Below are 144,179 nucleotides of genomic sequence, written 5' to 3'. Positions count from 1 at the left end.
GGGAAGGTGGACCAACCTGCTTACTCCTCATGTGGCTCCAGCAGTAGAACCCTGAACCGTGGCAATTTTGGCAGCTGTACGCTCCTTGGCTGGGCTGCTTCCTTGATTTCTCGTTTGGTCAGTGTTATTCACCTCCAGACCTCAGACAGGAGAGGGCTGTTTTGCCCACTGTGTACCCTGTGGGCCCTTCTCAGTGGCACCCAGGGCTCGTGTGGGTCTTCCCTGCTCCCTTCTTCCTCACTCCTCCTACCTTTGCTGAAGAATGTTTGGGGCTTATGAGTCCCCAGCAGCACTGAGTCTGGAGATTCTGGGCAAGATGATTGTTAAGGTCCCTTTCCAGCTCTGCACTCTGTGCTCAGTCCTGTCACCCTCACTGCCTTCAATCCAGGGAGAATGATGGCCAGGCCACTTCTGCCCTGCCCAGAGCTTCATCCATGCGCCTTGGGCAACAGGCTTGTCTCTACACTTAGCTGAGAACTACTAAACGGGCATCAAGTGTCTCCCATGCTTAATACTTTACCTTGACGTCCTGCTTCCTACTGACTTTTCTACCAATATTTTCCCTCGCTATTTACTTTTTAAATTTTTAAGTGTATTTTATTCTATTTTTAAAATTTAAAATAATTTATTTTATTATTTATTAAAATGTCACGTTAAACTCGTGGAAACATAGATATGCCTTTTAAAAACAATATCTTATTTCAGAGAATTTGATTAATTCAAAGAAGAGAATTTAAAACAATAGTTCTAACCATGAGATAACTACTATTAACATTTCAATATATTTTCAATGCTAATGTCTTTTCAGAATATGAGTTGTGTAGTATGTACAATATTGTATGCCCATTTTTCTACCTACCATTTTATTTTAAATTTTTTTTATTGGAGTATGGTTGATTTACAAGGTTGTGTTAGTTTCTGCTGTACAGCAAAGTGACTCAGTTATACATACACATATATCCACTATTTTAAAGATTCTATTCCCATATAAGTCATTACAGAATATTGAATAGAGTTTCCTGTGCTATTCAGTAGGTTCTTATTAATTATCTATTCTATATATAGTAGTGTGTATATGTCAATCCCAGTCTCCCAATTTATCTCTCCCCACTGGTAGCCACAAGTTTGTTTTCTACATCTGTGACTCAACTTCTGTTTTGTAAATAGCTTCATTTGTACCATTTCTTTAAATTCCACATATAAGCGATATCATAAGATATTTGTCTTTCTCTGTCTGGCTTACTTCACTCAGAATGACAATCTTTAGGTCCATCCATGTTGATGCATATGGCATTATTTCATTCCTTTTTTATGGTTGAGTAATATTCCATTGTATATATGTACCACATAATCTTTATCCATTCCTCTACTGATGGAAATTTAGGTTGCTTCCATGTCCTGGCTATTGTAAATAGTGCTACATGAACATTGGGGTGCATGTATCCTTTTGAATTATGGTTTTCTCACTATATATGCCCAGGAGTGGGATTGCTGGATCATATGGTAGTTCTATTTTTAGTTTTTTGAGGAATCTCCATACTGTTCTCCATAGTGGTTGTACCAACTTACATTCCCACCAACAGTGCAGCAGGGTTCCTTTTTCTCCACACCCCCTCCAGGATTTATTGTTTGTCAATTTTTTGATGATGGCCATTCTAACCTGTGTGAGGAGATACCTCATGGTAGTTTTGATTTGCATTCCTCTAATAATTAGTGATGTTGAGCATTTTTCATGTGCCTCTTGGCCATCTGTATGTCTTCTTTGGTGAAATGTCTATTTATATCTTCTGCCAACTTTATGACTGGGTTGTTTGTTTTTTTATTATTGAGCTGCATGAGCTGTTTGCATATTTTGGAGATTAATCCCTCGTCGGCTGCTTCATTTGCAAATATTTTCTCCCATTCTGTGAGTTTTCTTTTCGTTTTGTTGATGGTTCCTTTGCTGTGCAAAAGCTTCTAAGTTTAATTATTTTTATTTTTATTTTCATTACTCTCAGAGGTGGATCAAAAAAAAACATCTTACTGCAATTTATGTCAGAGAGTGTTCTGCCTATGTTTTCCTCTAAGAGTTTTATAGGGTCTGGCCTTACATTTAGGTTTTTTACCCATTTTGACTTTATTTTTGTGTATGGTGTTAGAGAATATTCTAATTTCATTCTTTTACATGTAGCCGTCCAGTTATCCCAGCACCACTTATTGAAGAGGCTGTCTTTTCTCCATTGTATATTCTTGCCTCTTTTATCAAAAATAAGGTGACTATATGTGCGTGGGTTTATCTCTTGGCTTTCTATGCTGTTCCATTGATCTATATTTCCGTTTTTGTGCCAGTACCATACTGTCTTGATTACTGTAGCTTTGTAGTATATTCTGAAGTCCAGGAGCCTGATTCCTCCAGCTCCGTTTTTCTTTCTCAAGATTCCTTTGGCTATTCGGGGTCTTTTGTGTTTCCATACAAATTGTGAAAAAAATTTTCTACTTCTGTGAAAAATGCCATTGGTAGTTTGATAGGGATTGCTTTGGGTAGTATAGTCATTTTCACAATGTTGATTCTTCCCATCCAAGAACATGGTATATCTCTCCATCTGTTTGTATCATCCTTAATTTCTTTCATCAGTGTCTTATAGTTTTCTGCATACAGGTCTTTTGTTTCTTTAGGTAGGTTTATTCCTAGGTATCTTTATTCTTTTTGTTGCAATGGTAAATGGGAGTGTTACCTTAATTTCTCTTTCAGATTGTTCATCATTAATGTATAGGAATGCAAAAAGATTTCTGTGCAGTAATTTTGTATCCTGCTACCTTACCAAATTCATTGATTAGCTCTAGTAGTTTTCTGGTAGCATCTTTAGGATTCTATATATATAGTAAAATGTCATCTGCAAACAGTGACAGTTTTACTTCATCTTTTCCAATTTGGATTCCTTTTATTTCTCTTTCTTCTCTGATTGATGTGGCTAAAACTTCTAAAACTAATTTGAATAATAGTGGTGAGAAAGGGCATCTTGTCTTGTTCCTGATCTTAGAGGAAATGGTTTCTGTTTTTCATCATTGAGAATGATGTTGGCTGTGGGTTTGTCATATATGGCCTTTATTATGTTGAGGTAAGTTCTCTCTATGCCTACATTCTGGTGGAGTTTTATCATAAATGGTGTTAAATTTCATCAGAAGCTTTTTCTGCATCTATTGAGGCGATCATATGGTTTTTCTCCTTCTATTTGTTAGTACGGTGTATCACATTGATTGATTTGTGTATATTGAAGAATCCTTGCATTCCTGGGATAAACCCCACTTGATCATGGTGTATGATCCTTTTAATGTGCTGTTGGATTCTGTTTGCTAGTATTTTGCTGATGATTTTTGCATCTATGTTCATCAGTGATATGGCCTGTAGTTTTCTTTCTTTGTGACATCTTTGTCTGGTTTAGGTATCAGGGTGATGGTGGCCTCATAGAATGAGTTTGAGAGTGTTCTTCCCTCTGCTATATTTTGGGAGAGATTGAGAAGGATAGGTGTTAGCTCTTCCCTAAATATTTGATAGAATTGCCTGTGAAGCCATCTTCCTGGGTTTCTGTTTGTTGGAAGATTTTTAATCACAGTTTCAATTTCAGTGCTTGTGGTTGGTCTGTTCATATTTTCTCTTTCTGCCTGGTTCTGTCTCAGAAGGTTGTGCTTTTCTAAGAATTTGTCCATTTCTTCCAGGTTTTCCATTTTATTGGCATATAGTTGCTTGTAGTAATCTCTCATGATCCTTTGTATTTCTGCAATGTCTGTTGTTACTTCTCCTTTTTTATTTCTAATTCTATTGATTTGAGTCTTCTCCCTTTTTTTCTTGATGAGTCTGTCTAATGATTTATCCATTTTGTTTATCTCCTCAGAGAACCAGCTTTTAGTTTTATTGATCTTCGCTATTGTTTCCTTCAGTTCTTTTTCATTTGTTTCTGATCTGATATTTATGGTTTCTTTCCTTCTGCTAACTTTGGGGTTTTTTTGTTCTTTCTCTAATGGCTTTAGGTGCAAGGTGAGGTTGTTTATTTGAGATGTTTCTTGTTTCTTGAGGTAGGATTGTATTGCTATAAACTTCCCTCTCAGAACTGCTTTTGCTGCATCCCATAGGTTTTGGGTAGTTTTGTTTTCATTGTCATTTATTTCTAGGTATTTTTTGATTTCCTCTTTGATTTCTTCAGTGATCGCTTGGTTATTTAGTAGTGCATTGTTTAGCCTCCATTTGTTTGTAGTTTTTACAGATTTTTTCCTGTAATTGATATCTAGTCTCATAGCGTTGTGGTCAGAAAAGATAATTGATATGATTTCAATTTCCTTAAATTTACCAAGGCTTGATTTGTGACCCATGATATGATCTATCCTGGGGATTGTTTCACGAGCACTTGAGAAGAAAGTGTATTCTGCTGTTTTTGGATAGAATGTCCTATAAATATCAATTAAGTCCATCTTGTTTAATGTTTCATTTAAAGCTTGTGATTCCTTATTTATTTTCATTTCGGATGTTGTGTCCATTGGTGAAAGTGAGGTGTTAAAGTCTCCTACTATGATTGTGTTACTGTCGATTTCCCCTTTTATGGCTGTTAGCATTTGCCTTATGTATTGAGGTGCTCCTATGTTGGGTGCATAAATATTTACAATTGTTATATCTTCTTCTTGGATTGATCCCTTGATCATTATGTAGTGTCTTTCTTTGTCTCTTGTAATAGCCTTTATTTTAAAGTCCATTTTGTCTGATATGAGAATTGCTACTCCAGCTTTCTTTTGATTTCCATTTTCATGGAATATCTTTTTCTATCCTCTCACTTTCATTCTGTATGTGTCCCTAGGTCTGATGTGGATCTCCTGTAGACAGCCTATATATGGGCCTTGTTTTTTATCCATTCAGCCAGTCTGTGTCTTTTGGTTGGAGCATTTAATCCATTTACATTTAAGATGATTATTCATATGTATGTTCCTATTACCATTTTCTTAATTGTTTTGGGTTTGTCATTGTAAGTCTTTTCCTTCTCTTGTGTTTCCTGCCTAGAGAAGTTCCTTTAGCATTTGTTGTAAAGCTGGTTTGGTGGTGCTGAATTCTCTTAGTTTTTGCTTGTCTGTAAAGGTTTTAATTTCTCCGTCGAATCTGAATGAGATCCTTGCTGGTTAGATTAATCTTGGTTGTAGGTTTTTCCCTTTCATCACATTAAATATGTCCTGCCACTCCCTTCTGGTTTGCAGTTTCTGCTGAAAGATCAGCTGTTAAGCTTATGGGGATTCCCTTGTATGTTATTTGTTGTTTTTCCCTTGCTGCTTTTAATATTTTTTCTTTGTATTTAATTTTTGATAGTTTGATTAATATGTGTCTTGGCATGTTTCTCCTCGGATTTATCCTGTATGGGACTCTCTGTGATTCCTGGACTTGATTAACTATTTTGTTTCCCATATTAAGGAAATTTTCAACTATAATCTCTTCAAATATTTTCTCGGTCCCTTTCTTTTTCTCTTTTTCTTCTGGGACCCCTGTAATTCAAATGTTGGTGTGTTTCATGTTGTCCCAGAGGTCTCTGTGACTGTCCTCAATTCTTTCATTCTTTTTTCTTTATTTTGCTCTGCAGTAGTTATTTCTACTATTTTATTTTCCAGGTCACTTATCCGTTCTTCTGCCTCAGTTATTCTGCTATTATTTTCTTCTAGAGAATTTTCAATTTCATTTATTGTGCTGTTCATCATTGTTTGTTTTCTCTTTAGTTTTTCTAGGTCCTTGTTAAACGTTTCTTGTATTTTCTCCATTCTATTTCCAAAATTTTGGATCATCTTTACTATTCTTACTCTGCATTCTTTTTCAGGTAGACTGCTTATTTCTTCTTTGTGGGTTTTTACCGTGTTCCTTCATCTGCTGTGTGTTTCTCTGTCTTCTCATTTTGCTTAACTTACTGTGTTTGGGGTCTCCTTTTCGCAGGCTGCAGATTCATAGTTCCCATTGTTTTTGGTGTCTGCCCCCAAGGGCTAAGGTTGGTTCACTAGGTTGTGTAGGCTTCCTGGTGGAGGGGACTGATATCTGTGTTCTGGTGGATGAGGCTGGATCTTGTCTTTCTGGTAGGCAGTACCACGTTCTGTTTTGTGTTTTGAGGTGTCTGTGACCTTATTTTGATTTTAGGCAGCCTCTCTGCTAATGGGTGGGTTTGTGTTCCTGTCTTGCTAGTTGTTTGGCATAGGGTGTCCAGCACTGTAGCTTGCTGGTCGTTGAGTGGAGCTGGGTCTAGCGTTGAGATGGAGATCTCTGGGAGAGCTTTTACCGATTGATATTATGTAGAGCTTGGAGTTCTCTGATGGACCAATGTCCTGAACTCGGCTCTCCCACCTCAGAGACACAGGCCTGACACCCAGCCAGAGCACGAAGACCCTGTCAGCCACAGGGCTCAGAAGAAAAGGGAGAAAAAAGAAAGAAAAAAATAAAATAAATTTATTAAAATAAAACATTTAAAAATTATTAAAAATTTAAAAATAATTTAAAAAGGAAAAAAATAGCAAGAAAGAGAGCAAGCAAACCAAAAAACCAATCCACCAATGATAATAAGCACTAAAAACTATACTAAAAAAGAAAGAAAAATGGACAGAGAGAACCCTAGGACAAATTGTAAAAGCAAAGTTATACAGACAAAATCACACAATGCAGCATATGCATACACACTCACAAAAAGAGAAAAAGGAAAAAATATATATATATATTTAAAAAAAAGGAAGAGAGTAAACCAAATCAATATACAAATCCACCAGTGATAACAAACTCTAAATACTATACTCAGATAAACATAAAACCAGAAACAAATTAGATGCAGCAAGCAAACCCCAAGCCTACAGTTGCTCCCAAAGTCCACTACCTCAATTTTGAGATGATTCGTTGTCTATTCAGGTATTCCACAGATGCAGTGTACTTCAGGTTGATTGTGGAGATTTAATCCACTGCTCCTGAGGCTGCTGGCAGAAATTTCCCTTTCTCTTCTTTGTTCACAGAGCTCCTGGGGTTCGGCTTTGGATTTGGCCCCGTCTCTGCGTGTAGGTTGCCTGAAGGCTTCTATTCTTCGCTCAGACAGGGCGGGGTTAAAGGAGCAGCTGATTACGGGGCTCTGACTCACTCAGGCCGGGGGCGGGGGAGGGAGGGATACAGAATGTGGGGCAAGCCTGAGGCAGCAGAGGCCAGCATGATGTTGCAGCAGCCTGAGGTGCGCCGTGTGTTCTCCTGGGAAGTTGTCCCTGTATCACAGTACTCTGGCAGTGGCAGGCTGCACAGGCTCCTGGGAGGAGAGGTGTGGATAGTGACCTGTGCTTGCACACAGTCTTCCTGGTGGCTGCAGCGGCAACCTTAGTGTTTCATGCCCATCTCTTGTGTCTGCGCTGGTAGCCGTGCTTGTGCCAGTCCCTGGAGCTTGTTTAGGCAATGCTCTGAATCCCCTCTCCTCGCGCACCTGGAAACAATGGTCTCTTGCCTCTTAGGCAGGTCCAGACTTTTTCCCGGACTCCCTTCTGGCTAGCTGTGACGCAGTAGCCCCCTTCAGGCTGTGTTCGCGCAGCCAACCCCAGTCCTCTCCCTGGGATCTGACCTCCGAAGCCAGAGCCTCAGCTCCCAGCTCCCACCCGCCCTAGCAGGTGAACAGACAAGCCTTTCAGGCTGGTGAGTGCTGGTCGGCACCGATTCTTTGTGCAGAAATCTCTCCACTTTGCCTTCTGCACCCCTATTGCTGTGCTCTCATTTGTGGCTCCGAAGCTTCCACTCCGCCGCCCCCCATCTCTGCCAGTGAAGGGGCTTCCTAGTGTGTGGAAATTTTTCCTCCTTTACAGGTCCCTCCCAGAGGTGCAGGTCCTGTCCCTATTCTTTTGTTTCTGTTTTTTTTTTTTTCTTTTGCCCTACCCAGGTATGTGGGGAGTTTCTTGCCTTTCAGGAAGTCTGAGGTCTTCTGACAGCATTCAGTAGGTGTTCTGTAGGAGTTGTTCCACATGTAGATGTATTTCTGATGCATTTGTGGGGAGGAAGGTGATCTCCATGTCTTACTCCCCTGCCATCTTGAAGGTCTCCTCCCATATGATGCGTTTTAATCCTTTGCAGTATTTTTGTTATTGAAGTTCAAATTGTCCCATCCTTGGCTGGTGGGATTCTTTTCAAGTTGACCTTTGAGTACTTTAGTCATAACACTTGCAGTTCTGCTAGATTCCTGGCTATCTGGTCTGACAAGATGTTCTAGGCTTATTTTGTATATTTCTGTGCCAGATCGAGAATCAGTCATTTGTCCAAGTCTCCTTGGTTTCTTTAACAGGTAAATCGTATTTCAAAACCATAATCTGTTCTGGGGTCTAGGAATACTCAATACTACTAGGTTGGTTATTATTGGGTTGGGCAAAAGGTTCGTTCATTTTTTCCGTAAGATGGCTCTAGTAGCACTTAGTTGTCTTTAACTTCATTTGAAAATTTTGTTAGATTGTACTGTGACAACTGTCATATCAGTGTGCATTAAAAAAAAAAACTTACCAAAATTGGTGAATTTTTGTATAGCCATTTTAATATTGAAGATGGAAGAAAAAAAGCAACATTTTCAGTGTATTATGCTTTATTATTTTAAGAAAGGTAAAAGCACAACTGAAACGCAAAAAAAGATTTGTGCAGTGTATGGAGAATGTGCTGTGACTGAACGAATGTATCAAAAGTAGTTCACAAAGTTTTGTGCTGGAGATTTCTCACTGGATGATGCTCCATAGTTGGGTAGACTAGTTGAAGTCGATAGCAATCAAATCGAGACATTAATTGAGAACAACTGACGTTATACCATGCGGGAGATAGATGACATACTCAAAATATCCAAATCAAGCATTGAAAATCATTTGCACTAGCTTGGTTATGTTAATTGCTTTGATGTTTGGGTTCCACATAAGTTAAGCAAAAAAAAACCTTGACCATATTTCCGCATGCGATTCTCTACTGAAATGTAATGAAAACGTTCTGTTTTTAAAACAAATTGTGATGGGCAATGAAAAGTGGATACTGTACAATAATGTGAAATGGAAGAGATTGTGGGGCAAGCAAAATGAACAATCGCCAAGTACACCAAAGGCCGTTCTCTATCCAAAGAAGGTGATGTTGTGTATATGGTGGTATTGGAAGGGAGTCCTCTATTATGGGCTCCTTCCAGAAAACCAAGCAATTAATTCCAACAAGTACTGCTTCCAATTAGACCAACAGAAAGCAGCACTCTATGAAAAGCGTCTGGAATTAGTCAACAGAAATCGCATAATCTTCCATCAGGATAACACAAGACCATATTTTCTTTGATAACAAGTCAAAAACGGTTACAGCTTGGCTGGGAAGTTCTGATTCATCTGGCATATTCACCAGATATTGCACTTTTGGATTTCCATTTATTTCAGTCTTTACAAAATTCTTTTAATGGAAAAAAATTCAATTCCCTGGAAGACTGTAAAAGGCACCTGGAACAGTTCTTTGCTCAAAAAGATAAAGAGTTTTGGGAAGATGGAATTATGAAGTTGCCTGAAAAATGGCAGAAGGTAGTGGAACAAAACATGTGAATACGTTGTTCAGTAAAGTTCTTGGTGAAAATGAAAAATGTGTCTTTTATTTTTACTTAAAAACCAAAGGAACCTTTTGGCCAACCCAATATTTCTAAGCCTTTTCAGTGGACAGAACTGAAACATTAGACACTTCATAAATTCATACTTACAAGTTAAATTAAGGTCCACAGATTTTTAAAACTAAATCTCTTCTATATTACATTTTAATTTCATTTCTTAAACACTGAGAATCCTGGCTTTCAAGGAAATAGGGAATAATAGAATTATCATATTTTATTATTATTTGTTTGCTTTTCCCCATACACAGCAGTTTCAGCAAAAGTAATGCTAATAATACCACCAACTTTATAATTACTGAAAATAGATTAACATTTTTTGTTGCATTTGTTCTGTCCATTCTCTCTCCATTCAAAATATGTTTGTACTATATTTGCATGATTGGACCATACAGACAACTGCAAACTATATTCTCTGTCTTTCAAACTTCACTTAGTATTAGTTGCACAAGCAACTCTGCATTTAATGCTCACCTCTATTCTTCTTCTTTTTTTTTTTTTTGTGGTACATGGGCCTCTCACTGTTGTGGCCTCTCCCGTTGTGGAGCACAGGCTCAGGACCCACAGGCTCAGCAGCCATGGCTCACGGGCCTAGCCCCTCCGCGGCATGTGGGATCTTTCTGGACTGGGGCGTGAACCTGTGTCCCCCGCATCGGCAGGCGGACTCTCAACCACTGCGCCACCAGGGAAGCCCTCACCTCTATCCTTTATGTCAATTTCTCTTGTCATTTTCTTTGCCTGAAGCCCATTCTCTAGCACAGCAGTCCCCAATCTTTTTGACACAAGGGACTGGTTTTGTGCAGGACAATTTTTCCATGGACCCGGAGGAAGAGGGGATGGTTCAGGTGGTAATGCGAGTGATGGGGAGTGATGGGGAGTGGCAGATGAAGCTTCATTCGTTCGCTGGCCTGCTGATCACCTCCTGCTGTGCAGTTCAGTTCCTAACAGACCTCCGACTGGTTCTGGTTGGCGGCCCGGGTGTTGGGGACCCCTGCTCTAGCACATACATACAAAAGGGCTCATAGGAACAATCTTCTTTGAGCTCTTGCATGATAATAACAGTTTGTTTATTCCCTTTTGTCACAATGTGTATCAGTTTTGCTGGTCAGAAAATCATTGACCCACATTTTCTTTCCTAGAGTATCTTAATGTGAACTTTTTTGGCATGAGTATTGCTGTCCAAAAGTTTGATGATAGTCTAATTTGTTTCCCTTTCAAGTCACTTGCTTTTTTTACCTACACACCCAACTGATTTATTTTCTTTTTCTCTCAAGTCCAACAATTTTACTAGTATGTATCTTGGTATCACTCATTCCAGGCTGATATACTTAGATTTATGGTGTATTCTTTCAAATGTAGGTTCAAATCTTTTTTGCTTCTTTCTTGAAAGTTTCTTGAATTATAGCATTCAGAATTTGTTGTTACTTTGCTTTATTTTTCTTTATCATATACTCCTATTATCCATATTGTGGATTTTCCTTACTATGTTAATTTTTTTTTTTTTTTTTTTACTTTATCTTGAATACTTTCTTAATGTCTTTTAGTTCTTTTTGAACTCATAGGTGATCAAGTCTTGACATGTCAAAGTCTTGACATGTTTTTCTGGAATGTTTCCATTGTTGTAGAGATTTTATTCCACTCTTATTCTCTTTTTTTCTTATAATAGCATTGTATGGAATGTTGTAACCAAGCAGGACTCTATGGGGCCTTTCTGGGACAGACAGCCCTGGCCCCACCCCCACTCTGTCCCCTGCATCTTGTTTGTAGAAAAACTTTAGCCTCTTAGGCCTTCCCTGAGTTCCAAAGAACAAATTTAATCAGAGAAGTGAGAAAATGCAGAAACAAAGGAAAACAGTCAAGCAAGGCAAAATAATAATAGTTTAGCCATTAAACTAAGGATCTTTATTTCCTTCTCAGGGGCCAAAGATAATATTCTGAGCCATATCCTTGAGCTGTTTTGCAGATACTGAAACCCCCACCAGGTGGAAGAAGCTAACTACATGCCGACCACAAGCACATAGACCCCAGACTGCTTTGAACCAGAAGGTTGATGATGTTGACTCCTGATTACCTCACCAGCAACCAATCAGAAAAATGTCTATGAGCTGATCACACCCCCCACAACCCTCTCCCTCACCCTGTCTTTAAAAACCTTTCCCTGAAAACCATCAGGGAGTTCAGGTCTTTTGAGCATTAGCTGTCCATACTCCTTGCATGGCCTTGCAATAAACGCTGCACTTCCCATCACCACAAACCAGTGTCAGTAGATTGGCCTTACTGTGAACGGGTGAGTGGACCCAGATTTGGTTTGGTAACAATTTGACGTTGATTTTTTTCTTTTGTTCATTTCCCTGTGAAATTAGGAGACATGGTTCAGTATAGTTTTCAAATTTCATGGCGCTCCCTCTTCTATTGCTTCTTTGAAGCATTCTAAAAAGTGGTGGCTTGCTCTCTCACATTTCCTGCTCTACTCCTGCTCTTTCAGAGCACAGTCACTATTGGATTGGGCAAAACCCCTTCCAGTTTCATCTGCTGTTCTCAGATTGGCTTGCTGAACTTTCCAGTAATACCTATTGGCAATTTTGTTGTTTTCCTGTTTTCAGGTTGCCAGATATCCTCTTGTTTTCCTTTGCTTCCCCCACACAGACCCCAATAGCATGCCAGTGTTGTGACCCAGGATTTTGTCCTCACCCCACTGGTACTTTGGGTTCATAGGGATACCTTGTCACTTAATTTTGTTATAAATACTGTTAATGAGATCTTGCTATCTAGTTGCTCTGGTTGTTTCTATGAGGAGACTTGAGTAGAGTAAAAAGCCTACCATCAATACCAACTTCCCATAATCCTTGACTAAACTTTTAAATGCAAAAATGGGGGGAGGCAGTTGTAAAAGTATTAGTTAAAAATACAGGTGAAATTATTTCATAATCTTGAGGTGCAGAAGGTCTTTCTAAGCATAGTATTAACCAAACATTAAAGAAACCCAAAAGAAAACATATGTATTTGACTACATAAAAATTAGGTATCTGTGTACAGAATCCAGCATAAACAAAAGACAAACTTTTGGGGGCAAAAACAGGAGCAAATGTGCAGTTCATGAGAAACAAATACTATTCTTAACATGTGTGCACTTACAAATTAATTTTAAAAATCAACTGCCAATTCATAAGAAAGAAGATGAACAAGAAATTACAAAAAACATAAATTAAGATGATAATCATTTTAAGAGTATGGGATTTGTAAAGTTTTTAAAAAAAGAATTGGCATAACTTTCCTGGAGGGCAATTTGGTAATGTATATGTAAAACCCTTAAAAACACAAACACACAAACACACACACACACACACACACACACACACATTCCCTCCTACTCAGCAATAATACTTTTAAGAATTTATCCTGGGGAAATAATCACTCAAGTGTTGCAAAGATGCGTAAAGGAGGTTAATGGAAGCATTGTATTTATATAAGAAATGTTGAAAAAATCTAAATGTGGTTCATTCATTGAGGGATTTGTTAAACAAATCACTGTTAATTGAAATAATGGGATACTTCTCAGTCATTCCAAAGATGATGTAGGGGTAGATTTATTGACCTTGAGAGGAATCAATGATACATTGAGTGAAAAGCCAAAAAACTTTAAAACAGTCATCATAATGTGGTAATACAAAGACATTATTTGTTTAAAATATAAGCATGTGTTAATGTGAAGGAAAATTCTGGTCAGTTACTATCAGAAATGTCTACTGGTTTCCTGGGGCAAGGTGGGCTGCCTACTGGAGGGGTGCCTTGCCTGAATGAATGTGTATTGTACTTACTATCTGAAAAAATATTCCACTGAAAATTTACAAGGCCACCTTCTCTGATTATGGGGCCCGATTTATCCACCCCTTTCCCGAACTCATATTTGTAGCCCTACAGTCTCTACCACACAATTTAAGACTTAATTATATGCCTTAGTCATGTGTTATTCAATAATGACTTCATGAATGTTTCTCAAGCCTTGCCTACCTTCAGTGCAAGCTCCTCAAGACTGAAGGTTGTTTTTCTGCTTTTTTTGCTTTGGAGGCAGTATAATAACTGTTGATGGAAATAAATAGTCCATAAAAGGACTAGAAAAGAGTTTTATTTGAGCCAAGCTGAGGACAATAGCCTGGGAGACACACATTCAAGAAACATTTGGGGCTTCCCTGGCGGCGCAGTGGTTGAGAGTCTGCCTGCCGATGCAGGGGACACGGGTTCGTGCCCCGGTCTGGGAAGATCCCACATGCTGCGGAGTGGCTGGGCCTGTGAGCCATGGCCGCTGAGCCTCCATGTCCGGAGCCTGTGCTCCGCAATGGGAGAGGCCACAAGAGTGAGAGGCCCGTGTACCGCAAAAAAAAAAAAAAAAAAAGAAGCATTTGAATTGTGTTCTACCTGACTACAAAATAGGGGAGGCTTATGAAGGTAAAATCCACAAAATTTCATAAGTTGTTTGTCAAGAGTTAGGATTGGAGCTGGCAAGAAGTAAGGGTACTTGTTAAGCAAGGATTGGTTGGGGTCCAAAAACATTGCAAGGGGAGACCTTGATACCAAGAGTTTGCAGCTCGCAGTGGCTAGAAGATATTATTTTGAGAATGGCTGATGGTACCTGAGTCTGATACAGTTCTGAAAATTCAAGTTCTCAGTGATGCAGGAACATATCTGAAACCATATCCACAATGGCTGCCCTGTTCCATTTTGGATGCCTGAACCACAGTTACTCCATTTTGATTTTTAAATACATAAAATAATGTAGAAATACTTTAACGGTTTAAGCAGATGTACAATGCACGTTTGACGGGCCATAATACAGGTTGTTTTAATTAGCATAAAGTTAAATCATGTATAAGCCAGAATGACTTCCTCAGGCCTCAATATGCGAAAATTTCTTCCATCATAATCCAACACCATTTGTGGAAAGGTTAAACACAACCTTACATGTCTACTACAGTCCCTTAAAAATGTGGTCCGAGGGATAGTCAGCTCCCATTTACAGGTGAAAATTTGGAGAGGTCCAGGCCACTTATGCTCACTCTTAGGTACCTGTGATGGGCATAACAATGGTCCCCCGAAAAGTCCATATTCTAATTAATTCCCAGAACCTTTGAATGTTATGTAACATAGTAAAGGAGAATTAAGGTTGCACATGGAGTACATTGAACAGGGTTGCTAATCAACGGACTTTACAATAGAGAGATCATCCTAGATTATCTGGGTGGGCCCAGTGTAATCACAGGGGTCCTTAAATGTGAAGACAGAAGCAGAAAAGCAGCTCAGAGTGAAGTGACATGAAAAGGACTCAGCTCAACATTGATCCTTTGAAGACAGAGGAAGGGGCCATGAGCCAAGGAATGCAGACAGCTTCTAGAAGCTGGAAAAGCAGGGAAACATGTTGCCCCCAGTCTCCAAAGGAACACAATCCTGCCAACACCTTGACTTTAGCCTAGCAAGACCTGTGTCAGACTTCTGATTTTCAGAACAGTAAGACCAAAAAACTGTATTGTTCTAAGCCACTAGATTTGTGTTAATTTGCTACAGCAGCAATAGAAAATGAATACAGCACCCAACAGATTTACCATCATTTGAATTCTCAAACCTAGTCTCAGTTCAGAAACAAACCCCCTTCACATTATTAGACTCAAGACTAATAAAGGGATCCCACCCCATTCCTCCATTTGGGGGTATGTGTGTGGGACTCCCAGAGAACGACAGTGCTTGACAAAGATAATCTCACGAGTCCTGCTGATCCCTACCTCACCCCCATCTTTCTACACTGGAAGCTGATAAAAAGAGAGGAGTCAGGGACTGGTTCCCCAACTGCTCCTTTCCTAAATTCTGCATGCAGAGATCTCTCTTACACTCAGTGTGGTAACTGATATCTCTCAGATTGGTGACTCAGTTTATGTATTTATTTATTTTGGCCACGTGGCGTGGCTTGCGGGATGTTAGTTCCCCTACCAGGGATTGAACCTGGACCTGGGCCTATGACAGTGAAATCACTGAGTCTTAACCACTGGACCACCAGGGAACTCCTGGTGACTCAGTTTAAACTGAAGCAGAAAGAGTCCCATTTTTAAAAAATTTATTTTATTATTTATTTTATTTTTGGCTGTGTTGGGTCTTCATTGCTGTGCCCGGGCTTTTCTCTAATTGCAGAGAGCGGGGGCTACTCTTCACTGTGGTGTGCGGGCTTCTCATTGCAGCGGCTTCTCTTGTTGTGGAGCACGGGCTCTAGGCGCGTGGGCTTCAGTAGTTGTGGCTTGTGGGCTCTAGAGCGCAGGCTCAGTAGTTGTGGTGCACGGGCTTAATTGCTCTGCAGCAGTGGGATCTTCCCAGACCAGGGCTCAAACCCATGTCCCCTCCATTGGCAGGCAGATTCTTAACCACTGTGTCACCAGGGAAGCCCAAGAGTCTCATTTTAATATCCTGCTACACAATCAAATATGTAGCAGTTGCTAAATAAACACATGCAGCCCTTGAGACTGGCCTTTATATTAAATCTGATGTTACAACAAAATTTCTTATACAAAGTTCTTGTTGGGTGAGCGTTTTTCATAAGTTCATCTTGTCAAGTCCCCATCAAGCTTCTGTTCTTAGCTACCTTGGAAATAGATCTCTTCCCAGCAAGCTTTCCTATCCTGCATGGGTTCATCAAAGTACAATGTGTCCCCTTTAATAATCTGTTATAAGGTATTTTGTGCAAACAGTGGTTGTCAAAGGCTTTGCTGAGATTATCTCTGGTTTGCATCAACTTGCCCCACGTCCAAACTGGCAAAGTGATGAAGACAGAGCTCTCAGCTCCTGTCATATGCCAGGTTTCTACAGGAACGCTTACAGTTTATTGGCATAAAGATAGAAATTAGAGATGTCAATAACATGCATGTATGAATTCTTATCATCAATGATATTATTATTATCATCAGCCTGATACTTGAGTGTACTTCCATTAATATAAATAGTGTTGTCTGTATCAATCCTAATGTGATCAACTAAATGACCTCTAACCTCTGGGACTAATTACTCTCTTGTGCTGAGAAATGAGGGTGATTGTTGATTTGGTACCAAGGGATTCATTATTTTCAGGGCTCCTCCAGGGATTGTTTCTGCTCCATCTGAAAGTTTGATCTCTTTGAATTAAAATTACACAGACTCAGGTTTTGAACAAACAGTACAACTGAAAAATGTCTTCCCAGGTGTTGGGATGGGAAATGGTGGTTGGGGGATCCGGTTTCCATGTGTGGCTTGGGTCGCACAGCACATGTGGCCTGAGCCTGGCCTTCTGGGGACAGGGAATGCTGGCGGGTGTCTAGGGATTACCATAATAAGTCCTCCTTAACCAGTGCCACGTGGGTCCTCCCTGGAGTGTTTAATAGGAAACTTAAAAAAAAAATGGATGCTTACTTTTCTGTGATAATGAAAGCAGTCAACAGGGAACTTACAGTGGAAGAATCATACTTTCTCAAAGAGCAGGCTAATCAGAAAATCTCAAGAGGATAAAACCCTGTGGCTTGCTGGCAGCCAATTCACTCAACATGGTCATATTTATATGTTTATATGCATACATACATATATGTGTATGTGTGTATCCACACATAGACACATGTTTACTATTTATTTAGAAAATTTTTGAGACTTACAGAAAAGTTACAAAAATAGTAAAAAGAGTATCCCTTTCACCCAGACTCTCCAATGCTAACCGTAGTACAGTTATCAAAACCAAGAAGTTAACTAAACTATAGGCTTTACTCACATTTCACGAGCTTCTTCACTAATGTCCAAGCAGCACCTCGTATTGCATTTGATTGCCTTTGTCCTCTTAGTCTCTTTCCATCTCTGGTGGCTCCTCAGTCTTCTCTAACTTTGACACATGTTAGGAGTACCACTAGTTTATGTTGAATGGCTCTCAGTTTGGGTCATGCATTTTGGTCAAGAATGCCACAGAAGGGATGTTGTGTCCTTCTCAGAGCATTGTATCAGGGGATACCTGATGTCAGTCTGTCTTGTTAGTGATGATGTTAACCTTGATTAGCAAAGACAGGTTTTGAATTAAGAGATGGAGGGGGAACACGCACCTCAACAAGCAGAATGTTCCAGCCTGGGCAAGTGGCCAGCCATTGCTTTGGGAAGTAAGTATGTCCACTCACTGCCCTCAGGGGAACTTAAACCTGAAGAGGACTTCTATCCCTCAGGTCTGGGCTGTGCAAAACCACTATCCATTCTTCAGGGGTTTAAAAAATGTGGCTGGCTTGATGGAAGGCACTGGCTTTGGCTTTGTCAATCCTATCCTCTAAGTTAGTGTTTCTCAAACACGTTTGACCATGATCTACAATAATAGCAGTAGTAATAAGAATGATGAAAATAACAAAATAAAGGATACTTACTGAGTCAGACATGGTACTAAATGCTTTACATTTAATTGTTTTAATTCATTTCTTATGATAACCTTGAGGTAGTTACTATTATTTATTCTTAAAGAAATTGAGACCCAATGAGATCAAGAAATTTGCCCAAGGTCACAAAGCTCCTAAGATGCAGGGGCCAGGACTCAAGTCCAGGCCTCCAGGCCCTCGAGTCTGACCCTTCACCACATACCATGCTGCCTTCAACCAGCGAAAGGGCGGTAGGAGTAATACATGTCGTGAAAGGACACAGCCCACTCATGTACACACCCACTCCCCACACCACACACACATTCTCACACACACTTACGCAGTTACACACACAGTTACTCATACTCACACAGTTACATAACCAAAATAGAGGTTGTGCCGAATCTACCTCTACCAGGCTTGATGCCTGAATTTTTGTCTTGTCTTCCATTTTATTTTTAAAAATGCTGGACTTTGCTGATGACATTAATGGTTCTCTGAAGGATGGGGAAACCCTGCCTACATCCCACTAGCCTGAGAGATGCTCACACTATCCTTTCCTCTATCTGTCAAGCCTGGGGCCAGATAGCAGAGGGACCCAGAGGGTGAGGACAGTGTGGACTGGCTGTGACACAGATATTTCTGGGAAAATCTGTAATTATGAGTGTGGAATATGGGTTAAACTTTTTGAGTTTCCTCATGTAAATTTCAAAGATGTTTGCTTCAGTAACGTACCATCCCTTCTGCTTAATAAGAATTATGTGCTTTGATGGAAAGTACAGAGGATGGTCAAAGATACTTTTAAAAAACGTTTTGAAGAAAAGTCCAACCCCTTGTAGCCAAAGTCTTTATAGCCAATTTCTACTTTTCTAGGCAATGACCAACAAAATGAAAACTTCTAAGCCCTTCGTGAGGTCTGTGAAGTAAAGAGTTGACTCAGCAGGTCTGGAGCTGCCAAACCCTGCACATTCCAAAGAAGGCTTTGCCTGGCTCATGGGAGGTAACTTATAAGGCCTTGGAATAACTTGTCTGATAAGAGTGTTTTTGTTTACCTGGAGCTTGGGCCACCTCAGATAGTCTATACCAACAACCTGACTTACATTGGGGGCCTTGGGCCATGCAGTATCAGCTTGACCTCTGAAAGGTCTGGAGACTAAGGTCAGCCAGCAAAACTGACTCCCAGTAACAACCCTGAACACCAAGGCTCAGGTGAGCTTCCCTGGTTGATAATACTCTGTGCTGTCCTCACTGGAGAACTAAGCACCGTCTATATGACTCCACCAGGAGAAAACAACTGGAAGCCTGCTCCCGGTCTTTTCTGGACCCTGTATGTTTTACCCTAGCTGATTTTAATCTGTATGCTTTCACTGTAATAAACCATAACCATGAATGTAACAGCTTTTCTCAGTTCTGTGAGTCCTTCTATCGAAGCTGAGAGTGGTCTTGGGGACCCCCAGCAACAGGCTATTGTTTGGGAACTTAACAAACAGAAAGAAGCCAGAGGGGTGTGGCTGTGGCTGCTATCTAGTTTTGCTCTGACTTCAAGGAGACCAGTGCCTCTCCTGCAGTGTTAGTTCTTTTTGGCGGTGAGTGGCCCCCGTACATGTGGAGGCCATACTGCCAGCCCAGCTGAACACACACTGGGGTGACAAGGGGGTGAGTGTGAGCAGCGAGGGGTCTGCTGCTCAAGGGAGCAAAGCTGTGGCAAGACTGCCTTTGAGGATGTTGTGACTGAAGGACTCTGGCCCCGAGAAAGCAGCTGAGGGAGAGGCAGGAGCATAGGGCTGAGGATGGAGAAAGGCTCCTGTCTGTCTTTGGCGGACCAGGAAAAACAAAGTCAAGACTTGCTTTTTTCAGAACCCTGTTAATCAGTTCCCTAATTTAATTGGAAAAGTGTTTTTCTGATATCCCTCTGGGGGAGGAGGAGTTAAATTATAGGGAAACAAGCAAACTCCGAGATGAGGGAACTGCAGCCTGGGGCGCCTGGCTGCTAATGGGGAGGTCCAAGTTCAGGGGCCCTGTTCTATTAAAAATGAATGATTGGAGAGTGACTCAGTGATGGTTGTCATACTGTGAGGAGATCAATGTGTTTCAGGAAGAATTCAACCCGAAGTTTCTGTTTTATCTCCACATAACAGAAACTTGAGTAGAATACAGGAGCCTAAGTGCCTTCCTTGAGATTTGTCTGAATTGCCTGGGTTCCCAGGTCACGTCAGGGAGGCCAGTGCCCTGTCCTCTTTAGCTTGGCAACTGAGATCTGGCCTGCCTGCACTGGCATCGTGGCCAACTAAGGGATTGAAGTTTACTCAGCTCAGCCTCCCTGGTGGGGAGGACAGGTGGCCTGGAAGGGGCTCCACTCCCACCCTGCAATCCAATCCACTTACCCTCGTGGCTGGTACTCTCATTCAGGCTTGCAGCTTTCAATACCATTTATGTTGATTACTCCAGTGTATCTCTCTAGCTGGGAACTCCACATGGGTCTATTGGGGTGTCTAATAGGCACCTCACACAGAATAGGTCAAACCGATCTCCTGATCTCTGTCCACCTTGGCCCTGACCTGCCTACCTTCCCAGTCTTAACCAGCAGTAACCCCACACTTCTCCAGGGGGTCATTCTGGACTCCTCTCACACTCACATCAGTAAATTCCATCAGCTCTACTTTCAACTTCACAGCACCTCCACTCATCCTGGTTCCAACCACCATTTTCTGTCTGGATATCTCTGTAGCCTCCCAGCTTCTCTCCTTGCGCTTGCTGGGCCCCCTTTTATCTATTGTCAACATGGAAGCTAGAGACCTCATCTCTCAAGTCTTTACCTGAAGACAAGGGCATCACACACTATGGGTTGTAGGACACCCAATTAAATTAGAATTTTGGATAAAAAATACTTTTAAAATAAAAAGATATATATTTAAAAATCCAAGAAATGAGTTATTTATATTCATTGCAACTCTTTTCATGTGCTTATAGAAGACATGAAAAAGAATAATATACTCCTCTGTATGCCATGTTTCAGTGTCTTTCCTCATTTATATTTCTATTAATACTATATGTGTTTAATTTTGCATAGTATATACTATATATTGTCACACATAAGTATCATGGAATTAACACACTGCAATATTAATGTAGCATTAATATAAGCATGTGCATTGCATTCCTGATATTGTATAATACATGTTATGTTTAATTGTGCATATATTTATCATCCCTGTGGATATTCTTTACCAAAAGTAATTCTTAACTTTACATAGGACATTAAATCCTTAATCGTACAGAGTACACCCAATCAATTCAATTGTCGTCAGCATGTGTATCATGTTCAGTATCATCTCTTAACAAGCAGGTTCTGAGAAACCAGCAACCTCGCGGTTAATGCCACTTTTATTGCCCTGGGCCCGTTAATAGCAGGAGATTGTAGCTTGACACAATAGTTGGCATCTGGTTCTTTCTTCAGAGCCAAAAATCTGAAGTTAACTTTAATACTTTTTTCCAAAAATTTTTCTTTAAAACTTAGCCTATTTCTCAATTAAAGACAATTCCAAAATTTGCATTTTTAGAAAGAATTCTGCTTTAATGGGCTGATATTTTCCAATTCCTATTATGTAGGTTTTTCTTCCTCCTTCTCACTCCAAATTTGAATTTAAAAAAAAAATCCAACTTAAAACAATTATTAATGTAGCTTATTTCCAAGCGAGGCACTGAAAATGTCTACATGGGGTCTTCAAACCTCCATAAACATGTAGACTTGGTCTTGATTTTTTAATTAATTTTTGGTAAAATTACATGTGCTAGCATCCACATTGCAGGGAGAATGCTCTCTAGATTATAAAGAGCTGAAAGGAGCAGGCATGGGGCACACTGTTTATGTATCTCATTACTCCTTGCTCAGTTCACCTTCATGGGTCACAGCCATAATAAGAATTAAGCAATAAATGAAAGTTTGAGTTATACTCAGCAGCATATATGAGTTGGTAAATTTCTTGCTAGTCACTGTGGGCATATGAACTCAACAAAATTTGGCATAAAGTGTGTTTAAGAGAAAAAAGAAATAAAGTTAAATTTTAACCAAAGCCATAAAAAAGCTCCAGCTGAAATAAAAATAAGCTACAAAAGTGACTTTAACATTTTTAAATACATGAAAACTAAGACCCCATTATGCTGAGCCCTAAACCTAAACGACTCATAGAACACGTTTTGTTTTCTTTTTGCCATAATACTATGAGCAACAGCTTAAAACACAGAGGTGGGATGATGGATGTCCTTAAAGGAGACAGGAAAGCAGGAGGCACACAAAGACACATGTGAAGGGATTTCCCTGGGGGGGTCCAGTGATTAAGACTCCGTGCTTGCACTGCAGGGGGCATGCAGGTTCAATCCCTGATTGGGGAACTAGCATCTTGCATGCTGTGTGTGTGGCAAAAAAAAAAAAAAAAAAAGACACGTGAAGAAGAGACAGAGATTGGACTGATGCAGCCACAAGCCAAAAAACACCAAGGACATTCATCATTGGATTTAAGGTCCACCTTAATTCATGATGATTTCACTTTATCTTTATTACATCTGCAAAGACTCTTATTCCAAATAAGGTCATATTCTGAGGTTCTGGGTGCGGGCCCAGCCACTCCGCGGCATGTGGGATCTTCCCGGACCGGGGCACGAACCCATGTCCCCTGCATCGGCAGGCGGACTCTCAACCACTGAGCCACCAGGGAAGCCCTGGGTGGACATATCTTTTGAGGGGGCACCATTCAACTTACTACAAGGCGGATTAAAACCTCCAATACCACAAGTAAAGAAATGGTTTCTTTATTTAAAAAAAAAATTCCTTCAATATACTCCAAGAAGACAGTCCAGTGTGAAAATTAATAAAAGGGAACTTTGCTGTATTCGAGTTGAGAGGCCACAAGGGGGAGCGCCACACATGTACCACTGAGTCAATACGAATCTTAGTAGGAAGAGACACATACTTTGCATCTCTGGCTGGAAATGACCCTGCTTTACCACTGCCGCATGAGGAAGAAAGATTTTTCTCCTTGATTGGCAACAGCACATCCAATGTGAAGTTGTCACAACTCAGACAATGAAAAGCCACCATACTTCAGTGGACTTTTTGTTTGTAACATCCCCTCCCAACTTTCCCTTCTCCTCTCTAAAACAGTTTCTTCTCCTTTGCTTTATGGGACTTGCAGGTGGTTCGCCATGATTGCATGTCCCAAATTGCAGCTCTTTGCTGCTCCCAAATAACCCATTTTGCAGGTAAAATATCTGGCTGTTTTACTGTTTTAAGGTAACACCAGTCAAGGAGAGAGCACCTGAGCCACTAGATGGGCTCACCTGGAGGACACTGTCACCCACTACTCCATCATTCTCCTCTTCCCTCTCTTCTCCACCTTCAGTCCATCTTTTCATGACTATCTTTTTCACCGTTTTTGTTCTATACTTATTTCTCTCCGTATCTTAGATTCCCTCTTCCCCAAATCTCTATGATCCTAATAGCCCAAAATAGGGACCTGATATTTCTGGTGGTTTGTATGCTGTTTATTCTGGAAGAGTGTTTGCTTCTTATTCTCAGATTCCTCCATCCTCTATTTGAGGTCATTCATGAATGAAGAGCCACAGTCTTCAGCACACGTATTGCTGTATGAATAGTGAAGTCCCTTCATATACCCTTTCTATTATCTGAGGAGGAAGGAATTGGGGAGCTAGAATGGAGGGGGAAGGCTCAGTGTAATCCCTCCCCAGGTTAAACTCTATGAATCAGCTAGGGGTTGTGAATATTTCCATTATTCATATGGGAGTGAGGAACCTAAATTCTGAGTGGAACAATCCAGTCATCCAAGCAGAATCTCCGATTTTTACTGTGCATTTTCTCCTTGGTCCAAGTCACCAAGGAGAAAATGGCTTAGGTCAGGATCCTAACCATTAATTAAGACAAAAGTGGGTATGAGCTGGATAGGTATTTCTTCATCTAGAAAAGACAAGCCAGTCAGTAACCTCCACTAATTTGCTAAACAAGGTCCCAAAAGAATGAGGATTCCAGTATGCATGTAACACCAAACCCCTTACCTCCCACCAAACCTTCTCCTTCTTCCATCTTTCACTTGTCAGTCAACAGCAACGCTATTCTTCTACTTGTGAAGGCCAAAACCCTTGAGTCTTCCCTGCCTCCTTTCTCTCACGTTCTACATCCAATCTATGAGCAAGCCCTATTTTGTCTCTACCTTCAAAGTATATCCAGGATCCTACTACTTCTCTCTGCCTCCATTATTTGCACCTTGGTCCAAGTCACCATCATATCTGGTCTGAACCACTATAATAGCCTCCTGTCTGGCTCTTTGATTCACCTCAGAGGGCACTTATAAAGGCTTCATCAGACTGCATTCCTCCTCTACTAGAGCCCCAAGCACACACAGAGGCTGGCCACATACCTGGCACATGATTTATCACTTCTCCAACTTCATTGTTTTGACTCTCCTTGTTCACTCATCTCCAGCCATGCTGTTCCTCCAAAGTGCTGGGCTTGCTCCCACCTCAGGGCCTTTGAACATGCCGTTCTCCCTGTTTCAAGTATTTTCCTCCTTGAATTCTGCATGGCTTATTCTTCATATCTTTTGGCTTTTCCCTCAAATATAATTTTTTCAGGGAGAACTTCCATGACCACACTATTTAAACATTCCCCTTCCCTGATTTTTTTTCTCCATAGAACTTTCTGCTTTGCATACCATATATTTCACTTGCTTGTTTATTGTCTGTTTCTCTCACTGGAATGTAAGCAGTGACTGTCACAGAGTGGGCATTCAGTAGATGGCTGTTGAATGAATGAATGAATGGGATGTAGGTTCTGGGGAACAAAGGAAGGTAGGAAACACTGCATTTATGTTACCTAAAATAGCACACCACCCTCCCAGAGCTCATCTTCTACCCCCTTAACTTGCTTCATTTTTCTTCACAGCACCTATCACTTTTGATACTATTTGTTTCTTGAGTGCCTCCTCTATTACAAAGTGAGTCCCATGAGAACAAGAACTTTTTGTTCTCCGCTGTATCTGGTCTGCCTGGCAACAATACATATTTGTGGAAAAAACAATGACAAACTTGAGTGTGCCCTTGGCTCCAGAATCTCACAAATGGGCATGGTAACTTATTTTTCTGACCCAGGTGGTTTACACTTTACAGTGACCAAAACCCTTATGAGAAGTGCCAGGGTGGAGAAGAAAATACAAAACCTTCACTACTTGCCCCTCTTCTTGAATGTTTAGCACAGTTTGGTCCCAGGGATTTTTGTGTTTAGAAAAACCCTTGGAGGCCAAGGCACCCTTTTCTGTAAAGTCACTTCCTATATACTTTATGCAGCAGAGCCTCAAAGTGTGTGTATGGAGAGGCGACAGCAGTGGTCCAGGCTGGAAGGGGGATTCCCCCGCCCCGATTTCTCCGCCCCCCCGCCCCCCACCGCGCGGCGCGCAAGGTACCTTGTCTGCAGACAATTTTAGTTGTTGTAACTCGTGGAGCAGGGGTGTGGTGTGCTACTGGCACCTGGTGGGTAGAGGCGAGGGATGCTCAAAATCCTAAAATCACGGCTGCCAGATTTAGCAAATAAAAATACCTGTCGGTAGGGTCGCCAGATGAAATACATAACTCCAAGATTAATTTTAGAGTATATTTTTATCTGAAATTCACATTTAACTTGGCGCCCTATATTTTATCAGGTGATCCTACCTGCAATACATGGGACAGGGCCCCACAACAAAGAATTATCCAGACCAAAAGTCCAGGGTGTGAGGTTGGTCCAGTAACGCAGATTGTTGGGCCTGGCCTCGGAGTTTCTGATTCGGTAGGTCTGCGGTGGGGCCCCAGGATTTGCATTTCTATCAAGTTCCCAAGTGAAGCTGCCATTGGTCTGGAACTACATTGGAGAACCACCGACCTAGAAAGAAAAAAAGACTTCGTGCCCTCCTGAGTAATAGCGAGGAAAGTGCCTAGGCTAGCATGTAAGGAGACAGAACGAGAAGGGGCTGCAATAGGGGCGGAAGATATTTCTGCCGTCTTGGGCCCTGCCTCAGAGGCACTTCTGCGTCCCCTCTAGGCGCCGCGGAGGCCCCAATGTCTCGATGGTCGCTCGAATCGGGGGCGTGTCCTGGGCAGGGGCGTGTCCTGGGCGGAGAGCAGAAGGCGGGCCGAGGGGAACCGAGCGCTCTCGTGCCGGACGTTGCGCGGCCGCGACGCCCGACGCCGGCGGGGCAGCGGCGCTCTGGGTCCTGCGCTACCGGTGGTATCTAGCGCGAACCCACGAGGCTCCGGTCCGTTCGGCGCAGGTAGGCGTCGTCCCGCTTGCACCGCCTACTGGGCCCCTCTTGGTTGTGGGAGCGGCGCGCCCTGGCGTTGCGTTTTCTCAACGGTGCCCGAGGCGTTGGCCTTCGCTGCCGCGGGCGGACTACGGGTAGGTGGGACCGGGACAGGGACAATGGACCTCCGGTCGAGGAACTCAGAGGGCCGCACGGGGGCGCTCTCGCTGCGGGACGGGGAGGCTGGGCTGGGACCGGGGAGGACTCAGCTGGGGCGGAGCGGGCTTGGGGGCGGGAGACTTTGGGCGAGGCCGGGCTGTGGGCGGGACCGGGGCCTGCTAAACGCAGGATGTACTAAGGGAGGAGTGGCTGGGACCCTTGGTAGGAATCGGGGGCGGGCCCGGGCTGGAGGCCGGACGGACTGTGGGCGGAGCTGGGGCTGGGTCAGGCTGACGCGGGGCAGATTGGGGCGGCGTGGGCGGACATCTGTGGGCGGGGTGGGTGGGGTGCGGCTCCCACGCCACGCCCCTTAGGGGGAGGGGCTACTCCGTGCGGGGCGCGCTGGGTGCAGGGGCATTTCTGGCATTCATAGTTTCTGCCTGCTTCTGGGATCGCCGACGTTGTATAGGGTCTTTGTTTTCCCCTTTTCCCCCCTTTTTGTTTGGTATTGAGATGGGTAGGAGAAGAAGGAGGAGGACTCCGTTTCACAAAGGCCATTCCTGAGCTGTGGTACACCTGGCTTAGTAGCTTTGAGGCATTTACGTTTATAAAATGTCTTATTCAAAAAAATTTTCTTTGAAGTAACTTAAGAATTTGAAAAAAGTTTTAAAACTAGTACAAAGAATTCCCACATTCTAATCACCTAGGTTCCCCAAATGTTAACATCTTATTTAACAGAACAATTAGCAAAACCAGGACACCTAACATCTACAGGCCTTATTCAGATTTTTTTTGCTCTTCTTGTCCATTTCCTTTTTGTGGTATAGGATCCAAGTCAGTATTTAGATGCATTTACTTGTCGTGTCTCATTGGAAAAATTTATATTTTAAACAGTAGAAGCCCCCTTACCCCCAAGATCCTTCAGAGTGGCCCTTGGGACCACCAGATCTCAAATCAAAGAGGCTTTCTTCTTGGATAACAGGGCCAGTTGAGAACGTCCAGCTGAGCCTTCCGGCATCTTTGGCATAGGTGGTCACCTCTGTCCCTTGACCCATCTGGCCCTTGGCTGCTCAGCCTCTCCTAGTTCTCCTCCTACCTCTCAAGTCAACCTCCTCCCTCAGATCTCTGTAGATGCCTTCCTTGGCCAGCTTCTCTTTCAGTGTGGGCTTCCTCCCTTGCATGATCTCTTGTGGCTTCAAGGATTCTTGTGGCTTTGAGCATTCCATAAATCCTCAGAAAACTCACTTGTTTATCACTTCAGCCCAGGCCATTTCTCGGTCTCCGACCCACAGGGATTGTGGCCTATCGCTACTTTTCTGGGTTATCTCAAAAGCATTTCCAGGGGCTTCCCTAGTGGCGCAGTGGTTGAGAGTCCGCCTGCTGATGCAGGGGACACGGGTTCGTGCCCCGGTCCGGGAAGATCCCACATACCGCCGAGTGGCTGGGCCCGTGAGCCATGGCTGCTGAGCCTTCGCGTCCAGAGCCTGTGCTCCGCAACAGGAGAGGCCACAACAGTGAGAGGCCCGCGTACTGCAAAAAAAAAAAAAAAAGCATTTCCATCCCAATATGCGCAAAACACAGCTCCAAGTCACCCACTTCTAGTCCACTGTATTAATTGGGTCTCCACTGATAGACATTTCCTATGCAGAGTTTCAGAGAATCTTAGAGAATGCATTTTGGTTAGGGGCAATCAAATATTAAGGGTTCCTAGTACTTTTTTAAATAGCTGTCTTAAAGCCAGAAAGTGAAGATGAAGATGAAGGCCTGCTACAGGATGAGGAGGATGCCCTGCAGTATGGCCGTTTTCTTAGCAGCACAAGTTGTTCAGTTCAGCAAGTATTTATTGGGTGCCTGTTGCATGCTAGGAGCTTTGTTGGCTTCTGGGGATACAGAGATGAATAAATTCTGCACCCGCCCTGCCATCAGAGGGCATGTGGTGGGGTCATGTGTTGTAATTGAGGTGAAATCTGTGATAGAGGAAGCCTCAACTTGGAGAAGGAGGTTGCAGGACGTGAGTTGGCCCTGAGCCTAGGTGGGAGAAGGCTGGGGACCCAGCTGTTAGGGGCCTTGACCTGTTTCCAGGGCTCATGGGATTGTGACCTCGGGAAGTTCTCCCTAGGCTATGAGGATGGGCTGGCGTGGGAATGACTGGTTGGGGGCTGTCACTGAATGTTGGTGAGTGGATAAGGGTCAGCCTGGGGTACAGCAGAGGAAAAGGTGATGAGATGAGCTGCTGAGAGTGGTGTGACTGTGAAATGGTAACACAGGTCATACTCTCTGACCCAAACCCAACCAGACATGGGGAAAAGTCAGAATGTTTGAATTTTATCAAAGTCACACTGAAGCACTCCTTAATCAAACATAGGATTTCTGTAGCAATATCTATCAATATCTATAGTAAGTAATAGAAATAGGTATTATAAAGAGCCTCAGATATTTTCAGGTTTTGCTGCCAGGCAGTTTGTTGCCCAAATTTTGAAATAATGTTCAGTTTTCACAACATTTTTGACTTTTGAGAATTGTAGGTGAAGGGTTGTGGATCTGAAAAGATAGCTACCACTTGTAGAGCCAGGCCTGTTGTGTGTGCTTCACAGGCATTGACTCTCATCCTCAACCCTACAAGGGTTGATACCATGCAGATCCCATTTTGTGGGTGAGGAGATGAGGGCATAGAGAAGGTAAGTGATTTGCCCACAGTCACACAGCTCACCCCTGTTGGCTCCATAGTCCACATTCTTACCAGACTGCATACGTGTGAATGGGAGGTTGGGGAGTTGCAGGACCAAAGTCTTTCTCCCATACCTCAGACACCTGGCATCTGCAACCAGCCTGTGTGAGTGCCAAGGAGGGTCAGAAGAGAAGGGAGGCAGGAGCCCTGTAGAGGTTGTGGTTACATACACAGATTCATTGAATGCCTGTGGGGACTCACTTCCTTGGTGCCTGGAGCTTGTGGTCTGGTTGGGCAGTGAGCTCTTCTCACAAGCTGTAGAGGAAGTTAAGTGCACTGTCAAGTGGACCAGAGGAGGACATGGGTGATCAGAGGCACTGGGTTGACAAGCTGGGATGCAGACTAGCTGGGCTTTGAGAAAATTTAGGTAAATGATTTTATGAGGATTCTATAAGGAGATTCTTCATGAGAGACACAGACTGTTGAGTGCGGAGATGACTGTATTCTAATTTTCTTCCTCTAACTGCAAAAGATATATGTGCTCTGGAGCACCAGAGATGAATGCCTTCTGCCTGCCACTTCCATGTCACTGCAGACAGTGGTCTTCTCAAAGGACATTGAATGGGTCAATTTGATCATATTTGCTCAGGTGTGTGGGAATGTCCCTGTGCCTTTGTGAGTGCATGTATAACTGTGCAAAATATGCATTCAAAAACATATAAGATGCATAGGAACAGTTTAAAGAGTCATGAAAGAACTTTGAACGCTCCACTCAGTTTAAGAAATAGAACCTTGTCAAAATCTTAGCAATTCCCTGTATGTCTGCCCCAATTGCATCTTTTCTCTTCAGAGGTAACTACTATTCTGAAGTTCCTCTTAATCATTTCCTTGCTTTTCTTTATAGTTTCACAATGTGTATGTGTCTCCAGATAATATTTTAGTTTTGTTTAACTTTTTGATCCTTATAAAATGAAACCATGTAGCAAGTTTTCTTTTTTTTTTGCTTATTGTCTTTTATTTGAGATCCATTCAGTCGTGTGTGTGGCTAAAGTTCTTCACTCACTTTTTCTGTGGTATTGCACTGCATCCATTCTGTTGATGGCCGTTTGGTCTGTCTCTAGTTTTTGTTACTCTAAATAAACAGTGCTGCAGTGGACATTCTTGTCCTGGTCTCCTGGTGCACAGATGAAGTAGTTCTCAAACAGGGGTGAGGGAGGTGAGGTGAGATAGGGGTAAGGGAAGAAAGGGAAACACTTTTGGTTGTTATAACTGGGAGGTGGTGTGCTCCTTGTCTCTAGTGGGTAGAGGCCAGGCACACTGCTAAACATACTACAATGCACAGGACAGCCTTCCCATCTCCTCCTCTCCCACGCACCAAAGAATTGTCCGACTCCTAATGCGAGTGTCGAGGCTGAGAACCCCTGCTCTAGGGTAAATACCTGGGGTTGACTGCTGGGTGCGTGGGTTTGTGCATCTTCAACTTTAGTAGATACTAGCATACTGTTTACACTCCTTTCAGCAGTATGTGGCCTCTTGCATTACTCATTGTCCTTCTCAATACTTGATAATCTCTGCCTTTAAAATTTTTGCCAACTTGGTGTCTGTGAAATGATATCTGATTGTGGTTTTAATTTCATTTCCTGAACAGTAATGAGATTGAGCATCTTTTCATGTCTGTCTTCTTTTTGTATTTCCTTTGAGAAGTGCCTCCTGATACCATTTTGCCCATTTTCCTGTTGTGATATTTGTGTTTTTCTTAATTGTGTCTGGGATCTCTTTATATATCATAGATTATTCTTACCTCCTAGATGCTAATCCCTTATATTTGTTGCAGATAACTTCTCCCATTTTTGAGTTTATTCTGATGGGCTGAAAAGTTCTTAATTTAAATGTAGTAGAATTTATCAATCATTTTCTTTATGGTTAAATGCTTTTTGCTGGTTGGTTGGTTTCCTGCCAGATCCCCAGGTGGGCAGGACTTATTCTAGGACCACGCTGGAGCAGTGCTGAAACCAAGTCTCAATGCCACTTCAGGACCCACAGCTGGCACTAAAGTTGGCAGGCCTGCTGCCAGGGGCACAGATGGGTGTTACTGGATCCCTGGGTGAGCAGGACTGGGAGCAGGGCTAGAGCCAGGTCACAGGGCTGCTTCAGAATCTGTAGTCTGGTCCAAGGATGGTAGGCCTGTTACTAGGGGTACGGATGCATGATTCCTCCTGGGTCCCTTGTCAGATGGTTACAGGACCGTGACCAGGCAGGTCTGGAGCTGTCTGTAGGGAGTTGGGGCTGCTTTCAGTTTGCTGGCAGAACCATGTGAGCTTGCTACCAGGATGTGGGCCTGTCTTTTTAGAGCAGCTATCCTTGGCCTTGGGGTTCACTGGGGTTTTGCAGCCTCCTATCTGGATCCCAAGGCTTTCACAAAGGCACTTTTGTCTGTAGTTGCCTTCCAAATCATTGTTTGTTTAGGGAGATGCATTCCTATTCCACCACCTTGCTAATGTCATTCCCTGTCTCCATTTAAGTGGGATAGGTCAAACATGTCAGTTCTGTTGTTCAAGTCTCAGTAATTTTGTCTGCTTGACCATCAGTTACTGGAAGAGGTGTGTTGAAATCTCTTACTGTTACAATAGATTTGTCAATTTCTATAATTCTATTACTTTTTACTGTATTTTGAAGTTATATTGTTAGATGCATAAAGTTTAAAATTATTATATCTTTCTGATGAGTCCCACCTTTTTTCCCTGTGAAGTTACCCTCATTTTCTCTGATAATGCTTGCTTTACATTTTGTTATTTTTAATTGTAAAAAACACATGAAATAAAATTTACCATCTTAACCACTTTTAAGTGTACATTTCAGTAGTGTTAAGTATATTCACATTGTTGTGCAACTAATCTCCAGGACATTTTTATCTAACAAAACTGAGACTATACCCATTAAACATCAACTTCCCTTTTTCCCCTCCACCCACTCCTGGTAACCACCATCCTACTTTCTGTTTCTATGAATTTAAATACTTTAGATACCTCATGTAAGTGGAATCATACAGTATTTGTCTTTTTGTGAGTGGTTTATTTCACTTAGCATAATGTTCTCGTTTCATCCATGTTGTAACATGTGATAAGATTTCCTTTTAAGGCTGAATAAGGTTCTTTTGTAGATCTACCTATTGTAGGTTCTATGTGTAGACCACATCTTCTTTATCCATTCATCTGTAGGTGGACATGGGAGTTGCTCTCACCTCTTGGCTATTGTGAATAGTGCTGCTATGAACCTGGGTGTCTCTTTGAGACCCTGCTTTCAATTCTTTTGGTTAAATGCTCAGAAGTGGTATTGCTGGATCATATGGTAGTTCTGTTTTTAATTTTTTGAGGTACCATCGTACTGTTTTACATAGTGGCTGCACCATTTTATGTTCACATTAACAGTGCACAAGGGTTCCAATTTCTCCACATCCTTACCAACATTTGTTATTTTCTGTTTTTTTTTTTTTTTTTTTGATAGTGGTCATCCTAATGGGTATGAGGTGATAAATCATTATGCTATTGGTTTGCATTTCCCTAGTGATTAGTGATGTTGAGCATCTTTTTGTGTGCTTATTGGCCATTTGTATATCTTTAGAGAAATGACTGTTCATGTTTTTTGTCCACTTTTTAGTTGGGTTACTTTTTTTGTTGTTACTAAGATATAGGAGTTCTTTATATATTCTAGATATTAACTCCTTGTAAGATGTAATTTGCAAATATTTTCTCCCATTCCATGTATTGCGCCTCTACTTTGTTGATTATGTCCTTTGATGAAGTTTTAAGTTTGATGTAGTCCCATTTGTCTGTATTAGCTTTTGTTGTCTCTGCTTTTGGTGTCATATTCAAGAAATCATTGCCAAATCCAATGTCATGAATCTTTTCTCCTATGTTTTTTTCTAAGCGTTTTATACTTTTACCTCTTACATTTAGGTCTTTGGTATGTTTTGAGTTAATTTTTGTATATGATACAAGATAAGTGTTCAACTTTATCCTTGTGCATGATATCCAGTTTTTCCAACACCATTTGTTAGGGACTGTCCTTTCCCTACTGAGTGGTCTTAGCACCCTTACCTGGCTGTATACATGAAGGTTTATTTCTGGCACTCTATGCTGATTCATTGATCTATATGTCTGTCTTTAATGCCAGTACCATACTGTTTTGATTTCTGTAGCTTTGTAATATGTATTGAAATGAGGAAGTGTAAGTCTTCCAACTTTGTTCTTTTTCAAAATTGTTTTGGCCATTGGAGTTCCTTGATATAACATGTGAATTTTTAGGTGGCTTCTTCTATTTGTACCAAAAATGCCATTGGGACTTTGATAGAGATTGCATTGAATCTGTGTATTACTTTGGGTAGTATTGACATACTGTCAACATTAAGTCTTCCAGTCTATGAACCTGAGATGTCTTTACATTTTTTGGTGTTTTTTTAAAGTGTTTTCATTAATGTTTTTTTGTCAGTTTACAACTCTTTCACCTTCTTGGTTAGGATTGTTCCTAAATATTTTATTCTTTTCAATGTTGTGGTAAATGGAATTGTTTACTTAATTTCCACTTCATATTGTTCATTGTTAGTGAATAGAAATGCAACTAAAATGAATAGATTTTAGTGTGTTACTTTTGATTCCTACAACTTTGCTGAATTTTTTATTATTTCTAACAGGTTCTTAAAAAATCTTTAGGGACTTCTACACATAAGATCATGTCATCCACAAACAGGTAATGCTATTTCTTCATTTCCAATTTGGATGCCTTTTATTTATTTATTTATTTTTCTTGCCGAAAGGTTCTGTCTAGGACTTCTGGTATTACACTGAGTAGAATGGCCAGAGTGGGCATCCTTATCTCGATCCTGTTGGTAGAGGAAAAGTTTTCAGTATTTCACTATTTCATACGATGTTAGTTGTGATATTTTTTCATATATGGCCTTTGTTATGTTGAGATGGTTTCCTTCTATTCCTAGTTTATTAAGTGTTTTTATCGTGAAACAGTGTTAAATCTTGTTAAATGCATTTTCTGCATCAATTAATATGAACATGTTTTATTTTACATGATTTTTACATGTTGAACTATTCTTGCATTCCAGAAATCCTACTTTGTTGTGTATAATCCTTTCAATGTGCTTTTGAATTCAGTTTGCTAGTATTTTATTGAGGATTTTTGTTCATATTTATCAAGGCTATTGGTCTTTAATTTTCTTCTAGTGTTTTTGTCCGGCTCTAGTATCAGGGTAAGGTTGGCTCAGCTATTATATTTTTCAGCTCTAGAATTTCTGTTTGGTTCTTTTTTATAGTTTCTGTCTCATTGTTGATATTCTCATTTTGTTCATGCATTTCCTGATTTTGTTTAGTTGTATATCTGTGTTTTCTTTTAGCTAATTGAATATCTTTAAGAAGTAGTTTTGAATTTTTCATTAAGAAATTCGGCAACCTGTTTTTCTTTTGGGTCCAGTCTGGAGTTTTATTTTGTTCCTTTGATTGGGCCATGTTTCCTTGTTTCTTTGTATACTTTGTGATCTGTTGCTGAGATTTGGCCATTTGACAAAGCAACTTCCTGTCCGGGTCTTAATGGACTGGCTTCATTTAGCAGAATACTTTCACCAATCAGCCCACCTGGAAGTTTGGGACCTCCCCATCCTTTTCTAGTGATGTATGTTTTCTGGACTTGTGTGTGTACTTTTTAACTGTCTCAATTTCTCTACACTGCTTGTCCTTATTTCTTCTCAGGAGCTTGTAATTTCTTGCTCTCCCAGACATCTGCCTGCTGAACTGCAGAATCTCTGCAGCTACTGTGCTGTGGCACCTGCCTACATTTTCAGTGTCTTCCACACTACGCCAACATGCCTGTCAGTGCTCCAAGTCTGGTGAGACAGAAATCTGTCCCTCAGGCAGGCCCCAAGCAAACCAGAACTAGGTTTTCTCTTAGTTGCACCTAACTATACTGAGATGGGGGAGAAGCATGTGTGTGCAAAATGCCATGAACTTTTCCTACCCTTTTCAATGGAATCCCTTCTTGGTTTTCTATTGGCTTGGTTTTCCATTGGTCTCTGACCCCCGTCCCTGGGACAAGAGAACAAGAAAAAGCAGGGGAAAGAATCAAGAGACTGGTCTTAGCAGGGTGGAAATTTTTATATGGTTATTAAGGAATAAGGTGAATTAAGCAAATATTGATAGGGGTGAAAGAAAGGTGAAACAGAAAAGGGAGAGTCACAGGACTTGTCTCAGCAGGGTGGAAATCTTTATTTAGATGGTTGTTAGGAAGTGGGATGAAGACCACCTAGAGGAGTGGGATAGGGAGGGTAGGAGGGAGGGAGACGCAAGAGGGAAGAGATACGGGGAAATATGTATATGTATAGCTGATTCACTTTGTTATAAAGCAGAAACTAACACACCATTGTAAAGCACTTATACTCCAATAAAGATGTTAATTTAAAAAAATAAAAAGAAGTGGGATGAATAAAATGGACATTGATGGGGTTAAAACAAAGGTTTTAATACAGCAATACCAAAGACTGGGTGTTAGCCAAAGGGATCTCCTGCTGGTCGCCCAGCATGTAGGGGTCCCAAACAAGTTTGCTTTATTTATCCCAGTTTGGAGAAGTAAAAAGCCAGAAGGCAGAGACTACAATGAGGAACCTCGCCAGCAGTCACTTGGGGTAGTGGTTAGGAAGATTAATCAAGTTGACAGTTGACAAAAGGGCCAGGGTACCTTGGCTCAACCCTTACTAAGGACCCAATGCCTTTTGCACATGAGTGGGTAAAATGGTCAGGGGGTTGATACAGGAGTCCTACGAACTGTGGTACCAAGACCTATTGGTGAAACCGTGACACAGGCTACAGTTAGATTTAGAGAGTATAAAAGTGTGGGTTGGGAATTCCCTGGCGGTCCAGTGGTTAGGACTTTGTGCTTTCCCTGCCAAGGGCCTGGGTTCAGTCCCTGGTCAGGGAACTACGATCCCCACAAGCCACGTGGCACAGCCAAAAAAAAAAGTGTAAGAGTTAATAAGATTGTGAAAGTTGAAATGTTTAAACAAGCTTTATGTAAAGAAGTTGTGTCTTCTTTACCTGAATGTTTTATGGGAATCGATACTGTGTTTGGCTGGGGAACACTTCCCCTACCTAATATTGTAACACAAAACCTGTTGATGTGATCCTAATGGAGGCCACAGTGAGGGTTGATAGAATTAAGATTGAAGTTTGTAGAATTGTTGTTTGAACAGGCTTTATGTGAAGTGGTTGCGTCTCTTTTTTCTGATTGTATTATGGGGATGGACGTTGTATCTGGGGGATGTTTCCCCTACCTAATATTGTAAACAGAAAGCATGTAACTCTACCCTTTGAGCAATATTAATTGGACATGATAAATAGGAACCAGTAAGGAGTGTGGAATAGAAGTTGGATTGCTGGTAGGGACAAATTCTCTGTGTGATAGCCCGTGGAGCCTAGACTGTGGTTTATGACAAAAGCCTGTGAGTGCCTCCCAGCGATCACTACTGGGAATTTATACTAGACAATTTCCATTTGAAGGGCATTTACTATCTTGCCATTTGACATTATTAATAGAAGCTACCCCTATGACTGAAGGACATAAAATTATCTTAAAACCTGAAATACTCAATGTGTAGGGTGATGTCAGAGAATCACTGTAATGGGCATGTCAGTGCCTGGAAGAATTTCATAATAAAATAGAAATGGTTTATACAGGATGATGCTGCCTGGGGAGTGCAAGGAGATACTCACGAGTAGGGGGCTTCTTTTTCTCTAGGACTGTCTCTGTAACTGTGTGAGGAGTTGCTGGATTCTTTTGTCACTTGGACAGTGCCCTATAAAGAACTCTCAACTGACAAACAAAGAGTTGCTTCATTTGTGGATGGCATTTATAAGGTGAATGGACAACATCCTATTTGGAAGGCCACCACTCTGAATTCTTCAAATCAGATTGGTGGGTTGACTTGAATGCTGTTATCCTAACAGTGATGGAAGAATTGAACGATGGTATAAGCACCTATGTTTGGGTTTTTATTGATTCATGGATGCTGGCCAATAGACTGGCCATGTGGTCAGGCAGGAGGGCAATGGAAACCTGGCCCATTAAAGGGATGCCCTTGTAGGGCACAGGCTTGTGGAAATTTGAGGGGTGCATTAAAGTAGAACATGTCAATGCCCATCAGAAGAACTCTTTTCCAGGTTTAGTAGGTGATTGGAATCAGCAAACAGATACTCCTGTGTGCTCCCTTGAGATGGCCATCTGGCTCCGTGACATGTACGGACATAGGGGTCACTGCAGCAAAGTAAAGATGGGTTGAATTTCCTCATAGTCTTCTTGTACTCTCATGCACAAAATGCCAGTAAGAGAAGTTCTCTCTGTCAACGAGCGAGACAGAGATTGCACATGGCTATATGGCAGATTCCCTGGTGGGAAGGCTCTGATCATGGTTGGCATGTGAGACAATGCTGGTAGCCATGGGGGGCTACAAATGGGTCCTGACACTGGGAATAGACACTGACTCTGGACAGGGCTATGCCTGCCTAATGGTAGATGAAAATGCTCAGAATACTGTGAAAGAACTGGAACAGAAGATACTACACCAATTTGGGTTGCTGACTATCGTTTCTCTAGACCAAGGAACACATTTTACAGTCTGTAATGTCCAACAATGGGCAGAGAAATATTTTCCTCTGAGTACTAGTTTGATAGAGGATTGGAATGGGCATTTGAAGCATTGGTTGTCTAAAATGGAGGAAAATAAAGGCATGAAGGGCTGGCTTTACAAACCTTCATGAGTGTCTACTCATACTAAATATGAGTGGGACTAGAAGAGTGTCCCCACTGGATAGATTCCTCTATTTTTCTGGTGGATCTAGGGAAGTAGGGGTGACAAAGGATGCTGATATGACTTACCTTCTTGCCAAAAGAGGAGGATGTTGGTATAATAGCTATAGTTTTTTTTTTCTCTCTCTTTTTTTTCTTCTTCTTCCTCACATCACCTCAACTTTTTGTTTGTTTTTCCTACCTGATGGCAGTGGTCATGTGACCAGGGCTGCAAATACAAGTTGATTGATTCCTAAGCAAGAAACTATAACTATATTTTTAAACCTTATGTCAGAATTCCTAAGGGCCTGATGGGGCAGAATGTGCCTTCATCCCATCTGACAAGACTGAATGCAGCTATATTGCTTGGTGGTAAAGATAGTCCACTAGTTCTGTACCTACATAACCTCACCCTCTCTAAATGGGAGTGGACTGAGGGAAGGCACTTGCTAGGCTAATATTGCTTTCTGCAACCTAGACCAGCACAATGGTTGAATCTAATGAACCTTCCAAAAATGGAAGAGTTTGGGTATAAATGAAGAGAAGGAGGAATAGTAACTAAGGGTAAGTAGTGAATAAATGTGTTATGTAAAAAGGTAAATTCAGTATTACATTAGTACCTCAAAAGAGCTCAGAGCAAGAGATGACATTGTTTCTTAGCTCAATTATATCAGATGTCTGAAAGAGTGAAGCCTTATGTTTGCTGAAACCACTCCTGCTTTTGGAACCTGATATGATCGAATGAAAGACTGCAAACCGGAGTGGCCTAACCCTGGGAAACATCCTCATACAACAAAATGATGAACTGGAATGATTATTAATGATTGCATGGGGTTCTAGTAATGTGCCAGTATCTTTTGACTTGGGTATCATTTTGCTGAAAGGGGTCTGTGGCCAGAGCCCATGGGGTGGGCTATGAGATAATAGAAAATATATATAGATCTCTGCCCCAGTTCCTGGAACAGAGCTCCTGAAATCCTTGTAATTTCCTATGTGATAAGAGCACTAGGAGCATCTTTTGTCCTAATATTTGGTTTTTGACCTGGGTTCCTGGCACAGGGCTCCTGAAACCCTTGTAATTTCCTGCGTGATAGGAGTGTCCTTTGTTCTAATGAGGTGACTCTGGTTGGGTGCCTGGATGGCTCCTGGATGAGGGCTGGTTACCAGAAAGACCAAGCCATGATTGGAAGCTTGGAATTTTCAGCCCCACCCACTCCCCATTCTCTTGAGAAGGGAGAGAGCTAAAAACGGGATTAATGATAAATCATGCCTACATGATGAAGCCTCCATAAAAATCCCCGAAGTACGGGATTCAGAGAGCTTCCGGATTGGTGAACACATGGAGGTGCTGCGAGAGTGGCATGCCTGAAGAGGGCATGGAAGCTCTGCACCCTTTCCCCATACCTTGGCCTGTGCATCTCTTCATCTGGCTGTTCATCTATATCCTTCATCATATCCTTTAATAAACTGGTAAACATAAAGCATTTCCCTGAATTCTGTGAGCCGCTCTAGCAAATTCATTGAACCCAAGGAAGGGATCATGGGAACCCCTGATTTGTAGCCAAGTCAGACAGAAATTGTGGGTAACCTGGGGACCTACTACTTGTAATTGGCATCTGATGTGGGGAGCAGTTTTGTGGTACTGAGCCCTTAACCTGTGGGATCTGACACTGTCTCCAGGTAGATGGTGTCGGAATTGTTGGACATCCAGCTGGTGTTGCAGAGAGTTACCTGTATGGACCCCCCCACCCCGAATTTGGTCACTAGAAGTGTCAGAAGTGAAACGTTCTGTGCGAGTGGTAAAGAAGACCCACAGGAGAGAAACAAAGGAGGGAAGGACTGGGTTTTTTCCTACCCAGGAGGAGGAAAACTGGATTTTTCCAATTTAGTAGTGTTCTCATAAAGGTATTCTGGCCCATATATTGATGTTAACTTGCATTTCTGTGGGGAATGAGGACCTAGAACTTCCTAGTCCTTCATCTGTTGATATCACCTCCCCCATTATCTGCCTTTTGATTAGATAGTTTAATCTATTTACTTTAAAAATAATTACTGAAAAGGGGAGACTTATTTTGTCACATTGCTATTTGTTTTGTGTCTATCTATCTTATAGCTCTTTTGTCTCTCATTTTCCTCCATTACTGCCTACCTTTTTTGTGTTTAGTTGATATTTTGCAGTGACGTGTTTTGATTTCCTTTTAATCTCCTTTCATGCATATTCTTTAGATTTTTTTTTTTGCAGTTACCATGGGATTATATAGAATATCCTAATGTAACTAATTTCACTTGATAGCAGCTTTGCTTCAGTTGCATACATAAACTCTCTTACAAAGTTCTTCCCCCCTTATATTACTGATGTCAAAAATTACATCTTTAATTTATAATTGTTTTTTATGCATTCATCTTTTAAATTCTGTAGAAAATAAGAAGTGGAGTTACAAACTAAAATGACAACAATGTTGTTTTTTTTTAAATATGGGTTTATATATTTACCCTTACTGGTAACTTTATCTTTTCTCAAGTATGACTGAGTTACTGTCCAGCATCCTTTCCTTTCAACATTAAGGACTCTCTTTAGCATTTCTGGTATTGTGGGTCTAGTGGTAATGAATTCCTTCAACTTTTGTTTGTCTGGGAATATCTTAATTTCTCCCTCATTTTTGAAGGACAGTATTGCTGAATATAGAAATCGTGGTTCGCAATTTTTTTTCTTTTAGCACTTTAAATATATCATCTTACTACCTTTTGGCCTCTAAGGTTTCTGATGAGCAATTGACTGATGATCTTATTGCAGATCCTTTATACTATGAATTGCTTCTCTCTTCCTGATTTCAAGATTCTTGCTTTGGCTTTGGCCAATTTGATGATGATGTGTGTTGGTGTAGGTCTCTTTAGTTTATCCTACTTCAGGGTTTGTAGATCTGTGTCTTCCCTCAAGTTTGGGAAACTTATGGCTATTGTTTTTTCAAGTAATGTCTGTGCCCTTTTCTTTCTCTTTTCCTTTTGAGATTCTCAAAATGTGTATGTTGACTGACTTGGTGGTGACCCACAAGTCTCTTAGGCTCTGTTCACTTTTCTTCATATATATATTTTTTTCTGTTTGTAAGAGTTGATATTTTTAATAGTCCTGTGTTCAGTCCTTTTTTTCTCCCTTCACAACTCTGGTGTTGAACTCCTCTGGTGAATTTTTCATTTCAGCTTTGTTTATATATTGTTTGCCTGATTTCCTTTAGTTCTTTGTCCATGTTTTCCATTTACTTGCAGCATATTTAAGATGATTATTTTAAAGTCTTTGTCTAGTAAGTCTGATATCCAGGTTTCCTCAGAGTTGGTTCTATCAGCTTTAAATGAGCCACATTTTCTTGTTTCTTTATGTGCCTTGTGATTTTTTTTGCTAAAAATTGAATGTTTTTCTATTATTATGAGGTAACTCTGGAAATTAGACTCCTTGCCTTCCCCAGGGTTTGCTTTTTTAAATTTTTTGAAGGCCATTGTAGTTCATTTGTTTTGGGACTTTTCCAAACTATTTCTGCAAAGACTGTATATTGTCATGTGTGATCACTGAAGACTTTGTTCCTGTAGCTTGTGTTCAGCTAATCTTTTGACAGAGAATTCCATGAATCTCAGGAGCTGAAACAAACAAAAAAACACTGAAAAAAACCCAAAAAAGACCATCTACCTCTCCCTGTCTTTACATATTTGCTCTTTGCTGGGACACTCCTTCATCACTTAGTTAGGATACTCTTAATCTTGGGATTAGTAGGATACTCTTAATCTTGGGATTAGCCCGAGGTAAAAATTTAAGGTCTCAGGAGTTTTCTGAGCGTGTGTCTTGGTCTTGCATGTGGCTTTCTTAAATTCCTCCATATTCGTGGAAGCTTTTCAATGTCCTGTATTTCCAAATGGCCTTAAACAGTCTGTTATGTATCTTTACCCACAGTCTGTTGCTCCAGATGTCTGTGGATTTGTATTCTGCCTCACAGCTTTTTCTGCCACACCAGTGTTTTAGGTATCCTTAAGACACGTTAGAGCAGAAATACACAATAATTTGCAATCAGGTTTGCTCTTTCTCCCTTTAGTTTGAGGGGAAAACTGGGAATTGGGCTTCTGGCTACTCAAGACTAAGATTGCTGCAGCACTGGAAAGGGGGTAGGTCAAGGGTGAGTAAGAACTCCACAAAACGTTCCTATTGTTTTGAAGTTGGCTTTTTAATTTTTTTTTCAGTTGTATTGAGATATAATTGACATACAACACTGTATAAGTTTAAACTGTACCACATAATGACTTGTCATACTTATGTTGTAAATTGCTATAGTAAGTTAACGTCCATCTCATATAGTTATGAAGAATAAATTTTTTTTCCTTGTGATGACAACTTTTAGGATTTAATCTCTTAGCAACTTCCAAAGATACTATACGGCAGTGTTAACTATGGTCATCATGTACATATTTCCCCAGTTATAAACTGAGACTTCCTCATTTATTTTATACCTGGACACTTGACCTTTTCACCACCATCAACCAATTCCCTCTTCTTCAACCCACCACCTCTGGTGACCACAAATCTGATTCTTTTTATATGAGTTCATTTGTTTGTTTTTTTAGATTCTACATATAAGTGGGATCATACGATATTTGTCTTTTTCTGTCTAACCTATTTCACTTAGCATAATGCCCTCAAGTACATCCATGCTGTCACAAATGATAGGATTTCCTTCTTTTTTATGGCTGAATAACATTCCATTATATATATGTACCACATTTTCTTCAGTGGACACATCTTGGCTATTGTAAATAATGTTTCAGTGAATGTGGGGATGCAGGTATTTCTTCAAATAGTGACTTCATTTCCTTTGGATGTATACCCAGAAGTGGAATCGCTGGACTGTATGGTAGCTTTATTTTTACTTTTTTGAGGAACCTCCATACTGTTTTCTGTAGTGGCTGCTCCAGTTTGCATTCCCACCAGTAGTGCACAAGGGTTCCCTTTTTTCCACATGCTTGATGTGTCTTTTTGATGGTAACTGTTCTAACAGGAGTGAGGTGATATCTTACAGTGGTTTTGATTTGCATTTCCTTGACGGTTAGTGATTTTTTAAAAATAAATTTATTTATTTATTTATTTTTGGCTGCGTTGGGTCTTCATTGCAGTGCACGGGCTTCTCATTGCGGTGGCTTCTCTTGTTGCGGAGCACGGGCTCTAGGTGCACAGGCTTCAGTAGTTGTGGCACGCAGGCTCAGTAGTTGTGGCTTGCGGGCTCTAGAGTGCAGGCTCAGTAGTTGTGGCGTGCAGGGCTTAGTTGCTCCACGGCATGTGGGATCTTCCCGGACCAGGGCTCGAACCTGTGTCCCCTGCATTGGCAGCCGGATTCTCAACCACTGCGCCACCAGGGAAGTCTGACGATTAGTGATGTTGAGCATCTTTTCATGTACCTGTTGGCCGTTCAGTATTTTCTTTGGAAAAATATCTAATTTCCTCCACGTAGCACCCCAGGACTGGGGCACCTAATCTGTGGCTTGAATTGCTCACTTCCCAGGGCAGGTGTCTGCCCTTATAATCTTCTATTTCCTCTGAGTCCCCTTCCAGGAACACCAGGTCCTGACCCCATCTTTTCTTCCCTTCATACCTGATCACGTGTATATCTTTCCTACATCCTTGTTTGTACAACAGTCCTTCTGCCAGTTTCCACTTAGTTTTCAGTGAAAATTGTTTACGTGTAGATATATTTTTGATTTGTTTGTGGCGGGCAGTGAGCTTCATGTCCTCTCACGTTGCCATCTTGATCCCTTTGATTACTATAGCCTTATAATATAGTTTGAAATGAGGAAGTGTAATGCCTCCTGCTTTGTTCTTTTTAGGATTGCTTTGACTATATGAGGTCTTTTGTGGTTCCATACAAATTTTAGGATTGTTTTTTCTACTTCTATAAAAAATGCCATTAAATCTTGATAGGGATTGCATTGGATCTGTAGATGGCGTTGGGTAGTATAGACATTGTAATATTAATTCTTCCAATCCATAATCGTGGGATATTTTTGTCTTCAGTTTCTTTCATCAATGATTTGTAGTTTCCAGTGTAGGGATTTTTTTTTTTTACTTCTTTGGTTAAATTTATTCCTATATATTTTATTGTTTAATGCTATTGTAGTGGGGTAATATTCTTCAATTCCCTTTTTAAAAAAATATTTATTTTTTGGCTACACTAGGTCTTAGTTGTGGCATGCGGGGTCTTTAGTTGCAGCATGCAGAATCTTTAGTTTCGGCATACAGGATCCTTAGTTGCGGCATGAGAACTCTTAGTTGCAGCATATGGAATCTAGTTCCTGACTAGGGATCCAACCTGGGCCTCCTGCATTGGGAGTATGGAGTGTTAGCCTCTGGACCACCAGGGAAGTCCCATTCTCCAATTCTTAAGAGAATTCAGTTTTAAAGTATAGTAATGCTACTGATTTTTTTTTTTTTTTTTTTTGCGGTACGCGGGCCTTTCACTGTTGTGGCCTCTCCCGTTGCGGAGCACAGGCTCTGGACGCGCAGGCTCACCGGCCCAGCCGCTCCGCGGCATGTGAGATCTTCCCAGACCGGGGCACAAACCCGTGTCCCCTGCATCGGCAGGCGGACTCTCAACCACCGAGCCACCAGGGAAGCCCATGATTTTTGTATGTTGATTTTATATCCTGCAACTTTACTGAATTCATTAATTAGATCTAACGGTTGTTTTGTGAAGTGTTTAGGGTTTTCTATATGTAAAATCATGTCATCTGTAAATAGAGACAGTTTTTCTTCTTCCTTTCCAATTCTGATGCCTTTTATTTCGTTTTCTTAATTTATTGCTCTGGTAGGACTTCTAGTACTGTGTTGAATAGGAGTGGTGAGAGTAGGTATCCTTGTCTTGTTCCTGATCTTAGAGGACAAGCTTTCAGTCTTTCCCCACTGAATACGATGTTAGCTGTGTGCTTGTCATCTGTGACTTCTGTTATGTTGAGGTATGTTCCTTCTATACCTAAGTTGTTGAGAGTTTTATCTTGAAAGGATATGGTGTTTAGTCAAGTGCTTTACTGTATCTATTGAGATGTTCCTATGATTTTTATCTTACATTCTATTGATGTTGTGTATCACGTTGATTTGCATATGTTTTATCAATACCACCCGTGCATCCCAGGGATGACTCCCACTTAATCATGGTGTATGACTTTTTTTTAACATCTTTATTGGAGTATGATTGCTTTACACTGGTGTGTTAGTATCTGCTGTACAACAAAGTGAATCAGCTATATGTATACATTTATCCCCATATCCCCTCCCTCTTACATCTCCCTCCCACCCTCCCTATCCCATCCCACTAGGTGGTCACAAAGCACTGAGCTGATCTCCCTGTGCTATGCAGTAGCTTCCCACTAGCTATCTATTTTACATTTGGTAGTGTATATATGTCAATGCTACTCTCTCACTTTGTCCCAGCTTACCCTTTCCCCTCCCCATGTCCTCAAGTCCATGCTCTATGTCTGCATCTTTATTCCTCTCCTGCCCCTAAGTTCATGAGAAACTTTTTTTTTTAGATTCCATATATATGTGTTAGCATACGGTATTTGTTTTTCTCTTTCTGACTTATTTCACTCTCTGTGAGAGACTCTGGGTCCATCCACCTCACTACAAATAATCCAATTTTGTTTCTTTTTTTATGGCTGAGTAATATTGAATTGTATGTATGTGCCACATCTTGTTTATCCATTCATCTGTTGGTGGACACTTAGGTTGCTTCCATGTCCTGCCTATTGTAAATAGTGCTGCAATGAACATTGTGGTACATGTCTCTTTTTGAATTATGGTTTTCTCAGGGTATATGCCCTGTAGTGGGATTGCTGGGTCATATGGTAGTTCTGTTTTTAGTTTTTTAAGGAACCTCCATACATTTCTCCATAGTGGCTGTATCAATTCACATTCTCACCAACAGTGCAAGAGAGTTCCCTTTTCTCCACACCATCTCCAGCAATTATTGTTTGTAGATTTTTTGATGATGGCCTTTCTGACCGGTGTGAGGTGATACCTCATTGTAGTTTTGATTTGCATTTCTCTAACAATTAGTGATGTTGAACACTCTTTCATGTGTTTGTTGGCAATCTGTATATCTTCTTTGGAGAAATATCTATTTAGGTCTTCTGCCCATTTTTGGATTGGGTTGTTTGTTTTTTTGATATTGAGCTGCATGAGCTGCTTGTATATTTTGGAGATTAATCCTTTGTCAGTTGCTTCATTTACAAATATTTTCTCCCATTCTGAGGGTTGTCTTTTCCTCTTGTTTATGGTTTCCTTTGCTGTGCAAAAGCTTTTAAGTTTCATTAAGTCCCATTTCTTTACTTTTGTTTTTATTTCCATTTCTCTAGGAGGTGGGTCAAAAAGGATCTTGCTGTGATTTCTGTCATAGAGTGTTCTGCCTATTTTGTATATGGTGTTAGGGAGTGTTCTAATTTCATTCTTTTACATGTAACTGTCCAGTTTTCTGAGCACCATTATTGAAGAGGCTGTCTTTTCTCCATTGTATATTCTTGCCTCCTTTATCAAAGATAAGGTGACCATATGTGTGTGGGTTTATCTCTGGGCTTTCTATCCTGTTCCATTGATCTATATTTCTATTTTTGCACCAGTACCATACTGTCTTGATTACTGTAGCTTTGTAGTATAGTCTGAAGTCAGGGAGCCTGATTCCTCTAGCTCCGTTTTACTTTCTCAAGATTGCTTTGGCTATTCGGGGTATTTTGTGTTTCCATACAAATTGTGAAATTTTTTGTTCTGGTTCTGTGAAAAATGCCATTGGTAGTTTGATAGGGATTGCATTGAATCTGTAGATTGCTTTGGGTAGTATAGTCATTTTCACAATGTTGATTCTTCCAATCCAAGAACATGGTATATCTCCCCATCTGTTTGTATCGTCTCTAATTTCTTTCATCAGTGTCTTATAGTTTTCTGCATACAGGTCTTTTGTTTGTTCCTACGTATTTTTTTGTTGTTGTTGCAATGGTAAATGGGAGTGTTTCCTTAATTGCTCTTTCAGATTTTTCATCATGAGTATATAGGAATGCAAGAGATTTCTGTGCCTTAATTTTGTACTTTGCTACTTTACCAAATTCATTGATTAGCTCTGGTAGTTTTCTGGTATTGTCTTTAGGATTTTCTATGTATAGTATCGTGTCATCTGCACACAGTGACAGTTTTGCTTCTTCTTTTCTGATTTGGATTCCTTTTATTTCATTTTTCTTCTCTGATTGCTGTGGCTAAAACTTCCAAAAGTATGTTGAATAATAATGGTGAGAGTGGGCACCCTTGTATTGTTCCTGATCTTAGAGGAAATGGTTTCTGTTTTACACCATTGAGAATGATGTTGGCTGTGGGTTTTCATATATGGCCTGTATTATGTTGAGGCAGTTTCCCTCTAGTCTACTTTCTGGAGAGTTTTTATCATAAATGGCTGTTGAATTTTGTTGAAAGCTTTTTCTGCATCTATTGAGATCATCGTATGGTTTTTCTCCTTCAGTTTGTTAATATGGCATATCACATTGATTGATTTGCATATATTGAAGAATCCTTGCATTCCTGTGATAAACCCCATTTGATCATTTAATGTACTGTTGAATTTGGTGTGATAGTATATTATTTAGAATTTTTGCATCTGTTTTCATCAAGGATATTTGTCTGTAGTTTTCCTTCCTTGTAATGTCCTTATTCTGGCTGTGGTATCATGGTAATACTGACCTTGTAAATGAGTTTAGGGGTGTTCCCTTCTCTTTGATATTTTGGAAGAGTTTGGGAAGAATTGGCATTAATTCTTTAAATGTTTGGTAAAATTCACCTTGAATCCATCTGGTCCTGGGCTTTTCTTTGTTTGGAAGTTTTGGGTACTGATTCAGTCTCCTTACTAGTAACTGGTTCATTCACTTTTTCTCTTTTTTCTTGATTCAGTCTTGGTATATTTTTTGTTTCTAAGAATTATCCATTTCTTCTACATTGTCCAGTGTGTTGGCAGATAAATGTTCCTACTACCCTCTGATCCTTTGTATTTTTTTTTAACTTTTTATTTTGTACTGGAGTATAGCTGATTAACGATGTGATCGTTTCAGGTGCACAGATCCTTTGTATTTCTGTGGTATCAGTTGTAATGTCTCCTCTTTGATTTATAATTTTGTTGGGTTTTTTTTTTCTTGGATAGTTTAGCTAAAGGTCTGTCAATTTTGTTTATCTTTTCAAAGAACAAACTCTTAGTTTTGTTAATCTTTTCTCATTTTTTTCTTCTCTCCTTTAGTTATTTCTGCTCTAATCTTTATTGTTTCCTTCCTTCTGCTAACTTTAAGCTTAGTTTGTTCTTTTTTCTAGTTCCTTGAGGTGTAAAGTTGGGTTATTTATTAGAGATAGTTGTCTTTTCGTTCTGTATGTGTTTATGGCTATAAAGTTCCCTCTTAGAACTGCTTTTGCTAACATCCCCTGTTTTTGTAAATTGTGTTTCCAATTTTGTTTGTTTTAAGATACTTTTTAGTTTCCTTTTAATTCTTATTTGCTACATTGGTTGTTCAGGAGAATTATTTTTATGCATTCTTGAGTTTTTCAGTTTTCCTCCTGTTACTGATTTCTAGCTTTATACCATTGTGTTCAGGAAAGATACTTAGTATGATTTTGGTCTTGTTGAATTTGCTAAGACTTTTTTTGTGGCCTAACATTTAACATCCCAGTAAATGTTCTATGTGTGCTTAAGAAGAATGTATATTTTTCTATTGTTGAATAGAATGTTCTGTATATGTCTTTTATGTGCGTTTGGTCTATAGTGGCATTCAAGTCTGATGTTTCCTTATTGATTCTTTGTCTGAATGATCTACCATTGTTGAGAGTGGGATATTAAAGTCCCCCACTCTTATCTTATTGCCATTTATTTCTCCTTTTTGTTCTCTTAGTATTTGGTTTATATATTTAGGTGCTCAAATATTTAGTGCTTAAATATTTACAGTTATATCTTTTGATGGATTGTTGTTTTTCATTATGTAATTATCTTATATTCTTGTTTCCATTTTAGTAAAGTTAATTTTGACTGACATAAGTATAGCTACCCCTGCTTTCTTTTTTTTTTTTTTTGGTTACTATTTGCTTGAAATATCTTTTTCCATCCTTTTACACTCAGCCTGTATCTATATTTAAAGGTCAAGTGAGTATCTTGTCAGTAGCATATCATTGGATCTTACTTTTTTAATCCATTAAGCCATTCCGTGGCTTTTGGTTAGATAATTTAATGAATTTACATTTAAAGTAATTATTGATGGGTAAGGACTAACTGTTTTCATTTTGTTCATCGTTTTCTGTTTTATAAATCCTTTGTTTCTTCTATTCCTGTTGTGTTCTTTTATGATTTGATGAATTATTGTATCATTATGCCTTGACTTCTTTATCATATTCTTTTGTGTAACTACAATAAGTTTTTCTTTTGTGTTTGTCATGAGGTTTACATAAAATAATCTTGAAATGATAGCACCCTATTTTAAACTGGTAACACCTTAACTTCTATAACATTTCTAAACTTTACTCTTTTACTTCTCCTCCCCCTCACATTTTAGATTATTGATGCTACAGTTTACATATTTCTTATAGTATGTATCTAATAACAGATTACTGTAGTTATAGTTGTTTTAGAATGTTATTTTTTCCTTTGTTTTTAAATTGGGGTATAGTTGTTTTACAATGTTGTGTTAGTTTCTACTGTACAATAAAACGAAGTAGAGTTCCCTGTGCTATACAGCAGGTTCTTATTAGTTACCTGCTTTATACATATTAGTGTATATATGTCAATCCCAATCTCCCAGTTCATCCCATCCCTCCACTCCCCTCCCCCTGCTTTCTCCCCTTGGTGTCCATACATTTGTTCTCTACATCTGTGTCTCTATTTCTGCCTTGCAAACCGGTTCATCGGTACCATTTTTCTAGAATCTACATATATGCATTAACTTTTAACTTTAAATCTAGAGTTGTTAGTGAATTATACACCCCTATTACCTGACTGACTTTATAGTTACCATTACCAATGAGTTTTACACTCTCTTCATATGATTTTATGATATAATTAGTGCCCTTTTACTTCTACTTGAAGAATTCCTTTTAGCATTTATTTTAAAGCAGGTCTTGTGGTATGAACACCCTCTGCTTTTGTTTGCTTGTGAAAGTCTTTATGTCTTCTTCAGTTTTGAAGGACAGCTTGCTGGGAATAACATTCTTAGTTGATAGTTTTTTCTTTCTACATTTTCAATATATCATCCCATTCTCTCCTGGTCTGAAAAGTTTCTGTTGAAAAATCTGCTACTAGTCTTATAGGGATTCCCCTGTATGTAATTTCTCTTTTTCTTGCTGCTTTCCAAATTCTTTCTTTGTCTTAGACTTTTGACAATTTAATTATAATGTGTCTTGGTGTAGCCCTATTTGAGTTCAACCTATTTGGGGTCCTTTGGGCCTTCTGCCTACTACAGATTTGTTGGAAGTTTGATGTAGTTAAAACTACCCACCTTCCTTTAAGTTTCTGTGCTTTCTGTAAGAAAGGTTTCCCTCTGTGGTCATTAATATACTTTAAAAGTTTTGCTTTTTTGCAATTAATACTTAATACATCTAGGACTTCACTATCTAATATAGTAGCCACCACATGTGACTATTTAAATTTGAATTACTTAAAATTACATAAAATTAAAAATTCAATTTCTCAGTCACACTAGCCATGTATCCAGTGGTTAATACCCATATGTGGCTCATGGCTACCATATTGGACAGCACTGATATAAAACATTTCTATCATTGTGGCAAGTTCTATTGGCAGTGCTGATGTAGGCAGTAGTCTGCAACCAGGGGAGATTTTACCTCCTACTCTCCCCACCAGAGGACATTTGTCTAGAAACCTTTTCGTTTTTCACAACTATTGGGGTAGTTGTTCTATTGGTATCTAGTAGATGGAGGCCTGGGATGCTGTTAAACATCACATAATACATAGGACAACCCCCCCACAAGAAACAAAATGCCAATAGTTCTGACTGTGGGAAACCCCACTCTAGAACGTATTTTGTTGTGAGGTGTGAGATGGGGGAGCTTGTTCTTTTTCCCTCTGACTAGCCAGTCAACTACACCTCATTTCCTGTGTGTACTTGATCCATTTCCCTCTGGTTGATAGTGAATCTTGAGATTTTTTCCCTTAAATGGTAGAGAAGGTCCTATTCCTTTGCTAATTAAGATATGATTTCTTAAAACTGACTTCTGTTGTCTTACAGATTCTTAGACTCTGCAAGTAAAGACAAGCTCATGTTCACAATATACCATGGCTTCATCATCAAGGTAGGAGTAATGTTTGTTGAAAGGCTTTATGCAAGTACAGTTGACTCTTGAACACATGGGGATTAGGGGTGCTGACTGTTCACATTTGAAAATCTGTGCATAACTTTATAATCGGGCCCTCTGCACTGGCGGTTCCAACCCACTGAGGATCATGTAGTACTCCAGGACGTATTTACCGAAAAAAATCTATGTATAAGTGGACTCACATAGTTCAAACCCATGTTATTCAAGGCTAACTATATTTACTTCTCTGCTTTTGAAAGACCAAGTCTATAACATTTTCAGTTCTCAGTCCTGCTGCCCACCCTAAGCACTTGGTGTCCATGAAGCACCAGGGAGGGAGAGGAGAGAGGAAGATTGGAGAAAAGACAAGGCAGACAAAGGAGTGTGTATGGTACAGTACGGGTGCAGCTGTGTAGCTCTAGTTCTGCACTTGATCTAAAAACATGATTTACTTTCCTCATCTTTCAAGACACAAGATGGTTGTCTGTGGGGCTGCCTCAGTTCCTGCAGGCTTTCTCACTCCAAGGGTTTGAACAGGTATGCACAGAGGTGTTTGAGGGCCTGTTTGAGTGGTGAGACTAGCAGAGATTGTGGCTGGGCAGGCCTGGATCTGCTGCTGTAGACCAGGGGAGGCATGAAGATGGCTGTTACCCTTTGAGAACGTGTCTTAGTTCGAGGTCCATGGAAAGGAAGAGCTTCAGGTTTCCTCTCCCTTTCTGGCTGGCCATGGAGAGCTTGAGGCATACCACATCTCCCCAGAGGTCAGACTTCTTGTGCTCTAGCCTCCAGCAGGGGTGGCTGGTGGAGTCAGTGTCCTGGAAGTGAGGTTGGAGTGAATCTCTAATGCAGCTTAAACTCCAAAGCCTAAGAGCAGGCAGAGAAATAGCCTTTGTGGTAAAGCCTGCATCCTCCCTCTGGTACACGGCTTTTCTCATGCAGAGGCCAAGGCATAGGGCAGCAGCAGTGCCCACCTTCCCAAGTCCAGTCTATTCTCATAGCCAGAGTAAGGTATTTGACCCCTCACTGTCCTGCTCCATCCCCTCAGGGGCTTCCTGTGATAACTGAATACAACTGGAAGTCCTGATCAGGACCTCTGGAACCCTGTGGGGCCTTGGCCCTGGACCCAGCCACCTCTGCTCTACTCTCCTCCCCTCACTACATCTGCAGTGTCACTAACCTCCTTGCTGTTCATAGATATCAAGTCCCTTCAACCACAGGGCCTTGCACCTGTACCTACAGTTCTTTCTCTCCCTCTGGGACACCCAGTCTCCAGCTGTCTGCAAGGCTCACTCCACCTCTCCAGGCCATCTGCCCTGTGAGCCTTCCCTCATCATATGTCTAAAGTAGCACCCCCGGCCCTATTCCTTTGCTGCACTCTCTGTCCCTTATTCAGGATGGCCCTCATCACTACCTGATGCCGTCCTGCGTAGCTGCGTGTTTGTTGATGTGTCATCTGTCTCCTCCATTTGGAAACAAGTGCTATGCAGGTCAGGGAGTGGAGTGTGCTCACTGCCAGCCCCTGGGCAGCACCTGCTCGTGGTTGGTGCCTGCTAAATACAAATACCTCTTGTATTGGGTTCCTGCATGTACAGGGAGAGTTAGAATAGCAGGGGTTTCCATGTTTCCAAATCTATTTAGCAGTTAGTATGCAGTAGGATATCAGATGTTGAGGGAGCTTTGTGAAAATCTGTCTGAATCTGTTTAGGTCCTGAATTTGGGTAGTGAGAGTTCAAGTATGGAGAGTTTGAGAATTGGGGAAGTGAGGAAACTTATATATGCCAAGAGAATAAGAAAAAGGGAAGAGACAGATAAGGCAGAAGCATGAAAGCAGAGCTGCTAGGGCCACTGAGTCAGGAGACATTGGTGGATGCCACTTCAGCAGCCGAGCCTTCCCATTGACAGTTACTGTTAACCAGGTGATAACAGTGGCACCTGGAATCATCACTAGAGGGGATCCTCTATTCAGACACTTTATTTAAGAAGGAAAGGAAGTATGGAATACCTCTTTAGAATGTCTCCCTTCATTAAAATACTTCTGCACTTAGATGAATAATTTGTGTTTGTCTGGAAAATTCACTTATCTGGCACTATGCCTTATGGTGTTAGGTCCAAGATGCTGTTGCAGTGAGAGTGCCCTCCTCTTGGGCAATGCTTTAGTGGAGTTTTCTGCTGAAGCACTGGCTTTCCTGCATGGCCTCTCTTCATTCTGTTTCCTGTCATCGCAGCAGCCTCACTACTGGGAGAAGAACCGGCTCAAAGCTGAAGTCCATGAAGTTGCTTGAGGTTCTGAATGCTCTGGAGGAGGAGGAGTCTGGCCAGAGTAGGGAGGAGATCTTCATTGCACCGCCCAACAATGCTTCAGGGGACTTCACTGATGAGGACTCGGGTGATGAAGATGGCCGGCGAGGAACCCACCTGCCTGGCAATGTGCTGCATGCCTCTGTTGTGCCTGAGGACTCTGGCACCGGGGAGGAGGATGATGACCTGCAGCTGCAGCCAGCCATGAAGAAGCAAAAGGCAGTAGTGGAACCTCAACATGTTTGGACCAAAAGAGATATCCGCCCGGACTTCACCAGTTGGACAGCATCGGATCCTCATATGGAGGATCTCAAAAGCCAGGAACTGAGTCCTGTAGGCCTCTTTGAATTGTTTTTTGATGAAGGAACAATTAATTTTATTGTTAATGAAACCAATCGTTATGCTTGGCAGAAGAATGTCAACCTGGGTCTCACAGCTCAGGAATTGAAGTGTGTTTTGGGCATTTTGATTTTAAGTGGGTATATCTCCTATCCAAGGAGAAGGATGTTTTGGGAAACATCCCCTGATTCACATCATCATCTTGTGGCTGATGCAATTAGAAGGGACAGATTTGAACTGATCTTCTCATACCTGCATTTTGCAGATAACAATGAGCTTGATGAAAGTGATAGGTTTGCCAAGGTGAGGCCTCTCATTGTCCGCATGAACTACAATTTCCAGAAGCATGCACCCTTGGAAGAGTTCTACAGCTTTGGCGAGTCTATGTGTGAGTACTTTGGACACCGGGGGTCCAAGCGTCTGCCTGCGGGGAAACCTGTGCGGCTGGGCTACAAGATCTGGTGTGGGACGACCAGCAGGGGCTATTTGGTGTGGTTCGAGCCCTCACAGGGCACACTGTTCACTAAGCCAGACAGGGGCCTGGACCTAGGAGGCAGTATGGTGGTGAAATTTGTGGATGCACTTCAGACACGTGGGTGTCTGCCATACCACATATTTTTTGACAAGGTTTTTACAAGTGTCAAATTGATGTCCATTTTAAGGAAGAAAGGAGTGAAGGCCACAGGAACTGTTCGTGAGTACAGAACTGAACGATGTCCCCTTAAAGATCCCAAAGAACTGAAGAGAATGAAGAGGGGTTCGTTTGATTACAAAGTTGATGAGAGTGAGGAGATCATCGTGTGCCGCTGGCATGATAGCAGTGTGGTCAACATCTGCTCCAACGCTGTGGGCATAGAGCCAGCGGGGCTGACCAGCCATCACTCGGGAGCAGCCAAGACGCAGGCCCAGGTTCATCAGCCATCCCTGCTGAGGCTGTACCAGGAGAAGGTCGGGGGTGTCGGCCGCATGGACCAGAACATCGCCAAGTACAAGGTGAAGATCCGGGGTATGAAGTGGTACTCGAGTTTCATTGGCTATGTTATTGACGCTGCTCTTAACAATGCATGGCAGCTGCACAGGATATGCTGCCATGATGCCCAGGTGGACCTTCTGGCCTTCCGGAGATATGTGGCCTGCGTGTACCTAGAGAGCAACGCGGATACATCATCCCAAGGGAGGCGAAGCAGGCGGCTGGAAACCGAGAGCCGCTTTGACATGATTGGGCACTGGATCATCCACCAGGACAAGAGGACCCGGTGTGCCCTGTGCCACTCACAGACCAACACCCGCTGTGAGAAGTGCCAGAAGGGCGTCCATGCCAAGTGCTTCAGGGCGTACCACATCCGGTAATGCATCCTGGGCAGAGGGAGCCCCCTGGATGTTTGGTTTGTTATGAGATGTTTACAGCTAATTACATATAGCATTTGGGGCCTTTGTGTGTTGTGTTGACAAAAAGAGACCTGAATCCCTGATTTGGTTTTGTATTTTTCCTCGTCTTCCTTACAGTTATCTTTTTATCATCTTCTATTATGCCTACATGTAATATAAATTAATATTTATGTTAGTAATCATAAATGTTTATAAATATATATTTTATACTGTTATTTATTTCAACTTATGGGCCCTTTTTTATTCAAATAAAAATCTTGCTTTGGGGTATAGCTGTCCTGATAAGGAGACTTGAACGTAACCAAAAACTTAAGAGAAACTTTCGTGAACAGTAAAAAGATTTTATAGTGTATGCTCTCAGTTATAATCTAAGATATAGGCAATATTGTATCAATATGATGAAGGATATCTTGATCATATTTATTTCACTTTAATCTAATGCTAGCAAACTGTCCAGGGACAGATAATCTGCCATGTATTTATCCAGCTGACTAGATTTGTAGAGTTTGTATTTTCTTGATAAAAAATATTTTTCTAATACACATATCCATGTGGAATCCATTTTTATAAATAGTGTGAAGTAGGGAGTTTTTTCCCCCAAATGGATGGTTAGCATCATATTAATATTAAAAGTTATATATATATTTCCCCAGTGATTTAAATTCTACCTTTAAAAATTCCTGAACTTTGGGGGAAAATACTGAAACAAAGAAAAAAGTTTATGTTAGAAAGCCTAGTGGAATATAACCCAGAAGAATAAAAGAAATACATATAAAAATTTGGACTTAATCAAAAATCTAAGAGAGCATGTTGAGTATCTTTATTTGGTAAAGAACTTTCTACAACAGCACAAATAAAAAAGAAACACATCAATATATGTGACCATATAAAACTGTAAAATTGACATTTATTAGTAAAGGTAAAATGCAAAGAAACTGAGAAAATATGTTACAAATAATTCCATTTGTAATAATATCCTCAGTGCAAAAAGATCTCGTAAACACATAGGTGACAAGGGTAAAATGTGCAATGTTATATAAAATAACAAATGATGGAAGATGAAAAACAAATGAACAGTGAAGATACATAAGAGGCAATAAACTGCAAAGGAAAGTAATTACTAGGTATCCTTTTTTTAAACAAATGAATTTATTTGTACATAATTACTGTTGGTATGGGTGTAGAAAGGTGACAGACTCATGTAGTACCTGGGGGAGTGTAAATCTGTACACTCTTTCTGAAGGCAATTTATCAGGTCCATCCAAAATCTTAAAAATTGTTCATACCCATAGAAAAGGAAATGTTTGGTCCATTGTGATGTGAATACATAAATAAAAGGGGCAGATCCTCCCTTCAGTGGAATCCCAATTATAAATGTAGAAGGAAGGATGGAAATAAAATACTGCTATTTGGCAAACACCACAGCAGTAATTTTGCAGGCAAGAACTGTCAGTAGTTGCTAAACTTAGGAGGGCAAAGCATTTCCTCACAAGATATCCAGGGGGAATAAACAGAAACTGCTTAGTGGAGAAATCAGGCACACCACCACAACCAAGCAGTCAAAGTTAATACCACCAGTATTGAGATAGAGACATCATGTGTCCTACCCCACTCTCCCCAGGTATGGTAGGTACACTGTGATATTCCTGCCCAGAATGTACAGCCTGCATTCTACATCATGAGAAAACATGAGACAAACGCAAACTGAGGGACATTCCACAAAACAGTTGAATACCTTTTGAAAGTGTTGAGGCTGCAAAAGACAAAGAAAATGAGGATCTGTCCACAATTAGATGAGACCAAGGAAGTATAACAAATGTGATGTGTGATACTCGCCAGGTTCCACAAAAAGGCTTTCAAAAAGAACATTAGTGGGACAATTGGTGAAACTTGAATAAGATCCGTAGTTATACTGTTTTATAAATATTAATTTCCTGGCTTTGACAACTGTACTGTGGTTATGCAGGATGTCAGCATCTGGGGAAGACTGGTAAAAGGGAACTATCTGTAACCCTGGAACTGTTTTGTAGGTTTGAAATACTTTCAGAGTGAACGTTAAAAAATGTTTATACCTTTGGTGCATTATTTCCATCTTTAGAAATCTAGCCTGGATACTTTAAAACATTTGTCTTAAGGAGAAGTTTGTTCATCAAATTCTACTCTTCAGTTTTCATCTCTTGCATCATGATGATCCTGAAATATTAACCAGGTGTTTTTTACCTTACTGATGGTCCAAATCAATTAATTGAATGGTTGTGAAAACAGTTTGTGAAGCTTCCAGAAGCTACAGAATGGCCAATTGTGATTCCTCTCTTAAGAGCTAAAGGAAATATTTACACTTAGACAGATGTTTGGTCGCAGGTTATAATTGATGTATGATTGATGTAGGAGCATGTGTAATTGATGTAGGAGCATGTGCAGTCTATCCCAGGCCACTAAATGATGCCAAAACTAACACAGTAGAAGACTGTGTAGACAATATCAAGTATCACAACTGGCAGTCAAGGCCAGATGACATTCCTTGTTGGCATATTCCCAAAGGAAGACTTTAAGGTACAAAATGAAACTATGGTCTGTCACCAATCCCACAATTGGGGAAGCACTTGAACAGATTGTCTACCTTGTCTACTCTAGTACTGCAGAAACATTCATGAATCTTTTAACTAGAAAGGATATGAAAGTTGTCCTGGTTATTCTGGATGACATTTCAAAATTCTTCTAGTTGTTGAGAAACTAGACAAAATTAAAAACAAAACAAAACTTAGTACACCAAACTATGGAAGCATGCACAACATTGAAACTTCTCAAAATGAACCATGAAAATGACTTTGTCTACAAGACTTCATTGATTGCCAGGCTCTTATGTCTTTTTTCAAAAAGGTGGTAAAACACATAACATAAAGTTTATTATCTGTTGTATTTTGTCAGATGCTTTTTCTGACTCTATTGTGATGATCATGTTATTTTTTTCATTTTATTAACGTGATATATTACATTTATTGATTTGTATATGTTGAACCATCCTTGCATCCCAGAGGTAAATTCCAGTTGGTCATGGTACATAATCCTTTTAATGTGTTCTGGAATTCAGTTTGCAAATATTTTGTTGAAATTTTTTGCATCTACATTCCTCAGGGATATTGGTCTGTAGTTTTCTTTTTTTGTAGAGTCTTTATCTGGTTTTGATAACAGGGTAATGTTGGTCTTGTAGAATGAGTTCGGAAGTGTTCCCTCATCTTCAATTTCTTGGAAGGGCTTGAGAAGGATTGGCATTTATTCTTTTTAAAATGTATGGTAGAATTCACCAGTGAAGTTGTTTAGTCCTGGGGTTTTCTGTGTTGGGAGGTTTTGAGTATTTACTCAATCTCTTTACTTGTTATTGTTCTGTTCAGATTTTCTATTTTTTTCCTGAATCAGCATTAGTAGGTTGTGTGTTTCTAAACATTTATCCATTTCTTCTAGGTTATCTAATTTGTTGGTGTAAAACTATTCATAGTAGTCTCTTATGATTCTACGTATTTATGTAATGTCTCCTCTTTCACTTCTAATTTTATTATTTGAGTCTTCTTTCTCATTATTTAAGTTAGTTTAGCTGAAGATTTGTCAATTTAGTTTATCTTTAAAAGTCAGCTCTTAGTTTTTTCATCTTTTCTATTGTTTTTCTGGTTGCTGTATTATTTATTTTGCTCTGATATTTATTATTTCCTTCATTCTCCTGATCCTGTGCTTAATTTTTCTTCTTTTTATGCTCTTGTGGTTTAAAGTTAGGTTATTTAATTTTTTTTTCTAGTTTCATAGTATATGCAGTTATTGCTTTAAACTTTCCTCTCAGAACTGCTTTTGCAGCATCCCATAGGACTTGGTATGTTGTACTTCTTTTGCAGTTGTTTTGAGATATTTTTAAATTTCCCTTTTGATTTCTTCTGTTTTTTAAAGGTGTGTTGTTTAGTTTCCACATATTTGTAAATTCTCTAGCTTTCCTTTTGTTGATTTCTAGTTTCATACCAATGTGGTCAGAAAAGAGAGTGCTTTCAATCTTCTAAAATTTACTAAGACTTGTTTTGTGTCTTATATGCTTTATCTTGGAGAATGTTCCATGTGCATTTGTGAAAAATGTGTATTCTGCAGCTGTTGGATGGAATGTTTTATATATGTCTGTTAAGTTTATTGTTCTAAAGTTTGGTTCAGTTTAAACATTTTCTTTTGGTTTTTCTTTGTCGATGATCTGTCCATTGCTGAGAGTGAGGTATTGAATTGCCCTTTTATTATTATATTATTGTCTATTTCTCATTTCAGATCAGTTAGTATTTGCTTAATACATTTAGGTGCTCCTATGTTGGGTGCATATATATTTACAATTGTTATATATTCTTGATGTATTGAGCTCATTATCATTATATAAAGACCCTTTTGTCTCTTATTCCTGTTTTTGGCTTGAAGTCTATTTTGTATTATATATATATATACGTATATATATACATATATACGTATATATATATATATATATATGGCTACCCACTTTCTTTTGAATTCCATTTGCATGGGATATCTTCTTCTAACCACTTTGAGCCTATGTGTGCCTTTGGAGCTAAAGTGTATAAAGCCTCTTGTGTACAGTATATAGTTGGGTCTTTTTTTCCATGCAGCCACTCTATGCCTTCTCACCTCCTTTCCATTTCTGCTTCTTTCAGAATTTCTTGCAAGGTAGATCCAGTGGTTGAGAACTCCCACAGCTTTTGTTTGTCTGGGAAAGTAGTTATTTCTCCTTCATATCTAAAGGACAACTTTACCAGATAAAGGATGTTTTTTAAAACATCTTTATTGGAGTATAATTCCTTTACAATGGTGTGTTAGTTTCTGCTTTATAACAAAGTGAATCAGCTATACATATACATATATCACCATATCTCCTCCTTCTTGCGTCTCCCTCCCACGCTACTTATCCCACCCTCTAGGTGGTCACAAAACACTGAGCTGATCTCCCTGTTCTATGTGGATATTTCCCACTAGCTATCTATTTTACATTTGATAGTATATATAGTATATATAAGTCCACGCCACTTTCTCACTTCGTCCCAGGTTACCCTTCCCCCTTCCCATGTCCTCAAGTCCATTCTCTACATCTGTGTCTTTACTCCTGTCCTGCCCCTAGGTTCTTCATAACCGTTTTTTGTTGTTGTTTTTTAGATTCCATATATATGTGCTAGCATACGGGTTTTTTTTCTCTCTTTTTGAGTTCACTCTGTATGACAGACTCTAAGTCCATCCACCTCACTACAAATAATGCAATTTAGTTTCTTTTTATGGCTGAGTAATATTCCATTGTATGTATGCACCACATCTTCTTTATCCATTCATCTGTCGATGGACACATAGGTTGTTCCATGACATGCCTATTGTAAATAGAGCTGCAGTGAACATTGTGGTACATGACTCTTTTTGAATTATCGTTTTCTCAGGGTATATGCCCAGTAGTGGGATTGCTGGGTTGTATGGTTGTTCTATTTTTAGATTTTTATGGAACCTCCATATTGTTTTCCATAGTGACTGTATCAGTTTACATTCCCACCAACAGTGCAAGAGGGTTCCCTTTCACCAGACCCTCTCCATCATTTATTGTTTGTAGATTTTTTGATGATGGCCATTCTGACTGGTGTGAGGTGATACCTCATTGTAGTTTTGATTTGCATCTCTGTAATGATTAGTGATGCTCCGTATCCTTTCATGTGTTTGTTGGCAAGCTGTATGTCTTCTTTGGAGAAATGTCTGTTTAGGTTTTCGGCCCATTTTTGGATTGGGTTGTTTGTTTTTTTGAGATTGAGCTGCATGAGCTGCTTGTAAATTTTGGAGATTAATCCTTTGCCAGTTGCTTCATTTGCAAATATTTTCTCCTCTTCAGAGGGTAGTCTTTTTGTCTTGTTTATGGTTTCCTTTGCTGTCCAAAAGCTTTTAAGTTTCATTAGGTCCCACTTGTTTATTTCCATTTCTCTAGGAGGTGGGTCAAAAAGGATCTTGCTGTGATTTCTGTCATAGAGTGTTCTGCCTATGTTTTCCTCTAACAGTTTTATAATGTTTGGCCTTATATTTAGGTCTTTAATCCATTTTGGGTTTATTTTTGTATATGGTGCTAGGGAGTGCTCTAATTTCATTCTTTTACATGTAGCTGTCCAGTTTTCCCAGTACCACTTATTGAAGTGGCTGTCTTTTATCCATTGTATATTCTTGCCTCCTTTATCAAAGATAAGGTGACCATATGTGTGTGGGTTTATCTCTGGGCTTTCTATCCTGTTCCATTGATCTGTATTCCTGTTTTTGTGCCAGTACCATACTGTTTTGATTACTGTAGCTTTGTAGTATAATCTGAAGTCAGGGAGCTTGATTCCTCCTGCTCAGTTTTTCTTTCTCAAGATTGCTTTGGATATTCAGGGTCTCTTGTGATTTCATAAAAATTGTGAAATTTTTTGTTCTATTTTGTGAAACATGCCATTGGTAGTTTGAAAGGGATTGCATTGAATCTGTAGATTGCTTTGGGTAGTATAGTCGTTTTCACAGTGTTGATTCTTCCAATCCAACAACATGGTATATCTCTCCATCTGTTTGTATCATCTTTAATTCCTTTCATCAGTGTCTTGTAGTTTTCTGCATACAGGTCTTTTGTCTCCGTAGCTAGGTTTATTCCTAGGTATTTTATTCTATTTGTTGCAATGGTAAATGGAGGTGTTAAATTAATTTCTCTTTCTGATTTTTCATCATTAGTGTATAGGAATGCCAGAGATTTCTGTGCCTTAAGTTTGTACTTTGCTACTTTACCAAATTCATTGATTAGCTCTAGTAGTTTTCTGGTAGTGTCTTTAGGATTTTCTATGTATAGTATCATGTCATCTGCAAACAGTGACAGCTTTACTTCTTTTCCGATTTCGATTCCTTTTATTTCTTTTTCTTCTCTGATTGCTGTGGCTAAAACTTACAAAAATATGTTGAATAATAGTGGAGAGAGTGGGCAACCTTGTCTTTTTCCTGATCTTAGTGGAAATGCTTTCAGATTTTCACCATTAAGAATGATGTTGGCTCTGGGTTTATCAATATGACCTTTATTATGTTGAGGTTAGTTCCCTCTATGCCTACTTTCTGGAGGGGTTTTATCATAAATGTGTGTTGAATTTTGTCAAAAGCTTTTGCTGCATCTATTGAGATGATCATATGGTTTTTCTCCTTCAGTTTGTTAATATGGTGTATCACATTGATTGATTTGCATATATTGAAGAATACTTGCATTCGTGAGATAAACCGCACTTGATCATGATGTATGATCCTTTTAAATGTGCTGTTGGACTCTGCTAGTATTTTGTGGAGGATTTTTAAATCTATGTTCATCAGTGATATTGGCCTGTAGTTTTCTTTCTTTGTGACATCTTTGTCTGGTTTTGGTATCAGGGTGATCGTGGCCTTGTAGATTGAGTTTGGGAGTGTTCCTCCCTCTGCTATATTTTGGAAGAGTTTGAGAAAGATAGATGTTAGCTTTTCTCTAAATGTTTGATAGAATTCGCCTGTGACGCCATCGGGTCCTGGGCTTTTGTTTTTTGGAAGATTTTTAATCACAGTCTTAATTTCAGTGCTTGTGATTGCTCTGTTTATATTTTCTCTTTCTTCCTGGTTCAGATTTGGAAGGTTGTGCTTTTCTAAGAATTTGTCCATTTCTTCCAGGTTGTCCATTTTATTGGCATAGAGTTGCTTGTAGTAATCTCTCATGATCCTTTGTATTTCTGCAGTGTCTGTTGCTACTTCTCCTTTTTCATTTCTAATTCTATTGGTTTGAGTCTTCTCCCTTTTTTCTTGATGAGTCTGGCTAATGGTTTATCAATTTTGTTTATCTTCTCAAAAAAACAGCTTTTAGTTTTATTGATCTTTGGTATTGTTTTCTTCATTTCTATTTCATTTTTTTCTGATCTGATCTTTATTATGATGTCTTTCCTTCTGCTAACTTTGGGGTTTCTTTTGCTCTTCTTTCTTTAATTGCTTTATGTGTAAGGTTAGGGTGTTTATTTGAGATGTTTCTTGTTTCTTGAGGTGGGATTGTATTGCTATATACTTCCCTCTTAGAACTGCTTTTGCTGCATCCCATATGATTTGGGACATTGCAATTTCATTGTCATATCTTTCTAGGTAGTTTTAAATTTACTCTTTGATTTCTTCAGTGATCTCTTGGTTATTAAGCAGTGTATTGTTTAGCCTCCATGTGTTTGTATTTCTACAGATATTTTCCTGTAATTGATATGTAGCCTCACAGCACTGTGGTTGGAAAAGATACTTGATACGATTTCAATTTTCTTAAATTTACCAAGGCTTGATTTGTGACCCAAGATATGGTCTGTCCTGGAGAATGTTCCATGAGCACTTGAGAAGAAATTGTATTCTCTTGTTTTGGGATGTAATGTCCTATAAATATCAATTAAGTCCATCTTGTTTAATGTATCATTTAAAGCTTGTTTTTCCTTATTTATTTTCATTTTGGGTGATCTGTCCATTGGTGAAAGTGGGATGTTAAAGTCCTGTAGTATGATTGTATTACTCTCGATTTCCCCTTTTATGGCTGTTAGCATGTGCCTTAAGTACTGAGGTCCTCCTATGTTGGGCGCATAAATATTTACACAGTTATATCTTCTTCTTGGATTGATCCCTTGATCATTATGTAGTGTCCTTCTTTGTCTCTTGTAATAGTCTTTATTTTAAAGTCTATTTTGTCTGATATGAGAATAGCTACTCCAGCTTTCTTTTGGTTTCCATTTGCATGCAATATCTTTTTCTATCCCCTCACTTTCAGTCTGTATGTGTCCCTAGGTCTGAAGTGAATCTCTTGTAGACAGCATATATACGCGTCTCATTTTTGTATCCATTCAGCCAGTCTATGTCTTTTTGTTGGAACATTTAATCCATTTACATTTAAGGTAATTATTGATATGTATGTTTCTATTCACATTTTCTTAATTTTGGGTTTGTTATTGTAGGTCTTTTCCTTCTCTTGTGTTTCCTGCCTAGAGTAGTCCCTTTAGCATTTGTTGTAAAGCTGGTTTGGTGGTGTTGAAATCTCTTAACTTTTTCTTGTCTGTAAATGTTTTAATTTCTCTGACGACTGAATGAGTTCCTTGCTGGTAGAGTAATCGTGGTTGTAGGTTTTTCCCTTTCATCACTTTAAACATGTCCTGCCACTCCCTTCTGGCTTGCAGAGTTTCTGCTGAAAGAGCAGCTGTTAACCTTATGGGGATTCTCTTATATGTTATTTGTTGCTTTTCCCTTGCTGCTTTTAATATTTTTTTCATTGTATTTAATTTTTAATTGTTTAATTAATATGTGTCTTGGCGTGTTTCTCTTTGGATTTATCCTGTATGGGGCTCTCTGCACTTCCTGGACTTGATTAACTATTACCTTTCCCATATTAGGGAAGTTTTCAACTATAATCTCTGCAAATATTTTCTCAGTCCCTTTCTTTTTTTCTTCTTCTTCTGGGAACCCTATAATTCAAATGTTGGCACATTTAATGTTGTCCCAGAGGTCTCTGAGACTGTCCTCAATTCTTCTCATTCTTTTTTGTTTATTCTGCTCTGCAGTAGTTATTTCCACTATTTTATCTTCCAGGTCACTTATCCGTTCTTCTGCCTCAGTTTTTCTGCAATTGATTCCTTCTAGAGATTTAAAAATTTCATTTATTGTGTTTCGTCATTGTTTGTTTGCTCTTTCGGTCTTCTAGGTTGCTGTTAAACGTTTCTTGCATTTTCTCCATTCTATTTCCAAGATTTTGGATCACCTTTACTATCATTATTCTGAATTCTTTTTCAGGTAGAGTGCCTATTTCCTCTTCACTTGTTTGGTCTGGTGGGTTTTTACCTTGCTCCTTCATCTGCTGTGCATTTCTCTGTCTTCTCATTTTCCTTAACTTACTTGGTTTGGGGTGTCCTTTTCGCAGGCTGCAGGTTTGTAGTTCCTATTGTTTTGGGGGTCTACCCCCAGTGGTTAAGGTTGTTTCAGTGGGTTGTTTAGGCTTCCTGGTAGAGGCGACTGGTGCCTGTGTTTTGGAGGATGAGCCTGGATCTTGTCTTTCTGGTGGGCAGGACCGCATCCAGTGGTGTGTTTTGGGGTGTCTGTGACCTTATTATGATTTTATGCTGACTCTATGCCAATGGGTGGGTTTGTGTTCCTGTCTTGCTGGTTGTTTGGTATAGGGTGTCCAGCACTGTAGCTTGCTGGTCGTTGAGTGAAGCTGGGTCTTAGCATTGAGATGGAGATCTCTGGGAGGGGTTTCACCATTTGATATTATGTGGAGCTGGGAGGTCTCTGGTGTACCAATGTCCTGAACTTGGCTCTCCCACCTCAGAGGCACAGGCCTGACAGCTGGCCAGAGCACCAAGACCCTGTCAGCCACACGACTCAGAACAAAAGGGAGAAAAAAGAAAGAAAAATAAAATAAAGTTATCAAAATAAAAAATAATTATTAGAAGTAAAAAAAATAAAAGTAATAAAAAAAGAAAATAAAGAAGGAAAGACGAGAGCAACCAAACCAAAGCATAAATCCACCAATGATAATGAGCACTAAAAACTGTACTAAGGAAGAAAAACAGAGAGAACCCTAGGACAAATGGTAAAAGCAAAGCTATACAGACAAAATCACACACAGAATCATACACCTACACACCCACAAAAAGAGAAAAAGGGAAAAAAAAATATATATCTTTGCTCCCAAAGTCTACCTCCTCAATTTGGGATGATTCGTTGTCTATTCAGGTATTCCACAGATGCAGGGTACATCAAGTTGATTGTGGAGATTTAATCCGCTGCTCCTGAGGCTGCTGGGTGAAATTTCCCTTTCTTTTCTTTGTTCACACAGCTCCCGGGGTTCAGCTTTGGATATGGACCTACCTCTGCGTGTAGGTCGCCTGAGGGCATCTGTTCTTCGCTCAGACAGGATGGGGTTAAAGGAGCAGCTGATTCTGGGGCTCTGGCTCACTCAGGCCACGGGGAGGGAGGCGGATGCGGGGCCAGCCTGTGGTGGCAGAGGCCGGCGTGGCATTGCACCAGCCTGAGGTGTGCCCTGTGTTCTCCCGGGGAAGATGTCCCTGGATCCTGGGACCCTGGCAGTGACAGGCAGCACAGGCTCCCTGGAGGGTTGGTGTGGGTAGTGACCTGTACTTGCACACAGGCTTCTTGGTGTCAGCAGCAGCAGCCTTATCATCTCATGCCCGTCTCTGTGGTCCGCACCGATAGCCGTGGCTTGCGCCCGTCTCTGGAGCTCCTTTATGCGACACTGTTAATCCCCTATCCTCATGCACCAGGAAACAAAGAGGCAAGGAAAAGTCTCTTGCCTCTTCGGCAGCTCCAGAATTTTGCCTGGACTCCCTCCCGGCTAGCCGTGGCCCATTAGCCCCCTTCAGGCTGTGTTCACGCAGCCAACCCCAGTCCTCTCCCTGGGGTCTGACCTCTGAAGCCCGAGCCTCAGCTCCCAGCCCCTGACCGTCCAGGCAGGTGAGCAGACAAGCCTCTCGGGCTGGTGAGTGCAGATCAGCACCAATCCTCTATGTGGGAATCTCTCTGCTTTGCCCTCTGCACCACTGTTGCTGTGCTCTCCTCCATGGCTGCAGAGCTCCCCACCTCCGCCACCTGCAGTCTGCACCCGTGAAGGGGCTTCCTAGTGTGTGGAAACCTTTCCTCCTTCACAGCTCCCTCCCACTGGTGCAGTTCCTGTCCCTATTCTTTTGTCTTTGTTTATTCTATTTTCTTTTGCCCTACCCAGGTACGTGGGGAGTTTCTTGCCTTTGGGAGGTCTGAGGTCTTCTGCCAGTGTTCAGTAGGTGTTCAGTAGGAGCTGTTCCACATGTAGATGTATTTCTTTTTTTTTTTTTTTTTTGCGTTACGCGGGCCTCTCACTGTTGTGGCCTCTCCCATTGCGGAGCAGAGGCTCCGGACGCGCAGGCTCAGCAGCCATGGCTCACGGGCCCAGCTGCTCCGCGGCATGTGGGATCTTCCCGGACCGGGGCACGAACCCATGTCCCCTGCATCGGCAGGCGGACTCTCAACCACTGCGCCACCAGGGAAGCCCTGTAGATGTATTTCTGATGTATTTGTGGAGAGGAAGGTGATCTCCACGTCTTACTCTTCCACCATCTTGAAGCTCCTCCCATGTATCTCATTCATTTTTATGGCTGAGTAGTATTCCATTGTATATATATACCACTTATGCTTTATCCATTCATCTGTTGATGGACATTTAGGTTGTTTCCATATCCCAGAAATTGTAAATAATGCTACTATGAACATTGGGGTGCATGTATCTTTTAGAATTAGTGGTTTTGTTTTCTTTGAATATATACCCAGGTGTGGAATTCCTGGGTCATATGGTAGTTTTATTTTTAGTTTTTTTGAGGAAACTTCATACTATTTTCCATGGTGGCTGCTCCAATTTACATTCCGACCAACAGTGTATGAGGGTTCCCTTTTCTCCACATCCTCATCAACATTTGTTATTTGTGTTCTTTTTGATGATAGCCATTCTGACAGGTGTGAGGTGATATCTCATTGTGGTTTTGATTTGCATTTCCCTGATGACTAGGAATGTTGAGCATCTTTTCAGATGCCCGTTGGCCATCTGCATTTCCTCTTTGGAAAAATGTCCATTCACATCTTCTGCCCTTTTCTTAAAGCAGGTTTTTGTGTTTGTTTTTTTTTTTTTTGGATATTGGGTTGTATGAGCTGTTTATATATGTTGGGTATTAATCCCTTATTAGTCATATCATTTACAGATATTTTCTCCCATTCAAAAGTTGTCTTTTCATTTTGTCAGTGGTTTCCTTTGCTGTGCAAATCTTTCAAGTTTAATTAGTCCCATTTGTTTATTTTTGCTTTTATTTCCTTTTCTTTGGGAGATGCATTCAAAAAAATATTGTTGAGATTTATCTCAAAAAGTGTTCTGTCTCTATTTTCCTCTAGGAGTTTTATAGTATCAGGTCTTACAATTAGGTCTTTAATCAATTTTGAGTTTATTTTTGTATATGGTGTTAGAGAATGTTCTAATTTCATTATTTTGCATGTATCTGTCCAGTTTTCTTAGCACCATTTATTGAAGATTCTGTGTTTTCTCCATTGTATATTCTTGCTTCCTTTGTCATAGATTAATTGACCATAAGTTTGTGGGTTTATTTCGGGGATCTCTATCCTGTTCCACTGATCCATGTGTGTGGTGTGTGTGTGTGTGTGTGTGTGTGTGTGTGTGTGTGTGTGTGTGTGCCAGGACCATACTGTTTTGATTACTGTAGCTTTGTAGTACAGTCTGAAGTCAGGGAACATTGTTCCTCCAGCTCCGTTCTCCTTTCTCAAGATTGCTTTGGATATTCAGAGTTTTTGTGTTTCCATATAAATTTTAAAATATTTTGTTCTAGTTTTGTAAAAAATGCCATTTGTATTTTGATAGAGATTGCATTGAACCTGTAGATTGCCTTGGGTAGTATGGTTATTTTAACAGTATTGATTCTTCCAATCCAAGAACATGGTATATCTTTCCATCTGTTTGTGTCATCTTCAGTTTCTTTCATCAGCATCTTACAGTTTTTGCCTCCCTAGGCAGGTTTGTTGCTAGGTATTTTATATATATTTTTTGATGTGAAGGTAAATGGGATTGTTTCCTTAATGTCTATTTCTGACATTTTATTGTTCATGTATAGAAATGCAACAGATCTCCATATACTAATTTTGTATCCTGCAACTGTGCTGAACTCATTGATGAGTTCTAGTGGTGTCTTTAGGATTTTCTATGTATAGTAGCATGTCATCTGCAAACAGTGACAGTTTAACTTCTTTTCCAACTTGGATTCCTTTTATTTCTTTTTCTTCTCTGATCATTATGGCTAGGATTTCCAAAGCTATGTTGAATAAAAGTGGCAAGAGTGGAGTCTTTATTCCCATCCTGTGGGCATCCTTGTCTTGATTCTGATCTTAGAGGAAATGCTTTCAGCTTTTTACCATAGAGTATAACGTTAGCTGTGTTTTTGTCATATATGGCCTTTATTATGTTGAGATAGGTTCCCTCTGTGCTCACTTTCTGGAAAGTTTTTATCATAAATCGGTGTTGAATTTTGTCAAAAGCTTTTTCTGCATCTATTGAGATGATTATATACTTTTTATGCTTCAGTTTGTCATTGATTGATTTCCAGATATTGAAGAATCCTTGCATCCCTGTGGTAAATCCCACTTGATCTTGGTGTATGATCCTTTCAATATATTATTGGATTCAGCCTGCTGGTATTTTGTTGATTTTTTTGCATTTATGTTCATCAGTGATATGGGCCTGTAATTTTCTCTTTATTTATTTATTTGTGTGTGTATGTGATATCTTTGTATGGTTTTGGTATCAGAGTGATCCTGGCCTCATACAGTGAGTTTGGAAGTAATCCTTCCTTCGTAATTTGGAACTTGAGAAGGATAGGTGTTAACTCTTCTCTAAGTATTTGGTAGAATTCACCTGTGAAGCCATCTGGTCCTGGACTTTTGTTTGTGGGGAGTTTTTAAATTACTGATTCAATTTCAGTAATGGTAACTAGCTTGTTCTTATTTTCTTCCATATATTATTGGAAGATTTAATAGTGTTAAAATGACCATACTATCCAAGGCAATCTACAGATTTAATTCAATCCTTCCCAGAATACCAATGGCATTTCCCACAAAGGTAGAATAATTTTAAAATTTGTATGGAAAAACAAAAGACCCTAAGTAGTCAAAGCAATCCTGAGAAAAGGCAATCCTATCTTGGGGATTTGCTGGTCTGCTGGTGATTGGGCCATTTCTTGACAGGGTTGGCTTCAGGGCCTTGGAGGTCCTGGTGCTTGTATTGGCCACTGGTAGGTGGGGCTGGATCCTGGGCCCCCTAGTAGTTAGAGCCAGGTCCTGGGGCAGCTGGGGGCTCAGTTGGTCCTAAGGCATCTGGCCTGCTAATGTGTCCCTGCCTAGCTAGCTGCATGGCCTGAAGCATCCCAAGACTGGTTGTTGGGGCCATGTCCCAGGAATAATAAGCAAAAGGGAGAATCTAAAATGGTGCTTTGCAGCATTAGTGTCCTCGTGGTAGGATGAGCTCCCTAAAATGTCTACTGCAGCATCTATGTCCCCAGGGTGAGTCCCAATTGCCTCCTGCCTCTCTGGGAGATTCTCCATGATCAGCAAGTGAGTCTGATCCAGGCGCCTTTCAAATTACTGCTTCTGTCCTGGGTCTCAGAGCATGTGAGATATTGTGTGCACTCTTTATGACTGGAGTCTCTGTTTCCCACAGCCATTTCTTGCTCCAGAAATAAGCCAACTGGCTTTCAAAGCCAAACATTCTGAGTGCTCATCTCCCCAGTACAGGACCTCCAGGCTAGGGAGCCCAATGTGGGGCTCAAACTCCTCATTCCTCTGCAATTTTAATTGTCCTCCTGTGTTTGGGTCACCTATCCATGAGTATTGGTCCTGACTCTACTGTGTCTCTGCCCCTCCTACCCATTTCATTGTGGTTCCTTCTTTATATCTTTATAAAAGAAAGAAAATCTTTTCTGTTGGTCTTCAGGTCATTCACACTGTAGCTCCTTTGTAAATAGCTATAACTTTTGTATACCCATGGGAGCAAAGAAAAACCTTACAAACTTACTTTATACATTAAAAGGAAGAAAAGGAAGGAAACCCAGAACTTCAGAATCCTAGGTGGGTTACTTTCTTCATTTCAAAAATGCTGTCTTTCTTTTTCCTGCAAATTCTTTGATTTCTATGAATACTCTTCTTGATTGGTTAGTTGTTTCTAAAAAAAATAGATCACCAACCTCATGAATGTCCTTAATGACACTGAATTATGCAATTTATGCTTTTGTGTGATGCTTGGGTCCTGATCACAGTATGATGCAGGGAATACTGAGTCATCCCTGTGCTGTGCATGACACTCTTCCTGGAAGTAAGGGTGATTCCAAGTAGGCACAGTCGTAAGTGGAGAAGCCATCAGTCACTAGCAGGACAAAGAAGCCACAGCCATACCACAATCTTAAATGCAGAGTTAGAGATTTAAACCTCTGGGAACAAGTGTAGAGGAAAGGGAGAGAGGAAGGGATTAACTTTATTGAGGGTCCAAGTAGATGATATTTGAATCAGGAATTGAAGAAAATGAGAGATATTTAATGACTGCTACTGGCCAGGTATTTATTGACATGTAATTTCCTTAGGTCCCTGACAGGTATTACTAATTCCAGTTCTGTATATGAGGACACAGAGGCATAAGTACATTGTCCAACACTACACCTCTGGCAAGCCAAGATTAAACCCAAATTAATTTTTCTCCGAGCTCTGTGTTCACATCATAAATAAAAGGTTAGGGCAGGTGAGAAGGTCATTTTGGGCAAGAAAGTTGACTTCCACTCAAGTGGAAGTAGTACTGTGAGAAGGAAAAGGAGATGAGTCTATGGAGTTGAAGTATGAATATATGAAAAGAATGGAAGAAAGTAGTCAGGGTTAAGTCTGGATTTCAGTTAGATAATTTACCATGCTAAAGAGTTTGAATATAAGATAGGCATTATCATTTTTTTTTAATATGGAAATGGAAGGAACACACTGTCCTGGCTGAAAACTCACTTCTGGCAACTTTGTGGATAGTGTATGGAATGGGAAGAGACTGAGGCATGAATACCAGTAATGAAGCTATTAAAATAATAAAGGGAGAGGGGATGAAATTCTGAACTAAGACAGTGGAATTGGGGATGGAGAAGAATGGGATTAGATCAGTGCTTTTCAAAGTTTGTGGGGAATATGGATCACATTGGAACTTGGCAACTACAGAGTTTTATTCAGTAAATCTGAGGCATGGCTTGAGAAAGTTTTTGCCACCAAAATGCTGACATGGACCTTTTAGAAGGTTTCATTTTGATGAGTACTGATTTGGTGGCATCTTCAAAGTTGTGGCAGAGAGACTACCTCTGCACATGCCATGGACTCTGTTCTTCTTGATATTGTGTAATGTCTTTACTGAGGTGTCGAGTGTTAAATTCCTCTGGCATACAAGAACTGATTTGTGAGGAGGCTGGAGAAGATGGCGGAAGAGTAAGACGCGGAGATCAGCTTCCTCCCCACAGATACATCAGAAATACATCTACACGTGGAACTGCTCCTATAGAACACCCACTGATCGCTGGCAGAAGACCTCAGACCTCCCAAAAGGCAAGAAACTCCCCACGTACCTGGGTAGGGCAAAAGAAAATAGAATAAACAAAGACAAAAGAATAGGGACAGGAACTGCACCAGTGGGAGGGAGCTGTGAAGGAGGAAAGGTTTCCACACACTAGAAGCCCCTTCACGGGCGGAGACTGTGGGTGGCAAAGGGGGAAGCTTCAGAGCCACAGAGGAGAGCGCAGCAACAGGGGTGCGGAAGGCAAAGCGGAGAGATTCCCACACAGAGGATCGGTGCCGACCAGCACTCACCAGCCCGAGAGGCTTGTCTGCTCAGCGGCCGGGGCGGGCGGGGCTGGGAGCTGAGGCTCCGGCTTCGGTCGATGGCGGGAGAGGACTGAGGTTGGCAGCGTGAACACAGCCTGAAGGGGTTAGTGCACCACGGCTAGCCGGGAGGGAGTCCAGGAAAAAGTCTGGACCTGCCGAAGGGGCAAGAGACTTTTTCTTGCCTCTTTGTTTCCTGGTGCGCGAGGAGAGGGGATTAAGAGTGCTGCTTAAAGGAGCTCCCGAGACGGGCGCGAGCCACGGCTAAAAGCGCAGACCCCAGAGACGGGCGTGGGACGCTAAGGCTGCTGCTGCCGCCACCAAGAAGCCTGTGTGCGAGCACAGGTCACTCTCCACACCGCCCCTCCCGGGAGCCTGTGCAGCCCACCACTGCCAGGGTCCGGGGATCCAGGGACAACTTCCCCGGGAGAACGCACGGCGCACCTCAGGCTGGTGCAACGTCACGCCGGCCTCTGCCGCCGCAGGCTCGCCCCGCACTCCTTACCCCTCCCTCCCCCCAGCCTGAGAGAGCCAGAGCTCCCGAATCAGCTGCTCCTTTAACCCAGTCCTGTCTGAGCAACGAACAGACGCCCTCAGGCGACCTACGTGCAGAGGTGGGGCCAAATCCAAAGCTGAACCCTGGGAGCTGTGTGAACAAAGAAGAAAAAGGGAAATCTCTCCCAGCAGCCTCAGGAGCAGCGGATTAAATCTCCACAATCAACTTGATGTACCCTGCATCTGTGGAATACCTGAATAGACAACGAATCATCCCAAGGTGAGGAGGTGGACTTTGAGAGCAAGATTTCTTATTTTTTCCCCTTTTCCTCTTTTTGTGAGTGTGTATGTGTATGCTTCTGTGTGAGATTTTTGTCTGTTTAGCTTTGCTTTCACCATTTGTCCTAGGGTTCTGACCGTCTGGGGTTTTTTTTCTTTTACTTTAAACAAATTTTTTTCTTAATAATTCTTTTTTATTTTAATAACTTTATTTTATTTTATCTTTATTTTATCCTCTTTCTTTCTTTCTTTCTATTTTTTCTCCCTTTTATTCTGAGCCGTGTGGAGGACAGGCTCTTGGTGCTCCAGCAAGGAGTCAGGGCTGTGCCACTGAGGTGGGAGAGCCAACTTCAGGACACTGGTCCACAAGAGACCTCCCAGCTCCACATAATATCAAACGGCGAAAATCTCCCAGAGATCTCCATCTCAACACTAAGACCCAGCTCCACTCAACGACCAGCAAGCTACAGTGCTGGACACCCTATGCCAAACAACTAGCAAGACAGGAACACAACCCCACCCATTAGCAGAGAGGCTGCCTAAAATCATAATAAGGCAACAGACACCCCAAAACACACCACCAGACGTGGACCTGCTCACCAGAAAGACAAGATCCAGCCTCATCCACCAGAACACAGGCACTAGTCCCCTCCACCAGGAAACCTACACAACCCACTGAACCAACCTTAGCCACTGGGGACAGACACCAAAAACAACAGGAACTATGAACCTGCAGCCTGCAAAAAGGAGACCCCAAACACAGTAAGATAAGCAAAATGAGAATACAGAAAAACACACAGCAGATGAAGGAGCAAGATAAAAACCCACCAGACCTAACAAATGCAGAGGAAATAGGCAGTCTACCTGAAAAAGAATTCAGAATAATGATAGTAAAGATGATCCAAAATCTTGGAAATAGAATAGAGAAAATGCAAGAAACATTTAACAAGGACCTAGAAGAACTAAAGAAGAAACAAGCAACGATGAACAACACAATAAATGAAATAAAAAATACTCTAGAAGGGATCAATAGCAGAATAACTGAGGCAGAAGAACGGATAATTGACCTGGAAGATAAAATAGTGGAAATAACGACTGCAGAGCAGAATAAAGAAAAAGGAATGAAAAGAACTGAGGACAGTCTCAGAGACCTCTGGGACAACATTAAACGCACCAACATTCGAATTATAGGGGTCCCAGAAGAAGAAGAGAAAAAGAAAGGGACTGAGAAAATATTTGAAGAGATTATAGTTGAAAACTTCTCTAATATGGGAAAGGAAATAGTTAATCAAGTCCAGGAAGCACAGAGAGTCCCATACAGGATAAATCCAAGGAGAAACATGCCAAGACACATATTAATCAAACTATCAAAAATTAAATACAAAGAAAACATATTAAAAGCAGCAAGGGAAAAACAACAAATAGCAAGAACTGATTTGTAAGCCATAGCTCAGGGACTAAGATGATTTGATCCTTTCTCTATCAACAGGTCTTTGCATAGTCCATACAATCATCATTAAAGAGACTTGTATTTTTATACCATAAAATACTCTGAGTCTTTGATCTCATTTGGCACATCATACTTCTCTTTTATTCAGTTGTTAACTTTCGCAAGTCTTAAGCATTCAGATATTGATTACTCTGCTTATCCACTCGGTAGATCAAGGAGTTTCATCCACGTATCCTCAAGATATTTTTGACTTGCAGTTAGTTCTCGTTTCCTACATTAGACTTGAGTTATACACACAACTTTTAATTCATTAGGCCACTGCACATTCTTGTTTAAATTGCATTTCCTTTTCTTAATTGGCTTCATGGCTCTCTAAATAATTATAGTATTGAGATGCATTGGAATATTATCATTTTACTTATTTAAATGAGTTAATTGCATTCAAATTAACTATTTGATTGAGCTAAATAGTGAAAACATTCCATCCACTGGTTTATGCTCAGTTGCCTTGTAATTATGATCAAAATCTGTAATCTTGGCTATCTTTATTCTACTCTTTGCTCTGTTACAGTGTTACAGCTCAACTTTTGAATAAACTTAATTAAAGCTTTTGGAAATGCAAAGTGGTCTGCATCAGGAGTAGTTTATATATGGCCATTTTTGTATGTGGATGGATGCGTGCATGTTTTGGAAGATGAAGAAGTCAAGCATATAACATTTCTGGGTTTATGTCAAGATGTGCTTCTTTCAGGGGTTGAATGAGACCTATATGATTCTCAGGGATATAAAGTTCTATCTTTGATCCAATTTTCCAGCAATTTTCTGTGGAATTTTATCATCAGTTTCCTACCACCACCACACTTGTGGAAGTTCACAGATTCAGGGTAGAAACTTAATATTGTAAGGATGTTTCAAAGAAGGCAAGTACAAGTGATGCCAATTAAAAATAGAAAAAAAACAACCCTGAGAAATTCCACCAGGATTCTAAAGCAATTCTAAAGAAGATACCAAAAGTACATAAAATGGTATGTGACACATAGGAGACCCTCATTACATATTTGTTTAGTGAATGAATAACTTGAAAAGTCAGAACTCTTGACATAGGAGTCTAACTTATTTAGGCTGAATTAAAGTTAGTGATTAGAGGTGGGTATATCTTCTTCTTTTAAGTTGACATCAGTGTCATCAACTCAGCACCTTCCTTAGGGCCCCCACCACTTCTTTGTTCCTAAGACCATAAATCAGAGGATTTAGCAAAGGTGTGAGAATAGGGCCAAGTACAAGGAGGACCTGGTCCAGCTTGGGATTATGATAGGAACTAGGCCTCATGTAGACCACCATGGCAGGGCCATAATAGAGGCACACTACAGTCAAGTGGGAAGAGCAAGTGGCTAAGGCTTTGTCCCTTCCCTCCGGGGATTTCATGTGGAGGATGGCAAGGAAGATGAGAGCATAAGAGAACATGATAAGGGACAAGGGGATAAGGAGCACCACAATGCTTGTCACTATCACAGCCTTCTCATAGGCAGAGACGTCTTCACAGGCCAATTTTAGAATGGCCATGACCTCACAGAGGAAATGGGAAATCTCTCTGGAACCACAGATGGGGAAATGCATGGTGTAGGCCGTGTGTGTGAGTGATGTAAGGGCGCCCCCAGCCCAGGAGATGGCAGCCATCTGCAGACAGACCTTCTGGCTCATGATGAGGGCGTATCTCAGAGGGTTACAGATGGCCACATACCGGTCATAGGACATGAGGGTGATGAGGATGCACTCAGCAATTCCTAGAGTCAGGAAGAAGAAGATCTGAGTCCCACAGGCCACTTGTGATATGTTTCTCCTCCCGGAGAAGAAATTGGTTGCCATCTTGGGTACTGTGCTAGAGATTAACATCATGTCCATGAGAGCCAGTTGGCTGAGCAGGAAGTACATGGGCATGTGGAGGTGAGAATCCACGCAGATCAGGAGAATTAGGACAAAGTTCAAAGTCAGAGCCACAGTGTAAATCACAAGCGTAGCACCAATAAAAAATCTGATATGTTTCATATCCAGGAAAAGGCCTAGGAGGATGAAATCAGCTCCTGGGGTTTATTTCTTTTATCCATGCCTATGCTTTGTTGTAAACAATTAAATAACAGAAGGAAAACATAACAAGATATTATGAAGTGCTACAAACAATGGATTTAATCCTTCAAACCCCTTTCCTCACTCATCTTTAACCAGGATCCATTAGATAGTGCAAACATGTTAAAGAGGCATTTGCAATTTTCATAGGCTTTAACCTGATTTCTGTCTCCCTACACTCTTATTCTCAGGAAAGAGTCACTGGTCACAGAAATTACTGCACACTGCTATAGCCAAGTGGCCCAAGTCCTGGAGAAGGGGGAGGGGTCACAAAGATGGTGGTACATCAGGGGAAGCCCTTCAAAGATAAGTTCTCCTGCAACCTTTTCTCCCTCAAATTTTGATTTCCAGGTTCAAATAGAACTTATTTTAACCTAACACCTCAGATGATTATGATGTTCCCAGTCACAAGGACTGTGTTTGGAAAGAAGTTTAATTATCTCCATCAAGAGACTAAGAGAGAAAATCAGTTTTCTCACATTATATTGTTATTTCACGTCAGAGAAAGAACTTGTTCAACTTGTACATTGCCTTCCTCACTGATTATTTTTGTGTTAATAGTTTATTATATTTTATGTCTTGCTGTTTTCTACTAATTTAAATTGTAACATTCTATTCAACAAGGCTTTAAAATATTTCATAACAGAGAAATAAGTATTATTTCTTTAAATTCAAGTTCTTTGGGTTTAAACATCATCCGTGTTGTTTTCATGTTATTTAATTTTTTTATTAGTTGATATTGGAATATAGTTGCTTTACAGTGTTGTGTTAGTTTCTGCTGTACAGCAAAGTGAATCAGCTGTATGTATACAGTATCCACTCTTTTTTAGATTCACTTCCCATCTAGGTCACCACAGAGCACTGAGTAGAGCTCCCTGTGCTGTACAGTAGGTTCTCATTAGTTATCTGTTTTATATATAGTAGTGTATATATGTACATCCATGGTTTAGCTTACGAATTCCACTAACTACAGACTATGCAAAACTGTGCATAAACTTCTCCTTGAGCTGAGTAAAAGGTATTTCAAATGAACATACCTTAAAAATAACTCTAGATTTCTTCATCCCAACCTTTCCTTTTTCTAGTCTTTTCATTTTATTTTATTTTATTTTATTTTTGCGGTACGCGGGCCTCTCACCGCTGTGGCCTCTCCCGTTGCGGAGCACAGGCTCCAGACGCGCAGGCTCAGCGGCCATGGCTCATGGGCCCAGCCCCTCCGCGGCACGTGGGATCTTCCCGGACCGAGGCACGAACCTGCGTCCCCTGCATCGGCAGGTGGACTCTCAACCACTGCACCACCAGGGAAGCCCTAGTCTTTTCATTTTAGTCAAATTCAGGACCATTCATCCATTGCACAGGACCAGTTCCTAGGGGTTATCTTTGACTCTTTTTTCCTCATTTCCCCCTCTCTATCCAGCACATTCATGTGTTCTGCTGGTGTACATTGAAAAATATGACCATAATGTGTCATTTATGTCATTGTCACACTATATCAAGCCACTGACACCCTGGCCTGACTCTGTGCCAAAAATAGTATTTGTTCTTAGAATCTCATTTTATTTATTTATTTATGTTATGGAAGTATGGACTTTTCAGTGATTGAAGTGATCTTGGGATCACCCAGTCTGCCTTTATTCTTTTATGCATGAAGAGAGTGAGGCTCATAGAGACTCAGAGATTTGTTTCAAGTTACCCAAAATGGTGGTCTAGAAGGCACAGTATCCAGCACACAGCTTTTAATCGTTTTCTAGACCTCTTTCAACATGGTCATTTTAGTTATTCACATCTGCATCCATGATGATAAATGCTCTAAACGGACATACAGTGGCAGTCTCATGTAGAGAGACTATAAATGGAAGGGTACACAAGACTGCATATGACAAAAACATGGATCACCCAGAATATAGATTATGTAACTATACTCTCTGTATTACCGATTCATGGTATTTGCAATGTCTGAACTGATATACTTTCAAGTAATTTATTTACAAAGTTTTATGCATGGCAAATTTCTGAAATTATTCTTGTGTGTTTTTTAAAAGGGCCAATTCAGCTATACAGGGTTGAATGAGAAAAAAGATCCTGTAATTTTACATATCATTTTATTATTTCAGGATATGCCCAGAATTGGTGTGTTAAGCATTTTTATAATCATTCATTTTTTACCTTTCATTAAACGTTAGTCTACAGAGCAGTGGGATGGGTGAAGAGCTTCTGCAGGGTCAATGCCTGTGAGCACACCATCTTGAGAGAGAGTGCTCTTTGGTCAAAGCTATAGCTAGTCATAATGATACTGATTCCCACTGTCACCAATGCCTTTCTTTGACATAGGACACTTACGTTGCTGTAATGTGAGTACAGACCCTTACTTTCTACCTCAGAAAACATTGACATGAAGAACAGTCAAAGCCTTGAATATGTTGTTTGATTTTAAGGCACCAGGGAGTATATACTCTAATGATTGCCTCACTGGCTGATACATATATGCTTGACCTTCACAACATTGTAAAATAGGTCAAGTTTATCATGCCACACTTCCCCCAAAACAGTGTCTCTTAACTTGGTGCCTGGTGCCCTCTGACATTCTGGCACCATTCTCCCTATGACACTTTGTTTGTGGTGGGGCTTTCTAAACACCTCTCCCCCACCTCTGCTGAGATGGATCTGCTTTTTGATCTGAAATACTCAAAGACATAAATGTGGTGCTACTTCTGCTGTGGTCAAAGCTGACTCTTGGGCAAGGGATTTGGGGCAGAACATGACATTTCTCCAATCACAGTGCAATCACCGTCTTAGCCCTCCCCACCTTTCATTCTTTAATGCCTAGTTGCTCCTTTAATCTTTGGTCCATCACCTACTTACTACTTTCCCCACCAGTAAAGTCTCCCACACACACTGGTATTTACCTTTCTCTTCGTCACTACTCCACACTCATGTTCCATAATGCTGCCTTCTCAGATTATCACCAACCACATTCCCTGTCTGTAAGATTACAGAAGAGTGCTTTATCTTTGAAATTTGCTCTCATTACTGTTCCTCATACTCTTTCTTCCTGGGTTGCCCTGCCTCAGAATGAAAAAAAAAAAAATCTCATTTTCATTTATCTCCTGGTGGCTCAAAGTAAGAGAGTAGAATGTAGGAAAAGTCAAAGAATTAGTTCAGGGCTTCCCTGGTGGCGCAGTGGTTGAGAGTCCGCCTGCCGATGCTGGGGACACGGGTTTGTGCCCCGGTCCGGGAGGATCCCACGTGCTGCGGAGCAGCTGGGCACGTGAGCCATGGCCGCTGAGCCTGTACGTCCGGAGCCTGTGCTCCGCAGCGGGAGAGGCCACAACAGTGAGAGGCCCGCATACCACAAAAAAAAAAAAAAAAAAAAAGAATTAGTTCAGTTTCTTTTACTTAGATGCAACTGCCTCTCCTTACAGGTGTGAAATCTTAACAGAGGAATCTATAATTTCCCTTTCTTTCTTGGAGAATTCTGCCTGTTTGATTTTGTTGAGGGATCAACAAAACATCACTGCTCTGGGAAAAAATGTAAAAACAGATCAATCTCTACCCAATTAATTGCTATGATCATGAGGAATAAGGAATTTATTACCCCTCATCTGGTTTCATGATAGTCATCAAAGCAATCCACTGTGGTCTCCTTCTGATCCTTTCTGTTCTCCTTTACAAAACTAGGTTTATGACCGATTGACAAAAAAATTCTCCTGGTGCATTGTAATTATCTTTATATTGAAGACTTTGCTTTGAAGAAAATATTTCCTCACTTCTCACTCACCTCTGTCCTTTAGTTGAGTCCTTTCAACTGTCTATTATCTCTTCTGGATCATGTTCATTTTCCAAATATTGAACATTCAGGTAAACAGGAATAAAAACTTCATGATGTCTGTTGCTCTACAAAATAAAGAAACTGTAGGATTGGTGGTGTTTTTCTCAGGCACCTGTTTCTTCTTCAAAGTATGGTGTTTGCTTTGTCTCAGGGAGCAAAATATATCATTTAATTCTGTTTACCCTTAAGGAATTGAGGGACAAGAATCATTAAGTAGCCACTCAGTGATAAAATATTTGCTCCAATTCAAGGTTTCTTAAATGCATTAACCGAAGTACTGGAAGGCAGAGTTCTTATTTGACATACATATTTCTGGGTCTTACCCTGCACCTACTGAGTGAGAATTTCTGGGAGTGGGGTCCTAGTAGAAGTACTTTAAATAAACACCAAAATGCTCATACTGTAGATTAACTTTTGAAACTCAAGGACATAATTTTTTCTGTCCTGTTTAATCTCCAGTCTCTAGAACAAATGTTATATTTTATGAGTGATTTAGTTGACCTCTAAATGAGAACCAAAGGCTGATCTCCTTTGAAATTACATTTAAAAGTTTACCTGTGTAGCTTTCCATTTACCAAGGGTTTTTTCTATAAGTTCATGCCATTCTCATGGCAGCCCTGTGAGGAATGCCGTTCCAATTTTAAATATGAGGAAAAGTAGATACAACAATGGTGACTCATTCCAGGCTACAACAAGGTAAAAGACATGCTGCTACTGAATTGTAATAAATACAATTAGTGGATCATTTATAGATTCTTAAATTTCTTAGAGAAACTCCACTCTCTTTTCTTTTAAATTTGGAGTAAATAACCATAATCTTTCTTCAAACTATCCTTTCTGGTCTCTTGGGGGAAGCCATTTCAAATTTCTGTAATTCTTAATTCTATACTCCTATCTGTTTTCTCCCTACATCGCTATCGCTACATACTTAACTATGTTTACTATTAGTTTTATTTTTTTTTAAACACAGACAGTGGCCTGAATTATAGGTGCTTTCAGCCCTTTGTCCCATCATCCCAAGTATTCTAGCTTCTCAGCATTAAGAGGGAAGTGAGAGAGCCTATATTCATTGCTGTCACCACCTAGAAAGCAAAGAGGAAGTATCATTAAACCTGATATTCAAGCAGACAGGTGTTCAGGCTTTCCTGTTACCAACTGGAGAATGCTTTTGCTTGATGGTGAAGAAATCATCCCATATGAAAATTCCAGGAGTGAAAGACTCTTTAGTGGAGAGGAGAGATGCAAGCCAGCTTCTCAAGTTCAGGTCTGCCAATATCAATTCATACCCTCTTGTGACCATTTGCCTTGTGTGACCCATGGGGCTTTATCTCCCTAGGTATTTACTGCCTATAATTAGTTCAGAAGGACTTGAGCCCAGTGGGAATTGTTTCTTACAGTTATAGTTAATTGTCAAACTTTAAAAGTCAAAAATAAACCAATAATCATACACAACTTGTCTGGATCCCAATGCTCTAATTCACTTTAAGTCATACCATGTTGTGAGGCATGTTCAGCTCTCTATGTCCCCAGAGCTGAGCATCCTTGTAATGTGAAGGGTATGGCATTTATATCTGAAATAAGGACCTTCTTGACTGGGGCAATGCTCAGTCAAGAACCCACTCTATCTCTCCAGGATGGGTGGGCCAGTGTTCATTGTTATAAATAAATAAAAGGTTCAGAGTGTTTGGTGAGTGAAGCTTACATTTAGATTTATTTTACATAATTGAGGAAATGTGGGCCGTACATCAGTTTTCTGGAGGAAATATTCTCTTAGGCTTTAATTAACAAGTCCTTGGAGAATTAGAATTGAATGCTGTAAAACAATCTCTAAAGAGAATTAGCCATTCTTAGAAGCACTCTCTTTCCTCAGTCTCCCTTGAATCACATTTCTCAGGTTTTATGGGTCTTGAATTTTGGTACAATTCAGAATTCACCTTATTGTCATTTACATTATTCAGTCAACCTTTGATGGGCTCCTTTGGTAAGTTAATTCTATCAGTTAGAGGCAAGGTCAACTATGGCTTTGAAAACTTACCCATTTGATCATACTATAAGCTAATTAACTTTATTCTGTAGAATATCAATGCACATAATATATGCCATATATGCCTGACCCAACTGTCAACCTATTAAATGTGAGCTAATGTTTCAAGGGTCTGATGGCAGACAACCCAACACAACACTGAAATGTCTATTTTAAAATCATCACTCATACCTTCCTAATGACAGAATAATTTTCTGTACTAGATTTCCCTTGCTTTCATTTCAAATAACTACATTAATAATTCAAAATAAACAAATATACAAAGGATAATTTGAAAGATTAACATATGGTATCGGTGGAAGAAAGAGTTGTGGCAAAAAGATCAACTGAATCCTCCAAGAATGAATAATAGGGGGAGAGGAATTTAGAGAAATATATTCTCATGAATGCAACATATAAACTTTTTTTTTTCAATCTACCTTGGTGTAATATTATGAGAAACTATTTAAGGAGACAGATGTTATTGAGACTTAGAAGGGTCAAATTCATGCTGCGTTTATACTGTCTTGCCTTTACACTTGAGCAAGAGAAAGCCCTGTCCTGTGGCCCATAAAAGGACTTCACTTACCATAATAATTAAACACAAATGCTGTTTTTTCTAGTCTGATGAGAAAGTTGTTAAAAACTTGGCACTAGGTTGAACAAACAGAAATTACTGGATAGGGATTTAGAAGCAGAGTTTTCCTCTTTTAGGCTATTTTGAGAGAACTGTTAACTTTTTGTATTAAACAGATTGTGTATTAAATAGACTGCTTCAATGGAATCTTCAACTTGATGTGGGCCATACCCCTGATTATAGGAAACACATTCTCTGTTCTCTGCCATTAGCAATATGGTGGTGTAATTAATTAATTAATTAATACGCAAAATATTAATTCATTCACTCATTCATTAAAGGAAAATTTGTTATGTGTCTACTTTGTATCAAGCCTGGTGCTACAAAATTGATATAAAGCAATAAAAGGCTCAGAATGTTAATATTCAAGAATATGAAATGAATCTAGACTAGGGATAAAGGGAGATATATTCATAATTATAATAAAACATAATACTCTAGTGATGTAGCCAGAAACCCACAGTGTCTTCTATGAAAATCCAAAGAATGCTCTGCAAAATTAGCTAAGCTATAATTGAGGTGAGATGTAATCTACGTAAATTTTCCACAGGAAGATCCCAGGTTGTCTTTTCTGGTGGTTGAAGGATGGGTAAATATACTAGGTGAAGCAGGGGAGAGTTAAGGACAATAGGGACCAAGAGAATATCATGTCAGGTGCCATGTAGGTGTCTCTACCCTCCCTAGAAATCTAATTAGTGAATGAAAGGAGTGGGTGTTAAAACAATAGAGAACTTATCAAAATTTAGGCTTCAACCTTGTATCAGCTAGGGTCCCAGCATGAAAGGATGGCAAACTCAAGTTAAAATAATTCAAGATGGTGTTAGTACAGTAAATGCTTACAAATGTGGAATGATGAAGGCAGGCTATAGAAAAACTAGAATGGATAGTGCAGTACATCAAAGAGCAAAGAGAAGAAAAGACTGCTGGAATCAGAAGGTGAGAGTCAAGTTGAAAGGATGTCTCAAAATGAGCAGTGGTCTCTGAGGTGAGAGAGGTTGAAGTGTAGAGGTCTTGATTGAAATCAAAGTTAAGTTTTTATCATCTTTAAATAGACTATTATCACTATAGTATGTTTTAGGTAAGCCTTATGGTAACCACAAAGGAAAGCCTAGTAGATCCACAAAAGATTAAGGGAAGGAAAAAAAAAAATTTACCATTACAAAAATGTCAACAAATCACAGAGGAGAACAGCAAAAAGGGAAGAAAAGGAACTATGAAACAGTCAGAAATAATTAACAAAATGCTAATAGTAAGTTCTTCCCAATCAATAATTACTTTAAATAAAATTTTAAAAATTTCCAATCAAAAGACACAGAATGACTGAATAGATTAAAGAAGGAAACAGGAACCAACGATATGCTGCCTAAAAGAGATTCACTTTATTAAGGTCACACATAAACTACAAGTGAAGGAATGGGAAAAGATATTCCATAAAATGATTAAAAAAAGAGAGCAGGGGTGACCCTACTTAGAGCAGATAAAATAGACTTTCATTAAAAATTTGTCACTAGAGACAAAGAAGGTTACTATATACTGATGAAGGGGTCAATTCATTGAGCAAATATAATGATAGTAAATATATATGCATCCAACACTGGAGCACATAAATATATAAAGTGAATATTATTTATATATTGTAGCAATATTTTTTGGATCTGCCTCCTAAGGCAAAAGAAATAAAAGCAAAAATAAACAAATGGGACCTAGTTAAATGAAAAAGCTTTTGTCTTTTGGTTTTTATTTATTTCTTTATTTGGCTGCACTGGGTCTTAGTTGCAGCACGCAGGACCTTTGTTGTGGTGTGTGGGATCTTTAGTTGCAGCATGAGGAAACTCAGTTGTGGCATGCAGGATCTAGTTCCCTGAACAGCAATCAAACCTGGGCCCCCTGCACTGGGAGCATGGAGTCTTAACCACTGGACCATCAGGGAAGCCCCTTAAAAGATTTTGGATGCAAAGGAAACCACTGACAAAACGAAAAGACAACCTACTGAATGGGAGAAAATACTTGCAAATGATATGATTGATAAGGGTATATACAAACAGCTGATAGGACAACATCAAAATAACAAACAACCCTATTAAAAAATGGGCAGAAGACCTGAATAGACATTTTTCCAAAGAGGACATGCAGGTGGCCAACAGGCACATGAAAAGATGCTCAACGTTGCTAATCTCATCAGGGAAATGCAAATCAAAACCACTATGAGAGAGGTTGGGTCAAGTTGGCAGAATAGGAGGAACTGGGGTTCACTTTTCCTTACAGGTATATCAAGAATACATCTACCAGTGGAACAATTCACACAGAGCACCTGCTAAACACTAGCAGAGGAACTATGACACCTAAAAGGACAAGAAAAGGTCCCCGCATAAACAGGTAAGATGAAGGAGAGAAAGGGAAGAAAAAGAAAAGAGGAAACAAGATGGGACCCACACCCTTGGTGCGAGGTGGGGGGTGTGCTGAAGGAAAGGAGAGGTTATGGCATCCAGGAAGGCCCCCTCACTGGTGGCGAAATATGCTGAAATAGAGGAGGGCTTTGGGGGCTATCGGAAGAAAGTGCAGTGGCTGGGCAGTGGTCAGGACAGAGTGAGACTTGCACTGACAGTCTGTGCCACAGCCCTGTGCACCCCAGCCTGAGATGGATATCCACCAATGCTGGCAGGGGCTGTTTGCTGAAGTGTGGAGTTAAGAGAGTGGACCTGGGGAGAGGACTGCTGTTGGCTGCATGGAGACAGCCTGAAGGGATGGGAGTAAGGAGCTCAGCTGTGCAGAAACAGCCTGAGGGGATGGGAGCAAGGAGCTCTGCAGGTGGGAATGCTCCTGGAGGAAGTGCAGACTGCCTTGGAAGCGAGGTGCCATTGCTGAGTGGCGAGCAAGGGGTAGGGCCGCTATTACAACCTATCTTCCCACATGCCAGTCCCTATCTCTGTGGGCACTGGGAAGGACTCCCAACAGAGCAAGTGCATGCGCCCCAGTCATTGCCGCCTTGCCCCCCTCATGCCTGAATGAGTGCATGTGCCCCAGTCTGTTTCAGCTTCCTACTGGCTCCTGCCTCCAGGGGAACTACAGGGGGCTCCCATCAGAGTGAGTGTGCACGTCCCAGTCATGGCCAGCTTATCCCTCTCTTGCCTGAGCAAGCACACGTGCCCCAATTTGTCACTTCCTCTTGCCCCTCCCACCTAACTGAGCAAGCATGTGCCAGTCAGCCACTGCTTTTGCCCGCTCTCGCCTGGGCAGGGAACAGACACCTGAGGCGGGGCCCACATGCAGAGGTGGGGCCAAAACCAATGCTGAGATCCAGGGGCTGTGGAGCTAAGGAAGAGGAATAGAAATCTCTCCTTGCAGCTGCACAAACTATGGATTAAATCTCTGCAATCAGCTTGGTAAACCCTGTGTCTGTGGAATATCTGAATGGACAACAGCGCTCCCACAACTGAGACCAGTCAAGCTTTAGCAGCTATGGACTTTGAGGGCAAGTACATGCAGGAGTTGGGACAAGTCAGAGTATGACCTGCCCTGACAGTGCCCAGAGCAGGTCCAGAGACCTACCTAGAGGTATTGGAGGGACTCCTGGGGAGGTGGGGTTGGCTGTGGCTCATGGTGGGGGCAAGGACACTGACAGTGGAGGCGCCAGTGAAATATTTTGGTTTTGTTGTTTCATTCTGTTGTTGTTGTTTTATTTTTTAATTATTTATTATTTCTTTTTAAAAATTTAATATATTTTTATTTTTCTAGTTTTATTTTACTGTTTTGTGGGGCTTTTTTCGGCTTTGTTTTTTTTGTTGTTGTTTATTCTCATTTCTGTTTTTTGTTTTGTTTTTATCTTTTTATTCTTTTTTTGATCGTTTTTGTGTGTTTCTTTTATATTTGTTTTTTTTTAGCTTGCTTTCTGTTTTTGTTTTGTTTTTGTTAGTTCTGTCTTGTTTTCATTTTTGGATTCTTCTGTTTGTTTGGGTTTTTTTGAATTTTATTTTATTTTACATTTTTTATACAGCAGGTTCCTATTAGTTATCTATTTTATACATATTAGTGTATATATGTCAATCCCAATCTCCCAATTCATACCACCACCAACACCCGCCCACACTTTCCCCCCTTGGTGTCCATATGTTTCTCCTATACATCTGTGTCTCTATTTCTGCCTTGCAAACTGGTTCATCTGTACCATATTTCTAGATTCAACATGTACATTAATATACGATATTTGTTTTTCTCTTTCTGACTTACCTCACTCTGTATGACAGTCTCTAGGCCCATCCACGTCTCTACAAATGTATATATGTACCACATCTTCTTTATCCATCTGTCTGTCAATGGGCATTTAGGTTGTTTCCATTACCTGGCTATTGTAAATAGTGCTGCAATGAACATTGGGGTGCATGTGTCTTTTTGAATTATGTTTTTCCCTGGGTATATGCCCAGTAATGGGATTGCTGAGTCATATGGTAATTGTACTTTTAGTTTCTTAAGAAACCTCCATACTGTTCTCCATAGTGGTTGTATCAATTGACATTCCCGCCAACAGTGCAAGAAGGTTCCCTTTTCTCCACACCCTCTCCAGCATTTGCTGTTTGTAGATTTTTTGATGATGCCCATTCTAACCGGTGTGAGGTGATACCTCATTGTAGTTTTGATTTGCATTTCTCTAATAATTAGTGATGTTGAGCATCTTTTCATGTGTCTCATGGCAATCTGTATGTCTTCTTTGGAGAAATGTCTACTTAGGTCCTCTGCCCATTTTTTGATTGGGTTGTTTGTTTTTTTAATATTGAGCTGCATGAGCTATTTATATATTTTGGAGATTAATCCTTTGTCCATTGATTCATTTACAAATATTTTCTCCCATTCTGAAAGTTGTCTTTTTGTTTTACTTATAGTTTCCTTTGCAGTGCAAAACCTTCTAAGTTTCATTAGGTCCCATTTTTTAATTTTGTTTTTATTTCCATTACTTTAGGAGGTGGGTCAAAAATGATCTTGCTATGATTTATGCCAAAGAGTGTTCTTCCTGTGTTTTCCTCTAAGAGTTTTATAGTGTTTGGTCTTACATTTAGGTCTTTAATCCATTTTGAGTTTATTTTTGTGTATGGTGTTAGGGACTGTTCTAATTTCATTCTTTTACATGCCACTGTCCAGGTTTCCCAGCACCACTTATTGAAGAGACTGTCTTTACTCCATTGTATATCCTTGCCTCCTTTGTCATAGATTAGTTGACCATAGGTACATGGGTTTATCTCTGGGTTTTCTGTCCTGTTCCATTGATTGATATTTCTGTTTTTGTGCCAGTACCATATTGTCTTGATTACTATAGCTTTGTAGTATAGTCTGAAATCAGGAAGTCTGATTCCTCCAGCTCTGTTTTTTCCCCTCAAGATTGCTTTGGCTATTCGGGGTCTTTTGTGTCTCCATACATATTATAATATTTTTTGTTCTAGTTCTGTGAAAAATGCCATTGGTAATTTGATAGGGATTGCATTGAATCTGTCGATTGCTTTGGGTAGTATAGTCATTTTCAAAATATTGATTCTTCCAATCCAAGAACATGGCATATCTCTCCATCTGTTTGTGTCATATTTGATTTCTTTCATCAGTGTCTTATAGTTTTCTGAGTACAGGTCTTTTACCTCCTTAGGAAGGTTTATTCCTAGGTATTTTATTATTTTTGTGGCAATGGCGAATGGGATTGTTTCCTTAATTTCTCTATCTGATATTTTGTTGTTAGTGTATAGGAATGCAAGAGATTCCTGTGCATTAATTTTCTATCCTGCAACTTTACCAAATTCGTTGATTAATTCTAGTAGTTTTCTGGTAGCATCTTTAGGATTATCTATGTATAATATCATGTCATCTGCAAACAGTGACAGTCTTAATTCGTCTTTTCCTATTTGTATTCCATTTATTTCTTTCTCTTCTCTGATTGCTGTGGCTAGGACTTCCAAAGTTGAGTTGATTAATAGTGGTGAGCATGGACATTCTTGTCTTGTTCCTGATCTTAGAGGAAATGATTTGAGTTTTTCTATATTGAGAACGATGTTTCATGTGGGTTTGTCATATATGGCCTTTATTATGTTGAAGTAGGTTCCCTCCATACCCTCTTTCTGGAGAGTTTTCATCAAAAATTTGTATTGAATTTTGTCAAAAGCTTTTTGTGCATCTATTGAGATGATGGTTTTTATTCTTCAGTTTGTTAATATGGTGTATCACATTGACTGATTTGCATATATTGAAAAATCCTTGAATCCCTGGGATAAATCCCAGTTGATAATGGTGTATGGTCCTTTTAATATTCTGTTGGATTCTGTTTGCTAGTATTTTGTTGAGGATTTTTGCATCTATATTCATCAGTGATATTGGTCTGTAGTTTTCTTTTTTGTAGTATCTTTGTCTGGTTTTGGTATAGGATGATGGTGGCCTTGTAGAATGAATTTGGGAGTGTCCCTTCCTCTACAAATTTTTGGAAGAGTTTGAGAAGGATGGGTGTTACCTCTTCCCTAAATGTTTGATAGAATTCACCTGTGAAGCCATCTGATCCTGGACTTTTGTTTGTTGGAAGATTTTTAATCACAGTTTCAATTTCATTACTTGTGATTGGTCTGTTCATATTTTCTATTTCTTCCTGGTTCAATCTTGGGAGGTTACACCTTTCTAAGAATTTGTCCATTTCTTCTAGTTGTCCATTTTATTGGTGTAGTGTTGCTTGTAGTAGTCTCTAATGATGCTTTGTACTTCTGCAGTGTCCATTGTAACTTCTCCTTTTTCATTTCTAATTTTATTGATTTGAATCTTCTCCCTCTTTTTCTTGATGAGTCTGGCTAAAGGTTTAGCAATTTTGTTCATCTTCTCAAAGAACCAGGTTTTAGTTTTATTGATCTTTGCTATTGTTTTGTTTCTATTTCATTTATTTCTGCTCTGATCTTTATGATTTCTTTCCTTCTACTAACTTTGGGGTTTTTTTTGTTGTTGTTCTTCTTTCTCTAGTTCATTTAGGTGTAAGATTTAGATTGCTTGAGATTTTTCTTTTTTCTTGAGGTAGGATTGTATTGCTATAAAATTCCCTCTTAGAACTGCTTTTTCTGCATCCCATAGGTTTTGGATTGTCATGTTTTCATTGTCATTTTTCTCTAGGTATTTCTGATTTCTTCAGTTACCTCTTGGTTATTTAGTAACATATTGTGTAGCCTCCAAGTGTTTGTGTTTTTTACCTTTTCTTCCCTGTAATTTATTTCTAATCTCATAGCATTGTGGTCAGAAAAGATGCTTGACATGATTTCAATTTTGTTAAATTTACCAAGGCTTGATTTGTAACCCAAGATGTGATCTAACCTGGAGAATGTTCCGTGTGCATTTGAGAAGAAAGTGTAATCTGCTGTTTTTGGATGGAATGTCCTATAAATATCAATTAAATCTATCTGGTCTATTGTGTCATTTAAAGCTTGTGTTTCCTTATTAATTTTCTGTCTGGATGATCTGTCCATTGGTATAAGTGAAGTGTTAAAGTCCCCCACTACTACTGTGTTACTGTTGATTTCCTCTTTTATAACTGTTAACATTTGCCTTATGCATTGAGCTTCTCTTATGTTGGGTACATATGTATTTATAATTGTTATATCTTCTTCTTGGATTGATACCTTGATCATTATTTAGTATACATCCTTGTCTCTTGTAATAGCCTTTATTTTAAAGTTTCTTTATCTGATATGAGTACTGCTACTCCAGCTTTCTTTTGATTTCCATTTGCATGGAATATCTTCTTCCATCCTCTCACTTTCAGTCTGTGTGTGTCCCTGGTCTGAAGCGGGTCACTTGTAGACAACATAAATATGGGTCTTGTTTTTCTATGCATTCAAGGAGCCCGTGTCTTTTGGTTGGAACATTTAATCCATTCACATTTAAGGTAATTATCAATATTTATGTTCCTATTACCATTTTGTTCATTGGTTTGGGTGTGTTTTTGTAGGTCCTTTTCTTCTCTTGTGTTTCCCACTTAGAGAAGTTTCTTTAGCAACTGTTGTAGAGCTGCTTTGGTGATGCTGAATTCTTTTAGCTTTGCTTGTCTATAAAACTTTTGATTACTACATCAAATCTGAATGAGATGTTTTCCAGGTAGAATAATCTTGGTTGTAGGTTCTTCCTTTTCATCACTTTAAATGTATTGTGTACTCCCTTCTGGCTTGTAGAATTTATGCTGAGAAATCAGCTAATAACCTTATGGGAAGTCCATTGTATGTTATTTGTCATTTTCCCCTTGTTGCTTTTAATAATTTTTCTTTGTCTTTAATTTTTGTCAGTTTGATTACTATATGTTTCAGCATGTTTCTCCTTGGGTTTATCCTGCCTAGGACTCTGCACTTCCTGGACTTAGGTGGGTATTTCCTTTCCCATGTTAGGGAAGTTTTTGACTCTAATCTCTTCAAATATTTTCTCTGGCTTTTCTCTCTCTCTTCTGCTTCTGGGATCCCTATAATGTGAATGTTGTTGCATTTAATGTTGTCTCAGTAAAACTTGAATCTGATTCTCTGTTGTTGGGTGGGGCTGAGTTCCCTCCCTGTTGGTTGTTTGGCCTGAGGTGACACAGCACTGGAGCCTACAGGTTCTTTGGTGGGGCTAATGGTCGACTCCAGGAGGGCTCACTCCAAGAAGTACTTCTCAGAACTTCTGCTGCCTGTGTCCTTGTCCCCATGGTGAGCCACAGCCAACCCCCACCTTTACAGGAGACCCTCCAACACTAGCAGGTAGGTCTGGTTCAGTCTCCTATGGGGTACTTTCCTTCCCCCTGGGTCCTGATGTGCACACTACTTTGTGCATGCCCTCCATGAGTGGAGTCTCTGTTCCCCCCGGTCCTATCAAAGTCCTGCAATCAAATTCCGCTAGCCTTCAAAGTCTGATTTTCTGGGAATTCCTTCTCCCTTTGCCAGACCTCCAAGTTGGGAAGCCTGATGTGGGGCTCAGAACCTTCACTCCAGTGGGTGGACTTCTGTGGTATAATTGTTCTCCAGCTTGTGAGTCACCCACCCAATGGTTATGGGATTTGATTTTATTGTGATTGCACCCCTCCTACCATCTCACTGTGACTTCTCCTTTGTCTTTGGATGTGGGGTATTTTTTGTGTGTGAGTTCCAGTGTCTTCCTGTGGGTGATTGTTCAGCAGTTAGTTGTGATTCTGGTGCTCTCGCGAGAGGGAGTTTTTCCTTGTTTACTTTGTGTTTTTTGTTTGTTTTTTCATTGATTTTTTTGAAGTATAGTTGCTTTACAGTATTGTGTTAGTTTCTGCTGTACAGAAAATTGGATCAGCTATGCATATATATATATATATCCCCTCTTCTTTGGATTTCCTTCCCATCTAGGTCACCACAGAGCATTGAGTACAGTTCCCTATGCTATACAGTAGGTTCACATTAGTTATCTATTTTATACAAAGTAGTGTATATATGTCAATCTCAATCTCCCAATTCATCTTGCCACCCCCCTCCCCCCAGTATCCGTATGTCCATTCTCTAGGTCTGTGTCTCTATTTCTGCTTTTCAAATAAGTTCAATTGCATCATTTTTCTATATTCAACATGTAAGCAATATTATATTATATTTGTTTTTCTCTTTGTGACTTAGGTTTTATTTTTATCATTTGCCTTGGGTTTTGTTTGTCTGTTTTCTTCCCTCCCCCCTTTTTTTGATCACACTGTGTGGCTTGTGGGGGTCTTGGTTCCTTGACCACAGTACGGGCCTGAGCCCCCAGTGTGAGAGCTCTGAGTCCAGGATTCTGGATCTCCAGAGAATTCCTGGATGCAGGGAATATTAAATGGTGTGAGCTCTCCTGGAGGTATCCATCTCAACACCAAGACCTGGCTCCACCCAACTGAGTGCAGGCTCCAGTGCTGCACACCTCATGCCAAACAACAGCAAGACAGGAAACAGCCCCACCCATCAGGAGACAGACTGCCTAAAGCTGTGCTGAGCTCACAGACACCCCAAAATACACCACCTTACATGGCCCTGCCCATCAGAGGGACAAGACTCAGCTCCACCTCCCAGAGTGCAGGGACCAGTCCCTCCCACCAGGAAGCCTACACAAGTACGTGGACCAATCTCACTCACCAGGGGGCAGACACCAGAAGCAAGAGGAACTATGACCCTGCAGCCTGCGGAAAGGAGACCACAAAGACAGTAAGTTAGACAAAATGAGATGACAGAGAAATATGCTGCAGATGAAGGAGCAAGGTAAAAACCCACAAGACCAAATAAATGAAGAGGAAATAGGCAATCTACCTGATAAAGAATCCAGAGTAATGGTAATAAAGATGATCCAAGATCTCAGAAATAGAATGGAGGCACAGATTGAGAAGATACAAGAAATATTTACCAAGGACCTAGAAGAGCTAAAGAACAAACAAACAGTGATGAACCACATAATAACTGCAATGAAAAATACACTAGAAGGAATCCATAGCAGAATAACTGAGGCAGAAGAATGGATAAGTGAGCTGGAAGATAGACTGCTGGAAATCACTGTCACTGAACAGAATAAAGAAAAAGAATGAAAAGAAATGAGGACAGTCTCACAGACCTCTTGGACAACACTGAATGCACCAATATTTGAATCATAGGGGTCCCAGAAGAAGAAGAGAAAGAGAAAGGGTCTGAGAAAATATTTGAGGAGATTATAATCAGAAACTTCCTTAACATGGGAAAGAAAATAGTCACCCAAGTCCAGGAAGCACAGAGAATCCCATACAGGATAAACCCAAGAAGGAACTCAGCAAGACACATATTAATCAAACTCACAAAAGTTAAATACTAAGAAAAAATATTAAAAGCAACAAGGGAAAAGCAACAAATAACATACAAGGGAATCCCAATAAGGTTATTAGCTGATTTTTCAGCAGAAAGTCTGCAGGCCAGAAGGGTGCGGCAGGATTTGTTTAAAGTGATGAAAGGAAAAAACCACAACCAAGATTACTCTACCCAGCAAGGATCTCATTCAGATTTGACAGAGAAATCAAAAGCTTTACAGAAAAACAAAAGCTAAGAGAATTCAGCATCACCAAATCAGCTCTACAAAAAATGCTAGCAGGGAACACAAGAGAAGAAAAAAACCTACATAAACAAACCCAAAACAATTAAGAAAATGGTAATAGGAACGTACATATCAATAATTACCTTAAATGTAAATGGATTAAATGTTCCCGCCAAAAGTCACAGGATAGCTGAATGGATACAAAAACAAGACCCATATATATGCTGTCTACAAGAGACCCACTTCAAACCTAGGGACACATACAGGCTGAAAGTTAGGGGATGGAAAAAGATATTCCATGGAAATGGAAATCAAAAAATGCTGGAGTGGCAATACTCATATCAAACAAAATAGACTTTCAAATTAAGACTGTTACAAGAAACAAGGAAGGCTGCTACATAATGATCAAGAGATCAATCCAAAAAGAAGACGAAATAATGGTAAATATATATGCACCCAACATAGGAGCACCCCAATATATAAGGCAAATGCTAACAGCCACAAAAGGGGAAATCAACAGTAACACAATAACAGTGGGGAATTTTAACACCCCACTTACACCAATGGATAGATCATCCAGACAGAAAACTAATAAGGAAACATAAGCCTTAAATGACACATTAGACCAGATAGATTTAATTCGTATTTATAAGACATTCTATCTGAAATCATCAGAATACACTTTCTTCTCAAGTGCACATGGAACATTCTCCAGGATAGATCGCATCTTGGGTCACAAATCAAGCCTCATTAAATTTAAGAAAATTGAAATCATATCAAGCATCTTTTCTGACCACAATGCTATGAGATTAGAAATCAATTACAGAAAAAAAAAAAAACTGTAAGAAACACCAACAGGTGGAGCCTAAACAATATATTACTAAACAACCAATGTACTTATATGAATTGTCTAATTATAAAAATGTAACAAACTAGCAAAAAAAAAAAAACCCTACAAAGAAAAGATCAGGATTAGATGGTTTCACAGTTAAATTCTAACAATTACAAAAATGCCAGTCTCTCTAAAACTCTTCCAAAATTAAAGATAATAGAACATTCTTACTCATTTTAGCAGGTCAGCATTACCCTGATACAAAACCAAGAGAATGACACTATTGCAAGAAAGAAATACTATGGGCCAATATCCTTAATTAATATAGATGCAAAAATTCTCAACAAAATACTAGCAAACTGAATTTAACAAGACACTAAAAGGATTATATGCAATGATCAAGTGAGATTATTCCAAGGATGCAAGAATGATTTATGGAAATCAATAAATGTGATATACAACATTAATAGAGTGAAATATAAAAATCATGTGATCTTCTCAATAGATGCAGAGAAAGCATATTAAAAAATTCAAAATTTTGTCAGGATAAAAACTCTCAACAAAGTTGGTATGGAAAAACACACCTCAACATAACAAAGGCAATATATGACAAGCCCACAGCTGACATCATACTCAAAAAAGTGAAAGACTGAAATCTTTTCCTCTATGATCAAGAACAAGAGAAGGGTGCTTACTGGCACCACTCTAATTCAACATGGTACTGGAAGTCCTAGCTAGAGCAGTTAGGAAATACAAAGAAATAAATTCATCCATATCAGAAAGAAAGAATTAAAATGTCCTCTTTTGCAGATGAAAGGACCTTATATATAGAAAACTGTAAAGACTCCACAAAAAACCTGTTGGATCTAATAAAGAAATTCAATAAATTTTCAGGATATAAAATCAACATATGAAAATTCAGTTGCATTTCAATACATTAACAATGAACTATCTGAAAAGGAAATAAAGAAAACAATTCTATTTACAATACATTGAAAATAATAAAACAGGAATGAATTTAACCAAGAGTAAAAAAAAATACTATAAGACATTGGTAAAAGAAATTGAAAAAGACATAAATAAATTAAAAAATATCTTGTATTCATAGATTGAAAGAGTTAATATTGTAAAAATGTCTATACTACTAAAAGTCAACTATAGAGTCAATAAAATGCCCATCAAAAACCTAGAGTCTGTCATACAGAGTGAAGTAAGTCAGAAAGAGAAAGACAAATACTGTATGCTAACACATATATATGGAATTTAAGAAAAAAAAATGTCATGAAGAACCTAGGGGTAAGACAGGAATAAAGACACAGACCTACTAGAGAATGGACTTGAGGATATGGGGAGGGGGAAGGGTAAGCTGTGACAAAGTGAGAGAGTGGCGTGGACATATATACACTACCAAATGTAAAATAGATAGCTAGTGGGAAGCAGCCGCATAGCACAGGGAGATCAGCTCAGTGCTTTGTGACCGCCTAGAGGGGTGGGATAGGGAGGGTGGGAGGGAGGGAGACGCAAGAGGGAAGAGATATGGGAACATATGTATATGTATAACTGATTCACTTTGTTATAAAGCAGAAATTAACAAAAAAAATTTTTTAAAAAGAAAGAGCCAATTGTGAATTCATAGTATATTACAAGTTTAGTTTTTTAAAACCCCTGAGAAAAAGAGCAGGAGACATATGCAATGAAAGCGCACAGACTGAGTCACTCCAGAGACAATGAAGGAAGAAAGGGTTTTTACTTAGACCGATACCTAATTTACTCTTGGATTCTGATTTAAAAGGCTACTCCTGATATCATACCTCTGCTTAAAAAAACAGAAAGGCTCCACACCATCCAGTGAATCAAGTGAAAATTTCAAAGCAGAGTATTTGAGAGCTATGACAGTCTGGATCTAATCTACTTTCACCATCTTATTGCCAACAGTAGCAACCCTGTGGGCACCCTATGCTTCAGCCAAATTTGAATAGTCAATGTTTCTTCAACATCTTGTTCCCTCTGATCCACTAGTACTTTGAACTGTGAAAGGATTTGCTCACTTCCTACTCACACTACTGTTATATATACTTAATACATTATATCTCCCTCAGGAAACTGTGAGCTCCCTAAAAGTAGGAACTCCTCTTAATTCACCATGCTACATATTCCACCATACCCATTCCAGGGCAGAAAGCCCAGCATAGACAATGTTTACTTACAAATACTGAAACGAAAGATCAGGAATAGAAATTAAGGAAACAATCCCATTTACCATAACATCAAAATGAATAAAATACCTAGGAGTAAATCTACCTAAGGAGACAAAAGACCTGTACTCTGAAAACTATAAGATGCTGATGAAAGAAATTGAAGATGACACAAACAGATGGAAAGATATACCATGTTCTTGGATTGAAAGAATCAATATTATCAAAAAGACTATACTACCCAAGGCAATCTACAGATTCGATGCAATCCCTATCAAATTACCAATGGACCCAGGTGTGGAGACAACACAAAGAGTGCAGTGAGGAGCATCACTATATGGATGAGGGCCAAGTGACAGGAGATCAGGTCACTAGGCTTAGACCTGCGATCCAGGATGAGTATGAGAATGTGGAAGAGAAGGAGAAAAGCATTGGCTTAGACTCCAACCCCACACTGGAAAAAAAAAAACCCAGCATTTTTAATGACAACATAAGTGGAAACTGATGTTCTTAATGGCATAGAGGAAATGTGTTTTGTGTATATGCAAATAATAATAATAATAAACCTCACATTATCAAGGTTCTTTCTTCAGTAGTTAAATCACCACAATTATCAGGTTTGTTTCCCCTAATTATTCTCGATTAACCCTAACTACCTCATACAATTTTTTTAAAATAAATCCTCAGCCTTACTTTCTATGACAAGTTATATATGAAATATGTGTAATTTGTTTTATATATAATATTTAATTACCATTTTATATATTTATATTAAATACATTATATAATATATATTATTTATTAACTATTATATATAACTTTGTAGATTAATACAAAATTATAATATTATAAATATATATCCCAAAATATCTATAATACAGGTATACATTACCTATACTCCTATTGTATAACAGACCCTCACTCTTTACAAAAAATTTTTTTCTGTTCCACATTCCCTAATTTAGTAATGAACAAATAATGATTCAAAACAGTTATATACATATAAAATTTCTCAATAGTATTTATAAAGCTGAACTGAGTAAAACTTTATGAATGTGGAAAGAATGACCAAAACCAAAACTTAGGAAAAATAATACCCAGTTGAGTCTTTCTCATATCACAGCATTTTGACACTTTCTATTATTCATCACTCTTCTATATTTATGAACCCTTATCATTACATTGGACCCCCAATAATACTAAATAACCTCTCTATATTAAATCATCAGATTTGAATACTTAGTTCCATATACTCCCGTATTTTCCTATTCCCAGAATCTGGGGAGTAGGATGTGGATATCTTTGGGGGTGTTATTCTGCTTGCCACAACTCCTACTAAATGTATCACCTCAAAATGGCTCTGGGTCTTTCTCAGTTTTGAGTTTCTATCCCAGAGATCCCTCATGTAAACTGTACTGATCTCAAGAAGGAATTACTAAAATCCAGCTTTCAATTACCAACTGGATAGAAACTACATTTATTCTCTTTATGACATCCATGATGCTGCATCAAAATGGATCACATAATGATTCTTTACTTGAGACTTCATTGCTATGAAGATACCCTCCCATGCCTTAGAAAATACTTAGGTTTTTAAAAGTAGAGAAACTTTCCCTCTCATTTTAATCAAGATGTCTCCAATATCAAAACACCTTGTAAAATGTCATAAATATTTTTGCAATTACTATTTCATGTTCGTTTCCTGGATACATGCATCATTATTTTTATCAAGTTACTTTAATCTAGTAATCAGCTGTATGACACTGACAAAATGGAAAACCATCATATTCACTCAGGAATATATTTGATATAGAATAGTGCTCAATTATTTATTCATGGTCACTCATAAGTTGATGGCCAATAAATATAAATACGTAGGACAATTCAGAAATCTTGACAGTATTCTTAGCTCATGCTCAGAAATGGAGTATTGTTCTAAAATGACTTAATATGCATACATTTATAAAGGAGAAATTATGTAACTGATTGTGATTGTTACTGTAGCTCCAAAAACTTAATCTATAAAGGTACGTATATATCTTAAATGCCAGGACCAAACAACTGATAATCCCCACCAGCATACATATGAATGTTCATTACATTATGAATTTTGCTGTCCTGCTGGACTCAGGAGAAGCACCAGGATAATATTGACTTAAAGACTTAATAGTCCCCACATTTTAAGGATCACAGTTCACTAATAGTAAAAGAATATTTAAGCATGGACTAGCATTATATTAATGTATAATTATTTACATACATATATGAATATTTTATTAATATACCACATGTATCAGAACCTTATACTAAAAAAGAAAATTAAAATAATTAGATAATATACACAATAATTTTAATACTTTCTATTCTCATCCCATTAGATATCCAGCTCACCTCCTCTAATTTATATCCCTCACTCAACAAGTGACTATCATGTCCTAAAAATGAGGTGATCATTAAATGGCATCTTTCTCCAATGAGGCTCTTGAGGAAACTGGTGTTCAGCCTGGATAGGAAAGTTACATGGTTCTCATGGATTTGGGTTGACTACTAAAGTATAACTAATCTTACTAGATATTTTGAAAATTTATCTCAACTGTAAGAACTGAAAAATTAACTGATTAGTTGACAGTAACATACTTCTGCATCGAAAAAGAATGTCATTTGATATGTAACTGGGTTTTTTTGTTTTTTGTTTTTGCCACACCATGCGGCTTGTGGGATCTCAGTTCCCTGACCAGGGATTGAACCCAGGGCACAGCAGTGAAAGCACTGAATCCTAACCACTAGACCACAAGGGCACTCCCTATCTGAATTTTAAATTTCACTTTCTGTTTTGTGTATTTATATGATGAATCTGGAAATTCCAACATGGAAGAACCATGGAACATGCAATAACATGGTGCTGACTTGAGAGAACGGAAATAGAAGAAATATCCATAGAACTCAGAGATTCATCAAAGTGCAAAGGAGCATTTTGGGTCCTATCTGATACATTAAAAACTTAAAAATCTGAATGCACATCTGAGCACTCACTATGAGAAGTGGCAACCAGTGTTGCTAGGGCTAAGGGTGAAGCACATGACCACTCTCAGTAAACAGATAACCTAGATCAAGTCCATTCTCATTATATTGTCTTTAACCTTAGGCTAATCTCAATATTATGAGCCCCAAATTATACACATAATCATAGATATTTCTGGGGAAAAGAATGGTATTGAATGGACAAGGAACAAAAAAGCTTGACCATAAATCTGAGCCTAGATCAGACATTTGGATTAAAGAGAAGGAGTGTAATGAAATGAAGAACGCTTTCACAAGAACCCAAGTGCTACCTTGCACAAGATGAATGTGTTCTTTTGAAGAAAGTGAAGTTTAATAAAATATTTTCCTTATTTTTATAATAATGTGAATTATTTAGTAAATATATATAAGATCCTTGTACTTACTCTGGTGTATTTAAGTATGTATTCTATATGATAAAATAACATTCTGCATATTGTTTTACTAGTATTACGTTAGTGAAAGTGCCATTTTCCTCATCAGACTTCCCATAATCTATGAATGTTTTTAAAAGATCTATGACTGGACATCGACAGCATAAAGCGATCATGAGAATTTCAGGTGACAAGACGAGGGAGGTTCAGTCTTGTCCAGTGGCAATAATTAGTAACATGAAAAACAAAGCTGGCAATGTCATTAACGGAAAATCCCTTTCTCACCATGATTAGTACATAAGACCTTTATGAAGAGTCAAATTCCAAAAAGTTCATAAGATAAATATCAGATACCACTGAATAGGTAAAATGCAACTGCTATTGCATGACAATTGAGCTTAGTATCGGGTGCACTTGGAAGCACAAAGATATTTATAATTTTAAGATATTAGTTCTCAGCTCTCTTAGGGAAAATCATAGAAAGGGAGAGTATCACTGCAAAAGAGACAGAAAAACACTGTAAGGTCTTGATCACAAATCAAGACAAATTTGGTAAACCCTGAAAGTCCTATCAGGCAGTGTTTTTTTTTTTTTTTTTTTTCAGACAATAACATCTTGTTTTATGACATCATGATTTTTAAAAGTTGTAAATATTATAAGTAGACTAAAGTATCTACAAACTTAAAAGAACAAAGACATGTGACTAGATCATTCTGAATTTGTTTAGATAACTTATATTTCAAAGGTAAGAATTCACCTAAGTACATACAGTAAGTAAAATTGAGAAAAATCAGAAATAGTTTGAAATATCAAATGCAGTTCCAATGTCACAAAATTATAAAGCTACTTTCAAAAATCTATGAATTTAATGCCTGATAAGATTCATGAAATTGATCTTTTCATCTGGAAAAATCCATTATATTTATTTATGATTAACTAAGATATGAGACTGAAATTACGAGAAGAGAATTCTTCTGACACTTCATTTGGTAAATCCTGTCTCATCCCACCACTCAGCTGAGTCTTGAGCTCTCTCGGTAAATAAAACTGAGAAAAAGACACCAAGCAGAGTCTTTGGAGTGAGTCTATGTGTGAGAAGAGACACCCAAGGTCTGATTATAAGGAAGGGATGTCTTCAGTTCATCTCCCCACAGGCTCATAGCTGGCACATGACATAGTCATGTCACCTGTAGAATCTGGAAAGCCCTGATCTTGGGATTGTTAGACATGGAAGCCACCAAAGGGAAAACTGAACGTACCTTATTGCTGGAAAACAACAGAAAAGAAGCACCTGGGTTCCAAATGTTTCCCTGTGTGAGCTCATTTTCCTAGGTCATCTTGCCCTAATGAATCGTAGTGTCTCAGTTCTTGTCAACACAAAAGAAGCCTAACAGTAGCTCTAAATTCAAAACAAGTAGAACACTTATATCAGAGCCCCCAACATACCTCTACGGGTTCAAGTGATTTCTGCTGTTCTTCACCAGTGTTCTCCATTGGTCTCTATTTTAGGTCATAACTCAACTAGAAGTTCCTTTGTGAGAATTAGGAAAATATCCTCTCATCCTGACCTACAAGGTGAAGAATTTGTCCTCCAGAGAACACAGCTCTAAGCAAGAGCACCTGGGAAGGGGAGCAGAAGGCGGGCTGCTTTTCACTCCCCCATGTACTTTTCCAGGTGCATTCAGAGAGGATGGAAAGGACACTTCCATTCTAAAAGCACTATAGTTGGGGATGTAAAATGTCTGTCCTCAGATATCTTGCTTTGCTGTGAAGGGTCAGGTTCTTCTGGTGGTGTGTTCTGGCTCAGTCTCCTCTGCTGCTTGTACTCACAGGGCTGTTTTATTTCACATGCCCAATATTAGGGCACCACCCTTTAGCAACAGGTAATACTTTTTCTGTAGCACCATCCTTGTTGTAACTAACCTTGCTACATTTTTGGCCCTCTTTCTTAACCAAGCTTCATTTTATACTGATTTGGTGACTTTCATTCCTCTGAAATTATGAATACTAGCACAGGGCGCCAGTTCTCAGCCTGTTTGAATTCAACCTGGTCTATTTCTCACAAATCATTTTTGCTTCTCTAATAAACAAGTTTGTCATTTGGCTTCAGTCAGGAACGCCCACCCCACAGGCTTCTACAGTCTAAAATTACACTTATTCCTGCCATCAACAACCTAGGCCCATCTGTCATTAGCCACCATCACTATGACTTTTTTGTTCAACTCACATGGATATTTTAGGTCTGGAATTGTTGCCATCTTTGAAGCTTAAAGCTTCTTCTTAAACTTTTGTGTAATACCAAGGAAAAAACTTTCAACCAAGAATCCTGTACCCTGAAAGCTATGAAAAATAAAGGCAAAGACATTCCAGATAAACAAAAACTGAGCCAATTTGTTGTTAGCCATCTTACATACTAAAGGAAGTTCTTCAGTCTGAAAGCAAGTGACCCCAGATAGAATGCACAAAAAAGACAGATTACCAGTAAAGGTAATTGTGTAATTATAAGAGACAATATGAACGCATATTTTTGTCCTTTCTTATTTTAATTAATTTTTAAATCCACTGTATAAAATGTGTATATAATTGCATTGTTGGCCCTATAAGTATAGGAATGCAATGTATTTCCCAACAAATGTGAAAAGAGGTGGATGGGAACAAAGCTTTTCGGGGCTCAGAAAATTGCTCTAGATTATAACTTGAATCCATAGGAAAAAAATGAAGGGAATATGTCATGGGAAATAATGTTAATATAAAAAACTGTAAATATATAAGTTGCTACATGTAAGCTTCATGGTAATCCCAAAGCAAAAACATATAGTAGCAACACAAAAGCGAAAGAGAAAGCAATCCAAACATACCACTAAAAAAATCATCAAATCAAAAAATTCAATTTTTTCTGGGTGTAGTATTCCTGGTTAGCCATTTTTTTTCTTTCAGTAGTTTGAATATTTCATCCCACTTCTTTCTGGCCTGCAATGTTTCTGCTAAGAAATCCACCAATATTCTTATGGGTATTCCCTTGTATGTGACATATCCCTTTTCTCTTGTGCTTCCCAAATTGTCTGTCTTGAACTTCTGAAGATTTGATTATAATGCATCTTTGTAGATTTCCTTGGGTTTATCTTATTAGAACCTGTTGGGAATCCTAGATCTGGATGTCTATTCCCTTTGCCAATTTTTGGCCATGACTTCTTTAAGTAAGCTTGCTGCCCTTTTCTCTTTTTGTTTTTTTCTGGGACCCTCATAATGTCTGGTTTATTGGAATCTAAGTCACTTAAGCTTTTTTCACACTTTTTCATTATTTTTGCTCCTCTGACAAGACAATCCCATCAACCTCTCTTCCAGTTACCTGATCATTTTATCTGCTTGATTTAGTCTACTCTGGAACCCCTCTACCCCTCTACTCTATTTTTCAGTTCAGTTATTGTATTCTTCAGCTTCATGGTTTCTGTTTGGTACATTTATAGTATATATTTGCTATCTCTCTATTGAAATTCTCATGTTGTTCATGCATTGTTTTCCTGACAACACTGAACATCTTTATGGAGATTACTTTGCTTTCTCTGTCATGTAAATCATACATGTTTGCTTCATTAGAATTGGTTCCTGGAGATTTATCTTATTCCTTTGTTTAGAACATGTTTTCTTGCCTCTTCATTTTCCTTAACTCAGTGTGTCCTGCAATGTGTGTCCTCAGCGTGTCCTTAATTCAGTGTGTCCTTAACTCAGGATATGTGCATTAGACAAAACAGCCACCTCTCCCAGTCTTCACAAAATGCCCTCATACAGGAGAAGTCCCTCAACAATCATCCTTACCAGAGATTTTGGAAAACTCTCATCCTTCCTAGTCCAAACCACTGTCTTTTTTCTTAGCAGTCCCCAGCCATCTATATGCTGAGTTCCATCAGCACTCTGAGATACGTAAAAGAGAATCCAGTTCCTTGGGCAGCCATGGGAAATTTTGGAAATTTGTACAAGTAGTCCCACTCTTTCCCTCCCAGGGAGAATTTGGGAACTGAGAGTTTTCTCAGGGTCAAGTGGTGCTGCACCAGAACATCTTAGACTGTTCAGGCTGCTGTGACAGAATGCCATGGACTAGGTGGCTTATAAGCAACAGAAATTTAGTTCTCACAGTTCTAAATGTTGAAAAGTACAAGATAAAGGCATCGGGTGACTTGGTGTCTGATGAACACTCACTTCTTGGTTCATGGATGGCTGTCTTTTTGCAGTGTCTTCATATGGTAGAAGGGGTAAAGGATTTCTCTGGGGCCTCTTTTATCCTATTCATGAGGGCTCTACCCTTATGATCTAATTACCGCCCAAACCCACCATGTCAAATACCAACACATTGGGAATTAGGCTTCAACATATGTATTTGTGGGAGAGACACGTTCAGTCTATAGTATGGGGGTAGAGCATGTCAGGAGAGGGCATTTCCTTTTTCCTTACTGGCATTGATGTGACTGGTTTCACACTCACCCAAGATGCAAAAGCCTCTTAACTGCTTTCTGCATTTTTCATGAAGTAAATTGATTTGTGTATTGTTGAGTTGGTGTGCCTGCGGGGAAAAAGATTTTCTAGTGATTCATATTCTGGTTTCTTGCTCATGTCACTAGACTACAAAATTTCTTAAATTCTTTATTTAAAGTTATCATGGAAAATTTGAAATCTTAACAATGATAAGGATAATTACATAATTAACCCTGTCAAAAGTACCCGTTACAAGGCTTCAGTGATTCTCATTATTCTGCTTTTCATTTTCAACTATCAACTCTGATTATCCTGGTGGCATATTAAATATAAGATATAAGATGTTTTTGTTTGTAAGAAATTTAGTACTTTAGTACCTTTAGTATCTTGTGGATGAAGAGAAGAATTAATGAAAATATCATTATCACACATAATAAAATACTGTACAAATATTTTAAAACATCATATAAAACCCAGTTAGATAGTGTTTTATGCTTGAAACTCTTGAGTTCTACAATCAACAGATATTTCACATGATATAACATTTTAGGTCTAATATTTACCTGGAGAATCAAAAGTGACAATGAATGAATATATTTAATGTTGTATAAATGGCCATAGACTAGATTTGGTACGGAAAATGTGAAATAAACTAGATATTCCCAACCCACTTATTGTGAAAACAAACGCAAGGGAGGAAGAAAAGACATTCAATTTTAAGGGTAACTGATAAAAAGTCCAGATGAAAATAATATTCAGGCTTCACAGAAGAACAGAGCTTTCAGCATCTAATTAAAGTTTTCTGCCCATTGGACACGGCATAGCAAAGCTATAATGAGGGAGAGAGAAAGCCATATATGTAATGAGAGTCCTTTAGGCAGTGAAAACCTCAGATTTGAAAAATCTCAAGAAGCAGAAAATTGTACTCTAGGACTTGATGATTTATGTACACTTTTCATGTAACAAAGAATCCCCAGATTAATGAGAAGAAGACACAACCTATTGGAGAATGGAGGGAAATAGTAATTTATAGAAACAAGATGACTCTTCATTTGGCTGAGCAGAAATTGGAACAAAACGTACATGGAATATTTAACTCCCATGAGAAGGTCCTCAAGACGCTTACCAAAACCCCACACTTTTGGTTTGAAATTGACCACTCTTAGCCCTGGATCAAAGCATTCCACCCATGGACCCTAATAAAGGCATGGGCCCCAGGTGCTGCCCTGCTCTCCCTGCCTGCACCCTGCCTTAACCTTCCTGCATGTATCCTCAAGGTGAGCCACGTATTTCCACCAGGACCTGTGAGTAATAAACTTCACTATTTCAGTTCCCTAGTGGTGTTTTCTTGAACCCTCGATGGCCAGCTGACACCTTGGGGGCTCTAATTAACAAATGTTAATTTAACAAAGTCACAACACTTTGCTTCCAAATCTTCTGTATAAAAGACCCTTCTCCCCTAGTTTTTGTTGGTAGAGTGCTCCAACCACTTCCAGTTTAGCACAGCCCAATTGGGATGGATGTATTCTCAAAAAAACGCTTGAAAAACTTAACATACCTCAGTTTGTCTTTTTTTGTTTTGTTTTTGTTTTTTTGTGCGGTACGCGGGCCTCTCATTGTTGTGGCCTCTCCGGTTGCGGAGCACAGGCCCCGGACGCGCAGGCTCAGCAGCCATGGCTCACGGGCCCAGGCGCTCCGCGGCATGTGGGATCTTCCTGGACCGGGGCACAAACCCGTGTCCCCTGCATCGGCAGGCGGACTCTCAACCACTGTACCACCAGGGAAGCCCTCTCAGTTTGTCTTTTAACACACTATATACTGCAATTTATTTAATTAGTTCCTTTTCATTGTGTCTTCAAATTTCGTCCATTTTTTTCTCACATAAAGAATCCTCCCGTGAAGACACAGACTCCCTATAATTGGGGACCTGGCACCTGTGGTCTGCCTTCCTGAGGTCAACCACCTGTCTAGCCGTCTTCTGGTGCCCGATTCAGACTTGCTGATTTAGCACACGGAAAAGGAAACAGAGCTGCTGATATGGAAGGCACCTGAGAGCTTAAACCCGGGATCCACATGCCTTCTTCAGTTTCTCTTTCTCCTGAACCCCCGGTTTACAGTATGGCAAATTTTCTTGTTTCTATTCACCCCCATTATTTTTTTAATTTGCTTTGAGAGACAGGGATCTCGTTCACTGGTAGCTCTAGATACACATTCTTAACTCTTCATAAACCACCCAAGCAATCCACAATCACTTTTCTTCTCAATCTACAGTTCTGAAACAGTGAAAGTCCTCTTTGTTCAGTTTGGAATCGCACATGTTCTTTGGACCAATTGCAGTGTCCAGGGGAAAGGGGGAACCCTTGTTAGCTGAGCCTTTGGACATCTTCGGGCGGATTGCTCTGATTGGTTCCTCCAAGCATCCCTGCGATTTGTCTAAACTTCAGGTCAGGAAGAACCTGAAGCTAGATACAGTGTATTAATGAAAGAAAGAGGGCAAGGGGGCAGGGAAGGTAGGGGAAGGAAGGGAGGGAGAGAAAGAGAGAAAGGAAATTAATGAAATACAAGAAAAAAGACACAAAATGCATCTCATAAGGTTAAAACTTTCAATATTTTGCTATTTTTTCTGCATGTTTGTATTTTTATGAATTGGCTTTGGTCATAATTTTAAAAAAAGAATAGAAAAACCCATAAAAATGAACTCTATAAAGATGCACCTGCTGTAGGGAACATCTTTTTAAAGCACTCTTGGTAGAGCCACCTCAACCTTTTGGTTTATGATTGGTTGATGCCCTGTAGGAGGACTATCCAATCAGAGTGGATATTTCCTTCTTGTCCAATCAGAACAAGGCTTTCAGGAGTCCTCATCTAAATATAGCAACTATAAATAGGCCACTCCTGCCCCAACATGACACTTTTCCTTCTGCAGGGCTGGGCTTCTTTGCACTTTAGTTTGGGGGTTCTGCTAGTTCCCAAAGATAGAGTGCCACTCCAGCACTGAGGAGAGGAACAGGAGAAGCACAGTGGCAGCAGCAGGAAGGGCTGCCCCACAGGTGCATGAGGTGCTGGAGCAGGTTCCATGTTGAGAACTTTCCTAGGTCCAAGTGTTTCCCGGTCTCCCGAGGTCTGGTGCCTTGGAAGTCCCCTTGTTAATGTCTGTGAACGTGTCGCATGGGGGCCACAGGCAACCACAAGCCCTGGACAGTGTCCTCTGGAAAGCAGGAAGAATACCTTGTGACGTGTGTGTATTTTCCTTGAACTGCTGCTGGTTGTAAGGGTCCTTCTTGCAGGTACTGCCTAGTGTCTCAGCTAGTTCTGCTGGGGACAGAGGTCTCAGTCCTGGTTGAGAGGAAGGAGGTTTCACTGGCTCCTCGTTGTTCTAGGAGCACTAGATACATTCCCCTCAGATCCTGCTGGGCCTGGGAGCCACCTTGTCCTGTCATAGGGCCTCTGGTCAATCTGGGGAGGAATGAGCCTATTTGGCTGCCTTGTGTTCGTAGATTGTGGGAAACACCTGATGGGTCTCGTTCTTAAGTGGGAGAGCTAAGGCACCCTGCTACTTTTCCTTTTCACTGCCTTTCAGAGTCCTGCTTTGAGTAATTCTTATGTTATTTCCAGGGTTTGTAGTTGTGCTTGGTAGAGAGGAGCAAGGAAGAAGGAAGACGTGTCTACTCTGACTTGTCCAGACTGGAAGTTCCTACTCCCCGTCTTTTTTGTTGATTCAGGATTCTTCTCACATCCTAAACTAAGTTATCTAAGTTGGATTTGAAGTTTCCTCCAATAAGGCACTCATAAAATTTACTTCCTATAATTTTTGGTTGCATGATCCAACCAAACTCACCACCCTTGATCATTTACTGCTACATGACCCCCATGCAGCAAAACCACACAAGTTACAGGATGCTAGAAAAAAGAGGCAAGCTGCTGCCTTCCATCCAAATAGAGTAACATTAGCATATCACTCACAAGCCCTCATCACTTTTTATCTGACATAAAAATTAGGGCTCCTGGGCTTCCCTGGTGGCGCAGTGGTTGAGAGTCCGCCTGCCGATGCAGGGGACGCGGGTTCGTGCCCCGGTCCGGGAAGATCCCACATGCCGCGGAGCGCCTGGGCCCGTGAGCCATGGCCGCTGAGCCTGCGCGTCCGGAGCCTGTGCTCCGCAACGGGAGAGGCCACAACAGTGATAGGCCCGCGTACCGTAAAAAAAAAAAAAAAAAAAATTGGGGCTCCTCAAATATATCTCCACTCTCTTTGCTGCTACTTATGTACTATGTAAAAAGTTGTATTCTCAATTCCCATCTGATTCTCCTTCAGCCATTCAGATTTCACCTGGCTTCTTGGTTGGAGCCTGGCTTCCTTCATCAGCAACTGTGTTCTCTCCACCTATTGCTAAACCTGATGGATTTTTTTCCCACAACCTCTAGCACTGTGATATGTATTATTTTCACAACTTTCAACAAATGTTAGGAAATTTTAAAATATCACAACACTTAGTTTAACTTCCTAAATTTTTAGGAAGGACTGAAATTTAGGCCTGCATTATATTTTTTACGGAAACCAATCTTAGAGAGATTTTAGATTATTAGAAAGGTATGAACAGTGTAGGGAAACAGAAGGAGAAATAGAAAAAAAATAAAAATTAAAAACAAAAATTAAAAGTTGTTGCTATCAGTTTCTCTATACTGCTGGTCAGTCTGTGTGTGGATCTTGATTTCCATATCAGTCAGTAGGTAACCGCTATCTGCTTCCTGTTGTTACATAGTAGATTGTATTTTCTAATCTATAGTGGCAGAAAGCAGGTCAGTGTTTTCCTGAAGACCAGCAGAAGGCACAGGAGAGAAATGACAAAGGGAGGCAAGGAGAATTGGGAGATGATAGATATATTCATTATGTTGACACTTTCACTGGTTATATGTATGTATGTATAAAACCATTTTAAAGCCCCCCAAGAAAACATATCAAGTAGTTTATTTAAAAAATGAAAACTACATAGGGACCTCAGATCTTCATATTATAGTGGAGTAGAAGACCTCAATCACATCTTGATAAAATATTTCCCAGGTATAGCTTCATATACAGCATGGAGTGAACAAGAAGAGACAAAAACCTAAAACCAGCATTCTAAGGGCAATCAGTGAAAGCCCGATCAGGAAAGACCACCAGGGCCAAAGTCAGATTTAGTGATTCCATGCAGTGAGGGAAGGCATCCAGACAAAAGGGGGAAGGGAATCATCATTTGTAAGTTGTACATTCCCATTGACGGATTCTGAGGATGGTCCAGGGAAGCAAAGGACAGTTCTGGATTAATGGTGTGTCTGGGGTAAGATTAAGAGAAGCAAGAGTTAACCAAAAGTTGGATGTGGTCATGAGGCAAAGGTGGTTTAGCAATTGTATATTCCAGGCATTGCATGGTATAGTAAAGGAGATCTGAAACATCACTGATATAAAACAGGAGTCATTAAAACGTGGGGTGGGGGACTTCCCTGGAGGCACAGTGGTTAAGAAACCACCTGCCAATGCAGGGGACATGGGTTCAATCCCTGGTCTGGGAAGATCTCACATGCCACGGAGCACCTAAGCCCGTGGGCCCAACTACTGAGCCCGCACGCCACAACTACTGAATCCTGCGCACCCTAAAGCCCATGCTCTGCAACAAGAGAAGATGCCGCAATGAGAAGCCCGCGCACCACAACGAAGAGTAGCACCCTCTCACCGCAACTAGAGAAAGCCCACACGCAGCAATGAAGACCCAAGGCAACCAAAAAAAAAAAAAAAAAAAAAAAAGGCAGGGTGGGGGATACTTTGGCATTTCACAGCTGCTGCATGGCCTTGGGCTAAACAGTGTTACTCATTAACTTTGCAGCTAGATGTATCTGTATCTGTCCTCCCCATATGTTATCAGCAGAGATGACTTGTGTCTGTTTTTATTTTAGAGTCCTTGTTGATTTATACACTTTTATATCTGACACCAATTCAGCCTTAAGAGGAAGGCAAAGGGTCTGGGAGGAAATATCCGGGAGGAAAGATGTGCTGTTTTACGGTTTCAGGGAAAGTAGAGAAGGCATTGGGCTGGAGCAAGGCAGGATGTTGGAACTGAGATTCTTGGATACAGCCAGAAACTTCAAGGGGCCATACAATCATTAAAATTATAGACTGGAGGAAAAAAAATGCCCATTCACTCAGGAGACAAAAAGATGGCTTACTTTGCCCTGGTTACTGCACTGTGTCTCCCCAAAGATAACATTACACTGCACATATTTTGTTTTGTGGCTAAAATTAGCCTCACTCAGTTCCTCTGAGAAGTCACAGGACAGGACTGCTATTCCCCTTGTGCTGATCCAGCCATAGAGGTTGCTTTGTGTCATAGAAGTCCCAGAAGGAGAGGAGATTGTGCTTTGCTAAAAAAAAAAAAAAATATATATATATATATATATATATATATATATATTTCAACTAACAATGGCTGAAAACATCCCGAATGTGACACTGTTTCCTGCAGTTATTTCTTTGCTTTGCATCTCCTTCTTAGAGAATTTTAGGCAAATTTTCTGGTCAACCTTCAGGAAATAGCATAAATTGAAAGGAAGAGAAAACAAGCCTGATTTAGGAAAAAAGGAAATTGCAAGTGTGACATGAGCAGCCTATTTATATAACCTGTATTCAAATTAGGACTCCTAGAACACTTAATTCTGATTAGATAAGAAGGGACTATATCTCCTGAATGCCAACCTTGATTGAAAAATCTTCCTACCTGGCATCAATCAATCAAAAAACAAAAGATTGTGCTGGCTCTACCTTGAGTACTTTGAAAAGACTGTCTCTTACAGCACATACATTTCTGTAGAGTTCAGTTTTAGCTATTCAAAATTGGTGTTTTTTTAATCATGACTTAAAACAAGGCATAGAAATAGACGCATGCAGAAAAACAATTGAGCAAGGTATGAAAACAGTATAAATCTTTTGAGATGTTATGAACTCAATTACTATTGCAAGTCAGTCTACATATTTCAGTGGGTTCTTTTCTCTGAATATTCTCCTATTTATTTCTTTTTTCCTCTCTTCTGGCCTTTCTCTCTCCTTCTTTCCTTTTTTTTTTTTTTAACATCTTTATTCGAGTATAATTGCTTTACAATATTGTGTTAGTTTCTGCTGTATAAGAAAATGAATCAGCTATATGTATACATATATCCCTATATTCCCTCCCTCTTGCATCTCCCTCCCACCCTCCCTGTCCCACCACTTTAGGTGGTCACAAAGAGGTTTTATCATGGATGATGTTGGATTATGAGAAATATTTTTCTTGGTATCTTGATGCATTTATTTTCTTTTTTCTTTTATTCTACTTATATTGTGTGTTATATCAATTGGTTTGATATAACACACAAGCCTGTTAAATCAGGCTTGTTTTCCTTTCAATTTATGCTATTTCCCGAAGGTTGACCAGAAAATTTGCCTAAAATTCTCTAACCAATTGAGAGATAAAACAATCTTCTATTCCTGGGATAAACCCCACTCACATGTATACACATATACACCCATTACCCCACTCAAAATAAAGAACATTTCCATCACCCCAAATTTTCCCTCATGCCCCTTGAATCCTTACACCCCATGGACAAACACTGTTTTGATTTCTGCCACCAAGTTTAGTTTTGCCATTTCTTGAAATTCATATACATGAAACCATACATTATGTTTTCCTTTGTGTCTGACTTCTTTCAGTCAACAGTGTTTTTCAGATCAATCTATGTTATTATTATGTATATAAGTATTTTGTTTTTGTTGTTGCTGACAAATATTCTGTGGTAAAAACAAGTGACAAGACACTCATTTATTCTCCTGATTATAGACACCTGGTCTGTGTGCCATTTTAGCCTTCTAAAAACATTCTTTCATAAGTGTTTTTCTCGACATATGCTGTAATTTCCTTTTTTTAAAATTTTATTGGAGTATAAGTTGTTTACAATGTTAGGCTCGTTTCAGGTGTACAGCAAAGTGGTTCAGTTATATAAGTACATATATTCATTCTTTTTCAGATTCTTTTCTCATACAGGTTATCACAGAATATTGAGTAGATTTCCCTCTGCTGTAGAGTTGGTCCCTGTTGGTTATCTATCTTATTCAATACATATAGTAGTGTGTGTGTATTCATCCCAAGCTTCTGATTTATCCCTCCCCCACATCATGTTTCCCCTTTGGTAACCATATGTTTGTTTTTAATATCTGTAAGTCTGTTTCTATTTTGTAAATCAATTCATTTGTTTCCTTTCTTTTTTAAATTAGATTCCACATATGAGTGATATCATATGATGTTTCTCTTTCTCTGACTTACTTCACTTAGTATGATAATCTATAGGTTGGTCCATGTTACTGTGAATGGCATTATTTCATTCTTTTTATGGCTAAGTAATATTCCATTGTATTTATATATGTACCACATCTTCTTTAACCATTTTTCTGTTGATGGACATTTAGGTTGCTTCCATGTCTTGGCTATTTTAAATAGTGCTGCAGTGAACATTGGGGTGCATGTATCCTTTCAAATTATGGTTTTCCCCAAGTATATGCCCAGGACTGGGACTGCTGGATCATATGGTAGTTCTATTTTTAGTTTTTTAAGGAACCTCCATACTATTCTCTATAGTGGTTGTACTAATTTACATTCCCACCAACAGTGTGGAAGAGTTCCCTTTCCTCAACACGCACTCCAGAATTTATTGTTTGTAGACTTTTTGCTGATGTCCATTCTGACCAGTGTGAGATGGTACCTCATTGTAGTTTTGATTTGCATTTCTTTAATAATTAGTTATGCTGAGCATTTTTTCATCTGCTTTTTGGCCATCTGTATATCTTCTTTGGAGAAATGTCTAGTTAGATCTGCCTATGTTTTGATTGGGTGGTTTTCTTGACATAGAGCTGCATGAGCTGTTTGTAAATGTGGGGGATTAATCCTTTGTTGGTCACTTCGCTTGCAAATATTTTCTCCATTCTGTGGGTTTTCTTTTTGTTTTGTTTATGGTTTCCTTTGCTGTGCAAAAGCTTTTAAATTTAATTAGGTCCCATTTATTTTTGTTTTTAATTTCATTACTCTAGGAGGTGAATCAAAAAAAGATATTACTGTGATTTATGTCAAAGAGTGGTCTGCCTATGTTTTCCTCTAAGAGTTTTATAGGGCTTCCCTGTGGCGCAGTGGTTGAGAGTCCACCTGCCGATGCAGGGGACACGGGTTCGAGACCCGGTCTGGGAAGATCCTACATGCCGCGGACTGGCTAGGCCCGTGAGCCATGGCCACTGAGCCTGCACGTCTGGAGCCTGTGCTCCACAACAGGAGAGGCCACAACAGTGAGAGGCCTGCGTAAAAAAAAAAAAATACATAGATTGGTTGAATGGGTAAAAAGACAAGATTCATCTGTAAGCTATCTGCAAGAGACTCTCTTTAGATCTAATGACATACATAGGCTGAAAGTAAAAGGGTGGAAAAAGGTATTCTACACAAAGGTTAACCAAAAGAGAGCAGGGGTAGCTACTTAAATCAGACAAAATGGCCTTTAAGTAAAAATTTATCATAAGAGACAGAGGAGGACATTATAGAAAGATAATGAAAGATATCTTCCATTCATCAGGAAAACACAACAAATATATATATATATGGTCAGAGGTCCCAAATATATGAAGCAAACATGAGGAAATTCGAGTGAGAAATAGACAGCTCCACAATAATAGTAGGAATATTCAATATCCCACTTTCAACCACGGATAGAACAACCAGACAATCAATAAGGAGATAGAAATCTTGAACAACATTACAGACTAACTGAACTTAACAGATGTACAGAACACTGATCTAACAACGGAAGAATACACATTTTTCTGAAGTGCACATGGAATAGTCTCAAGAAGAGACCATATGTTAGGTCACAAAACAAGTCTTAGCAATTTTAAAAGACTGAAAATCATGCAAACTATCATTTCTGATCACAATGGAATGAAACTAAAACTCAACAGGCAAGAGAAAAACTGAAAAAAACCTCATATAGGTGGAAATTAAACAACACACTCTTAAACAGCCAATGGAGCAAAGAAGAAATGCCAAGGAAAATTAGTAAGTACCTGGATATAAATGAAAATGAAGACACAAAGTACCAAAACTTATAAGATACAGCAAAGGCAGTGTTAAGAAAGAAATTTATATCTGTAAATTTTACATTAAAAAAAGAAAAGATATCTCATATCTACCACTTAACATTACACTTCAAGGAATGAGAAAAGTAAGACAAACTAAACCTGGATATAGCAGAAGGAAGGAAATAATGAAATTAGAGCAGTGATAAATGAAATAAAAACAGAAAAGCAATACAGAAAAACAACAAAAGAGTTTGTTCTTTGCAAAGAACAATGAAATTGATAACTAACCATGATAAAAGGGAGAATACTCAGATAATTAAAATCAGAAATGAAAGAGGAGACATTACAACTGATTCTACAGAAATAAAAAGTATTATGAGAGAATACTATCAACAACTGTATGCAAAAAAACTGGATAATGTAGAATAAATGAATAAATTCCTAGAAACATAGAATCTATGAAGACTAAATCATGAAGAAATAAAAATGTCTGAACAGACCTATAATTAGTAAGGAGATTTAATCATTAATCAAAAACTTCCGAACAAAGAAAATCCCAGGACAGATAGCTTCATTGGTAAGTTCTATCAACATTTAAAGAAGCATTAGGTCGTGGGACTTCCCTGGTGGCGCAGTGGTTAAGAATCCACCTGCCAATGCAGGGAACACTAGTTCAATCCCTGGTCCAGGAAGATTTTACATGCCGTGGAGCAACTAATCCAGTGCACCACAACTACTGAGCCTGCACTCTAGAGTCTGCGAGCCACAAGTACTGAACCCACATGCCACAATTACTGAAGCCTGCATGCCATAGAGCCCTCGTGCTGCAACTACTGAAGCCTGCACACCTGTGCTTTGCAACAAGAAAAGTCACCACAATGAGAAGCCCATGCACCAAAACGAACAGTAGCCCCACTTGCTACAACTAGAGAAAGCCCGCGTGCAGCATTGAAGACCCGATGCAGCCAAAAACAAATTTTTTTTTAAAAAAGAGGAATTAACACCAATCCTCCTCAAACTTCAAGAAATTGAAGAGGAGAGAACACTCCCAGACTGATTTTATGAGCCAGCATTACCCTGATACCAAAGGAAACAAAGACTACAAGAAAAAAAAAACACAGACTAAAATTCCTAGTGAATATCCATGTAAAAGTTTGCAACAAAATACTAACAAAGAGAGTTTAACAGCACATTAAAAGGATTACACATCATGACCAAATTGGATTTATTCCTGGGATGCAAGGATAGCTCAACATACAAAAATCAACTAATGTAATACACAACATAACAGAATGAGGAAAAAACCCATAGAATCATCTCAAGGAATGCAGAAAAGTCCTTTGACAAAATTCAAACTCTTAAGGAAAAAACCTCTCAAAAAACTAGGAGGAGAAAGAAAGTACTTCAACGTAATAAAGGCCATATAGGAAGCCCATAGCTACAAATCAACAAGGACTGAAAGGTTTCCTCCTAAGATCAGAAACAAGGCAAAGGTGCTAAATTTCACCACCTGTGTTCAGTATAGTACTGTAAGTCCTAGTCAGAGCAATTCAGCAAAAAAAAAAAATAAAAGGTATCCAAACTGGAAACAAAAAAGGACAATTATCTCATTCCACAGACAATATAATCTTATATGAAGAAATCCCTGAAGATTGCACGCGCACACGCACACACACACACACACACACACACACACTTAAAACTAATAAATGAATTCAGCAAAGTTGCAGAAAACAAAATCAACACATGAAAACCAGTTGCATTTCTATACACTAACAATGGAGAATCTGTAAAGAAAATTAAGAAAACAGTCCCATTAAAAGAGCATTAAAAAGAACAAAATACTTAGGAATAAACTTATCCAAAGAGGTGAAAGTCTTGTACACTAAAACTACAAGTCTTGTACTACAAAACTCACTAACAACAAATTATCTGAGAAAGACATTAGGAAAATGATCCTATTTGCAATAGCATCAAAAACAATAAAGTACTTAGGAAAAATTTAACCGAGAAGTTGAAAGATCTCTACACTGAAAGACATGGAGCAGTATCCTGTGTTCATGGACTGAAAAAATTAATATTGTTAAAATGTCCATACTACCCAAAGCCATCTCTATCAAAATTTCAATGGCATTTGTTTTTACAGAAAAGGAAAAAAAATCCTAAAATTTATATAGAACCACAAAAGACTCCAAAGAGCCAAAGAAATTCTGAGAAAGAAAAAACAAAGCCAGACACACCACATGTCCTGGCTTCTAACTATATTACAAAGTTATAGTAATAAAACAGTATGGTACTGAATTAAAAACAGCAATGGAACATAATCAAGACTTCAGAAATAAATCCATGCAAATATGGTTAACTAATATTTGACAAGGGAGTCAAGAAAACTCAGTGGAGAAAAGACAGTCTCTTCAATAAATGGTGCTGGGAAAAGTGGATATGCACATATAAAAGAATGAAACTAGACCCCTATGTTATACCACTCACAAAAATTAACTCAAAATTGATTAGCGTTAAATGTAAGACCTGAAATCATAAAAGTTCTAAAAGAAAAAATAAGAGAAAAGCTTCTTGGCAGAAGTCCTGGTAATGATTTTTTAATGAACATGACACCTAAAGCACAAGAAACAAATAAAAAACAAGTGATACTACATCAAGCTAAAAAACTTCTGCACAGCAAAAGAAACAATCAACGATGTGAAAACACAACTTATGGAATGAGAAAACATATTTGCAAAACCATATATCTGATAAAGGATTAATATCCAAAACATACAAAGAACTCTTACAAAACTCAATAGCAAATAAATAATCCAATTTAGAAATGGGCAAAGACCTGAATAGATATTTTTCCAAACAAGATATTCAAATGGTGAACAGGTACTTGAAAAGGTGCTCAACATCACTAATCATTAGTAAAATGCAAATCAAAGTTACAATGAGATATAACTTCATATTTGTTAAAATGCCTATTATCAAAAAGATGAGATAACAAATGCTGACGAGGATGTGTAGAAAAAGGAATCCTTATGCACTGTTGGGGGGAATGTAAATTGATATAGCCACGATGGAAACAGCATGAAGTTTCCTCAAAGAATTAAAAATAGAACTACCATATGATCTGGTAGTTCAACTTTGGCATGTATCCAAAGAAAACATTATCTGCACCCCCGTGTTCATTGCATTATTTACAACAGCCAAGACATGGAAACAACTTAAGTTTTTTTGACAGATGAATGGACAAAAAAAAAAGTGGTAATATGTACACACACACACACACACACACGGGAGGGGAGACTAAATGAGTAAATGGAGCTATAATAAATAAATGTTTCCATTTTTTACTGGAATTAAGTAAGTATGATCTGAAGTAAATTGTGATAAATTAAGATGCATATTGCAATCCCCAAAGTAACCACTAAGAACTCCCTAATTTAAAAAAAAAGGATTAGGGGATTCCCTGGTGGCACAGTGGTTAAGAATCCGCCTGCCAATGCCGGGGACACAGGTTTGATCCGTGGTCCGGGAAGATCCCACATGCCACGGAGCAACTAAGCCCATGCACCACAACTACTGAGCCTATGCTCTAGAGCCTGTGAGCCACAGCTACTGAAGCCAGCGTTCCACAACTACTGAAGTCCACATGACACAACTACTGAAGCCCATGCACCTAGAGCCTGAGCTCCACAACAAGAGAAGCCACTGTAATGAGAAGCCTGCACACCACATTGAAGAGTAGCCCCCGCTCTCTGCAACTAGAGAAAGCCCAGTGCAGCAACAAAGACACAACACAGCCAAAAATAAATTAATTAATAAAAGGATTAAAGTGGACCACTGGAAAATATTTATTTAATATAAAAAAAAGTGGTAAAGAGCTACACAATAACACAAAAGACATGTGATAGAAAATAAATAGCAAAGTGATAGACCTACAGCAAACCATATAAAATAATACTAGAGTACATCAAATACTCCAATCAAAAGGCAGAGATCATCACTGGGGGAAAAAAAGCAAAAATAAATAAATAAATAAGTGGTGTTTACAAGAGACACACTTTAGATTAAAAGACACACATAGGTTGAAGTTAAAAGGACAAGAAATGATATATCTTTTAAAGTCACTATACTAATATAATAGAAAATAAACAATAAAATAAAAAATATTATAAACAAAGAGGGACATTTTATGATTAAAGGGCAATTAATTCATCAGAAAAATATAACAATTATAAACATATATGCACCTGAAATCAGAGCCTCAAAACCCATGAAGTAAAAATTGTCAGAATTAAAGGAAGAAATAGACACTTCAACAAAAATAGCTTGAGATTTCAATAGCTCCCTTTCAATGATAGAATAATTAGAAAAAATCAGCAAGAATATAAAAGACTTATAAGACACCATCAACCAACTTGAGAAAGCTGACATCCATAGTTTTTATTAATGTCCTTAAGTTCCGGATTTGTCTATTTGGCCTCTGAGTGGGAAAAACCTCACTCTCCCTCCTGTGCTTCTCCTTTAACACTACTACCACACTCACAGCACTCTTCACACTAGATGTGTGTTTTCCCCCATCAAGCAATTGTGACATCAGCTGGGTGTCCTACAACTTAACTCAGTTCTGCTACTATCTACCTGGAGATAGTATCGGATTCCACAGGAGCTCAGCCCCACCTCAAATGCCAATCAAAAGTGGTGGGTGCCCAGGCTTCTCTCCAATTTGACTATGTTGATTTAAAAGAATATATGAAAAATAAATAAATAAATAAAAGAATATATGCACAACGTGAGAGTGGCAAGTTAAGTTTTATTTGGGGCAAAATGAGGACTGCAGCCCGGGAGACAGCATTTCAGATAACTCTGAGAAACTGCTCCAAGGAGGCGAGGGGAGGAGCTAGGATATAGAGGAGTTTTGAAACAAAGAGCAGACAATTGGGAACGTCAAAGTTGTTAAATAAAGAGAACCAGATATCTCAAGTTAAGGAATTTAGTGCTTCTGTGTATGGGAAGATGCAAGAGTCTGGGCTCACTGAAGTCATTCCTTTGATATGCACCTCAGCTATCTGGGGCCAGTATTTTCACATCCTGAGTTTCCTCAGCGCTCACAGCAGGGAGTTGCTGCAGTCTGATGGCTGCTAGATGGCAGGTATTCTTTTCAGCCCTGAGTTTCCTCAGGCCTCACCAGCTCACGTTGGAGGGCTGCAATTATTGGTGACTGTGACATCCTTTGTTTATCGATATGGCAGGAAATATTCCATTTATAAATATTCCATTCCATTTATAAATATTCCATTTATCAACTACAAATTGGAGGTTCCCATGACTTCCTCCCCCATGGATTCCATTATTTGCTAGAATAGCTCACAGAACTCAGGGAAACTATTTACTTACTGTTTACCAGTTTATTATAAAAAGATATAATAAAGGATATAGATGAACATCCAGATGGAAGAAATGTGTAAGGCAAGGTATGTGGGAAGAGGCACAGAGGTACCATGCCCTCTCTTGGTCCAACACTCTCCCATCACCTCCATGTGTTTACTAACCCAGAAGCTCCCCAAACTCCATTCTATGGGGATTTTTATGGAGACTTCATCATGTAGGCATGATCAATTATTAAATCCATTTCCAGCCCCTCTCTCCTCTCTGAAATTGGGAGTGGAGCTGAAAATTCTCTGCTTCTAATCATGGTTTGGTCTTTCTGGTGACCAGCCCCCATCCAGGAGCCATCATGGAGCCCACCAAGAGTCACTTCACTAGAAAAAAAAAAATGCTGCTATCACTCAGGACATTCCAAGGAATTTAGGAACATGGTGTCAGGAGCCAGGGTCAAAGACCAAACATTAGAACAAAAGATGCTCATAGTGCTCTTATCACTTAGGAACTTACAAGCGTTTTTAGGAGCTCTGTGTAGGAACTGGGGGTGGAGACCAACATATATATTTTCCATTAGCTCACGGCATCCATTCATCACAGTGCCAATTGTACAGACTATATTTCTTATTTTCTGTATTTTTAATGCTCTGGCATTAGTATCCTGACGGACTGGGGTAAAGCTGCCCCTTCAAGGGCTAGTCAAGTTTTAGAGATAGCTAGGGCTCAATTGGGAGCACACCTTTCATATGCAAACTAACCAATCCAGAGCCCACATCACCAAACACCTCCTATATCTAACGCTCACATACTAAGCCAATATTCCCTTGCCCAGATCAACCCAGGGCCAGGTACCAGACAATGAGGGACAGCTTCTGTGCCCCAAAGCCCACCAGAATTATTCAAACTAGTCAATCCTAAACTGTTTATTCTGTTCTGCTTCATCGTTCCCATAGAAACCCAAATAAAAGCTCTGGCTCTCTCCTCTCACTCCTTTCTGCCTCCTGACTAAAACTGGTCCTTCCCCATGTGGCCCTGTGTGGCATGGCATGGCCCTGTGTGGCATGTCATGCCCCATTCTCTTGAGAAATATAAATGTAGTAAATTCTTCTTTCAAGGGTGTTGTTACTCAGTCACCTCCATAAATTAAAATCCCATGGGGGGACTTCCCTGGTGGTGCAGTGGTTAAGAATCTGCCCGCCAATGCAGGGGACATGGGTTCGAGCCCTGGTCCGGGAAGATCCCACATGCCACGGAGCAACTAAGCCCGCGCGCCGCAACTACTGAGCCCGCGTGCTGCAACTACTGAAGCCCACGCACCTAGAGCCCATGCTCCGCAACAAGAGAAGCCACCGAAATGAGAAGCCCGCGCACTGCAACAAAGAGTAGCCCCCACTCACCGCAACTAGAGGAAGCCCACGCACAGCAACGAAGACACAACGCAGCCAAAAAAAAAAAAAAAAAAAAAAACTCCCACGGGTACAATTATTGATACAATAGAACACTCCACTGAACAGATGCAGAAAGCACAGTCTTCTCAAGTGGACCTGGAACATTCTCCAGGACAGGGCTATAAAACAACTAACATCATACTAAATATGTGTTCTGACCACAACAGAGCTTAATCAGAAGTCAGCAATAGAAGGAAATTTGAGAAACTCACAAATATTTGGAAATTAGACAACACAATTACAAATAATCCATGTGTCAAAGAAGAAATCACAAATATAATTGGAAAGAGTTTTGAGCTGGATGAAAATGAAAACAGAATAACAAAAGTAATGGAACGCAGCTACAGCAGTGTGTAAAGGGAAATTTATAGCTGCAAATGCCTATGTTAGAACAGAATGATCTGAAATCAATAGTTTAAGCTTCAACTTTAGAAAAAGAAGAGCAACCTGAGCCCAAAGAAGTGAAAAGAAGGAAATAATAAAGATGATGGTGGAAATCACTGAAATTTTAAAAAAATAGAAAAAAATAGAGACTATCGAATGAAATCAAGTTGTTCTTTGAAAAGATAAAAATAATTTTGACAAAATGTTAGTTTTACTGACCAATAAAAAAAAAAAAGCACAAATTGCCAAAATGAAAGAGGAAACATTATGACCAATTTTTTAATAATTAAAAGGATAATAAGGGAATACCTTGAACAACTTTATGTCAGAAAATTAGACAACTTAGATGAAATGGGCAAATTCCTAGAAAGACAAACATCGCTCAAGGTATGAAAAATCTGAACAGGCCCTAACAAATAAAGAAATCAAAATAGTAATTAAAAATGTTCCCAGAAAGAGAAGCCTAGAATCAGATGGCTTCCCTGGAGAATTCCACAAAACATTGAACAAGGAAACAACAGCAATCCTTCACAAACTCTTTCAGAAAACAATAGAGGAAACAAAGACACCACAAGAAAACTGCAGACCAATATCCCTCCTAAGTATGGATGTAAAAATCCTGAACGAAACATTAGCAAACGGAATCCAGCGGCATATTAAAAAGAATCAGATGGGATTTATCCCAGGAATATAAGGTTGGTTTGACATCTGAAAATCAGTTATGTAGTACATAGAATAGAAATAGGAGGGGTATTTCTGAGGTAATGGAAATGCTCTAATAATCGATTGTGGTGATGGATTTAGTAGAAATTGCACATTTGAAGCAGCTTAATTTTATGGTATGAAAATTACACCACAATAAGGTGGTTACAAAACATGAGTGATAGGAAGAGAAAGGTCTGGGCTGTGCAGGGTTCAGTGCAGGCGTCCTGGGCAGGGACGGGGCAGAGGGTCAGGCGCAGAGAGGGTCAGGCGGGCTCACAGGTGGCTCTGTGCCACCTCCGTCAGGAGGCGTGGGGTGCGAGACAGGGGAGGTGGGAGGATGCGGGGAACCGCAAGGGGAGAGTGGGGAGGAGCACACAGATTTCGGTACTCAGAGGGGTGTGGAGGTGCGGCATGCGGGACGTGGGGGACAGGGCCGCAGCGGGGATGTGAGGACGAAGGAAGGACCTGCAGGGCATGGACAGGCAGAAGGCGCAGGGGACGTGAAGGATGTGTGGGGTGCAATGGGCGAGCGTGGAGGGACATGCGATGGACATGGAGGAGTGCTAGACGCGAACGGTACCGGGAGTGGGGGTGGGGTTGCGGGCAGGAAGGGCACACTGAGGGGGCAGGGGTCGAGGAGGGCACGGGGCTCCATGGGGGAGCACAAGAGCTTGGGCACTCAAGGGGTTCCGGGGGTGTGCATGGGGTGCGGGGCGTCAGGAAGCAGCCAGCAGTCGCACGCAGCGCAGATAGCACTGGGTAGTTCTAGACCCTCGCAGCTCCAGGCGCCCGGGTGCAGGTGGTGCGGATACTACGTGAGGTGCCCTCAGAACCACCACCTGGGATGTAGTTCTCAGGACTTTCGGATACTGGGATCACTGCTGCGGTAGGGCACGCGCGGCTGAAAACTAGGGGTGCAGGGCGCAAAGTCTCGCCCTGCAGGCCGCCGGCCAGGCTCCACTCTGGGAATGATTCCAGCGTGCTCCAAGAGTGACAGGGCGCACAGTGCACATTGCTCGACCAGGAAGTTAATGAAAATCACTGAATTCTACATTTGCAAACCAGTGAGGTTGGGGGTATGAAAATTAGGCAGTAAAGTTTCTTAAAATCTCAGTTCTGTTCCAGAAGACTTAGCCCTCCTCTCCTGTTGTCTCAGGTGTGAAATGGGATGTTACCACACAGACTTGCTATTAGATGTGATGAGTTAATGTGGAGGAAACAAGTGAAAAAGGACCCTTTGTCTTTTAACCCAACCTTGTGGATACATTACATGCCCAGGAGAGGTACAGGTGGGGAAGCAAAAGAGACTGACAGAGACTGACCACATAGACCCAGGACTGCTGTTTTTATTTTTCAAACATTCTATTGATCACAGTTACTAATGCCTTAAGTATTGTAGTAGCCACTCCCTCCTCCTTCTGAGGTCTCTGTCGTGCCATCCTGAGTAATTGCTTTTTAAGCACTGATCAACCCAGAATGATTTTTATCTTCACAGCTTCTTTCCTGTCTCCCCGTTGGTCTGCTGGCTGAGTCACCTAGGGGGGAGAGGTTCTGGGTATTTAAAAACTTGGTAGGCAATACTTGTGGTTGTTTTGGAAGCCCCAGGAATGGCTGACCACATTCTGCACTGCCCTGGCTTACTCTACATCAATCCAGCTTTATTTTCCTCCAGAATGCTTATCAACTACCCAAGTAGGAGTTCACCAACTAATAATAGCGTATGAGCTCAGCTGCTGGTAGTGTAGGAGATCATCTACTACTAGTGTAGGGGCTCACCCACTGTAGGATAGATATGTCATAGATTGTTACCCGTCACTCACAAACATATCAGGGCACCTGCAGGAGCTTGCATGTTCATTGTGGTCTCTCTGGACCTAGAACACTGGGTGGTACCCTGGGGATGCACAAGTCAGCAGGAGTAACCTTTGTAAAGCTGAAAATCAGTCTGTTTGCCAACAGGTATCACTGAAGCTCATTTTTTTTTTCTCTCGACTGGTGGACGGTAGCAGCATGTCACCCCAAAACATCTCATTTGGCATAAAGGTTATGTAACCAAGCAGGACCCTACGAGGCTTTCCTGGGACAGACCCTTCCCCCATATCCTCTGATATCTGACGCACATTTCCTGAGTTTTTACAAATGCTAAAACCACCACTAAATGGAAGAAATTAACTGCTTGATGATCATGATCCCCCAGACCTACTGGAGCCTTAGGTTGATACTGTTAACCACCTGTTACCTCACCATCAACCAATCAGAGAATTGTGCAGGAGCTGATCACGTACCCTGAGATTCCCCCCCCTCCCTCACCTGGCCTTTAAAAATGCCTTGCTGAAACCCTTCAGGGGGAGTTCTGGGTTTTAGAGCCACCCATCCTCCTTGGATTGGCGCCTTTACAATAAATGCTGCATTTTCCTTCATCACAACCCGGTGTTAGGGGATTGGATTTACTGCACATGGTCGAGCAGACCCGAGTTTGGTTTGGTAACAATTATTTTGAGCTGGAGGTGTTGAGAAGCAAATACAAGCTCCCTGCCTTTCCCCATCTATCTAAAAGCAGGACACACATTTACAGAGGTATTCCTGTCCCCTCTCCACAGGAAAGATTTGGAGACAATTCTAATCTCATCAGTTTGGAGATGGCACAGGGCTGGGGGGTTGCGGCGGTGGGGTAGGATCTACATATAACAAACCTTACTAACTAGCATTAGGTACCATTAGTCTACCTGCTGTTTTACGACCTTGGAAGCCTAAAACTGCTTTCCCTGTCATTTCTGCATAAACATTGTTCTTTGTTGAAGACGCTATCTAAGGCAGAGATCTAAGCTGCTGCTCTAAGTTACTCATTTTCCTGGGGTTTCTCCTATGCATGCCTGAGGTATACGTGTCAATAAACGTCTTTGTTTTTCTCTTGTTTAGCTTTATTACAGGGTCTCAGCCAAGAACTCAGAAGGGTTGAGGGCAAATGATTTTTCCTCCCTTACACTTGTGTCCAGCTTTGTTCTAAGGCCACAGCCAGAGGCGTCTTGGTGTCCTCGGGGCAGCTGTGTGCTCATTTATTAAACTCACGAGGCTGCCCCACAGGCTAGGTTTCCAGTGGCCATTGTGGAAGTCCCAAACCTTAAAGTCCAAATCTTGCTGCAGGCAGCAACCAAACACTATGCTCAGATTCTCAATAGGAAGCGAAGCAGTGGGCCCCGTTCCTTGGGAAATCATATGGTAATAATTCCCCAGCCAAAAACATGGCCAGACTCCTGACTCAACTGAGAAAATACTTCCCCCTGTGTACATAATTTGAAGGAACTGTTGTTCAAGATATTCAAAAGTGGTGTATACATAGTAACAATAACAAAAAAGCCCAAGAATGGGAGAATGAGTAAATAATCAAGTAAACGAAAAAGTACTGGCTATTGAACACAGAGGAACATGGGAAATGTTTATCAGGTTATCTGAAAAAAAGGAAAAAAATGCCCACAGTCCCTGCATGACATGAACACACGTGTTGAGCCAAAGAACATCGAGACCATACCTGGGAGTTGCTGTGCTTGTGTGGGCAGCAGCTGCATCCCCGACTTTACCAGTGAGCATCTTGTTTCTGTATCCCCTCCCAGAGGGTGGGCCCTCTGGAGGATTTTCCCACCCCCCAATCTTAAAGTTAAGGGGACTACAGACAACTGTTTATTTATTTACTGTGACAATGGTCCTTACAATTAATAAAAATCTAGGGGTGCAGAGACGCCGCATCACAGCTTCTTGAGAAAGGTGAAGAAGCGTCAAAACTTAAAGCAAAAACGAACCCTGGACTTTGTAAGCCAGGGCTCTCTGTGGCCTCCCCCACTCCCCCAGGCAGGAGACTCTGGGTTCTGAGTTCAGGGACCATGCCACGGGCCACTGAAGAGGCATTTGAGAGGGCAACGCCAGCTTGCTCTTCTCAGTGCCGCTCAGATGGAAACAGTGAGGTGTCATTTCTGAGCCCCACACTCACCTCCAGGCCCTCAGACCTCCCAGAACTGAACCTCTGCACTGGGAACCAGGGAAGAAGCTTTTTCCAGAAGCCCTGAGTGGGCCACATTCAGGGGGATTTGAGGGCATCTGTGTGTCCTAGTTAATCAACCACTTTATTCAGTGACTTGCTCCCAGTTCCCTCCCTGTGGCCTTTCCCACATCACCTGTCACCTGAGGACTCTGCTGCACCCCAGTTAATCTGAGGCAACTACATCCAGACACCACCCCCCCCCACCAGTTTAGACCAGACCCCAAGACAGGCTTGTGGGCTTGGAGCCACCTCTTGGCCAGCAGTCTCACAAGACAGCAGCTTTCTCGAGGTGCGGCCCCAGGGTTTGAGGGGGTACTCAGACCGCAGCCTGAGAGTTCTGCAGGCCCTGGTGTCTCACCCCAGACTGAGGCTGGGTGGGGCAGGTTGGTGAGGCTCCTGGAACCAGAGCTACCAGGGCCCTAGGCTCAGGGCTCTGCAAAGGACTGTGTGTGATGCACTGGTGAATGGGGTCTCAGCACCTGATGACCTTGGAGAGTCCCCCGAGGGAGGACAGCCCAGCCCGCACACACTCACATGGCTTCCTGGGAGTGGCAGTGACAGAGTTCAGTTTGCTACACGTATCCGAGTGGCATTATGAGTGTTTTTCCATAGCTCAGAGGACAAGCACCCTCTTCTCAGGTTTTTCAAGTGTCTCGCAGACTCGGAAGGCAGGACAAGGGGCTATGAGAGGCCTGCTCACTGGGGAGCCAGCATGTCCCCAGGCCCACCTTTCGGCCTGCAGATGGTCATAGGGGTTGGGCTGCTGGACAGAGGTGAGAAGAGGGCCCGCAGGGTCCCCGAGAAGGGCGTCTCAGGAAAGGTATACAAGAGCGACCCATCGTTGGCACTGTAGAAGGACAGATGTCCAGCCTCGTAGTCCAGAAAGATGCCCACGCGCCGGGGTGGGTCTCGGAGAGGGGCAAAAGCCCGCTCGGAGGAGTTGTAGTAGCTCCCCAGGAACACCAGGATCCAGAACCCGTTACCAGCGAACAGCTCACCCTTCTCCTTGCGGTTGGCATTCTCTCTGCAGACGCCCAGGGCCCAGCTGGCCCGCTCCCCGACCTCCACCTCCCAGTAGTGGCGGCCCGAGGTCAAGGACTCCCGGCCCAGCACACAAGGCCCGGGGTCGAACCGCTCAGGGCTGTCGGGCAGGGCCTGCCGCAGGTCCCCCCGCCGCACGCTCCTCCTGTCCTCTGACAGTACCAGCTCAGGGTTGGCGGTGTCAGGATCCAGGGTCATGTCCCCTGCAGACAGAACAGTGGTCAACCCTCGAAGCTGTCTGCCCCAGACCCATACAACCTTGCAGTTTGTGACTGCCCACAAACTGACCACACGCCTTCTCACTTGAAAAGATTCCCTAACCACTTCTAGTTGTATCTTGGACGTTCTAGAAAGCAGTCCATGCTTCCTTGTGATTCATGCCCCTTAGAGCACAGAAGGAAACCCTGAGTGCTTTCCGTGTCCATTCTTTTAGTCCCCAGAGAGAAGTGTGTGTGTGTTCTAGGGCAGCTTTCATCCCAGACTCCACAAACCTGGGGTCCACACGGGTGCTCTGGCACCTGGATGACCCTAGGAAGGTGTTCCCACCTCTATTTTTCCTAAATGCATCAGTGAAAAGCCTGGACCTGGCCTTCCCTTAGCTGCTATCTTCTGCCCAATAGCCCTGATCCCTCCTAGTTTCTCATCCATGAACTGGGAGCCTGCGTGTTGTTCCTACCACAGACCCGCAGCCCACCAGCAAAAGCTCAGGACTGGCACTTCCTCTGGTCTGGAGACAGCACGTGGGATCCCCCCGGTCTCTGCACAACACTCACCTCGGAACCTCCGCAAGGCCTCCACCAGCCCTGGGACCCTGCACACCGTCCTCATCTCCATGGGCACCACCTCAGGAGGCTGCAGCTTCACGTCCTGGACTCTGGAGGGGCAGTGGAGGTGTCACCCCTGCAGTGGGCCCACCTTGAACCCTGCCCACCTTCCCTGGGGAGAGTCCGAAGCTCCTACCTGCGCAGGGTGTCCCTGATATCCTGTGGGAGAGACACACACTGCGTCAGCACCCATCCCCCAGGTGAAGGGCATGAAATGCAGCCAGGCCAGCTGACACCACTCCCACGCTGGGACATCTCAGCTGAGACGCCAAACTGCATTTCACATAAACCTGTGGTTCTTATCTCACTTCCTGGGCCAACCCGTCCTCCTTTCAGAACCTCTGCTTCCTGCAGCTTCTCCAGCAACATTCACTCATCCTTGAGGGCTGCTCCCTCTCACCTCCTAGCTGCCTGCCTAGCCCTCCCACCACTTTACTGACCATAGGCCACTCCTGCTGACTTCCCTCAATCCCCGCCACACACTTGTCCGGGATTCTTCCTGCTTCCCAGGCTTAAGATCACCTGATGGCTCAGCAAAGGCCAAAGGACTAAATTTTAGCCCCAGGATGGCAACTGGGAGCCTCTTACTGGTCCCTGAAAGCCCACTCGGCTCTGAGGCTCCAAGGAGGGTCACCTCCCACAGGAAGCCCCCTGGGCTGCACATGCAGGATCCTTGGCTCCCACCTGCGGGCACAAATTGCAGGGGCCAGGAGCTGAGCAGATTCTCAGGGGTAGCACTGGGCCCATGCAGGAATCCCTATGGGAGACCTGCTGGCTTTTTCTCTCAGCACAGTGGGCCCAAACCTTCAGAGAGCTGGGTGGTGACCCACTGGCCTGTCCCCATTAGGGCTCCCAGACAAGCGCTAACAGCAGTTCGTGCAGTTCAGCAGCGGTGTCCACTCCCTGCGTTTCATAGGAAGGAGACCAGCTGGTGAGGACCCGAGAGGTCCAATCAAGCACCAGTCAGTCAGCCTGCTTTGCACAATGCTTCCTCCACTTTCCTGCTCTCCATTCCCATGCCTGGCCTTCCCTTGACGCCCCCCACATGCCCACCCCCAGGAATGGGTGCCCGCTCACCTGCAACAGCCCCAGTGCTGGTAGCTGGCAGCGCCCCTCCAGCTCAGTGATGAGCTCGGCCAGCTGGGCGCTCTGCTGTCCGAGCCGGGCCGCGCTCTCCCGCAAGGGGGGCAGCACCTCCAGCTCCTCCTCCTCCAGCCTCTGCAGCAGCCGCTGCTCCTCCTCCCCCAGCAGACGGCGCAGCCTCTCAAACTCCGTCAGCACATTCTGCCGCTGGGTCTCCACCATCTTCTGTGGGCGGCAGGGAGGACAGCTGAGGGCCGAGGACCTGCAGCCACCTTAACCCCCAACCCGGGCTCCCCCACGTCCATCCCTCCCCGGTCCCCGAACCAATACACCCAGAGCCCCACGTGCCTGGTCCTCCCTGACCCCCACTCCCAACCCCCAAACCCACCCTGAGGTGGGTTATACGTGGGGTCTGGGGCAGGGGTGCTGCCCAGAAGCATGAGGCTGAATGTGAACAGTGGCGTCCTGTGGTGGGGGCCCTCATGCCCCCTGCCCCCACCCACATTGGGTGCCTGGCCACCTGCCTGCCACAAGGAGCAGGTCTCCTCCGCCTGGGCCTGGAACAGCAGTGCATCCTCCATTTGCTTCCGCAGATGCTCCAGGGACTTCTCCAACTTGCCCTACAGGGAGGTGAGCCCAGAGTGACCCCGGCCAGGCCAGGCCTCCAGGCTGGGCCTTATACCTGCTCCCACCTGCCCAACCCCAGCTAAGCCTGAACTCAGCTGGCAGGGACTAGTTGTGGAAAACTGGGCCTGGGACATGACAGGTGGAGCAAACTCAAATTTGCCAGGAGATCCCTCCCACCACTGCCCTAACCAGCTACTTCCCCTTGCCTGAATATCCTTTCTTCTGTTGTTCCCACCACCCCCCCAATCTCAGGGCAACCTTCCCACAACCCAACTTCCCACTGCATCACCACCGTCTTTCTTCCAAACCCCTTCGTGTCTCTCTGCCTGAACTGGGCTTGCTGGGTTTCAGCTAACTGCAACGAGCCACAGGATGGGCACATTTGTATCCGGCTCCTTGGTCCTGATTTCAGGCCTATACCTAACATTTACTTCAACCCACACTTCAACCCTGTTTACGACACACTTGGCACCTGGGAAAGCCAGGAGGCCCGAGATGCAGGAGGATCTGAAGGACCATCACAAGAGTGACAGCAGCACTGGTGGGGATTCCACTATTCCCTCCATCCATGTTCTAGATGCACCAGGGCCCTGGGAGGTTGCGCTTTATAGAGCCAGCACTCCCAGGCTGTGCAAATACCAGCCACAGCCCACTGATGGCAGGTAAGAGCAGTTTGCTGGGGCATCTTCTCCAGCATTAAGACAAAGTAAGCACCAATACAGTGAAGGGTCACGCCATCCCAACACACGCCACTATGGCATCAAGATTATTTAGAGCTGAGGTGACTGAGAAACAGCAGATGCAGGAAGAGCTCTCTGCTCTCCTCCCTTTTGCCGAAACGCAGGGCATAAGTTTTCCATGAGAACGATTCCTACCCAGTACCAGGAAGGGGAACAGTCACCACCCAGAGACAAGTTGTTGACACTGAGATAAGTCTACCTAAACAAACCTTAGTCAAATAACCCTGATGTTCCATTACTTCCCCTCAATATACTTCCTTGTTCCTTTCCCACAATTTATTGGCCCTAGAAGCCCAAATCCCCTTTCTAGTTGCTTGTCTAGTTGCTTTTCCACAATTTATCATCCTTTGTTAAAATGGACTATAAGCCCGAGTCTAACCACTTGAGTTTCTCACTTTTCTGTGAAACCCTTGTGCCATGTACAATTTAAAAGACTATTAAAAGTATATGTCCCTTCACCTGTTGATCTCTTTTGTCACTTTAATTTGCAAGCCTCAGTCATAGAACATGACACTGTAGAAGAAAACACTTTTCCTCCCCTATGATAGGCAGGATTAAGTGCTACCACATGAGACTTTATCAGGTCAGCTGGGAGAGGCCTCTAGAGAGCTGCTGGTCATTCTCTGCTCTTTTGGTCACTTTCCACACCCTGATTGGGGTACTCAGTGACAGAAGTGCAAATCTGCTAGACTGATGTAATGGAGGGGGTGTTCCTGTATGCATGTTATACCTCAAAGTGAGAAGAAAACCACAAGAATTGTGTCAGGACAAGCCCAGTGATGTGGATCAGGTATAGGTTTATTCTGTTGTCCCAGAGGCTTGCTCTATGATAGTGACAGAGTACTGATTCTAACGTTGACTAAAGCATGTACTTGATGCACCTCAGCAGAGAGACACTACTGGCCATAAAGCAAAATGCAAACCACAGTCAAAAAGTTTGAAAGATGCCACCCAATACCTTCGGTTTCAGAAGCAAACCCACCCGCAGGAATGTAGTAGGCAGCTGGCCAGGTGAGCCAGGTAAGTGTTTGCCCTGAGGCTCTTAGCAGAGAAAGGAGTGCTGGTGTTCATTTGGATTTTAAGGAAATGCATTTCCAGAACAGAGAAACAAGGCATCTCAGCCTGGGCTCAAAGCAGGGCTGAGCCCTGGCTTGTCAGCTGGCAGAGTATCCTACTGGGAAAGCCTGGTGGGCCCTGGCGTCCGCCTCCTGGGGCAATGGCTCTGTCCCTGCATTGATCCCTGCCTGGGGCTCTGCAGCGGCTTCCTGGCTGCCTTCCCATCTTTTCTCACCAGAACTTCAGGACTGGCGTCGGCCCCACGGCCCTGGCCTGCCCTGCCCACAACCCTCTGAAGGCTCAGAGTCCTCATCCGTGCACGTCCACCTGGGACCAGCCACCTCTGAGGTTCCCTTCCCACTTTCTCCTCTCCCGGCTCCATCCCTGCCAAAGGTCAGTCAAACCTGCCCAGTCCCCGCCCCAGGCAGCCCTCCCACCGGTTCTGTGGGACCTAGACTTCAGAAAGCACTCCCCCTCCCCACGACCAGGTCCCCAGGCCAGCGCCTCACTGGTGGGCGGTGCCCCAGTCCCTCTAGGGTGCCGTTTGGGACAGGCTACACCCCCCTACACACCCCCGAGACCCGGACCAGGTTGGGACCCGAGCCCACAACCTGGGCCAGGATGGGGCCCCCAACCCCCCAGGCCCAAGCCACGTCCCCCCGACCCGCAGCGACGCCCTGCTAGGCCGTGCTCCGCCTGGACCTGCCCACACCTTGAGGTCGTCGGCCGCGTCCTGCAGCGGACGCACTCGGTGCGTCCAGTGCTCCCCTGAGCGCTCGCAGGCCGCGCACAGCAGGCGCAGCTCGTCGCCGCAGAAGGCGGCCAGTGGCTCGCGGTGCGCGGCGCACACGCCCTGTGGGACGGGTGACGGAGGGTGCAGGCGCCGCGCCATCTCGGCCATCTTGGCGAGCGGTCGGTTGGGTCGCAGGTTCCTCTGCGGGGACAGCTCGCGGCACTCGGGGCACGCGTACGGGCCCTCGGGCTGGCCCCAGCAGCGCCGGATGCACTCGCGGCAGAAGTTGTGGCCGCAGTCGGTCATCACCGGATCCGTAAAGTAGTCGAGGCAGATGGCGCAGGTGGCCTCCTCTTGGAGGTTGGTGGACAGGTCCGGGGCGGCCATGGCACCGGTGGAACGGAGGAGGGCAGTGTGGTCCGCCGGGTCGGGCGGTGGCCGGCCGCTGCCGGGACTATGGGGAGCGCGCAAGGACGTGGGGTCTCCGGGGACGCGAGGTGCAGGGCACCAGGGGACTCGGGAGCTTCGGAGCGCAAGGGCTCCGGGGTCCAAGGCTGCGCGACTCCTGGGATGCGGAATATACGGCTCCGGGACTGCAGAGGCTCCGGGAACGTAGGGCCCAGGAATACCGTACGCAGGGAGGAAGAGGAGTCGAAGCGGGGACGGAAGTAGGAAGCAGCTGGGGTTTTTTTGTTTTTTCCTTTGGAGCAACCCACTTTAGCTCCGGATTGGCCGTGGCCTGTCACGCGGCCCGCGGGCCGGACAGAATTGGAGGTTGCTCACCCGCTGACCTTGCGTCGCCGCCGCCGCCTGCGCTGCTGCCTCTGGGCTGTTGCGGTGTTGCACGGTCTGGCCTCTCCGTCGGGCATGGGGAAAGGTGGGGTGCAGGGGCCGGGGCCAGCGGGGTGCCCCGCACGGTCACTGGGCTGTCCGCGAAGCACAGAGATCGCGAGGACAAGGGCAAGCTGTGGCTGTGTCGTGGGCCCCAAATCGTTCCCCGTGCGCTCCTGGGTGTCTTCGCGCGTCCCCGGTCTGGGAACGGTCAGAACTTATTGGGTGACGGGCTTGGCCCGCAGGGACTTTGGCCTTGTTGGGGTACGAGTACATTGACCAGAATTCTAGGTTTCTGGCAACTGTTACCTGGCTGTTAATGCGTCTGCAACGGCGGGGCTCAGGGGGAGGTGGTGGGGTGGGTGGTGGAGAGGGAGTGAAAAGAAAGGACCCTCTCTGATCCTCACTCTGAATTTTGCCCCTGCAACTTCCCTGGGTAGAAGGGATGGAGGTGGGGAGCTCTGAGGCTTTTAGGATTTCAGCTTGAAAAATCTCTTCACTTTTTCATTTTCCCCCTGTGAAGGACCCAAATATGGAATTTGTGGAGGACAAAGAAGGTAGATATTTGAGGACTTGGCTCTACATATAAAAACCTGAACCATGGAGGAGCCAATGAATGTAACATCTCAAGTGGAGAGTGAGGGACATGGCTAAAGAACACTGCACCACGCTGTGCCTGGTACATATGTTTTTAGAAACGGACCCACTATGGAAGTTTTCTTTTCTATGAAGCATCTGTAAATATAGCCTCTTAATGTTTAACTGCTTTAATCATGATTATATTTCCGCTTTGTGAAACCACCCTGCACAGCCAATGGCTCTCAGATGCCTCATGCCAGATAAGCTGGGCAGGTGGGCCTTGCTGAGCTGGACCACATCACCTTCTGGAGAAACCACGGCTGCCCAGGCTCCCCCTCCTTGCGCCGCTGTCACTTCACCCATAGGGTCACTGTAGAGATGACCATCTGGCCCGATTTGGGGGCCCCAAGGCGGAAGAAGGGTTGCAGGGGGCCAGAGAAGGCGGGCTGGGAGTAGGTATGCGGGTGGGACCCATTGTTCACGTTGTAGAAGGACACCTCTCCGGCCTCGAAATCCAGGAAGATGCCCATGTGGCTGGGGGGCTCAGTCAGTGTGACGGGTGTCAGGGCAGACATGGCAGGTGCATACCTCTTTCCCTTGCATAGCTGCACCACCCAGAACCCATTTTCTGGGCACTTGGGGACCCTGCCCCTCCGGCTCACGTTGTCCCTGCACATGCCCAGGACCCACAGTGCATCACCAGTGAGGTTCATGCCCACCTCCCAGTAGTGCCTCCCTGAGGAGAAGGTCTCTTGGCCCACTGCACAGGGGTAGGCTAGGAACCTGTCCTTGCCATGGGGTGCGCCATCCATCGGGGTGCTCAGGTAGCGCCTCTGGCGGCTCTCATATAAGAGGGGGTAGGGGTATGCCGTGGAGGGGTCGGGCACCACATCCTCTGGAGACAGACCCGGAGTGGAGGGGAGAGAGGGACCTTTCACGGTCAGGGTAGGGAGGGTGAGGCCCTAGCAGGGGCCAAATAATCCCCCATTCATCCTAACCCCCACCCAGGCCTCCCTTTGGCTGAGTTCAGCTGTGAACCTGGAGTTGCTGCATGATCCCATACCCCAACTGTGCATATTGGTGGTGCCAAGGAGATGGGGCTGGGGAACCATTTGAGCATTAGGTAGTGTGGTTGAGACCCGCTCCCCATTGGTGGCCCTTGCCTTGAGTGGCTAGGAGCAGGGTGGGGCACTGCCAAGAGCACCTGGGCCCCCACTACTTACCTTGGAAACTCTTGAGCACCTCTATCTGCCCGGCACCCTACAGACGGTCTTCAGCATGGTGGGGGTGGTCTCTGGGTACTGCACGCTCAGGCTGTTCTTCCTCCAGTGGACACAGGTCTCACTGTCCCCTCTGGCCCCACTTGCAGTCCTCCTTGCACCCATCACCTCCTCCACCGCAGGTGGCTACGTACCTGCCCAGGAGGTCCTTCACATCCTTCAAAAGGCGCGGAAGGAGGAAGAGAGATTGGCAAGGTCTCATGAGGGATCTGTGGAGTTGAGCGACCTGTGTCGACATTTGGCCAATATGGGCTAGAAGGGCTTTATGATGTTTTCCCATGGCCCTGTTGGCAGTTCCCAGAGTGTAACCCTGTCTTTTGGCTGTACACGGTAAGGTATCTGACTTACCCAAGCCTCCTGCTACCCATCACAATGAATGAGGACACAGGGAAGCTGTCCTGCTCATGATGGACCATGAAGGCATGGGAGACCAAATGGTGTTTTCACCCTGTGGGCCTTGGGCCTTGAGTGGGTCAGGAGTCAGTTTAGTGGGTTGCAAACAGCTTGCTCTTTTTTTTTTTTTTTTTTTTTTTTGGCGGTACGTGGGCTTCTCATTGTTGTGGCCTCTCCTGTTGCGGAGCACAGGCTCCGGACGCACAGGCTCAGCGGCCATGGCTCACGGGCCTAGCCGTTCCGTGGCATGTGAGATCTTCCTGGACCGGGGCACGAACCCATGTCCCCTGCATCGGCAGGCGGACTCTCAACCACTGCGCCACCAGGGAAGCCCACAGCTTGCTCTTTGATAGAAGACAAAGTATTCCCCCAAAGGTAGAGCGAGTGTATAGTATTGTCTACACCAGGACACTTATTGGGGACAAAACCCACAGGATGCCAGGATAACAGGCATAAAACTGGATTGACCCAGGCACACTGGGAGATATAGATACCCTGCATGTGGCATTTGCTTCACTTGTGTAAACACATTCCTGTGAATGTGTGTATAATGGCTCACAGTGTGAAATGTATTTTTTTGCTATGGATTCCATCACTCTGCACACTTGCTGAGCCAGTTACCCACTTTTTGGCCAACATAATTGCCCCTTCCAGGGCCTCTGTGTGCAGGCCTATCCCTGGCAGGCCAGCTGCACCTTCTCCCCATTTCCATAGCTGGCAGGTGTGATCATGTGACTTGCTCTTGCCTGAGAAGTCATGGGCACCTGTCTGGGCCAGTGTGTCTGTGCCCTGCATCACTGTGGACAACAGCTGCCCTCAGGCCACATCCCTAGGCTATGAAGGGAATGAACACAGGTCTCTAGGATTGGAGCCTGTCATAGACTGAATTGGCCCCTCCCGAAATTCATCTGTTGTGGAGCCCTAACCCCCAGCACCTCAGCATGTGACTGTATTTGGAGATAGGGTCTTAAAGATGTGATTAAGATAATATCAGGTCATTAAGGTGGGCTGTAATCCAATCTGATGATGTCCTTATAAGAAGAAGCTATCAGGGCACAGACACAGAGGGACGACCATGTGAGGACACAGGGAGAAGATGGCTGTCTAAAAGCCAAGGAGAGAAGCCTCAGGAGAGACCAGCTCTGCCCACTTGAGCTCAGACTTCCAGCCTCCAGGAATGTGAACAATAAATGTCTGTTGTTTAAACCACCCAGTCTGTGGTATTTGTTATGCAGCCTGAGCTGAGACAGAGCCTTTTCCGTTGGCCTGAATCTGTTGCCACAGGTCAGCCCACCCTAACCACACCTGAGCCAGAGCTCATGCCCCCACCCCCCACCCCCAGCCAGGTGAACAGGTGTGCCCACCTCACCTGCAGCATCTGGAGCCGTGTGCACTCATTCCTGTCCTCCAGCTGCAGTAGCAGCATCTTCAAGGAGTGACTCTGCTGGTCCAGTGAGGCCATGCTCTTCTGCAGCTTTGCCACTGTCTCCTCCTCCTCCTCCTTCAGAGCCTGGAGGAGGCGCCGCTTCTCCTCCATCAGGAGGAGGCCCATCTTCTCAAACTCAACCACGATGCGCTCCCTCCGCTCCTTCACCTTCTTCTGTGGTGGTAGTGGTGGGGGTCCTAGGTGAGGTACCGCTCAGGGCCCCACCACCCCAAGTGCCTGCTTTCAGACCCCACCCACCAACCAAACCCACCAGCTTGGAAGGGCTGCTCTGGGGACAATGGCACATCTCTGAATCCCAGTGACCCACAGAAAACCAGCAAACCTGGCAGGCCAGGGGCCACACAGAGGCCCCCTGCACTGTCACTGTAGCATAATTTTACTCTGAGCCCCAAATGGCAACTTCCAAGCATCTGTGTGCCCTTGCTCCCTGCATCTCTGAAATGGCCAGTCTGTGCTGAGGGCACTGTTCTCAGCCCTGGTTTGGCAGGAATTCTGTGACCTGGGAAATCATTGCCTTTCTGGGGTCCCACGTTCACATCCACACGGGACAGTGATTCCTACCTCAAGGGGTTCCACAGGTTCAGGAGACCCTGTGGATGCTTTGGGGCCTGGCTGGGCCTTCCCCACCCTGCTCAGCTGCTGAGCGTGGTCCCCAGCACCTACCTGCCATTCGGCCAAGGTCTGTTCCTCCTTGGCTTGCAACTTCCCGGTCTTCATCATTTCCTCTCGCAGCTATCCCATGTTCTCCTCCAACTTCAACTGTGGGGCACCCAAACCATGGGATTTGGGGTCAGTGGGCCCCCTGCATGCCCCACATCTAGATGGTGCCCTCTGAAGCTGCATTCACCCCAAAGACCATCCTAATGGGGTGAAGGGGATGGAAATATGCCACCTCAAAATCTGCCCCTTTGGCATGAGGACTATTTTGAGCAGGAGGCAACTGAGAACAGATGCAGAAAGATGCCTTCCAGGGGCTCCCATTACCTGAGCAAAAGCACCTTGCTGGGAATGTTTTATGCCCATGAAGAAGATGGAAGTTGGTGTTAAGATGGACCTGCACTAATAACCTTTATCTTCCTTTGATTTCCCCCTATATATTTACTTTCTGCTATGCTCTGAATGTTTGTGTCCCTCCCCGCCAAATTCATATATTGAAGCCTTAACCCACGATGTGATGGTAGAGATGGGGCCTTTGGGAGGTGATGAGGTCATGAGGGTGGAGCCCACATGAATGAGATTAGTGCCATTATAAAAGTGACCCCAGAGAGCCCCCTTGCCCCTTCTTCCATGTGAGGACACAGTGAGAAGTTGGCCATGTATGAACCAGGAAGGGGCTCTCACCTGACTGTGCTGGTGCCCTGATCTTGGACTTCCAGCCTCCAACTGTGAGCAATAAATTTCTGCTTATAAGCCACCCAGTCTGTGGTATTCTGTTACAGCGGCCCAAGCAGACTGAGACACTTTCCCCATAGTCTGCCACCCTTGGGAGGCTGAAACCTTTGCCTTTGTCTTGTTGCTTTTCTCCAAATGTATTATTCTTTGTTAAGATTCTAGATAAGCCCAAGTTCTAACTGATCCTTTTTTACTGTTGCTGCAGTTTCTCCCAAGTGACTCGCATCACACGCGTGTGTTAGTAAACGGTTTGCCTTTCTCTTTGATTTGTCTTTGCTCAATCTAATTTATGGGCCCCCAGCCAAAGAGCCTCAAGTAGGTGGAGGAGGAAGGCTCCCCTCCTCTTACCTAACAGAGGGTTGCCTGGCCTCCCCACACAGATGGCTGCACAAAGACCAGGGAATGTGGACAGGCCCATGTGGGGACTTTGTCAGTCTGAACTCCTGCATAATTAGAGGTGACACCACGATGGCCTGGCCACCAGCCTGTTTTGTCGTGGGAGTGTGGGGACACTTGGACCTCCCTGCCCTGGCCCCCAGCCCAGGCCCACCTTGTATTCCTGCACAGCCTCCTCAATAGGGACCACCCTGTGGGGCCGGTGTTCCTGGGACTCCCTGCAGATGACGCAGATGGGACTCTGGTCGTCCTCACAAAAGAGTTTGAGCAGCTCCTGGTGCACCCGGCACAGGTCCCTGCTCTGTAGGCTGGGGTGCCGCTGCGCCATCTCGGCCACCTTGGTCAGCAGACGGTTGGGCCGCAGGTTCCTCTGGGGGGATAGCTTGCGGCACTCGGGGCAGGGAAAGGAGCCCTTACACTTTTTCCTCGTTCTCTGGCCTTTGGCCTTCTCCCAGGTCAGCCGGATGCACTCTCGGCAGAAATTGTGACTGCAGGTGGTCATCACGGGGTCTGTGAGGTAGTCGAGACAGATGGAGCAAGTGGCCTCCTCCTGCAATTTTCTGGCAAGTTCCACAGCATCCATGGCTCCTGGGGAAGGAACGGAGTGTCCTGCCACATCCTCTGTCTGGAGCTCTGTCTGGGCGCTCCATAGTACTCTCTCAGCATCCTTTTGCAGACGGAGTCCGAACACGGGGTTGTCAGGGTACCCTGACTTATCTTCAATAAGAGGCACAAATGCCTCCTTGGAAGCTGACAAAGACCCTCTCCTTCACCAAACCCCAGTCAGCTTCCGCTGAGCTGTAGGCCTGTCTTTAGCCGGCCCCACCCAGTTTCAGCGAGAATTTCACAGTACTCCCACCATAATATCTGATCTAGTTCCTCATTCCCACCTTTAATGAACACATGTCCCTGACCCTCCTTGGGCAAGAATCCTGTTAGGCCAGTTTAGCAAGAAGCCCCCTCCTCATGGCGCCTCTTAGTGATTTTCCATCACTGAACCCCATCACCCTGCTCCTTGGCTACAGATCCCCAGCTGTCTTGGCTACAATCAGAGATGACCCCCCATCTCCCTCTGCAATTGCAATAGTCTTAAATAACGTCTTGCGTACGGTTTTAACAAGCGTCATGTTTCTCTTTAACAGAACACCCGCAGAACTAAGGAAAAAGGGAGTTTTAGAGGAACAACACTCTCTATTCCATTAGGGAGCGGGGTTGACGAAGGTTCGCTCTTTAACCAAACTCTAGCTCAGCCTCCCTGAACTTTCCAGCCAGGCCTTGGGCTTCCATGTTTGTCTCTGCATTGTTCCCACTAGGTGGGTTTAACCAGACACACACCCCCACCCCTGCTACTAAGATGTGTCCTCTTAATAATTTCCCATAACTTACCCCCACCCTACTCCTTGGCTATACATCCCCACTGGCCCATGCTGTATTGAGAACTGAGCTTCACATGGGGTTCTATGCTGATCTCTTTCTTCCTTTTTCAATAGTCCTGAATAAAATCTGTTTTTACCCCTCTAAATACCATCCAGCTCTGGTTTTCCTTGACAAGGTGCTGTGCAGAAAAGACAAAGGAAGGCTACTGCATGCACACATGCACACAAACACACACTGCACACAAACACACGTACACATGTATGCACGCATGTTCACACACAGGCACATATACACAAAAGCACATGCAGAGGCACCTACACACGTGTACACACTTGAACACACAGACACACATACACACACACACTCTGGGGTTGGAATACCCATGACCTTATCCAGTGGAGATCCAAATCTTCCCCTGTGCACTTCACTGGGTAGTTGTTAGGGCTGAGTTAGAGACTGGATTTGAAAACATCATTTCTGAATTACAAGCACCATCCAGGTTCCCTTTTGTACAATCTGAAACGATGGCGGCTGGATTCCGCAGATTCGTGAGTCCCTGACATTGGTTCACTTTGCCTGGAGCTGTCTCTGTGAAGAGCCTTTGGGGTCAGTCTCTCTGCTTTCAGCTGCCCTTAGGCCCAACTGCTGCCCACCCAACAGAAGCTGGGTGAGAGTAGGGCAGTCTGGTGGGCTGGGGCTCAAGCTCCGGCTCAGGTTTTGGGGGAAGCTATCCAAGCTCAGGTTTTAGGGTCAGTGACGGTGGACGGGCCTCCTTTGACCCCAGAATGTTCCTCTGTAAATGTAGGGCTAAAATAATTGGCTCCTCCCAAGTTACAACCACCTTCAAAGCTGGGACGGCCAGTCTACTAAGGGAAGGGCAGGGGGTGCACGGGGTCCCAACCTGAGCTTCAGCGTCCACAGGGTGACCACCTGCCTGCTCCCTCAAGGGGCTGGTACTCACGGGGGAAAGGGGTGCACGCTGCACCTCGCCTGGACCCCACAGCCACGCCTGCAAACGCGGCCCAGGAAAGCCTGCGTTTGCGCGATGGAGACCATCCGGGCGGGGATGCAAGGGCGCCAGGGCTGTGGGGCTTTGTGGCGGCAGCAGGAGCCGGGGGCCGAGGGGCGGGGCCCGTTATCAGGGTGCGGGGCGGGGAGGTTTACCTGGACGAGAGGTTGTCAGCAGCCTGGGGATGGAGGCAGGATCCTCCTGATGGGCTAGGAGCAGGCACAGAGGTGGGGGTGGGGAGGGAGAGGGAGCAGGGCAGGGGGTTTGGTAGCCAAGAGGGGAGGGGAAGAGGTAGATGGGGATGGGAGCCTTGTCCGTGGTGGGGGCGAAGACCGGTGGGGAGGCAGGGGGCGGATCCCGTGTTGGCAGGGACGTGAGGACGGAAGAGGCAGCAGGGGTCAGGCACCCCTTTGGGGGAGATGAAGGGGGTCGCTGGTCCGTAGGAGGCCCCGCAGCTACGCTCTCCCCGCTCAGGCGTGGCTGGCTGAGGTGTGTTTCTTGTTTCTTTAACGTCTCTAGGATGGAGTCTGCTGGTTCAAGGTTCTGCCCTGTGTGTGCCAGGGCAGTGAATGGGGGTGGGGGCCAGGCAGCTTGTTGAATGAAGGAATACTGGTTGCTAATTCGAATTCCCTGGAAGTTCCTGAACCTCCTCTGCATGTAAGGTGATTCTGGGCTGACGATTTCTTTCAATTTAGAAAATAGGATCACAGAATTTTTAAAACATTTCTTCCTCTGTCCTTTTCAAATGTGTGTAAATCTTTTTACGGGCTAAATAAGCCTCTTGGCCCATCTCACATATCAGGAATGATTCAAGGACCCAGGAGCATGTCTGAAATGTAATCATTTCCCAGAGGCCTGAGAGGAGATGGGCCTCACTTGCCATCTGACTTCAAATCACCTTTGATCATAATTGTAGGAGAAAATTAGCAACATTACTGTGAAGACATGAAAGTGATAGGTTGTATCCACTTAGCCATAGGAAAGGATGAGGTTCCCTTCCAGCTCTGAAGTCCCTTTAGCTATTGCTTGTGATCAGCGTCATGTTCTGATTGAATGCTCATTCAATAACCAAAAAAATTTTTTTTTCTCTTCTCTCTTTATGGAGAGGTTTTCTGGGTTGGGAGCAGATTTTGTTGTGTATTATATTTCCCCAATATTAATGTGCAGCAGAAGTAGAGAACTAACGGTCATCAGATTCAGACTCACGTCTTTGCCGAGAATATCGTGTACAGCTGTGGGTGTGGTTGCAGGTACTGCAGAAGCAAAGTTTTGAAGAACTGGAAAGACTGTTAAGCCTGCAACAGGGCTGGAGAGCCTTTGGTCACTGTTGAGAATTTGAGGCAGGGAGAGTGCGGATTATGGCCCAGCATCATCTGTGCAGCCTGTTGGAGGCCCAGCGGGGAGGCTGCTGGTCCCTTATGAGGTTCTACTACTGGCTGTGACACCATGCCACTTGCTCAGAAGGACACATGGACCCAAATGGTCCAGGTAATAGCACAGAGCATGCATCCTCCCAGAGGCAGCTTCTTCCCCACAACACCCCCTATTCTCTTTCCAACGTGGAAGTCAGTGGAAACAACCCAAATGAGAGCGAGCAGAGGGTGTTTATTCATAGCTCTCTGCAGCAAGGGAGATGGCCACCGTCCCTTGGCAGCAATTCAGAGACAATCAGTGGGGTGCGAGAACTTCCTTGTGGAAAAAGAGAAGGTTTC

The 144,179-nt window shown here is 41.7% G+C and overlaps 4 protein-coding genes across 7 annotated transcripts; 1 reads left to right on the top strand and 3 right to left on the bottom strand.

The window, feature by feature from the left end:
• Positions 1-26,234: 26,234 nt before the first annotated feature.
• On the top strand, positions 26,235-86,215 carry PGBD2 (piggyBac transposable element derived 2). 4 transcript variants are annotated; one of them, XM_029218914.1, is made up of 4 exons: positions 26,235-26,319; positions 51,236-51,299; positions 53,528-55,285; positions 85,912-86,215. In XM_029218914.1, exons 2-4 carry the CDS (start codon positions 51,283-51,285, stop codon positions 86,024-86,026), a joined length of 1,890 nt encoding a protein of 629 aa, XP_029074747.1. In that variant the 5' UTR covers positions 26,235-26,319; positions 51,236-51,282; the 3' UTR covers positions 86,027-86,215. The 4 variants fall into 4 exon arrangements, with proteins under 4 accessions (XP_029074747.1, XP_029074750.1, XP_029074749.1 ...); XM_029218917.1 differs by having other exon boundaries at positions 26,290-26,444; positions 53,531-55,285; XM_029218916.1 differs by having other exon boundaries at positions 26,290-26,444.
• LOC114893243 (olfactory receptor 56-like) lies at positions 76,219-77,079 on the bottom strand. The gene has a single exon (XM_029218919.1). It carries the CDS (start codon positions 77,077-77,079, stop codon positions 76,219-76,221), a length of 861 nt encoding a protein of 286 aa, XP_029074752.1.
• A 40,830-nt stretch (positions 86,216-127,045) lies between the features above and the next one.
• TRIM11 (tripartite motif containing 11) lies at positions 127,046-134,415 on the bottom strand. The gene is made up of 6 exons (XM_029217801.1): positions 133,743-134,415; positions 131,132-131,227; positions 130,602-130,832; positions 129,661-129,683; positions 129,474-129,574; positions 127,046-128,903 (listed from the first exon to the last, which is right to left on the bottom strand). Exons 1-6 carry the CDS (start codon positions 134,148-134,150, stop codon positions 128,356-128,358), a joined length of 1,407 nt encoding a protein of 468 aa, XP_029073634.1. The 5' UTR covers positions 134,151-134,415; the 3' UTR covers positions 127,046-128,355.
• A 1,108-nt stretch (positions 134,416-135,523) lies between these two features.
• Positions 135,524-140,664, bottom strand: TRIM17 (tripartite motif containing 17). The gene is given in 7 exon segments (XM_029217802.1): positions 135,524-136,068; positions 136,397-136,423; positions 136,426-136,496; positions 136,588-136,610; positions 138,216-138,446; positions 138,957-139,052; positions 140,236-140,664. Coding segments are annotated over 7 exon segments (1,422 nt in total).
• Between the last annotated feature and the right edge of the window lie 3,515 nt (positions 140,665-144,179).

The sequence above is a fragment of the Monodon monoceros genome, unplaced genomic scaffold (genome assembly GCF_005190385.1).
Source record: "Monodon monoceros isolate NGI ecotype Baffin Bay Population unplaced genomic scaffold, NGI_Narwhal_1 Super_Scaffold_12, whole genome shotgun sequence".
NCBI lineage: Eukaryota > Metazoa > Chordata > Mammalia > Artiodactyla > Monodontidae > Monodon > Monodon monoceros.
The sequence above is the reverse complement of the archived record's forward strand: the minus strand, read 5'-3'. Positions and strand labels throughout refer to the sequence as shown.

What these genes read in the sequence shown, in the direction of transcription:
- PGBD2 (XM_029218914.1), top strand. An exon ending in TTCAGGGCGTACCACATCCG is followed by an intron (nt 55,286 to 85,911) that starts GTAATGCATCCT and finishes TTTTCCTTACAG; the next exon opens with GTATATCAAGAATACATCTA.
- LOC114893243 (XM_029218919.1), bottom strand. Translation starts at nt 77,079, where the DNA reads ATGAAACATATCAGATTTTTTATTGGTGCTACGCTTGTGATTTACACT.
- TRIM11 (XM_029217801.1), bottom strand. Translation starts at nt 134,150, where the DNA reads ATGGCCGCCCCGGACCTGTCCACCAACCTCCAAGAGGAGGCCACCTGC. An exon ending in CAGCACTGGGGCTGTTGCAG is followed by an intron (nt 129,684 to 130,601) that starts GTGAGCGGGCAC and finishes TCTCTCCCACAG; the next exon opens with GATATCAGGGACACCCTGCG. An exon ending in ATCAGGGACACCCTGCGCAG is followed by an intron (nt 129,575 to 129,660) that starts GTAGGAGCTTCG and finishes CTGCCCCTCCAG; the next exon opens with AGTCCAGGACGTGAAGCTGC.